Raw genomic sequence first — 144,179 nt, 5'->3', positions numbered from 1 at the left:
TTTACAAAGGGAGTCCATGATAGTCATGACCAAAGGGGATTTAGAATGCACAAGGGCCTCAATAATAGTAATGGGTTTGAGATTACCCATTACAAGGTGGAGCTAATAGAGCCTAAGAATAAGACCTTGATGAAGTGGAATGGGTTTTGTAACAGAATTCTTTGTGGCTTCTAGAGCATCCTTAATGGAATTTTCAAAGGAGTTGAGTAGGAAGAATGAGAAGAAAATCAAGGAATGGTGGCAGAAGTGGTTCAACAAAGGAAGATGATAATAATAGTAAACTTTAAACCTACCTTTAAGGGTAAAAAAATTTATGGTTAGGAGGCATACCTGGTCCTAAGGGGATGAAATCATCTCCTTGTCAAAGCCACCATGTAGTTTAACTAGTTTTTCCCCATCCTTAAAGAACATGGCTAAGATTTTATTGTCTATGACATGGATTCATTTCCTCCAATTCCTCCCTCTAATGGGAAGACTAGTGGCTTTGTAAATCACGTCTTCATTCACTTCAAATGAGATACCCCCGACCTTCACTCTACAGTTTTCCCAAGAAGCAACAAACTGAAAGGAAATATTTTCACCAAATCCATTGATGCTCGAAAGATATTGAGAAACCCTACCCTCATAAAATATGTGCCAAAATAGTCCCATGTTTTCAAATTCAAAATCGAGTTGGGCTCAATTCTAATCCTATCCCCTCTCATTATCTCTATAGACCTATAACCAACTCGTAGTTGAGAAATCCAAATGCATTGTGTGAGAGAAGAAACCATCGTGAACATAATAAGAAAATACCAAATTTTCTTATATTGAGTGGGATAAGTTCCCAAGAAAGGAAAATTATTACAAGTCAGCCTCCACCAAAGACACCATACATGCCAAGCAATTCCCAAAGTACACAAAATGAGGCATAAGAAGGTATCATCAATAGTCATAGCAGCCGTCATCATAGTGGGATTAAAATTGATGTGACAAGAATTTAAATTTTGGATCTGGAGAGAGATTACAAGTACCCTTGTTATCATTATAAAAAAGGCTTGTGAAATGACAAAACTCTAGGCATGCACTATGCAACTTTTATCAGAAGCAAGGTAAGTGCAAAAATCTAGGGGACCAAAAAGGGGTCTTAAGGTACCACTTTCTTTCTGAAATCAACAAAGTCTAAACATCAAAAAGAAAATGAAGATAGTTACATTCAAAATATGAGGATGCAGCAATAACAAGAGTTGTCGTGCTCTAAGTCTACTTTCTAAAACACTTTTTTTATTTTTTGAAAATTATATAAATTAAGGGTTTCAAAAAGGGGAAGCACACAAAGTGGTCCTTTTTTTTCAAAAAAACATAACATAGTACCTGGTGTGCTCCCCCTAAAATGTTAGTTTTTTTCTGGAATTTTTAAATTTGCTCTGGTGAGACATTAGCTAACATGATGTAGTTTATGTTAGATTTTTTAGTTAATATTTTAATGAATATATGATTTTTAATAATTTTCAAAGTGGCCACATCCTGAAAAACAAAAATTTGAGCATGCTCCCCCATAATATTTGTGAAAACTAAAAAAAAAAAAAATCTTTTTAAAAATTGTATAGAATGGAGTCTTGTTTCTAAAAAAGTAATTTGTTTAAAAATTCAATAAACGGGTAGAATCTATGGCTGAAATATGACATGTTGGTTTTTGACAAAAACAAACAAAGTAATAAAAGAAATTATTAATGAAGACCTTAAAATTATCAAAAAATAAAAAGAATTATATGGTTGGACATCTAAGAGAGAGCTTGATGATTATATGGTGTTTTATTTTGTTTGCATTGAAACACGTGCAAACCTGATGGAGAGCATGAACAAAATAGAAAAAAAAAATAAAAAATTTGGAAAACATGTCTTGGGCCTGAGAAGGGCATCCAAGCCTTTGTGTTGGATTCCCAAGGCAAATCCAAGCCTTTGTCTTGGCATTTTCTAAGGCAACAAGTTTGGTGCATGCCAAATATATTCCATAGTAATTTTTCATCTTAGAAAGCAAAAAGTGTTCTCTCTCTCTCTCTCTCTCTCCAAATATACACATAAAATATAACATTTATGTATATTTTATGTATATATTGTTAGGATGTTTGAGAGTTCTAGATCTCTAGGAGTTATAATGCAGATTCTAGTTTTTAGAGTATTCATATAAATTTTATACATAATCAAATTTGAGTAATCAACATGCTCGTATTAGTAATATCTCTCTAGTCTCTTCCTTGAATTCCCCCTTTCTCTCTTTCTCAACCCCTACTCTCTCTCTCTTAAGTCTCTCTATCTCTTTCCCTCCCTCCCTCTTTTACTTGGACTTTCTCTCCCTCTAGTCTCTCCCTCAACCCCCACCTTCCTACCCCCTCTCTTTACCTCTCTCTCTAGTCTTTTACACTCTTTGTATTCCTTCCTCCCTCTCACTTGGGCTCTCTTTATCTCTCACTATTTCCCTCTTTGCATCCTCCATCTCTCTATCTTGTGAACTCTATCTCTCAAGTCTCTCTCTCTTACACTTGGGCTCTCTCTCTAGTCTCTCACTCAACCCCCACCTCTCTCTCTCTTTGTATCTTTGTCTCTCTTATCCCCTTCCTTTCTCCCTCCCTCTCTTTCCCCTAAGGGATCTGCCTCTCTTTTCCTCCCTCTCTTAGGTATCTCTCCCTCTTTCCCTCCTTTGATCCGCAGAAGACTAACCAATCCAAATCTTTAATGGCTAGGCTCCTAAAGTTCTCTGGATATGGACATCTCAACCTGAGGCCCCTATGGGCAGAAGTAGGTTGGTTGGTTCCAGCCCTATCGGTTGGAGTTTTCTCTTCCCTCTTGGAGGCCGGCATGGCATATGACCACGGGGTAGACTAGCTCACCTTAAGAAGTGTGAATGGGATTGGACTCTCTCTTCTTTTGTCTCTCACTCTTTCCCTCCCTCCCTCCCCCTCTCTTTCACTTGGGCTCTCTCTCTCACATCCCTCCCTCCACCTCTCAGGTCTCTCTAGGTATCTCACTCTCTCCCTCCCTCTCTCTCTCTCTCAACATCCCTCCATTTACCTCAGAGGTATCTCTATATTTCCCCCTCTCCCTCACTCTCTTCTATTCTTTCTCTCTCACATTCCACTCCCTCTCTTCACATGCTTCTCCTTAACTCTCTATGTTTCTCCCTCTTTGTATATTTCCCTTTCTCTCTCTAGACCTCTCTCCCTCCCGCTACCTTCCTCTTTCTCTCTCTATATCTATCTCTCTTCCATCTCCCTCTCTCTCCCTCTCCACTTCCCTCCCACTCTTAAGTCTCTCTCTCCCTCTCTTTTCCACCTCCCTCACCTGCTCTCTCTCTTTGGTTCATCCCTCTCTTTCCCTCCCCCATCTACCTCTCTCTCTCTCTCTCTTCTCTCCCCCTCTCTCTCCTTCTCTACTTACCTCCCTCTCTCAGGTATCTCTCTCACTCACCCACTCTCTCTCTCTTTGGTCTATCCCTCTCTCAGGTATCTCTCCCTCTCTTTCCCATATCCCTCACCCACTCTCTCTCTTTGGTCTATCCCTCTCTTTCCCTCTTTTACTTGGGCTCTCTCTTTCTCTCCCTCTCTCAAGTATCTCTCTCTCTATCACTCTCTCCCATTCTCTCCCTCTGCCTCTCTTTCTCTCCCTCTCCCTCTCCCTCTCCCTCTCCCTCTCCCTCTCCCTTCCCCTCCCTTTCTCTTCCTCTCATATGTCTCTCTTTCTTTCCCTCTATCTCTGTTAGGACCTGGAGGCAACTGAGAGGGGCGAAGGTGAATCCATTGTCAATAAATCTAAACCAAACTTAATGCATAATACCAGTAAACCAAACTTAATGCTCATAGACAGTTTAACAGTTAATAACAATACCAGTAAATTTTAATGCTTGAAACAGAAAGACAAATAACATCCACAACACAAAACACAGATATTTGTATGTGGAAACCCTGTAAGGGGAAAACCACAGTGGGAAACCTTACCCACAATCAGATGATACTATTGCAGATAGTATGTGTGTATAAATGGGGTCTGCACTTGTAGAAAGGCCAACTACCTAAAGCTCACTGCTCAATCACAAAATGGGAGTCACACTGACTACAATTGGATGGTTAAATCCAATGATAATGTACTACTCAAAATAGCATCTTCATGTGCTGGATGTTAGGTCCCAGAGACAACTGAGAGGAGGGGGGGGGGGGTGAATCAGTTGTCTAATAAATTCAAATCAAAAACCATTAAACCAACTTAATGCTTAATACCGGTAAACCAGTTAAGTATGCCGGTAGATAGTGTTAACGGTAAATTGCTATACCGATAAAGATTAATGCATGAAACACAAACATAAAGTCATCCACAACACATAACACCAATACTTGTATGTGAAAACCCTCTAAGGGGAAAAACCATGGTGGGAAACCTTACCCACAATGAGATGATACTATTGCAGATACTAAGTGTACATAAATAGGGTCTGGATATGTAGAAAGGCCAACAGCCTAGAGCTCACTGCTCAATCACAAAATGGGAGTCACACTGACTACAATTGGATGGTTAAATCCAATAAGAATGTACTGCACAAAATAGCATCTTCATATGCTGGATTCAATACTGGTGTAATGCTGATATGCTTCTACAAAAACCTAGCTTCACCTTCAAATTATGTCTTTGTGTATACCTCTTCTTAATCTTGTATATACCTTCTCTTAATTCTTTTTCTACATTCCACATTCGATCTTACAAATAAGATCTTACATTTATACCATAACCTAAGACCAATTTTAGTAGGTCGTCTCTACAAGATATTACAATAAAAACATTTTACAAACAATATAATATCCGATGCAATAACCGATTAAACATGTCATCTTAATGCATTTAGAACAATAATAAATCATCACCATAGCGTGCCATGCTGATCTGGAAAAGATAAACCTATCGATGTAACCCTAGGTAACCCTGGACCTATTTGCTGGTAAAAGCAAACATGTAAATATGAATATACCAATGATTAATTCTTCAAAACAAAGTGTCCACACGATGTCTTCGACATTACCAAGTGTTGGTGATCATTATATCCTACCGGTGAACATTATATCCTGCCGGTGAACATTATATCTTGCCGGTGAATATTATATCCTACCGGTGAACATTATATCAGTAACTGTGCAATAGTTACTTGCTTGCTAGTGAATGCTGCTGGATCTCCAAAGTGCTAGTGTTTTAGTAGGTGTTGACATCAATGACAAAACCATACCAAAATATCAAAAATCTCCCCCTTTGGCATTGATGGCCACAGAAGATGGAAAAACCATCAAAGTGCCAAAACAGAAATACCAAATACCAAAAATCAACAATCTCTCCTAAACAAAAATCTCTCCCCCTGGGAGCAACATGTGTTTATCCAAGGATTTTCAATACCAAACTTTCCTTAAAAGATAATGTGTATTTCCATAGATATCTCTCCCCCTTTGACATCAAATGCCAAAGTTATAATAAAACCAAGTTCATATACAAAATACCAATCAATTCAATATACCAACCAATACCAATCAATACCAACTACTCCCCCTGAGAAGTAGCTTCCTTATCAAAGACCAGAGTAAAAGATTTGCCTTTTAATTCTACCAGTTGATGACAATCATCAACTATCTAAGTCTCTACCAGTGGTGATATGACTCCAAGTTGATCTCTGAGATATTCAAAAGTCTCCTTAGGCAAAGGTTTTATGAAAATATCTGCAAGTTGTTCTTTAGTATTCACATAAACCAGTTTTATCTCCTTTTCTTCAACTTTTTCTCTTAGAAAATTCAGTTTGATAGAAATATGTTTTGTTTTAGAATGTAATACCAGATTCTTAGATATATCAATTGCTGCAGTGTTATCACAATATACAGTAATAGGTTCCTTGCATTTTACTTTTATGTCTTTCAACATTTGCTTAAGCCATAGTACTTGTGTACAGTTAGTTGCTACTACAACATATTCTAATTCTGTTGTTGATAAAGATGTACAACTCTATTTCTTACTCAACCAAGAAACTAATCTCTTTCCAATAAAGAATGCTCCTCCAGTGGTGCTTTTCCTATCATCCACATCTCCTACCCAATTTGCATCTGTGTATGCACATAGATCAAAATTTTCATCTGTAGGATACCATAATCCAAGATTTGCAGTGCCTTATAAGTACCGAAAAATCCTTTTTACTACTGATTCATGATTTTCTTTTGGATTACTTTGAAATCTTGAAACAATACATATTGCATTCATAATATCAAGCCTGGTTTGTGTCAAATATAGTAAACCTCCTATCATAGATTTGTATCTAGTTGGATTAACAGGTGTAGATTCATCCCTTTGAGATAATTTGTCATTTGTAGTCATAGGTGTGCTTACTAGTTTAGAGTTCTCCATCCCAAATTTCTTTAGTAACTCTTTCAGGTACTTGCTTTGACTCAAAAATATACCTTTGTCAGTCTGTGAAATCTGCAATCCTAAAAAGAATTTTATTTCTCCAATCATAGACATTTCAAATTCTTGTTGCATTTTAATAGAAAATTCTGTACATAATCCATCTTCTCTGCCAAATATTATATCATCAATGAATACTTCTATAATCAAGATGTCATCATTAGTTATTTTGTAATATAAATTATTGTCTGCATTTCCTTTAGTAAAACCAATATTTAAAAGATACTTATCCAACCTTGCATACCAAGCTCTTGGGGCTTGTTTTAATCCATACAGAGCTTTTCTTAACCTGCAAACCATATCATTGTAATATGTCAAAGAAAATCCATTAGGTTGTTCAATATAGACTTCCTCTTCAAGATCTCCATTCAAGAATGCACATTTAATATCCATTTGATGAACTTTGTAGTTCTTGTGAGCTGCAAAGGCCAAGAATAATCTAACTGCCTCAATTCTAGCTACCGGTGCAAAGGTTTCATTGTAATCAACTCCTTCTTTCTAAGAATATCCCTTACACATTAATCTTGCTTTATTTCTGACAACCTTACCATCTTCATTAAGTTTGTTTCTAAATACCCATTTGGTTCCAATTACATTTTTACCTTTAGGCCAGGGAACTAATGTCCAAGTATTATTTTTCTCAATTTGTCCTAATTCTTCTTCCATAGCTTTAATTCAAAATTTATCTTCACATGCCTCATTAACAGATGATGGTTCAATTTGAGAAATAAGACATACCTCTTCATTTGCCAATCTTCCTCTTATCATAACTCCTTTAAATTTGTTTCCAATTATCTGATCTTCAGAATGATTCAATCTTACATACCGGGGTGTCTTAGTTTGTTGTTGTTCTTCAATTACTGTGGAATCCTCTAGTGGTACCGAGGTAACTGGATCTTCATTCTATACTAGTGGATTTAGTGTAGGTTCATTTGTCACAATTTCTGTTGCCAGTTCAGAGTCTATATACCTTGAAGTTCCTCTAAATTGTTCATCAATCTTTACATTTGTATTCTCAACAATTTTCTACAATCTCTTATTAAAACATCTATATGCCTTGCTCTTAGATGAATAACCAAGAAATATTCCTTCATCAGTTCTAGGATCAAAATTTCCAATATACTCATCTCTTCTAATATAACATTTACTTCCAAAAATTCTAAAATACTTAAGAGTAGGAGTACTACCAAACCATAGTTCATGAGGGGTCTTATCGGTTTCACCTTTGATGTGAACTTTGTTGAATGTATAGATGGCTGTGCTGACTACTTCTCTCCAATACACATGTGGTAAATTTGCTTCAGATAACATCTTCTTGCTGCATCCAAGATAGTTCTATTTCTCCTTTCAACAACTACATTTTGTTGTGGTGTCTAAGGTGTTGATAGCTGTCTTCTAATTCCATTCACTTCACAGAATGTATTAAAGTCCTTAGATGTGAATTCTCCTCCTTGATCTGATCTTAAACATTTGATTTTCTTACCGGTTTCATTTTCAAGCATTTCTTTGAATAGCTTGAACTTTCCAAGTGCTTTTGATTTTTCTCTGAGAAAAGTAACCCAACACATTCTAGAATAATCATCAATAATTAGCATGAAATATTTATCAGCTTGTAAGCTTTTAGTTCTAGCTGAGCCACATAAATTAGTATGAATCAAATCAAGAGAATTATTGGATTTTTTTGGAATACTTTTGAAACTAGCTCTAACTTGTTTTCCAAATTGACATTCCTTACAAATTGTATTCTGGGGTTTCACAATTTTAGGTAGATCTCTAACTACTCTAGAAGTACCGATCTTCACCATGCAATCAAAGTTTACATTGCATAGTCTCTTATGCCATAACCAACTTTCATCTATATGTGCAATCAAGCATGCCATTTCACTGTTATTCAAATGAAAGATATTACCTCTAGTCTGATTACTGGTTGCAATCTCCAAACCAGTTCTATTCATGATTTTGCATTTTCCATTCTTAAATTGTAGTTGAAATCCCTTCTCAACCAATTGACCAACACTTAAAATATTATGCTTTAATCCTTCAACATAGTAGACATTGTCAGTGTTATGCTTACCATCAAGAGATATTGTACCCTTACCTTTGATTGAACAAGCTTTGTCATATCTAAATCTTACTAAACCTCCATTGTATTCTTGAAAGTTCAATAATTTACCTTTGTCTCCTATCATATGAAGTGACCATCCTGAGTCAATGATCCATTCATCCTTTACTTCAACTTTAGCTGCTAGGGCTTGTTCTACCAGTTGAGCAGTAGGTGCCAATTGATCTTCTGTTATAGCAACAAAAACCCATCCATTGTCTGTTGGATACTTATTAGAATCATCAATCACACCTTCATCAACAATGTAACAAGATTTGTCTTTGTTCTTCTTAAATCTATATCTTTGATATTTAGGATTAGGCTTGTATGTTCTTCTAGCTTCTTCTCTTAGTCTAGCTTGTCTATCAGGGCATCTCGAAGCCATATGACCAATCTTATTGTAGTTAAAACATTTAAAGGGTGCTTTACCTTCATACTTACTTCCAACTGGACCTTTTGGCATTTTTCTTGCAAATAGTGCTTCAAGTTCTTCATTCTCCTTCCTAGTTTCTTCAAGTTCTCTTGCATAAAAGGCTTTCCAATCTGATTTGTCAAATGATGGAGTAGATGATGTTGATGCTTTAAAGGCCAAATCTATCTTTATAGTAGCAACAAGACCAAATTCCTCAATTTCAAAAGCTGAAAGTTTTCCAATCAATGTATCCCTAGTTACTGATGTATTAGGCATTGTTCTCAACTCATTTATAGTAGTAACCTTCATTTTATATGCCGGTGGCAATCCTCTTAATATTTTTGAAACAATTTCATCCTCACTCAAGGTTCCTCCACAACATTTAATACCTAAAACAATTTCATTTACTCTTTCCATAAAAGCAGAAATCCTTTCATCTTCTTCCATTTTCAGATGTTCATACCTGACTCGGAAGCTTTCAAGTTTTGCAATCTTGACTATGGAATCTCCTTCATTCAGTGTTTCCAAATGATCCCAAATAGCTTTAGCGGTAGACCTATCTGATAATCCCATGATTTGTTGATCTGATAAAATGCTCAAAAGTGCTTCTCTTGCTTTGTAATCATTCTCCTCATCTTTAGCTAAGGTAGTTGGAGTAGTCTGACCAGCTACAGAAATAGTATAGCCTTTCTTTGTAACTTCCCAGATGTCTATACCAATGCAATTCAGATGTGTCTCCATCCTGATCTTCCATATCCCATAGTTGGTTCCATCAAGTTTAGGACTATCCTTTCTGAAATAATTAGTAGTCATTGGATCTCCTCAAGTTGTTAAACTTTTGCAAAAAGAGAACTAAGCTCTGATACCAATTGTTAGGTCCTAGAGACAACTGAGAGAGGGGGTGAATCAGTTGTCTAATAAATTCAAATCAAAAACCATTAAACCAACTTAATGCTTAATACCAGTAAACTAGTTAAGTATGTCGGTAGACAGTGTTAACAGTAAATTGCTATACCCATAAAGATTAATGCATGAAACACAAACATAAAGTCATCCACAACACATAACACCAATATTTGTACGTGAAAACCCTGTAAGGGGAAAAATCACGGTGGGAAACCTTACCCATAATCAGATGATACTACTGCAGATAGTAAGTGTACATAAATGGGGTCTGCACATGCAGAAAGGCCAACAACGTAGAGCTCACTGCTCAATCACAAAATGGGAGACACACTGACTACAGTTGGATGGTTAAATCCAATAAGAATGTACTGCACAAAATAGCATCTTCATATGTTGGATTTAGTATTGGTGTAATGCTGATATGCTTCTACAAAAACCTAGCTTCACCTTCAAATGATGTCTTCGTGTATACCTCTGCTTAATCTCGCATATACCTTCTCTTAATTCTTTTTCTGCATTCCACATTCGATCTTACAAATAAGATCTTACATTTATACCATAACGTAAGACCAATTTTAGTAGGTCGGCTCTACAAGATATTACAATAAAAATAGTTTACAAATAATATAATATCCGATGCAATAACCAATTAAACATGTCAGATTAATGCATTTACAACAATAATAAATCATCTCCATAGCGTGCCATGCTGATTTGGAAAAGATAAACCTGTCGGTGTAACTCTAGGTAACCCTGGACCTATTTGCCGGTAAAAACAAATATGTAAATATGAATATACCAATGATTAATTCTTCAAAACAAAGTGTCCATATGATGTCTTCGACATTACCAAGTGTCTTCCATATCATTCCAAGTGTTGGTGATCATTATATCCTGCCAATGAACATTATATCCCGTCGGTGAACATTATATCCTGCCGATGAACATTATATCCTGCCGGTGAACCATATATCAGTAACTGTGCAATAGTTACTTGCTTGCCGGTGAATGCTGCTGGATCTCCAAAGTGCTAGTGTTTTAGTAGGTGTTGACATCAATGACAAAACCATACCAAAATATCAATATTGGATTCAGTACCGATTAAGCTCTGATTGTCTTCTTCATACCTTCCTTGAATCTTCAAATGATGTTTGTGTGTATATCTCTTCTTATATTCGCATATACCTTATTACATTCCCTTTCACACCTTCTTCATAATATCGCAAATGAGATCTTACATATATACCAAAACCTAGGACCAAATGTGTAGGCTAGCTCACTAAGAATATTACAATTAAATCAATTACAAATGAATCAATATGTGATGCATCATGTCATCTCAATGCATTTACAATAATAACCAATCAATAAAAAATCTCCATAACATGCCATGCTGATCTGGAATAGATAATGCTTGCCGATCCATAACCTAGACCTATTTGTCAGTAACAACAAATGTGCAAACTCGTTTAGACCAATAACCAAATCACCAAACCAAAGTGTCCAAACAATGTCTTCGACATAACCAAGTAATCTCCAGATGATAATAGATCATCCTCAGTTCCAGTGAACAATATAACCTGTAATACCCTAAAAATGGTCATCTAAACTATGGGCTCCTAATCTCGACAACATCACCAAGGTCCTAACCAAAGGCAATAAATCAATCTTGAGCACATTATTAATTCTTTAATCATCAAATATCACATGGCAATTCAATTACTCAATATTAATTAAATATTTATTTAATTAATTGAATCATTTCCAAGAATATCATTTTGATCAATTATCCTATTTTAATTTATTAAATATCCTTATATATTTAATTAATTAATAAAATTACCATTTAATCATACAAAAGAAATTAATTTATTACAAAAGAGGAATTAATTACAAAGCAAGAGTTGAATTGAAATTAAAATAAAAGAATTGAATTGAGAGAGAAATCAAACTTGAGATATTATTTCTTTTTCTAAATTTAGAACTTGAAATCAGAAAAGCAATTAATTGAATTATTGAATTATTCTCTAAAATTGGAACTTAAAGCTTTTCAGAAAAAGAAGTTTAGTTGCATTGAAAAGACCTTTTCCTTGAATAAATCAAATATATGCATGGAATTATCTATTTTAATCACAAATGCATGGAATTAATTTATTATTATTTCCAATGCAACTTGCACTTTTAATTTGAATGTATTTCAATTAAACTATAATTGGAATCTATCTCAAGGTTAACTAAACATGATTTCTCAATTATTTTCAGTTAATCCTAAATTGAGCTTTTTTTGTACTTCTCTATAAATTCAGTCTTCAACTCTCATTCCAATTCACCCCAAAGATTTTTGAGAACACACTTGGAGATTATTATCACACTAATTTCGCTTTGGAGTCATTGAAGATCATTGTGCTTTTTAGATTATTTGCATCCATCATTGTTTGAATCCATATTTGCTTGAATCCATATTATTTGCATCCATCATTGCTTGAATTTATTATTTGCTTGAATTATTCATCCATTTTGCATCCATATAGTTAATATCATATGGATCAAATCCTTCATCTTGGTGTAGTCTAGTCACTGGTATTGCTTATAAAAATCTAAGAGCAATCTTATACTCACATCTTTTAGAAGGCAATTAGTCGCTTTGTTATGGTTTATTATTGATTGATTATTATTTACTAACCATGCATATAATGACTTAATTGAAGTGTCATACTTGCAGCTACAAACCCCTTTTTAACACACATATCTGGCACCCATTGTGGGGCAGAATACATTTTTCAGCCTCTAAGACTGACTGTTTATTTTTTTGTTATTTTCCAGATTTCAGATTTTTTGATTTTTTGGTCGTACATCTCGTACGACATTTCCCACAGGCTAGAATGACAAACTGCAGGTGTCATACGAACTGGAATTATGTCTTGTACGAGTTGGGATCCTCTATCATACGATTTTTCATACTGTCATACGACTCTGTATTTTTTGGTAAAAAATTTAAAAAGAGGCAAATTTTCATGATTTTTATTGATTATTTTGATGACTGACCCTGACTGTTTATCTGTCTATCTCAGAATTTTTCACAACCTAATCACTTTTTGCAGAACGCTTGTCAAAGAATATGCTTGTCACACAAAGATAATATGACTACTAATTCATTTTCTTTGCAGGTTGCCTAAGGAGAATCAGCTAAACATCGTGTATTCTTTAAATTCATTTTTAGGAACCTAACTTGCTATCTAGTTAAAAACCATATCTGTCTTTCATGTTTTTAGAAGATTCTGAGAGGTAGGAGAGTATGCTCTTGTCTTTTTCTAGACAATCAGAAATCTAGACCCTTGAGGCTTTTTCTTTGTTTGATATTTGTACATCTTTAGTAGGCCTGCCCTCCCGAGGGGTTGAAAAACTCTTAAAGCCATTACAATCAGTGTGAGGGGAACAACCTAAGTGGGAATGGCTATATGCCAAGTACTCCAACCCACTATAAAATAAATGTGATTTGATGAAAAGCAAGTCAACAACACTGCTCAAGAATAGCTCTCCTTCGTACCTTCAAGTATATTAAACCTTGGTTTTTAAGGCTAGGAGACCTCTTAATTGAGTTTATACCTCGACGTGCTGAATGGATCCCTGACTAGTTCCAATTAAAATTAGAAGCTACTTGGTTCATCTCCAAAAGGGGGATAATCTTTGTGCAAGAGAGATAGTAACTCTCCCAAGATACTTGTCATTTCGTGCCCCCATTAGCATTTGGAGTCGGATAATATGGCATTGAGAATCCATTGTGTCAGACTCAATGACTGTATTCTGATTAGCTATTGGATGTGTACCTGAGTCTACAAGCAAAGGTTTTCTTTCCTCACCAAATTCCTTAGGGTTTGCATGATGTGATTGGAGTTACTATACATACTACTTGTTTTCTATGTTTTCATCCCTGAAACAAAAAAACTAAAATACCAAAAATTGGAGAAGACAAGAAACAACTCAGTGATTCAAAACTCTGTCCATGTTAGAAACTAGTCCATCCTGAGTCAAAACTCCGTTAGTGTAAGAACCTAGTCCATCCTAGGTTGAAACTCTGTCCATGTCAGAAATTAGTCCATCTTAAGTTGAAACTTTGTCCGTGTCATAACTTGTCCATCTTAAGTCGATATTCTGTATCTTGGTCAAAAATCAGTCCATCTTGGAATTGGTCATACTCAGTTATCATACTCAGCAATAAAAAAATCTCATAATTTCAAGGCTCTGTCCTATGAATAGTGATATGAGTCTGATAATTTATCATGTTGCACCTGATCCTATGTCATACGAGTATTCTGATTTGTTGTCCTAGACCTAATCCGATGTCATACGAGTTGTTTTCATCTGTCGTCTGGCTCTGTATCTTGTGTCGTACAAAATAGTTGTACTCTGAGTATTTTGTCATCCTGCACATACCCATCTGTTGTACGGTACGAGGTAGAAACTCATACGAAACATAACTTTTGTCATCCTGTAGCTGCTAAATTGTCATTCGGCTCATAAAATCCTATCATATGAGTCTCTTGTTTTGTCAGAACAGAATAGTGAAATTTGCCTAAAAACAGCTTACAACGAACATAATACTGGTTATCAATTTTCCTGAGCATAAACAGATCAAGATAGTGTACCTCTGCCATTTGCATTGCACGATTTAGTTGATCATCTTTTAGCTAGTTCAATCAACTACCTATCAAATTTTAGTCACTTAGATAACGTCTTATATAGGATAGATCATTCTTGAAACCAAACTAAATCTTACACTACTCTTAGAATCAACTTAGATAAACGTCTTATATAGGATAGATCATTCCTGAAATGAGACTGAATCTTAGTTGTTTCTCCCAAACAATACTCTAAATAGAACAACTAGCTCTGAAATTGACCTTGACCTCTGCATCACAAACAACTTTAGGTCACACTAATCCATAAAAATTCTTACACAAACTAGGAGTTCTCGTAAGAAAAATCCAAAGGCAAAGAACAACTCTTCAAATATCAAGATAATCTATTCTACGTGAAGGATCCACTCACTGACATACCATCATCATCAGGAGGACCAATTTTTGATGAGGTTGAATCTCCCACTATGTATGAGATGGGACACAATGACAGAAACAAGGATGATAATAACATTCCCAAAAATGACAATGATTCCTCATCAAGTGAGGCTGACAAAGACACATAAACTCTAGAAAAAGATATTCTTGACTGTCAAAAGGACAAAGACTTTAAAAAATGATGAAAGCTATCCTGACCCAAGAGAAGGAAGACTATTTACTAGAACTAGCAAAACAAGGTGCTAAACTTCCTACTGGATATGATGTTCAAACACTTGTTATTAAAAATAAAGAATCACCTATACTCATGGTACACAAACAATTACAAGCCTTACGAATGGAGGTCACAGAATTGAAGAATAAGGATAAGTCCCCAAAACAATATTCTCTAGAAACAATATGTCCCTTTCCATTTGACAAGAATCTATACATGCCTCCATTTCCTTCATGAGTGGAGATCCCAAAATTTGACAAATATGATGGTACCTTAGATCCTCAAGATCGTGTCAGAGAGTTTTGTGCTTCCTGTATGAAGTTAATGCATGATCAAACGTACCTCATGCACCTTTTCCCAAGGAGTTTAGGGGGTCAAGCAATGAAATGGTTCTCAAGTCTACCCAAAGGAATAAAAATGTTTGAAGAACTAATCCAACTATTTTTACAACACTACTCATACAACATTCAACATCCTGTGACTATGATGGAGCTTTGCAATACTAAACAAAAAATAGGGGAGCCTCTTCTTACTTTCCTCCAACATTGGAGAAAAATATTTTCTAGGTATTCTCAACCTATCCTAGACTCTAAGAAAATGGATATATTTGTCAATAACTTGGTCCCCGAACTGAAATATAGCATACAAATGCAAGTACACCCCTCTTTTAATAAAATGGTAGATAATGCTATTCAAATGGAAGATGTGCTCATAAAGAAGAGAGATACCTCACCTTGGAAAGAAATAGAACCAGGATCTAGCTCTAAAGAGAAGAACAAGTATTGGAAATTTGGAAAAGACAACAACAAGAGTGTTGTTAACAATGGATTAGTAGATACTGTTAAAACCAACTTAAAGCCCACAATATTCAACTTGGCTAGTGGTACACAAGCACTTAAAGCTGTTGAGGCTACAATAGAAAATCCACCAAAGAAAACAAAAGAATGGTTCAAAGAAAAGCCATGGCTTTCCAAACCTAAGCATGATTTTAGTCCTCTCAAATAATTCTATGAATCCACTTTCAAAACTCTGTTGGCAAACAACTTGATAACACTACCATATAACTTAGACCATATGATCCAGAAGTTAAACCAATATGGTGGAGAGAAAATGAATACTATAACTTCCATCAGAATAAAGGTCATAACATAAACAATTGCATGAAGCTAAAACATGAGATTCAAGATCTCATAGACGCTGGTAAAGTTGTTGTTGGGAATCACCTGACCAATGTTGATCATAAAGAATTTAAGGACCCTTTGCCTATTTACGAACAAGGTGATTCTTCAAAGACCAAAGGAGGTGCCAAGGTAAATTATACTTATACCAGTCAGGACAACGTTATCAACATGATTGAGCCTTCCCACTCGGAATATGGCAATGTGATTATAGTCCAAGATAAACCAAATGAATCATGATATGCAAGAGCTCTCACCCGTTCTCAGAAAAAAGTCACTCTCCAAGGAGATAGATCTTCCAACCCAGCTCAAGAAACATCAAACCCACTAGCCTTGTCAAACAAACAAAAAGAATCAACCTTGGACAAATTTAAAAGGTTAACTTCATCATCATCTTCTGGATATAGTGTTGTTGAATAGTTGAAAAGGACAAATGCTCAAATATCAATCATTGAGTTGCTAAAACTCTCATCTTCTCACAAAGAGATCCTAGACAAAGCATTGCTCACCACCAATGTTCCAAAAGATTTAGACATTGATCGGTTTCAATCTATGGTGGGTCATCTGACTTCACCTCACTATTTAACCTTCTCCGAAGAAGATGACAACTCACTAGATCATCCACATAACCAGCCATTGCATATTGAAGCCATGATCCAAAAACACAGAGTCAAACATGTTTTGATAGATGGAGGCGCGGGGTTGAATATCTGTACTTATAGTCTGCTTACACAACTAGGATTCTCTGAAAATGTCATTGATCCTGGCAAGAAAATATCAGTAAAAGCCTATGAGGAGGAAGAAAGGACTTCTAAAGGTCTGGTATCATTACCTATCAGAGTGGGACTAGTAGAAAGAGATGTCCTTTTCCAAGTACTTGATATTCCTTTTTCATATAATATATTACTCGGTAGGCCGTGGATTCATGAAATGAAGGTAGTACCATCAACATACCATCAATGCTTAAAGTTTCCTTATAACGGAGCTGAAGTCAGTATTCCTGCTGATACAAATATCGTCTGTAATGCATTGACAAAAGGTGCAGATACTTTTATGCCTCATAATAGGGCAGCCTCTACAGATGAAGATCTAGAAACACTAATGAAAGACTTAGAAAAGAGATTGAAGATTACAAATCCCAGCATGGATGGCTACACGATAGAACCGATACTTTCATTAGTTTCTCTCCCTCCATCACCAAAACAGCTGGGCAAGCCAACAAAGGCTATGAGAAAACAAACTTCAGCTTTGAATACTATATATGATGGTCTCTTTGTACAGTCTTCTACCTCCTTGGTGGATGAAATAGAAGAGGATGTTGTTCTTAACTGGCTCTTTAAGGAGGATAGTCAAAATGAGGAGGTACGACATTGTGAGATTTCCTCAAATCAATATGGTCCTAGCTACAAGATGATTCAACGCATGGGGTACTCAGGTACTAGTCCTCTAGGCAAACAAAAGGAAGGTATTACTAAACCAATTCAGCTACAAACCAAATTCACAAATGATAAGGCTGGACTGGGATACAATCCAAAAAAGACATAAGACCAAAAACATGTTTCTAAGTCTAAGTAGTAGAAAAGAATATTGCCTTCAACATTACAAGAAGTAGACACTCAACAAACAAAAGCAGAGTGTAGAAAAGAGAAAGAGGAATCAACAGCCAAGAAAGAAGAAATAGTCAGTGCTCAAGCTTTGATGGTATCAACTACAATAATATAGGAAGTTGAGGTCCCTGAGGATATAAGAGATGAAGTAGTAAGAATCAGAGAATTGTTTGCACCACTAAAAGTTCTAGTCACATATACTGGCAGGCAACAAGTAGATGATTCAGAGACTGACTCAAATGAGTATGAATGGGGTCTTGACCACCTCTCAGACACATCTACCACAGAAACTCCAAAAGAGTCTAGCAGTGTCATAGATGATACTCAAGAGCTGATGCACATAAAACTAGATAAAAAAATATAGGACATTAGACAAAAGAGACAAGAAAATTATGAACAAGGACTGAAAGAAGGAAGAATACTAGAAAGCTTCTCATCTATGTGCCCCTATTCTAAAACAGAACAAATTGGGTATAACAATACATAAGAAGAGTTGGAAGCTATAGAACAAGAACCAGTTATCAATCCAGAAGAAGCTGAATGGAGTAGACGACAACAAATCATAGAAACATCAAGACCATGTCAATAGGTGTGTTAGATACAAATGACAAATGAACCACAACATGAAGGAACTTGCAGTATCAAAGGTGTTGGTGCTGATACCATACATACACTTACTAAATCACTTGAAGAAGACTTGGAAACTTCACCTAATGACTCTGATGATAGTCCTATTCAGGACAATATCTACTCATCCTCAAATTCTGAATTAGCTGATACAAACAATGAAAAATTGTCTACTGATCTTATCATTGTTAAACCATGATATGACATCCAGTCTGACATAGTGAATGACGTTACAAGTATGTCTATTGGATTAGATCAACTAAATATTAACATGAACTTTAATAATCATGATCTGACTCTTCCTAGTCTTGAGACACTTACACAAGGTATCCTTCTAGAACTTCACTTTTCATTCCGCCGCTATGATAACAATACTGTGAACGCTCTTGAACCTATCCAAACTTTACAAAACCAGCCCATGAGTATACCTACTTTTGCCAATGACTATACATTAGCCTATTATCTCAATGTAGTTGAACCTATAGACTCTTTCACCAGTGAACAGAGTGAAAATATGACTAAAGTGGATATCAAGTATCTTAGTCGCAAAAATAAGAAAAATAAAAATAAAAGATCTGATGGTGAAAACCACATTGTGGTCGTATCAAAATCTAAAAAAAGAGAAAATAAAGGACGTACCTAAAGGTGAAAACCTCTCTGAGGTGCCTAAAGGTGAGATACTTGATAAACTGCCAAGTCATTTCCAGGAAAGGTCCTCCATATTGATCGAGCCAACTCAGCCAGTGAACATTGGGAGTCAAGAGACACCACACATCATTCATGTAGCTCAATCACTATCAGCAGAAGAATTGAAGGAGTTCACTCATCTATTCTCATAAAAGAAAATAAACTTTGTATGGACATATTTTAATATGCCGGGCTTGGATCCTAATCTCATTATGCACCATTTTTCAATTACACCAGGAGTAAAACCAGTTAAGTAAAAAATCTGTAAGATGCACCCACATGTGGCACTACTGGTCAAGGCTGAGCTAGAAAAACTACTAAAAGTTGGATTCATTAGAGCTATAGATTATGCTGAATGGATTTTAATCATAGTACCTATGTCAAAGGGAGACAAGTCTATTAGAGTTTGCACTGACTTTAGTGATCTTAACAAAGCTTGTCTGAAGGATGACTTTCCATTGCCAAACATTGATATGATAGTTTACATGACTGTTGGGTATGAAATGTACTCACTAATGGATGGATTCTCCAGATATAATCAAATCAAAATAGCTCCTGGAGATCAAGAAAAGATAGTTTTCACCTGTGCATGGAGAACCTTTTGCTAGAACGTCATGCCATTTGGGCTAAAGAATGTAGGAGCAACCTATCAAAGAGAAGTTACTACCATTTTTCTTGATATGATGCATAAGAATATGGAAGATTATGTTGATGACACTTTAGTGAAGACTATGAAGAGATCAATGCATATTCAAGAGTTGGGTCCTATACTCGACAAAATGGAAAAGTTCAAACTCCGGTTAAATCCAAAGAAGTGTGCATTCAGAGTGACATCTAGTAAAATAACTGGCTACATAATTTCAAAGAAGGTAATCGAGGTTGATCCTAAGAATGCCCAAGCCATGATGGAAATGTTGCCTCTGAAGAACATTAGTCAAATGAGAAGTCTACAGGGACGTCTCCAATCCATCAGATGATTCATTTCTCAACTAGCAGACAAAGCTCAACCTTTCACAAAGGTATTAAGAAAATGAGTAATTTACAACTGGGATGAGCTGTGTGAACAACATCTTCACCAAATCAAAGAGTACCTATCAAATCCACCGATATTGATGCCACTAATTTAGGGTAAACCACTAATCTTATATATATCAGCAACTGATTCATCATTGGGGGCACTTCTGGCGCAACAAGATGATAATAAAAGGGAACGAGCTATTTATTACATCAGTAGGATATTGGTGTCTTATGAAATGAACTACACTATAATAGAAAAAGCATGCTTGGCATTAGTCTTTGCATCTCAAAAATTGAGACACTACATGCTAGCACATTCAGTCAAGCTAGTGGCCAAAATTGATCCATCTTCTCAATAAAGCAACACTTACAAGAAGATTGGCAAAATGATTCATGATCCTTACAGAGTTTGACATTGAATAGGTGGAATGAAAATCCATAAAAGGATAGGTAATTGCTGATCAACTTGCTGAAGCTCCACTTAAAGACTCTTAACCACTACACATAGAGTTTCTAGATGAATCTATAATGCATCTTACTCAACAACCTTGGAAAATGTTCTTTGATGGGTCCTTTACTCAAAATGGTTTAGTTGTTGGCATATTATTCATTACTCCTCAAAAGTACTCAATCCAAAAGTCTTACAAGATTCTATTCCCTTACACAAACAACATTGCAGAATATGAAGCTTTGGTGAATGGGATAAAACTAGCTATTGAATGGAGGGTTGCAAAATTGTATATCTATGGAGATTCTCAGCTGGTGGTTAATCAAATCAATGATACATATCAAACTTGAGATGAGAAATTGATGCCTTACAAGAGGATGGTTGATGATCTTAAGAAGTATTTTGCTTTTGTATCATTCCAACAGATTCCTAGATCCACAAACAGAGCAGCAGATGCTATGGCCATCTTGGCATCTATACCTAAGTTACATGTTGGCATTATGTGACCCGGTACAAGGACATAATGACATTGCATGTTGTCATTGATGTTAATATGCTGAAGAGGAGAGAACTAGTATATATGAGAACCGGTATGACATTGTGAACCGACATTTGTGCCAAAGTAAAGCAGTGTGTTTTCTTAAGGTGAACCGGCATGTGGTTATGGGAACCGGCACATGGAAGCTTTGTATGACTAATGGTTGGTAGTCAAAACTTTAGGGTTTCCGATTGAAGTGTCTCAAGCCTGTGTGACTCAATCGGTGACTTTGTGTGATGAGTTAGCATTGTAATGAAGAACAGATCATGGTGCCATGTTAGCCTTGTGCGCATGAAGGATCTTGCATAAAGGAGATTGTTCCTATCTACCTCGAGAATGTGTGAAGTCTGTAAATGGTGATAATGTGTGATGGGTTATCAGCCGCCATGAAATCAATGGAAAATGAATGATGGAGAATGTCTTGAGATTGGATCAAAACTGTTGCATTTAATGTAGTGTGCTCAACGGTCAGGATTGAAACATTTGAATTCCTTAACCTAACAGGTTTAGGGTTTAGGGTTTATGCTACCGACCTATCTATTTTCCTATAAGGTCGATGTTTTGTTTCTTTCTGAGGTTGTTGGAAAAAGTTGTGTGTGAGTATCCAAGTGAAGAGATACGTGATTCTTGCCAGACTAGAAGAGTGAAGTGATACCTGCAGAGTGTAAGTGTAGAAGGTGAAGAGGAGCTAAAGAGGATTTGTATTAGCATTGAGAGTTGTTACCAGATCATTGTAATACCTATTGATCTCTAACCACTTCAACAGTTAGGAAATCCCTTAACAGGGTAGCTTTAACTGGCTTGCTATAAATCCTTCAACACGGTGACTCAAAACCATTGAGTTCTTGAAATCCTCTAACAAGGTAACCTTTAACAAGGTTTAACCCTTAACCAGGTATTCTAGCCATCCCTTAACAGGGTGATCCCTAACAGGATCAGTTCCTAACATAACCCATTGTATTAGTCTTTAACCAGACTAGGCTCCTAACAGAGCGGACTTCTAAAGAGTTCAAAAACAACTTGTGGGTATTCATCCCCACTGTGGTTTTTTCCAGTTGGCTTTCCACGTGAAAAATATGTGTGTCATATGTGATGTCCTTTTCATGTGATGATATGTTGTTTTCTGTCAAGTGGTGAATCATGTTGATCTAGCTATTTATATATATGTCTTTGATGATAGATTACCTATTCATGCACTAGGATAAAATGGAAATGAAGTATTAGATTGTGTGAGAAGATAAGTGTCAACAGGTTTCTGTTTGTCTCAATTATTCTGGGTTTTGTCGGTTGTATTCTGTTTAAGACTGGAGTTACTGTTTGTTTGTAAAAGCACAATGTCTGCTGACAAACCGGTTTAGGAATGTGATTTTTGTCTGTACTGATTCACCCCCCCCCCTCTTAGTACTGGTTTGGTACTATCCATTCATCATTGAGTTATCAATTGGTATCAGAGCATCCTCCAGGTCCTCTGTGTTATAAGCTTAACCGCTTGAGGTAAAGATCCCAATCTAATGATGAAGAGAGAAGGTCCAAGGTTCAACAGAAAAAATTTCAGTATATGAAAAGACAAAATGAAGATATACATTAGAAGCATGGGTGCTCAACACTGTAGTTATGTTGAGAATGCTATGTTGCTCCTATCAGTACTCTCACTAATGATCAAAAGAGAGAGATGTAGGAGAATGGGCAAGTCATGGAAGCCCTAATTAGTAGTTTATCTGACATTGAGTTTATTGATGTCCAAGATAAGGTAAATCCCAAAAAGGTATGGGATACTCTTGAAAATATCTATGGTGGTGATGAGCATGTAAAACAAGCTAAGGAAGAAAGCCTTAGAGGAAAGTTTGAAGACATATGAATGGTTGAAGGTGAGACCATTCAACAATATGGAATAAGAATCAAAACTGTTGTTGGAGATATCAAGAGTGTAAGTGGTAAAATGGAAGATTCCACTGTGGTAAGCAAAGTCCTGAGATCCTTATTACTGGTCTATGCAATAAGGGTTGCTGCTATTCAGGAGTTGAGATTAATAGAAAAGACTAAGGTATCCCTAGACTCCATCATTGCAAAATTGACAACCTATGAGCTAAATAGTTTTGATGGTAGTGTTCAAAAGACTGAATCAACTTTTAAAGCTTCTACTGTACCATCCAAAAAAGGAAAAGAAGCTAGAACTAGTGGTGAACGAAGACAGAGTAGAGAAATGGATGATGAGGAGATTCTGATGGTATTTCAAGCTCTTCTTTCTAGGAAACTTCCTAAAGGAACTGGCAAATACAGAGGTAAGCTCCCTTTGAAATTCTTTTCTTGTAATCGGATAGGACATATTGCTGTAAACTATCCTAATGGTGACAACAAGGACAAACCAGAAAGGTTCAAGAAATTCAAAGGAGGAAACCATAGAAACTATTTTGTGGCAATTGATGAAGGTGTCACAGATGAGGAGTCAAAAGATGAAGAAAATGAAGATAGGTGTCACAGATGAGGAATCAAAAGATGAAGAAAATGAAGATATTGTGTTTGTTGCTATCAAGGAAGATGTATCAGACAAGAAGGCTCTTGTCTCCTAGTTTGATAATTCCAATGAGTGGATCATTGACAGTGGCTATTCTCACCATATGACTAGTGACCGAAGCAACTTTATATCCTTGGAAGAGTATGATGGTGGTGTGGTTCACTTTGGTAATGATGCACCATGCATGGTCAAAGGTAGAGGGTCCATCTCTTTGAATGGAAAGAGTAGTGCTAACAATGTGTATTGGGTTGATGGTCTCAGACACAACCTTCTGAGTGTTGCCCAGCTGAATGACAGTAGTCTCACTCTGGAATTCAAGATTGGAGTCTGCAAAATCAAAGGAAAGAATGTTGAATTGGTGGCCACCAGCATGTAGACCAAAGGTAATCTATTTCAGCTGAATGCTAATATAAGTACATGTCTTATAGATAAATTTGATGATAGCTGGATATGGCATAGGAGACTCTGCCATGTAAACTTTGATAATATTGTGAAGGCCAGTAAGATCAAGGTAGTTAGAGGGTTGTCGGTACTAAGAAAATCGGATAATACCTTGTGCAGAGAATGTCAATTGGGGAAAATGTCTTCCTCAACCTTTAAAGGTAAACCTTTCACTGCTAACAATTTGTTTGATCTTGTGCATACTGATTTGTGTGGTCCTATGAAAACTAGGAGTGTGCAGGGTGATAGGTACTTCATGATTCTCACTAATGACTACTCAAGAATGATGTGGGTCATATTCTTGAAAGATAAGTCTGAAGCTTTTGTAAAGTTCAAAGCTTTCAGAGCATTAGTGGAGAAGGAAAGTGGTAAAAGGATCAAGTGCCTGAGAACTGATCAAGGAGGGGAATTCACTTCTTCTGAATTCATCAAGTACTGTGAAGAACGTGGTATCTAGAGGCAACTCTCTGCCCCCCGGACTCCATAGCAGAATGGCCTAGTAGAGAGGAATAACTGGATTGTGGTTGAAGCAGCTAGAACCATGTTGATTCAAGGAAAGGTAGCTCACACCTTTTGGAGAGAAGCGGTGAGCACTGCAGTCTACACAATGAACCAGGTACTCATCAAGAAAGGTAAGGATACAACTCCTTATGAGTATTGGACCGGTAATACACCTATGGTTAGCTATTTTAGAGTGTTTGGTAGCAAATGTTACATCAAGAGGAGCAAACACTAGAGAAAATTTGATGTGAAATGTGATGAGGGAATATTCCTAGGGTATTCCACCAAGAGAAAATCTCTCAAGTGTTTCAATAATAGGACTCAGAGAATCATGGAAAGCATCAATGTAAGAGTTGATGAAACCTCTGAGAAAACTAAGGAAACCGACAATGAGCAAGTGGTAAATGAACTAGTTGTAACCTTCTGGGAACTGGTTGTCAGTCAACCAAGTAGTAGTAACAGTGTTCCTACACCGGTAGATGTAGATGTTGATACTGATGGAGATGAGGATGAAGAAGAAAAGAAAGAGGAATCTATCAAGACCATTCCTCGACATGTCAAGTTGAATAATGATCCTAAGCAGATCATAGGAGATAAGGATGCTGGAATTCTTATAAGAAGAAAGGTCAGAGAAAACTCATGTATGATCTCTGAATTTGAGCCTAAATCATTCAAAGAGGCACATAAAGATGAAGACTGGATCAAGGCAATGAAAGAGGAACTTGACCAGATAGAGAAAAATGGTACATGGTCTTTGGCACCTAGACCGGAGCATAAAAATGTCATTGGTACCAAATGGGTTTTTAGAAATAAGCTGAATGAGGATGGCATAGTGATTAGAAACAAAGTCAGACTAGTGTGTAAAGGATATGCCCAAGAAGAAGGAGAAGACAATGGAGAAACCTTTTCTCCTGTAGCTAGATTGGAAGGAGTTTGTATGCTTCTTGCATATGCAGCTTTTAAAGGATTCAAAGTATATCAAATGGATGTAAAATCTGTGTTCCTAAATGGTGTACTTGAAGAGGAAGTGTATATAAAGCAACCAAATGGGTTTGCCCTATCTGAAGACAATGACATTGTGTGTAGGCTACATAAAGCCTTATATGGTCTAAAGCAGGAACCTAGAGCATGGTATGAACACCTGCATTCCCATCTTGTGAAGATTGGATTTGAGAGAACAAGTGAAGATAGCAATATCTAATTGAAGATTGAAGGAGATTAGATCCTGATCTGTGAGGTATTTGTTGATGACATTATCTTTGGTGGAGATGACAAGATGAGTCATGAGTTTGCAGATGAGATGAAGAAAGAGTTTGAGATGTCACTCATAGGGGAGATTAAGTTATTCATTGGACTGTAGATCCAGTAGATGAAAGGTGGAATCTTCATCACTCAATCCAAGTATGTCAAAGAGGTGTTGAAGACCTTTGGCATGGAAGATAGCAAACCGGTTGGTACACCGATGGTGAGCAGTTGTAAACTATTTAAAGAGGATGACTCAGCAATGGTTGATGAGAAGGAATATCAATCAATGATTAGTAAGTTGCATTATGTAGTGCATAGCAGACTGGATATTGCACATGTAGTTGGCATTACTGCAAGGTTCCAGAAAAGTCCAAGAGAATCCCACTTGGTTGCAGTCAAGCAGATTCTTAGGTATATGAAGGGAACTATTGACTATGGGTTATGGTATCCATACAATAATGATTTTAACCTGAGAGTGTTCACAGATGCTGATTGGGTTGGTAATGTAGATGATCAGAAGAGCACAACCGGTGGTGCATTCTTTCTCGGTGGTAGACTGGTCTCATGGATGAGTAAAAAGAAGAGTTGTATCTCTCAATCTACAGCGGAAGCTGAGAATGTTGCAGCTTTCATGAACTGCACTCAAACAATTTGGATGAAGCATGTATTAAATGGCTTCAAAGTTCCTGTATCTAAATCGGTAAGTATATTTTGTGACAATACTAGTACAATTAACATCTCCAAGAATTTGGTTTTGCATTCTAGAACCAAGCACTTTGAGCTTAAGTATCATTTCTTGAGGGAAAAAGTTTAGAACAAATATATTGCACTAGAACATGTTTCCAGTAAGGAGCAGTTAGCAGACATATTCACCAAGCCTCTCCCAAAGGCTACATTTATGTACTTAAGAACTGAATTAGGGGTGTTGCCCCTTTAGGAGGGGAACTAAAGGTATATGCTCCACATCAGTCAGGTATTGCATAGTCAAATTTTTCTTCAGGATTGATGTGTTGAAGGATGCTACTCCTCAGGGGGAGCAGCATAATGGAACAGGGAAGCTTGTGCCTCCACTTTGGCATTGTTGTCAAAGGGGGAGAAGAAGAGAAGCAGAGAAGATGTGAAGCAGAGAGATATCTTTGTATATTGCCATCAATGCCAAAGGGGGAGATTGTTGGCATTATGTGAACTGGTATGAGAACATAATGGCATTATATGTTGTCATTGATGTCAATATGTTGAAGAGTAGAGAACCGGTATATATGAGAACTGATATAACACTGTGAACTGGCATTTGTGCCAAAGTAAAGTGGTGTGTTTGCTTAAGGTGAACTGACATGTGGTTATGGGAACCGACACATGGAAGTTTTGTATGACTATTGGTTGGTAGTCACAACTTTAGGGTTTCCAGTTGAAGTGTCTCAAGCTTGTGTGACTCAATCGGTGACTTTGTATGATGAGTTAGGATTGTAACAAAGAACAGATCATGGTGCCACGTTAGCCTTGTGTGCGTGAAGGATTTTGCATGAAGAAGATTGTTCCTATCTACCTCGGGAATGTGCAAAGTCTATAAATGGCGATAACGTGTGATGGGTTATCAGCCGCCATGAAATCGATGGAAAATGAACGATGGAGAATGTCTTGAGATTGGATCAAGACTGTTGCATTTAATGCAGTGTGCTCAACAGTCAGGATTGAACCATTTGAATTCCTTAACCTAATAGGTTTAGGGTTTATGCTACCGACCTATCTGTTTTCCTATAAGGTCGATGTTGTGTTTCTTTCTGAGGTTGTTGGCAAAAGTTGTATGTGAGTATCCAAGTGAAAAGATATGTGATTCTTGCCAGACTAGAAGAGTGAAGTGATACCCATAGAGTGTAAGTGCAGAAGGTGAAGAGGAGCTAAAGCAGATCTGCATTGGTATTGAGTGTTGTTACCAGATCATTGTAACACCTGTTAATCTCTAACCATTTCAACAGTTAGGAAATCCCTTAACAGGGTAGCTTTAACTGGCTTGTTGTAAATCCTTTAACAAGGTGACTTAAAACCATTGAGTTCTTGAAATCCTCTAACAAGATAACCTTTTAAAGGGTCTAACCCTTAACCGGGTATTCTAGCCATCCCTTAACTGGGTGATCCCTAACAGGATCGATTCCTAATAGAACCCATTGCATCAGTCTTTAACCGGACAAGGCTCCTAACAGAGAAAACTTCTAAAGATTTCAAAAACAACTTGTGGGTATTCATCCCCACCGTGGTTTTTCCTAGTTGGGTTTCCACGTGAAAAATATGTGTGTCATATGTGATGTCCTTTTCATGTGATGATATGTTGTTTTCTATCAAGCGATGAATCATGTTGATCTAGCTATTTATATATATGTCTTTGATGATAGATTACCTATTCATGCACTAGGATAAAATAGAAATGTAGTATTAGATTGTGTGAGAAGATAAGTGTCAACTGGTTTATGCTTGTCTCAATTATTTTGGGTTTTGCCGATTGTACTCTGTTTAAGATCGGGGTTACTGTTTATCTGTAAAAGCACAGTGTCTACTAACAAACCAATTTAGGATTGTGATTTTTGTCTATATTGATTCACCCCCCCCTCTTAGTACCAATTTGGTACTATCCATTCATCATTGAGTTATCATTACAAGAGTCCAATTTTCTCTTTGATTTCTTTGTGGAAGAGTTATATTACCCCGCTTCTGATTCTCCTGAGACCCAAATAGTCTCTTCTATTATCGGACATGACTCATCCTGATATAGCCACATCTACTCCTATCTATGCGACCAAATTATCCCTAAAAATCTTACCCGAAATGAGAAAAGAAGCTTAACCTGAAATGCTTCATGGTATGTTATCATAGCTAACGATTTATTTAGACGAGGTTTGGACAGTACATTGCTTAGATGTCTAGAAACTGAAGAATCTAAATGTGCATTATCAAAAGTCCATGAAGGTATTTGTGGATCTCATTCGAATGGCCTCACTTTAGCTCGAAAACTACTATGGGCTTGCTACTACTAGCCAAACATGGAAAAAGACACCATCAAATTTACTAAGACTTGTGAGAAATGTCAGCTTCATGGAAATCTCATACATGCCTCGGGAAGGGACCTCATACCATTTATTACACATTGGCCTTTTCAGCAATAGGCCTTTGATCTCATTGGTCAAATATATCCTGCTTCATCCAACGGACAAAAATTTATCATAACTGCCACTAAGTATTTCACCAAGTGGGTAGAAGCAGTTTCGCTCATCAAAGCAACCGGTAAACAAGTCCCCTGGTTCATCTTAAACCATATCATCTGTAGATATGGGATACCTTCATCCATCATGACTACTAATGGAGGATAGTTCAAGAATAGAGATCTAGATGAGCTTTGTGAGAAATTCAAAATAAAGCAATACTGGTCATCAGTATATTACCCTCAAGGTAATGGACAAGCTGAGGCATCTAACAAAAACCTACTGACTATCTTGCACACAACAATGAACAAATCTGGAAAGGATTGGCATCTGCGGCTCAATCCTGCACTATGGGCTTACAGAACAAGTATTAGAACACCTAATGGGGCTACACCTTTCTCTTTGGTGTATGGGTCCAAAGAAGTACTACCTATTGAAGTAGAAATACCATCTCTAAGAGTTTCTTTGCAAGGTCTTCTTACTGATGAAGATCATAAAATATCTAAATTGCAAGAACTTGAATTGCTGGATGAGCATCGGCAAGTGGCATTTGATCATCTCAGAGTGTATCAGAAGAGAATGTCCAGAGGATATAATAAGAAAGTTAGACAAAGAAAGTTTCAGGTTGGTGACCTAGTTCTGAGAGAAAATCCTAAAAATCAATAGTTTCGAGACAACAAAGGGAAGTTTGAACCCAATTGGCTAGGTCCCTACATCGTTACTGTAGTATTCAGCTCTGGTGCCTATCAACTCTCAAACACGGAAGGAGAACAACTCCATGAACTGATTAACACCATCCACTTGAATAAATTCTTCACTTAGCATTCTCTATGCTATCAACATGTACAGCTGGAAAAAGTCTTGAAGAAATCCTAAAAATTGGAAAAAGTCTTGGAAAAAATTAAAAAAATCAGAAAAATCATAAAATACAAAAAAAAAAAGAAAAGAAAAGAAAATAAAAAAATTTAAAGAGAGAAAATGCCCTGGTGAAAACCTAGTAAACAGGCACCTTGGTAAAAAAAAAATTGAATCTCTGCCAAGCAGGTGAAAACCTAGCAAACAAGAGCCTCTTGTACTCAAGCGCTCCATCTATCAATGCAACGTTGGCATTTCCCGCTTTCATGCATCTTTTGCTTTCACTTGTACATATTTTCTAGTCACGTTCATGACATCCTGGTTTGTTGGAACCCTCATGACTTGAAACTGATCAACATCCTAGTCTTAGTTTACTTGATAGAGCAATTCACATGTCCTAAGCAGTGTCAACCAAGTCATCTTTCCGTCAGTGAAACCTAGTCGTCCACTCTGAGTTAGTTACCTGTCTCCTAACTACCAAAGAGTTTTTTATCACTAAGTAAACAAGCAAAACAACATAATGGAAAACAATAACTAAACAATTTGAGCTATGAATGAACATTTTCTTTGTATGTTGTCTTTTATATTGGTTTTCGATTATTATCCCTCTGAGTAACTCAAGGAAGCCTATTGTGACTAAGAGGAGCAAGGATTGGGGGCATAATATTTTCTTTGTTTTCTACTTGTAGGAATGATTCCGATGATCCGGAAACATCTAAATTAGTTGGGTGTCTATGATAAGAGCCTTCACAACAAGGTGAAATCACCTCACATACCTCGGCTCCACTTATTTGTATGCTACAGGGAGGTCCATATCATTTCTTTGTCTATTTTGAGGGAATTTCTTTATGATATAATTCGGGTCCTTATGAAATTTGTCTAAGGATATGAATGAAAAAAGGGTCATTGCGGACAAGATAATAAATATTGCACATTGAGAAAGAAAGGAACTCTAACTTACCTGTTGTGTTCGTTATGCTCGGTGATGAATCTTAGGCATTTTAAATCCAGGGACTAGGTTTAGGTTGCATTTTGCATATCATTCTACATTTTTGTGAATTTAGATTGATTTCGGTATGGTAATAATCTCTTTATCTTCTGAATGAGAGCTGAAAGCATCATCATTTCTTATGCTAAGTGGTCTATTTATCATCATTTCTCCAATCGAGTACTTGTGTTTTGAGATGTTTTAGCTTCATACATAACATTTAATATAGCTTCATACATTTCATTATTCACTCATCTACATCCATCTTATTGCATAGAAAAATGAAAAAATTGCATTACTTATTACTCATTGCTCATTCATCTATTTGCATATGAAAAGAAACAAAAATAGACATCCATAATCATTTGCATTACATATATTCATATTGAAAAGAAATGCATACATATAGAACAAAGCATATAAAAGACATCTCATAAATGAATCAACACAAGTACGATGAAGTCAAATCTGATCTTGTATATATATATATCATGTCAAGTCTAAAGGTACAAAATGATGTCGAATGACATATACAAACTCTCATCGGAGCAAGAGTCGTATAGGCTACAAAAAAATGGGTGTATCTACAAAAAAATATATCCGAGCTACAAAAAGAATATCTAGCTCCGAGCCTCTCCCTCATCGCTTGGTGGAGGAGGAGGAGCCTAATGACTAGGATCCTATTGAGGTGCCTGATCTCCCTTAGAATGTGCCATATACTGAGAATAAGGAATCACCTATTGCACTACTAGAACTATCACGCTATATGTTGTGACATAGTAGGCTGCCCTATTGTTATGATGCAAAACCTCCTACTGGAGGGTGTCTCGCTTCACTCTTATCACTGCGACCTGATGATTATGCTTTGCTCTTTGCTCTATAAGCTAACGATCTTGCTTTGCCAGCTTAGTTTGAGCCAATATGAACTATGACTGCAGCTCTACAAGATGTGCTCTCATCGACCATCCTAGGTCTATCCCCTTCTCTCTCATTGGCTCTCCACCTCTAGTACCACCCTACTCCTCTCACCACTATCGAACCTATCTCAAAGCTGCTTGCTCCTCCTCAACTCCACCCAATCTCACTCCTACTCTCCCAAGGGATCCACCCTCACCGCTTTGCTGTCCACCCTCAGCTGGAACCGTACTGCTACTAGCACCAGGATCACCACTTGTCTGCCTCAGAGACTTGACTCTCTATCCCTATCCCTATCTCAAGCCCTATCTCAAACCCTATCCCTGTACCTGTGCAGGAGAATCATCCTCAATATCCTCAATGCGTGGTGCCTGCTCACCCAGATTAGTAAACCTAGGAAAAGGATGCTGCTGGAACCACTCTCTATATTGGGGCAATACTCCTGCATCTGCTACATCATCCATATAATCCCATTTGAGGCATTGTAGACTAGTCAGCTCTTACATGGCCAAGGCATAAGACAACCATGGACACCATCCTTGTCTCTCCTCATCTACGTAATGTGCATATGCTATAAACTCCTGCGAGATCCCCTGAGGCCGGCCATACTACCTCATCACTCAAGAAGTGACGAACCGCTCCATAATGGTTTGCGATCTCCCAATAAGTGGACGTGTGACAAAACGGTCTGTGCGGACTAGCTTCCAGTCATCCCATGGCTCCAAACCTCTATACGGTCTCCACACTACGGTTATCAAATCATCTAATTATTGCCACCCAAAATTTGTCTTTCCCAGATGGGGCTGCGTAATATAACCAGCATACTTGTAAATAATCGGCTACCCAGGCTCACTACTATCATCTACAATAGGCCGACAAATGGGAAGATGATCCCAAGACCAAACCTATAAAATATATACTCTTGTGACCATGCTCCGACCATCTCAATATATGATCTCATGCATCTCGCGATACATGTGAGCCAGCAAGCAAGAACCCCAGCCAAGCCTCTGAGGAGTCTCCATCAATCTCATCAACATCCTACCCCAACCACATTGGAAACGTTGTTGCCCTCTATCTGGCATCAAAAATAGCCTATAAAACCTGCTAGAAAACACACAAGAGGAAACTCCTCGTTGTATCTACTCATTAATATGTCCCAACTAATGGAATGGATCAAAATGTCAGGATCCCTGAAGACATGCCTCATTGCCTGTAATCTTGGAAGGTGTTCTGAATCATAATCCACCTTATCCCTGACAAAAGGGATACGGAGGATCCTATATACATCCTTGGGAGTGATAGTCAACTCCCCCACTGATAGATGAAAGGTGTTATGCTCTGAATGGAAATGCTCTACCAATGTCATGAGCATACCTTGATTCACACAGATATCTGGTAAACCAAGAAGATGAGTCAAACCACATACATCAATATGAGCCTGCTCAACCTTAGATAAATGTTGAACTAATGCCATATTAGGAGGATAAACGCATCTAAAGAGCACAGGAGGTAATCAAACCTACAAAAACCCAAAAATGAAGCATCAGAAAACATTCTAAATGAGCCTACAAGAGAAGTAAAACATCAAGCAAATCCAACTAAGTCAAATGCAAAATCAAATTTTCATGTTTAGACCTTCAAAAATGCTCACTATCTCTTGAACAAGAAAACACAGAGGGGGAGCATCTCGTACGAGTAAGAAATAGCTCTCGTACGATAAAACAACCCAAAACGACAATTTATTGTACCCCACATGACAAAATGGTCTTTATATAGACATGCCATACGATACAAGGGTAGGGCCCGAACAACAATTCTAAAGACCTTAAATGACAAAATAAATTTTAAGAGTTACTCGTATGAGACAGAATCCTGCCTCACATGATAAAACATGAAACCCGACCCCAAACATGCGAAAAACTTGAAAAATGAGAAAAAAAATTCAAAATTGAAAACATAAAGAGGCTTAAGATCGATCACTTACTACTGGCTCATAGTTTTGGGGTCGATTATGATGTCTCTGGTGCTCAAATCGATGTGTACAAGTAGGGACCACCATTTTCTTCACAGAAGGATTTTTTAATTTTCAAACTTGGAGGGTTAAAATGATTTGAAAATGACACTTTTGTCCCATATATACCAAAAAACCTAATTTTTTAACTTGCTCCGATGGACATGAAAATTTTACCCTTAGCTAATTTGCCCATTTTGATTCCATTTTTGGGATCGAAATCAAAATTCGAGATCATTTTGTTAGTCAATTTCACAATTTGGACCACTTAGCACTCTTTTCATCAAATGCTCATTTTTTTCTTCCAAATGCGCTCAATTTCAATTCTACACATCAATTTTATGATCAACTCTGCGCTTAACTCATCAATCAATGTCGATTCTTCAAATATTCCCCAAAATCATTTTGTGCTCAAATAACTTATTTTCGCCACACAATTTCCTATAATCGTCAATCTCTCGCTATTTTTTGATTTCGCTCCCGAGGGGGCATACTCATGACCTTATGACTTCACATCTTCACAAGTCAAAAAATATTTTTTTCAAATCTTCATCAAAAGTCGAGCAAAATATTCTAAAGAAAATCAATCAATTCTTATTTGCTAAGGGGCATCTCAGCTTCATCGCTTCACATCAAGTTGAGATCTCTCAATCATCTGAATTGAATCAATCGCTAGGGGCATCTCAGCTTCATTGCTTCAAATCAAGCTGATATTTGTCTTTTATCTAAATCAGTCTCTTAACGTTAATCATTTTCATCGCTTCAAATCAAGCTAATTATTCATTTAAATTCAATCAAAAGTTTAAAGAGTATCTTTGATCATACACTAAATCTAAGCAGGTGTTCAATATTCGTTTCTTGATCAAGTTGGATAGATTATCTTCATCTTATCTTGATCAATCAAGTTCAAGATTGATTTTTATCATCACTCACTGCATCTAAGTTCAATCAAGTTCTAGATCAGTAAGATCTGTTTCTTGATCAATCAAGTTCAATTTTGGTATCTTTTGTTTTCTATCATTCCTAAGTTCAATCAAGTTCGGGAATGGTATCACTTTAATCAGACTTCATTCAGCTTTGTCACTTTGAATCAAGCTAAACACCTTGCTCTTCATCTAGTTCATGATCAATCAAGTTCAGAACTGACATCTCCTAGACATCACACATTCTTTGAACCAACACATTGCTCACACATTAATTCAAAGAGGGGAAAATGTAATACCCTAAAAATGGTCATCTAAACTATGGGCCCCTAATCTCGACAACATCACCAAGGTCCTAACCAAAGGCAATAAATCAATCTTGAGCACATTGTTAATTTTTTAATCATCAAATATCACATGGCAAATCAATTACTCAATATTATTTAAATATTTATTTAATTAATTGAATCATTTCCAAGAATATCATTTTGATCAATTATCCTCTTTTAATTTATTAAATGTCCTTGCATATTTAATTAATTAATAAAATTGCCATTTAATCATGCAAAAGGAATTAATTTATTACAAAAGAGGAATTAATTACAAAACAAGAGTTGAATTGAAATTAAAATAAAAGAATTGAATTGAGAGAGAAATCAAACTTGAGATATTATTTCTTTTTCTAATTTTAGAACTTGAAATCAGAAAAGCAATTAATTGAATTATTAAATTATTCTCTAAAATTGGAACTCAAAGCTTTTCAGAAAAAGAAGTTCAGTTGCATTGAAAAGACCTTTTTCTTGAATAAATCAAATATATGCATGGAATTAACTATTTTTATCAAAAATGCATGGAATTAATTTATTATTATTTCCAATGCAACTTGGACTTGTAATTTGAATGCATTTCAATTAAACTATAATTGGAATCTATCTCAAGGTTAACTAAACCTGATTTCTCAATTATTTTCAATTAATCCTAAATTGAGATTTTTTTGTAATTCTCTATAAATTTAGTCTTCAGCTCTCATTCCAATTCACCCTAGAGATTTTTGAGAACACACTTGGAGATTATTATCTCGTTAATTTTGCTCTGGAGTCATTGAAGATCATTGTGCTTTTTAGATTATTTCCATCCATCATTGCTTGAATCCATATTTGGTTGAATCCATATTATGTGCATCCATCATTGCTTGAATTCATTATTTGCTTGAATTATTCATCCATTTTGCATCCATATAGTTAATATCATATAGATTAAATCCTTCATCTTGGTGTAGTCTAGTCACTGGTATTGCTTATAAAAATCTGAGAGCAATCTTATACTCACATCTTTTAGAAGGCAATTAGTCGCTTTGTTATGGTTTATTATTGATTGATTATTATTTACTAACCATGCATATAATGACTTAATGTAAGTGTTGTGCTTGCAGCTATAGACCCCTTTTCCACACAAACATAACCTACCGGTGAACCAGATATCGGTGACTATGTATAAGTCACTGAACATGCCGGTGAACATAACCAAAGGTCTTTAGCACTAATAAGTGTTGACAAGTGTTGACATCAATGACAAAACCAACGCAACACATCCATAATACCAACAATCTCCCCCTTTGGCATTGATGGTAACACAAGATGGAAAGACCATCTAAGTGCCAAAGCAGAAAATGCCAAAAACCAAAAATCAACAATCTCCCAAAGAGATTATTAACCAAAAATCAAAATATAGATACAAAGAGTAACAATCTCTTCCCCAAAAACCAAAAACCAACAATCTCCCAAAGAGATCATTAACCAGAGATCAAAATACAAATACAAAGAGTGACAATCTCTCCCCAATGAATAATCTCTCCCCAAAAGATAATGTGTTTTTCCATAGACATCTCTCCCCCTTTGACATCAAATGCCAAAGCAATACAAAACCAAAAACAATCAGTTCATAGAACTTATTACAAATACCAATTGTTATAACCAAATTTATTCAATCTACTCCCCCTGAGAACTAGCTCTCCTTCATCAAAGCTAGAAAAAGACTTCTTTGTTAATTTTGTTGCTCTGATGCCATGCTCCAACTATCTAAGTTTCTACCAGTGAGGGTATAACTCCAAGCTTCTCTCAGAGATATTCAAAAGTTTCCTTAGGAAAAGGCTTAGTAAAGATATCTGCAATTTGTTCTTTAGTATTCACATAAACTGAAATTTCACTTCTTTTGCTTCAACATTCTCTTTCAGAAAATTGAATTGGATAGAAACATGTTTTGTTTTAGAGTGAAATAGGGGATTCTTTGATATATCAATTGCTCTCATATTATCACAGTAAATGATTATAGGTTCTTTGCATTTTACCTTTATGTCCTTCAACATTTTCTTAGTCCATAATACCTATGTACAATTAGTTGCTGCTGCAACATATTCTGATTCAGCTATTGATAGTGATGTACAACTTTGTTTCTTGCTCAACCATGAAATTAGTCTACTACCAAGAAAAAATGTTCCATCAGTGGTGCTTTTTTGTCATCTACATCTCTTGCAAAATTTGCATTTGTGTATGCACATAAATCAAAATTTTCATCTTTAGGATACCATAAACCAAGATTTGTTGTGCCTTGTAGATACCAGAAAATCTTTTTTATTGTTGATTCATGATTTTCCTTAGGATTACTCTGAAATATTGAAACAATACATACTGCATTCATAATATCAGGTCATGTTTGTCTCAAATAAAGTAAACGTCCAATCATAGATTTATATCTTGTCGGATTAACAGGTGTTAATTCATCCTTCAATGATAGTTTATCAGTTGTAGTCATAGGAGTACTTACCGGTTTAGAGTTTTCCATACCAAATTTCTTAAGTAATTCTTTCAAGTACTTTGATTGATTTATGAATATACCTTTATCAGTTTGTGAAATCTGCAATCCTAAAAAGAATTTTATCTCCCCAATCATAGACATTTCAAATTCTTCCTGCATCTTATTAGAAAATTCTTTACACCATCCTTCTTCTCCTCCAAAAATGATATCATCAACAAAAAATTCAATAACCAAGATGTCATCATTAGTCACTTTGTAGTATAAGTTGATGTCAGCATTACCTTTAGTGTAACCAAGCTTCAAAAGATATTTGTCCAATCTATCATACCAAGCTCTAGGAGCTTGCTTCAATCCATATAAAGATTTCCTTAACCTGCAAACCATATCTTTGTCATCTGTCAAAGAAAATCCATTAGGTTGTTCAATGTAAACTTCCTCTTCAAGATCACCATTTAGAAATGCACATTTAACATCCATTTGATATACTTTATAGTTCTTGTGTGCTACAAAAGCTAAGAATAATCTGACTACCTCAATTCTAGCTACCGGTGCAAAGGTTTCATTGTAATCAATTCCTTCTTTCTGTGAATATCCTTTACAAACTAATCTTGCTTTGTTTCTGATTACCTTACCATCTTCATTAAGTTTATTTCTAAATACCCATTTAGTTCCAATTACATTTTTGTTTTTAGGCCGGGGAACCAATGTCCATGTGTTATTCTTTTCAATTTGTTCTAATTCATCTTCCATAGCTTTAATCCAATGTTTATCTTCACATGCCTCATTAATAGTTGCTGGTTCAATTTGAGAAATTAGACATACCTCTTCATTTGCCAGTCCTCCTCTAGTCATAACACCTTGATACTTATTCTCAATTATCTAACTTTCAAAGTGATTCAATCTTACATACCTGGGTGTATTCACTTGCTGCTGTTCTTTAGTCACTGTGGAATTCTCAAATGATGCCAATGTGACTGGATCAACATTCTATACTAGTGTACTCATTGTAGGTTCATTTGTGATTATCTCAATTGCCAATTCAGAGTCAATAGTCCTTGAATTACCTCTAAACTATTCATCAATCTTCACATTTGCACTCTCAATGATTTTTCTGCAATTTCTTGTTAAAACATCTATATGCCTTGCTCTTAGATGAATAACCAAGAAATATTCCTTCATCACTTCTAGGATCAAATTTTCCAATATAATCATCTCTCCTAATATAACATTTTCTTCCAAATTTTCTAAAATATTTAAGGGTAGGAGTATTACCAAACCATAGTTCATGAGGGGTCTTACCGATTTCACCTTTGATGTGAACTCTGTTGAATGTGTAAACAACTGTATTGATTGCTTCTCTCCAATACACATGAGGTAGGTTTTCTTTTGATATCATGCTTATAGTTGCATCCAAAATAGTTTTGTTCTTCCTTTCCACAACTGTGAGATTTTGCCAAGATCAAGGGCACAATGAAAAGTATTAAAATAGAGACAAAAGAATGACAAGAACAAACTGTATTCTCATCAATATGAAAATGATCAACGGGATTCCCTAATACAATGAATATAGGCCTGCTTATATAGGCAAGGCCATATGGATGTATGAGCACACAATCATGACATGTGGCTCAATGAGAAACAAGGGTAGGTAAGAAATACTAGGGGTAGGTAGGAGAAATAATATAATATTCCACAAGAGGTGGATGACCCACCGAATGTGGAGTGTAACAACAAAATAAGACCACAAAAGGTGGAATTTCTCCTACAAGCTCTATCCCTATGTGCACACTTCCCTAAGTGTCTCAAATCCAAACTACGAAGAGATGCATTATCCTAAGTTAACTTAAGTAAAGTGTAATAATATCCATAATGAATATTTATTTACACCAACACCCCCCCTTAAGTGCAACTTAGGGGAATGAAGACTCAAGTCAATAATGCAAGATGGGTCTCGGCTACTAGGCCATGATAGGTACCCATGTACAATATGTAAATGCAAGCAAAACTATGCAAAACAATCTCTCACAAATGGAGAAAGGGAGAAAACCCAGTGGGAAAAAACTCCCCAACAAAAGAGAGATGAATGTACAAAAGACTCTCAAAGAAGATGGACAAAACCTCAAAGAGGAAAATGTCCCCCCCATAAGAGAGGAAGGAGAAGTCAACTAACCCCCCCTAATGACACATCCTGCACCCCCAAGAGAGATCACAACTGCTATAACTTAGTCTCGGTGAAAGGTTTGGTGAATATGTCAGCAACCTGCTCTGTTGTAGGACAATACTGCAAATCAATGACTTGCTCCTGAATCAACTCTCAGATATAGTCCATATGGATCTCGATGTGTTTGGTTCGCTGGTGCTGGACCGGGTTCTTCGAGATTGCAATAGCACTCTGATTGTCACAATGTAGAACTGTCGGCCATGGAGTGGTGAATCCAAACTCTATGAGAATCTGCTGGAGCCAAATGGTCTTAGTTGCTGTGTTAACAATGCCTTGATACTCAGCCTTAGTCGAAGAAAGAGCAATATCATGCTGCTTCTTGCTTTGCTAACAAATGGGGCCTGAACCAAGGTGAAAATTGTAACCTGAAGTAGACTTACGATCATCAAGATCACCAGCCCAATTAGAGTCTATGTAACCAACCAAGCGAAGTCCTGTGCCTGCTGCATAGTGAATCTCATAGTAATGTGTACCCTGGATATAATGAAGGATGCATTTGGTGGCTTTCCAATGAAGCTCATGTGGTTCCTGCATGAAGCGGGAAACCATGCCAACTGCAAATGAAATATTAGGGTGTGTATGGGTCAAGTAGATGAGACTACCAACAAGCTGATGATACAAAGTGGCATCAACTGGTGGAGAAGAACACTGAGCCTCAAGCTTGACTCCTGAAAGAAAGGGAGTTGAGGCAAACTTACAATCAGCCATATGAAAGTGTGCAAGTAGATCAAGAGCATACTTGGGTTGCGATAGTGTAATCCTAGAAGGTGACTGTGAAATCTCTATCCTGAGAAAGTAGTGCAAAAGACCCAAGTCAGTCATAGAAAATCTATCATGCAAAGTAGATTTGACCCTGCTAATGATGGATGTGGTACTCCCTGTAATGATCAAATCATCAACATAGAGCACAAGTATCAAGTGAGAGTCATCCTATCACAAAATGTAGACATTTGGATCAGAATGACACCTGGTAAACCCTACGGAGAGAAGAAAGGAATCCATCTTGGCATACCAAGCACTAGGGCCTGCATAAGGCCATATAGAGATTTCCTTAGTCTGCAAAGCAAGGAAGTATCCTAGATGAAACCCTATGCCTGCTCCATATAAATCTCCTCATCAAGATCACCATGAAGAAAAGCACTCTTCACATCCATCTGATATACAGCCCAACCATAAGCTGCAGCAATAGCAAGTGTCAAGCAAATGGAGTTCATCTTGGCTACGGGTGCAAAGGTCTTAATATAGTCAACACCTGCAACCTGAGAGAACCTTTCACAACAAGCCGAGCCTTATACTTATCCACACTACCATCCACAATATACTTGGTCTGATAGATCCACTTACATCGAACCATCTTTCTCCTCTTAGGGAGATGGACTAAATCCCATGTGTTGTTCCTCATCAAGGAACTATACTCTTCCTCCATAGCTTGGTCCCACTCAAGAACCCTTGATGCTTCCTAAAATGTCTGGGGATCGGAAGTGGTGGCAATGAATGAATGTGGTAGATCCTGATGTTGTGATCGAGTTCTCCATGTATCTAAAGGATCCGCAACAAGAGAACCCGTGGACTCAAGTGTTTGTCGAGCCCAATGAGGTCTAGGTGGAGGTGGAGAACGAGGCTCCTCAACTGCAAGTGGACCCTACAGAGGTGTAACCCTGTGAGTCGGAGTTGAAGGAGTCTCATCATCTGAATCACTAGCATCACTATCCACAATGGAGGAAGGTGGAGGAGGTAGAGAGGCTAAGCTAGGAGAGCTTTCCTCAAAGTGAACACTCCTCTCAATGAACACCTCATGTGTCTTAGGATCCATCAATCTATATGCCTTAACACCCTCAGGATATCCAACAAATATGCAAGGCCAACTCTGAGGTTCCAATGCCTTGTGTTTCTGTGGAGGTATGCGACCCATTCTAGACACCCAAAGACTCTAAAATGTCTCACAATCGGTTTCCTACTAGCCCAAGCCTCAAAAGGAGTAATACCTTGCAAAGCTTTGTGAGGAACCCGATTCTGGATGTGTGTGGCACAACTGATAGCCTTGGCCCAAAAGGCAGGATCAAGAGAACGTGCATGTATCATACAGCTAGCCATTTTTTTGAGAGTTTGATTCTTGCATTCTGCAACTCCGTTCTACTGTGGAGTGTATGCAACAGAATGCTGAAGATCAATCCCCTCAAATGTACAAAAATCCTCAAGTCTTTTGTTCACATATTCCCTTCCATTATCTATATGAAGAATCTTGACCACTTTCCTAGATTGCTCCTCCACATGAGTCTTGAAGTCCTAAAATTTGTCAAATACTTCACTCTTATGAATAAGAAAGTAGACCCAAGTGAAGCGGGAGTAGTCATCAATGAAGGTGAGGACATAGCGGGCCTTACTAAATGAAGGTGCTGGAAATGGATCTGCTACATCACTGTGAACAAGTTGAAGAACTTCCAAAGCTCTCCAAGCTTTCCCCTTATCAAACTTCTCCTCAAGATGCTTTCCCATGGAACAACCTGAACATACACCCTCTGAAAAACTGATTCGAGGTAGACCTATGACCATGTCTTTAGTCCTGAGCTACTAAAGATAGCGGTAGTTGAGGTGACCAAACCGCTCATGCCATAGCTTACTTTCTGAATTTAAATGAGTAAGCAAGGCCCTAGAAGGTGAACTTGGTACAAAGTGGGAGGATGAATAAATCCTTGAGTTGTCATTAACTTGTCCCACTACTACCAAGGTATCATCATCAAGTTCCTTTACCACAACTGAATCAGGTGTAAACTCAATCTTTTTCCCATTCCCATAGTGAGTGATTTGGTAGATAGAGAGAAGGTTCGTAGACAAGTTAGGAACATAGAGAACATTCTCAAATGTTCCATCATCCATGTCAACTGTACCTTTCCCTTCAACCTCTACTTGTGTATCATCACCTATGTAAATGTGAGGTACCTTAGATGGCTCCAATGAAGAAAACTGCTCCTTTGTAGAACCCATGTGATATGAGGCACCCGAGTCAAGTATCCACTGCTGTGAAGAACCTGTTGTAGCCACAAATGTTTGCCCTTTTCCCTTAGACTGTGAGGAAGAGGAAGGAGATTAATCCTTCTTTGTGTAGGCGGATGGTAAGTTGATGTTATTTTTCTTAAGAAGATTAGTTAACTCATCAACTTGCTTTGTGTGGCATCGATGCTCATCATGACCATACTTCTTGCAATATGCACAAGTTGGCTTATCCTTCTTAGGTGGTGTCCCCTTCTTAGAAGAGGATGAAAAATTGCCTTGTGATGGAGAGGATGGTTGTCCTTTTTCCTGCTGTGGCTGTGACTTAGATTGCTTCTTCTTCTTGTTGGAATCTTTGCCTTGACTTCCTTGATACCCTTGATTAGCCACCAAAGCTTTGGACTTTGAAGACTTGAGAAACCCCATGTTCAACAACTTAGATTGTTCCAATATCAACATTTTTGTGAAAGCATCAAATGAAGGCATAACATAGGAACTCCCCACTATCAAACGATGAGTTTAGAAGCTAGACACAAATGCTGCATATTCTAGTGCAAGCTTGTCCAACAAGTTGAATATCAACTGAGCATCCTTTTTGTCAATTCCACATTCCTTAAGCTTTGCTCTTAGCTCATTTGCTTTGGTGACATAATCTTGGATTGTATCAAAACTCTTGGGATCCAAGTTGGTGAGCTCATTGTCAATCTTATAACCTCTAATTTTATCAACTTGACCATACAATTTCTGAAACATATCCCAAGCATCTTTGATTGTAGTACACTTTTCAATATGAAAGATGAGGTCATCTGATACATATTTGCGCAAAGCTCCAAGAGCCATGCAATTCTTAGTGAGCCATTCTAACTGAGCATTAGGATCAGCCTTAGGATCAGGTGGTGCTGCTATTGTTCCATCTATGTAATGCGTGAGACCCTTTTCCATTAATTTGCTCCATACTTTAATTTTCCATGATGCATAATTATGTGGATTTAAAGGTGGAAATTTATGAGGACTCATTGCAACAAAAATGAAAGAGCACAAGGAAAGAGAGGCACAATCACACAAGACACCCCCCCAAATTCACTCAATCAAAGAACCCCCCCAAAAGTGATGATTTGGCACTTTATACTTAGTGCATGTACAATGGGCCACTTGCAAAAAATGGCAAAGTGGACTTCTGATTTCAATTTTACAACTTCCTCAATAAGGAAAAAAGAGACTCAAACTAATAATGCAAGAGATCTAAACTAAGATCCAAGCAATTTACAAGTACTAAATAGGCCAAATAAAACCAATATGTGAAAGTACAATTTCTACTTAAAATCTCTAAAATCTGATCATAGATTATGAAAGTAGATGAAAAAACATGCACTTTCAAAAAAAATGGCACCTGAAAAGAAGGTCGTATGAGCTCAAACGAGGCCTTTGAAGTTGCAAAATTGAGGATTGGACAGGTACAACTAAGAGAATCTAAAATTTTTGAGAACCTTGTGCACCAAAATCAAAACATAACCACACCATGTGAAGAGAACAAAAAATTAGCCCAAATAAAAAAAATTGCACCCAAAAAGCAGCAAAATTGAGCAAGTTATGGGCCTCCAAAGTTGACCCAAAAATCCAAACTACTCAATGGAGAGGGGTCTAAAAATTTCCAAAGAAAATGCTGACTGAGCGCTGACTAGGTGCTGACTATGCACTACTGACTAGGTAGAAGGTATGGATCCCAAAAATATTTTCAAACTGGAAAATAATTATTTTTTTGAAAAAAATCTGAAAATTCCGTACCGTACAACCCGAATTGGGCAGAAAATTTCCTCCACACCCAAAAATTGATTTTTGCCAAAATAGGTCGAATTTATACTCAATTTTTATGGAAACAGCCTCCTGAATGCAATGGTGAGGTAAAAAATGCTCCAAGATACCTCCAAAAAGCGCAGTTCCTCAGATTCAAAAATAGAAGCCTTCCATGATGTCTCCAAAAACCAATCAATGAAGCCCCAATAGCTCTGATACCATGTGAGATTTTGCCAAGATCAAGGGCATAATGAAAAGTATTAAAATAGAGACAAAAGAATGACAAGAACAAACTGTATTCTCATCAATATGAAAATGATTAACTGGATTCCCTAATACAATGAATATAGGTCTGCTTATATAGGCAAGGCCATATGGATGTACGAGCACACAATCATGACATGTGGCTCAATGAGAAATAAGGGTAGGTAAGAAATACTAGGGGTAGGTAGGAGAAATAATATAATATTCCACAAGAGGTGGATGACCCACCAAATGTGGAGTGTAACAGCAAAATAAGACCACAACAGGTGGAATTTCTCCTACAAGCTCTATCCCTATGTGCACACTTCCCTAAGTGTATCAAATCCAAACTACGAAGAGATGCATTATCCTAAGTTAACTTAAGTAAAGTGTAATAATATCCATAATGAATATTTATTTACACCAACAACAACTCCATTTTGCTGGGGTGTCTGAGGTGCTGATAATTGTCTTCTGATTCCATTCACTTCATAGAATGTATTAAATTCCTTAGATGTGAATTCACCTCCTTGATCTGATCTCAAACATTTGATTTTCTTACTGGTTTCATTCTCTACCATTACCTTGAATAGTTTTAATTTCCCAAAAGCTTATGATTTCTCCCTGAGAAAAGTAACCCAACACATTCTAAAATAATCATCAATGATTAGCATAAAATATCTATCTCCTTGTAAACTTCTAGTTCTTGCTAGAACACACAAATCAATATGAATTAAGTAAAAAACATTATTATATTTTTTTGGAATACTCTTACAAGTTTCTCTAACTTTCTTTCCAAATTGACATTCCTTACATACCAGATTGTGACATTTAACAATCTTAGGTAAATCCCTTACTGCCTTAGTAGTACTGATTTTCACAATGCAATCAAAATTTACATGACAAAGTCTTTTATGCCATAACCAACTTTCATCAATATGTGCAATCAAGCATGTCTTCTCATTGTTATTCAAATGAAATATATTACCTCTAGTCTAATTACCAGTTACAATTTCCAAACCAGTTCTATTCATGATTTTGCATTTACCATTCTTGAATTATAACTGAAATCTTTTTTCCACTAATTGAACAACACTCAAAAGATTATGCTTCAACCCTTCAACATAATCAACATTGTCAGTATTGTGCTTACCATCAAAAGATAAAGTGCCTTTTCCTCTTATCAAACAAGCTTTATCATCCCTAAATCTTACTAGACCTCCATTGTATTCCTAAAAAGTTAAGAATTTACTTTTATCACTAGTCATATGATGTGAACATCTGGAATCAATCATCCATTCATCCTTTTCTTCAATTTTAACTGCCAGGGCCTACTCTACTGGTTGAATAGTAGGTGTCGGTTGATCTTCTATTATTGCAACAAAAGCCCATCCATTGTCTGTCAGTTCCTCATCAGAATCATCAATAACTCCTTCATCAACATAGTAACATGATTTGTCTCTATTCTTCTTAAATATGTATCTCTGATATTCAGGGTTAGGCTTATATGTTCTTTTAGCTTCTTCTTTCAATCTTTCATGTCTATCAGGACACCTAGATGCCATATGACCAATTTTATTGCAATTAAAACATTTAAATGGTGATTTACCTTCATACTTACTTCCAACTGGACCTTTAGGCATTTTCCTTGCAAATAGTGCTTCAAGCTCTTCAAGTTCTTCATTCTCTCTTCTAATTTCTTCAAGTTCTCTAGCATAGAGTGCTTTCCAATCAGATTTTTTAGATGATGATGATAATGTTGCAGATGATGAAGCTTTGAAAGCCAAATCTGTCTTAATTGTAGCAATAGGACCAAATTCCTCAAGTTCAAAATCTAAAATTTTCCAACCAAAGTATCTCTAGATACCGATGTATTAGGAATTGTTCTCAATTCATTAATAGTAGTTACTTTCATTTTGTATGCTGGTAACAATGCTCTTAAAACTTTAGAAACAATTTCATCTTCACTTAAGGATCCTCCACAACATTGTATACCCAAAACAATTTTATTAACTCTTTCCATAAAAGCAGAAATCCTTTCATCTTCTTCCATTTTCTGATTTTCATACTTGACCTGGAAGCATTCTAGTTTTGCAATTTTGACAGTGGTATCACCTTCATTCAATGTCTCCAATTTATCCCAAATAGATTTAGTAGTAGATTGGTTTGATAATCCCATGATTTGTTGATCTGAGAATGCGCTCAAAAGTGCTTCCCTTACTTTGCAATCATTCTCCTGATCTTTAGCCAAGGTTGGTGGATTAGGTTGACTTTGTGTAGGACCAGCATAGCCATTCTTTGTAACATCCCATATGTCTTTTCCAATTCAATTCAGATGTGTCTCCATTCTGATCTTCCATATACCATAGTTAGTTCCATCAAGCTTCAGATTGTCCTTCCTGAAATAGTTAGTTGCCTTAGAATCTCCTCTAGCAGTTAAACTTGTGCAAAAAGAGGACTTGGCTCTGATAATAATTGTTAGGACCTAGAGGCTATTGAGAGGGGGGGGTGAGTCAGTGGTCAATTAATCTTAACCAAACTTAATGCATTATACTGGTAAACCAAACTTAATGCCGACAGATAGTTTTACAATTAATAACAATACCGGTAAAGTTTAATGCATGAAACAAAAAGACAAATAATATCCACAACATATAACATAGATATTTGTACGTGGAAACCCTATAAGGGAGAAAAACATGGTGGGAAACCTTACCCACAATCAGATGATACTACTACAGATAGTATGTGTGTACAAATGGGGTCTGCACATGTAGAAAGGCCAACTGCCTAGAGCTCACTTCTCAATCACAAAATGGGAGTCACACTGACTACAATTGGATGGTTAAATCCAATGATAATGTACTGCTCAAAATAACATCTTCATATGCTGGATTCAGTATCGGTTAAGCTCTGATTTTCTTCTTCATACCTTGCTTGAATCTTCAAATGATGTCTGTGTGTATAGCTCTACTTATATTCACATATACCTTATTACATTCCCTTTGACACCTTCCTCATAATCTCACAAATGAGATCTTACATATATACAAAAACCTAAGACCAAATGTGTAGGTTGGATCACTAAGAATATTACAATTAAATCAATTACAAATATAACAATATGTGATGCATCATGTTGGCTCAATGCATTTACAATAATAACCAATCAATAAAGCATCTCCATAATGTGTCGTGCTGATCTGGAATAGATAACGCTTGTCAGTCCATAACCTAGACCTATTTGCTGGTAACAATAAATATGCAAACGTGTTTAGATCAATAATCAAATCACCAAACCAAAGTGTCCAAACAATGTCTTTGGCATAACCAAGTAATCTACAAATGATAACAGAGCATCCTCAATGCTGGTGAACAATATAACCTACCAGTGAACCAGATATCGGTGACTGTGCATAAGTCACTGAACATGCCGATGAACATAACCAAAGGTCTTTAGTGCTGATAAGTGTTGACAAGTGTTGACATCAATGAAAAAACCAATGCAACACATCCATAAGACCAACAATCTCTCTTTCTCTCTCTAGCTCCCACTACCTTACTCTTTCTCTAGAGTCTCTCTCCCTCTCTTTCTCTCTCAAGTATCTCTCCCTCTCACCCTTTATCTCTCTATCTGTCTCCTCCTCTCTTAGGTGTCTCTCTCTCCCATTCTTTCTCTCTTTCCCTCTAACTATTTTACTCTCTCTCTCTCTCCCCCCACTCTCTCTCTCTCATTCTCTCTCTTAAGTTTCTCTCCCTCTCAACCTCTATCTCTCTATCTTACTCTCCTCCTCTCTCAAGTGTATATCTCTCCCATTCTATCCCTCTCTACCTTCCTCTCCCTTTCACTTTTTCTCTCAAGTCTCTTTCTTTCCCTCTCTTCCACCCATTCTCTCTCTCTTTAACTATCTTTCCCTCTTTCTCTCTTAAGCATCTCTCCCTCTCAACCTCTATCTCTCTATCTCACTCTCCTCTCTCAGGTGTATTTCTCTCCCACTCTCTCTCTCTCCTCCCCTTCCCTCTCTCGCTTTCTCATTATCTATCTTTCTCACTCCCTCCATCTCTCCCTCTCTTCACCTCTCTCTGTAGTCTCTTACTCTCCTTCCATCTCTCTCTCTCTCTCTCTCTCTCTCTCTCTCTCTCTCTCTCTCTCTCTCACACACACACACACACACACACACACACACACACACAATCCCTCCATCCACCTCTCAGGTCTCTCTATATCTCACCCATTCCCTCTCTCTCTCCCATTCGTTCTCTTAGCTCTCTCTTTCTTTCTCTCACACACACACACACAAAATCTATCTATCCACATCTTAGGCCTCTCTATATCTCCCCCCCTCTCTCTCTCTCTCTCTCTCTTAGGTCTCTCTCACAATCCACTCCCTCTCTGTGCATACTTCCCATTAACTCTCTTTGGACCTCTCTCCCTCCCCCCTCTCTCTCTCACTCTCTCTCACAATCCCTCCATCCACGTCCACCTCTCAGGTCTCTCTCTCTCTCTCTCTCTCTCTCTCTCTCTCTCCCCTTCTCTTAAGTGTCCTTGTCCCATTCTTAGGTGTCCTTGTCCCATTCTTTCCCTCTCTCTCTCTCATTCCTTTCTCTTTCTCTCAAGTCTCCCTCTCATTCTGTCTCTCCCTCTGAATTCCCTTCTCTCTCTCTCTCTCTCTGACCCATTCTATCTATTCTTTGACCTCCCTCTCCCTTTTTATTTCTCTTTCAAGTCTCTCCTATTGGAATTCTACACTCTAGTGAGAAATGATGGTGTTGTCATTGATGGAAACCTACTCGAAACCTTGTGGATACCTTCAGGCAACCACCCAACATTCATCTAGTAAAACCACCGACACCAACAGACACTTCACTGATAGTGACAATAATGTATATCGACACTCCAGCCAATAGGAGCAAACTTTTGATTATTGTATTTAATTGTAAATATCTTTTGTAAAGCCGACATGCAATATTGTAATAGACTCATATATGTATGACATCTTGTAAATTATTTTGTAACATGGATGGACATATGATGGAAGAAGTGATGAGTGAATATTAAGGCAGATTCTGTATAATGTTTATGGTTATAGTATGAGCTTAAACCGATACTGAACCTGGCATAGCAAATGCTGAATTGTAGCAGTACATTATATTGGATTCTTATAATCCATTTGTAAGTCAATGAGACTTCCATTTTTTAGATTGAGCAGTGAGCTCTAGGTAGTTGGCCTTCCTGCATGTGCAAGCCCCTCATTGTAAGAAATATCCATTCATTGGCCAGTGAGTGAATATTGTGTGTCACAAATCCCACCGAGGTTTTTCCCACACTAGGTTTCCTCATTAAACATCTTGTGTTATGGTGTGTTTTCTATGATGTCTTTACTATTCTTATTTACTGCATTAATTCTTGTTTACCGGTACACTATTTTGGAATGCAAAATACTTAATAAGGTTAAATCTTCTCCTAACTAGTTAGATACTGATTCACCCCCCCCTCTCAGTATATTTGGGACTATCATTAATCCTAACATCTCCCTCTTTCCCTTTAAATATCTTTATCTCTCAAGTATCTATCTCTTTTCATCTAACTCTTTTTCTCTCTCACCTTCTATCTCTATCTCTCTCTCTCTCTCATTATCTTAATTATCTCTCTCTCTCTCTTTCTCTCTCTCCCATTCTTTCCATTCTCTCCATTACTTCCCTTTTTCTTTTCATCCATTTCTTTTTCTCTCTCAAGTATCTCTCTTTTTGCCTTTAACTCTCTTTCTCTCTCAAGTCTCTATCTCTTTCCCTCTAACTCTTTTTCCCTCTCTCCCTCATAGTCCTCTCTCTCTCTCTCTCTCTCTCTCTCTCTCTCTCTCTCTCTCAAGTGTCTCTCTCTCCCACTCCCTCCAATTTTTCCATTCTCTCCCCCCCCCTCTCTCTCTCAAGTGTCTCTTTCTCTCCCATTCTTTCCATTCTCTCTATTATTTCCCTCTCTCTCTCACCATCCCTTTCTCTTTCTCTCTCAATTCTCTCTCTCATTCACTTTAACTCTCTTTCCCTCTAACTCTTTTTCCCTCTCTCCCTCTTAGTCCCCTTCTCCCTCTCACCCTCTATATCTATCTCTCTCTCTCCCCCCTCTCTCAAGTGTCTCTCTCTCCCATTATCTCTATTCTCTCCTCTCTCTCTCTCTCTGATGTAGGAGCATCCCCAATTTATAGAAATTTTTCATCAACCAAATACATTTTCTCTTTGTTTTTCTTTTTGTTTGCAGTCTCAACATTTCTTTCTATGTGTCCCGATTTTGGCTCATCGGATCCTATGGAGTTGGATTATACTTGAAGACTTGATCATCTTTCTTATTTCTAGACCGCATTGCATTTGGATCATTTTCTAACAAGATATCACTATTAGTTTCCTTGACAATTTCCTATTACCGATTGACAATTCTTGTTACCAATTGCCTGACCCTATTCTGGTGATCTACCAGAACCCCTTTTGAATCTTGCGGAGCCTTGGGCATTGATTCCAGTGTTCCTTGGCATGTGGCTGACCTTTTCTCATGATCTACATTTTATCCTTTAGATTTTTTGGAGGTATCTCTTGGTGGAGGTTGACCTTGTTTATTTTACATGTTAGATCTTGTTCTTTAGGTTTTGATCCTTTTTGGGTTGACTGGATCCTTTGGATCGATATAAATAATTGTAATTGTACATTAGAATGGAATCAACAAAAGAATGAGGTAGTGAGACTGTGCGTAGAAGATAGATCTTAAGATTCAAGGTCCCTGATGTGACCTATTATGTATCTTCTACCAGGCCTGTGAGCCAGTTATGCTATAACCTGATTGTTAATCAGTTGGTTCTAATCAATTTTCATGAAATAAATCAACCTGTTCTACATTGCCTCCATCATATCTTTGTGTTTCTATTGTGTTTACTATTGTTGACCGGTCCTGATTGATCTTTTTGAGGTCCCTCCTGACCGGTGATTGCTTCAAGTGGTATCAAAGTGAGGTTTCATTCTGGAGGTTGTGTGTCCTAAAATTTAAGTTGTAGAGTGGTGGATTGCGGATCTAATCTATAGCTGCAAAGGACCGGCGTGAACAATGGTGCGATGAGGAGCTAGAAATGGTGGAGTGCATGGGAATGCAAACCCTACTTTGATGGATATGTTGCAAGGTAGAGAAGTCTAGTTGGAATTCATGGAGACAGCCCAGAGAAGAGGCCAACATATCGAAGATGTGAGTGAAGATGAAAGTGAAGAAGCCAAGATAGAACAAGCAAACCCACCGATGGTTGATCCATATGAGGAAAGGTTTTTGAGGGTTTTGAGTAGGGAAAATACTAAACCTCATTTTACGCCATTAGAATATGATGGTAAATTAGATTCAGATAAATTGATGGATTGGATCTCAGAGATGGAGACGTATTTTGATTTTGAAAACACTGCAGAAGAGAGGAAGGTGAAATATGACTATACCCGGTTGAAAGGTCATGCATCTCTTTGGTGGGAGAATTTGCAAGTTGATAGATAGAGAAGAGGTAAAGAGAAGATTAAGACATGGGATCAGATGATTTCTAAGTTGAAATTGAAGTTTATGTCAGTTGATTATCAAGTGAATCTATTCTAGAAGTTACAGAATTTGAGGCAGAAGGATTCTAGTGTAAAGGAGTACACCGAAGCATTTTACAAGTTGAACATCAGATCTGGACATGTTGATGATGAGGTTCAACAAGTTGCAAGAGATTTTAATGTATTGCGTATGTCTATACACGATGAACTTAGTTTGATCAAATTAGAGAGTGTTGAAGAGGCTTACCAGTATGCCCTAAAGGTTGAAGAGAAGTTAAACAAAAGACATGAGAAGAAGCAGAGGTGGAAGGTTTACTGGAGGAATATTTCAAGGAGGAAGAGGATATACGAGAGGAAGAGGAACTGATACAGATGAGAACAAGGACAAGGAATTGAACAAAGAAAGTAATTCATACCAGAAGGATGATAGAAATTCCTAGTGGAGGAGAGAACCATATTGTTACTAGAATGAGAATTTTGGAAGACAAGACAAGAAAACATTTATAGGAACTTGCTAAAAGTGTGGAGGAGAAGGACATCATGCATTTGAGTGTAAGAATAAAGAGAATACTGGAAGAGAAATAGTGGTGGAAGAAAACCCCATCGGATCAGACAATAAACCAGAAGATGGAGAACTATTAGTGATGAGGAGAGCTTTGTGTCATACCAGAGGAGATGAAGAGTATTTGTAGAGGAAGAATTTGTTCAAGACCAGATTGAAGGTATCTGGTAAGTGTTGTAAAGTTGTTATTGACAATGGTAGTTTAGATAATCTTATTTTAGAAGATATGGTGAATAAGTTGAATTTGGAGAGATTGAAACACCATAAGCCTTATCAAATAGCATGGATTTAGGATGAACATAAGTTCTTAGTAAGTGAGAAATGTTTAGTGAAATTAAAAATTGGGAATTATCATGATGAAGTCTTGTGTGATATTATGCTTATGGATATTTGTCATCTTTTGTTGGGTAGACCTTGGCAGTTTGATAAATAGGTAGTACATGATGGGAGGAAGAATACATACACTATTGTGGCCAATGGGATGAAACAAACCTTATTGCCTTTGGAGGAACCTTTGAAGAATGAAGTTTGTACGAATGCTTGAATCTATTTGGTAGATGGAAGGAAATTCCTGGATGGATTGAGACATGAGAATGTGTGTTTTGCCTTAATTCCTAAGAAGACTCAGAAACCAGAATCAAAAGGAGAACAACCGGAAGAGATAAAAGATTTGTTGATAGAATATGAAGACATCATTTCAGATAATGTACCTCATGGATTGCCACCTATGAGAAGTATTGGTCATTGCATGGACTTAGTTCCCAAAGCTAGTTTTCCTAACAAAGCTACACACTGGATGACACCGACAGAGAATGAAAAACTGAATAGACAAGTGCAAGAGCTTTTGAAGAAAGGTTTGATCAGGGAGAGTCCAAGCCCTTGTACAATACCAATAGTATTAGCACCTAAGAAGAATGGAGAGTGGAGAATGCATACTAATTCTAGAGCAATAAACAAGATCATAGTGAAATATTGGTTTCCTTTGGCTAGGATGGATGACATAATGGATTGTTTGAGTGGAGAAAAATAATTTACAAAGATAGATTTGAAGAGTGGATATCATCAGATCAAGATCGGAGAAGGAGATGAGTGGAATACAACATTTAAGACAAATGAAGGACTATATGAATGGTTGGTTATGCCTTTTGGATTAACTAATGCATTGAGTACTTTCATGAGGCTGATGAATGAGGTATTGAAGAAATTCTTGGGTAAGTTTTGTTATTTGTGAGGAACCGGTTATTACTCAAAGGGGGGGTGAACCAGTAATAACAGTAAACTTTAAAACTTTAACATCGACCAAAAAATTCTTTCAAAACAACTCATAAACAGTATTGGTAATAATTGAAATCGTATTGTTGATCAGATTTATCAACTTTTCTTCTAAGTGTTCTTCAACATGCATACAATAGAAAGATATCAACTCAACATATAAGAAATCAATCAACACATAACACAAGGATTTTCTCGTGGAAACCCAAATGGGAAAAACCATGGTGGGAATTGGTACCCACAATATTTTTTGCACTCTTTCAAAATACACCATGTTAGGAGCCTAGCCTAATTAGGAGCTTACAAATATGCCCGATTAAGAGTAGACCCTTGTAGGAGTCCCCTGGTTAAGGGATTTACCTTAGCCCTATTAGGAGCTTTACTCTATTAGGAATAACCTTGTGAAAGGATTCAGAACCCAAGATAATGAGTCATTCGGTGAAGGGATTTATAAAATCAAGCCTGTCAGGACCTACCTGGTTAAGGGATTTTGAGTCTGCTACAACTATTAGGGAACAACATATGTATGATCTAAAAATAGCACTCTCTCTTGCTTGTACAAATCCTTTTTTGTTCCAATCATCTTCTCTCTTCCAGACACACACACTGGTTTGGCTACACACTCTTCCTTTGATCATCGACATAGTAAATCATCACAGACTTACCCTAAATAGACTTTACAACTTGGTTACAAAACCCTAACCTCATACTAATTTTTACATTATAGATCATCACGAATCTTTACAAATCATTACAGATCATCATATGGATTATTACAATCAATTACAAAACAATTATAGTCATTGAATGATCATCGCACATCGATCTAATACACTTTCAAACCCTTATCTCATTCTACGAAGCACTTCTCTCATTCCCAAGAAATTCACTCTTTGATCATGCCAAAACAACATCTTATCACTTCACGTGGATTCAGCCACGCCATCACCATCTTACAAACATAATGTAATACACTGTCAAACTCAAAATCATTACCGGTTATAAGATTTGAATGTTGGTTCTTAAACCCCATAGAAAATACATCAGTCAATCACAAACATGACTTTCGATAGCCAAAACATGATGTGGTTCTGGTCATAACCTCATTACAATGTTACCAACACATATACCAAACCACAACACCAAATTCTTCATCGATCTCTAGATCCAATTACTTAAGCATAACACAGTTTCATATTTACCAGTTAAAGTCCTATTTGTTAGTTAACTATCAAATTGATTCGATAGCTTTCTAGTCAATCATAGATGACTTAGATAACATGATAGAATATCTTAACAAATTGATCATCAAGTCATCAAACAATATCTTAACTATATCATCACTAATAGTCCTTATATCGGTTGATCAATATCATCAACAGTTATGCCAATATGACAACATTCTCCCCCTTTGGCATTGATGGCAACACTGAAAAACCTCATCATGCTAAACTAAACTGATATGTTCTGTACTTTTTCTCATCTCCTTTGTATTTCTTTTGTCGGTTATCTAGTTCTTCTTCTTCTCAACTAGTTTTTCTCCCCCTTTGAAAACAATGCCAAAGGTGCAAATACCTCTATTGTCTTCATCTCTTCTTATCTCATCATAGTTGCTCCCCCTGAGGAGTATCCCACTTCACATCAATCCAAAACTAAAATATATTTGATAAATTCACCAAATTGATGCATCACCAGCATCTTAGTTGATCTTGTGCAGGGGTACAACCCCTAATCTACCTCTGAGATATTCAATGGTTGTCTTAGGAAAAGGTTTAGTGAATGTATCTGCTAACTGCTCTTTGCTAGACACATACTCCATTCTTACTTTCTTCTCCTATAATCTTTCCCTTAGAAAGTGATACTTCATCTCCATGTGCTTTGTTCTTGCATGTAATACCAGATTTTTTGAAATATTAATAGCACTAGTGCTATCACAATGAATAGTCACCAGTTCAAACATGTCTTCCTTAAAACCTTCTAAAATATGTCTCATCCATATAGTCTGAGTATAATTCATTGTTGCTACCACATATTATGCTTCATTTGTAGATTGTGAAATACAAGATTGTTTCTTGATTATCCAGGACACCAATCTTTCTCCTAAAAAGAAAGCTCCACCAGTTGTGCTTTTCTGGTCATTAACATTTCCAGCCCAGTCTGCATCTATGAAAACTTTTAAAGAAAAATTATCATTTTAAGGATACCACAAACCATAATCAATTGTTCCTTTCAAATACTTGAATATCCTTTTTATCGCCACCATGTGTGTCTCCTTAGGATCTTTCTAATATCTTGCAACTAATCCAACAACATGTGCAATGTTTGGTCTACTATGAGCAACATAATACAACTTTCCAATCATAGGCCTATATTCTTTCTCATCCATAGATGGTGAATCATCTTGTTTTGAAAATTTACAACTTGTCACCATCAGAGTACTAACCAGTTTACAATCTTCCATGCCAAAAATTTTCAAGACTTCTCTTACATAGTCTGATAGATAAATATTCCATTCTCCAATTGTTGAATCTGTAAACCAATAAAGAATTTTATCTCACCGATAAGAGACATCTCAATTTATTTCTTTATTTCATCTGCAAAAGACATACACATGTCATCATTTCCACCAAATATTATATCATCAACAAAAACTTTAACAAGTAACATTTTGTCTCGTAATGTCTTCAAATATATGTTACTATCTTCATTGGTTCTCTGAAATCCTATCTTGATAAGATGTGCATGCAATCTTTGAAACCATGCTTTGGGAGATTGCTTCAATCCATGTAGTGCCTTGTGTAGTTTTCAAACCATATTTTCATCTTCATTCAATGTAAAACCATTTGGTTGTTCTATATATACTTATTCTTCTAAGATACCATTAAGAAAAGTTGATTAACATCCATCTAATATACCTTAAATCCTGTAAAAGAAGCAAAGGCAAGTAACATTATAACACCTTCAAGTCTTGCCACCAGTGCAAAGGTTTCACCATAGTCTTCACCTTATTCTGGTGTATACCCTGTGCAGACCAACCTCGCCTTGTTTCTAACAACTTCACCTTCCTCATTAATTTGTTTTTGAATACCCATTTTGTCCCAATAACATTTTTGTCTTCTGGTCTAGGAACAAGAGACCATGTATTGCTCTTCTCAATCTGGTCAAGTTCTTCATTTATTGCATTCAACTAGTCTTCATCTTTCATAGCTTCTCTATCATTCTTTATCTCAATAGTTGAAATCAAACAAGAATTCTCTTTGATTTTTCTTCGTCTGCACACCAAAGTTCTTGTCACCTATAATCTTGTCTTTTGAATGATTTAGCCTTACATTTCTTGGGATTACCATTTTTGGTGCAATGCTTTTTGCTTCATGTTCATCATCTCCTTCATTGCTTACTGGTTGAGCTCCTATTTCTACATTTCTCTGCTCATCTTCCTTCTATAGTTCTGGTTCAATATACACATATTTCTTTATCATCAGTAGGCTTAGATCTACTGGACTCCTCAGGTTTGTCAAAAAATTCATCAATTTTAACATTCACACTCAACTATTTTGTTTGTCATTTTATTATAACATTTGAATGATTTACTCTTGGTAGAATATCCAAGAAATATCCCTTCATCACTCTTCACATCAAACTTTCTAGTAAAATCATCTTTCTTAATAAAACATCTACTACCAAAAACTTTATAGTAGCTGACATTAGGAGTCTTACCATGCCAAAGTTCATAAGGCATTTTATCATTACCTTTCTTCATAAGAACCTAGTTCAAAGTATAAACATAAGTGCTAACTGCTTCTCTCCAAAACATTTTTGAAACAACTCCTTGTATCATCATTGTTCTAGCAGCTTCCACTATTGTTCTGTTTCTCCTCTATGCAATGCCATTCTGTTGTGGAGTCCTAGGTACTGACATTTGTCTCTTTATTCCATGTTCTTCAAAATACCTAGTAAACTCATCAGAAGTAAATTTTCCACCCTAGTCACATCTTGAGCACTTCAGATTCTTGTTGGTTTCCTTTACAACTAGGGCTTTAAAGATCTTGAATTTTCTAAATGCCTCTGATTTTCTCCTTCAAGAAAGTTACCCACATCATCCTTGAAAAATCATCAATGAAAATCATAAAATACACATCACCATAAAAAATTCTAGTCCTCATAAGACCACATAGATTAGTATGCACTAAAACAAGAATATGATCTGAAGAAAAAGATTTACTCTTAAAAGATGTTGAATTCATCTTACCCATCTGACAATCTTTGCATAACACATTATCCTGTTTAACAAGTTGGGGAATACCTCTCACCATACTTGATTTTCTGACCTTTATTAAATTATCAAAGTTGACATGGCAAAACCTTTTGTGCCACAGCCAAATATCTTCAATTTTAGCCACCAAATGACTATTCAAATTAGCATTCAGATGAAAAAGATTACCTCTAGTATATTTACCAGTAGCAATCAAATCTCCATTGCATCCCATGATCCTGCACACTCCTTTTTTAAACTCGAGATGATATCCTTTATCATTTAGTTGTTCAACACTCAGCAAGTTATATTTTAATCCTTCAACCAAATAAATATCATCTGCATTACTCTTACCATTCAGTGAAATAGATCCTTTACCTTTTACCATGCAGGGCAAGTTATTACCAGATCTTACCGCACCACCATCAAACTCTTCAAAGGATATGAATTTATTCTTATCATTGGTCATGTGATGTGAACAACCAATATCTATTATCCACTCATCACTAGAGTCCAACTGAGATACCAAAGCCTTTTCATCAGTTAGATCTTCCATCATAGCAACAAAGACAATATCCTCATTGTCATCATCTTTTGATTCCTCATCTGTCACACCTTCATCAACTGCAACATAGCATTGTTTCTTCCATTTTCCTTTATATTTCCTAAACTTCTCCTTACTATCACTATTAGGGCAATTTGCAGCAATATGTCCAGTTTTATTGCAAGAGAAACACTTAAGAGGTAGTTTACCTTTATATTTACCAGTGCCTCTTGGAAGTCTCTTAGCTAGAAGAGCTTCAAACTCCATCAGATGATCTTCATCATCATTATTTCTTCTACTACCACCATGACTAGATCTACAATCATAACTATGACATACATCTTGCCCTTTTCTTACAGGTGTATAGGTTACATATGTTTAAAAGATGATTCAGATGTCTTAGAAATACTGTTATCAAAATTATTTAATTCAAATGTAGTCAGTTTACCAATAAGAGAATCAACAACAACTTTATCACTACATACTGACCTTAACTCTTGAATAGGAGAAACTCTTATAGCATAGGTGAGTAAAAGAGTTCTTAACATCTTACTTACAATAGTGTCATCTTCAATCTTTCCTCCAACACTTTTAATACCACTGATAACCTATTTAATTCTGTGTCCATACTAAGCTATATTTTCACCTTCTACCATTCTCATATCATCAAATTTACCTCTAAGACTCTCTTCCTTAGCTTTTTGAACATTTTTGTCACCACCATATATTAGTTCAAATTTCCCCCAAACTTCAAATGCAGTTTCTAATCCATATACATCAATGTATTCGGTATCAAACAGTGCACTTACACTAGCTTCCAGTGCTTGATTATTTTCCTGCTTCTCCTTAAGTTGACCTAGAGTTAGAGGACCAGTAGGAGATACATATTTTGTAGTAACATGTTGCCAAAATTGAGAACCCATACGTTTTTAGACAGTTCAAATAACTGGAAGACAACTGAGAGGAGGGGGTGAATCAGTTGTCATAGATTACCAGAACATTTAGCAATTAAAACCTTAATAACGGAACCCAAAACATTAATACCGGAATAGTAGTTACACCAATTAAGAATAAACAATAATCACAGAATAAATACCATCCACATGACACCAAGATTTATATGTGGAAAACCTAGTAAAGGGAAAAACCACGATGGGAAGCCTACCCATAGTTAGAATATACTTCAGCAATAAGTATGTGAATTACAATTGAGGGGCCTGCACTTATAGGAAGGCCAATAGCCTAGAGCACACTGCTCATCATAAAAGGGGTCTCACTGACTACATAGAAATCTAGACTATAATCCGAAAGAATGAATGAACTGAAAAGATGACATCTCCTATGTCTGAGTACAGTTCTGGTTAAGCTCAATACTGAAGGAATAAATCCTCTTACATAAACCCAGCTTGATCTCCAATGATTGACCAAATCCTCTGACTGAATGATATTACATTAATCACACATTACATATTTATATCTCATTCCCTGACCATATACCATGATGATTTGCAATGAGATCTTACATCATATATATATAAATCCTCAACCATAAACAATCAGGTTAGCCACTAGACAATAAACCAATTACATAATTACAAAACATGTCGGCTTTAGACCAAACAAATAATATCCAACACATAATAAATCCTAGAAATACATCGATAGGTCTAATCCACACGTTACATTAAGTTGGTCCATAACCTAGATCAATCGGGATCCAATATAGGTCCACACACTAAAGCAATGATCTCCATCTACCAAAGCTCGATCATGATCACCATCAACATCTTGAATCTCCACCAGAAGCTGCACCAACACCACTTATGCATATCATCAAAGATCTTCATCAAAAGCTCTGCCAGTGAAAACCTCGCGGGAACAACAAACCAAGCTTGCCAGCATATAGGAAAGCATCAAATCACAAAATCAAAACCAAATGACTAAGCTTGAATTAGAGTAGGATGAGTAAGCCAATTCCAAAAGCCAAACATACTGAAGCATACTAGAGCATCATGATTTAATCCAACAAGAAACCAAACAACCTACCAAGATCATAAGGATACCAATAAAGAAACCAAAACAACTAGTGTTGACATTAATGACAAAACATCAATGAAACACATAATCAATTCCACCAAATTGGCAACAATCTCCCCCTTTGTCATTGATGCCAACACTAGATGTAAAAAATATATAAGACCAAGAAATGCCAAACAAGTCTCCCCCAATGGAAGACAACCAACAATCTCCCACTCAAATATATAGCAATGAAGGTCTGAAACAAAGACCAAACTCCCCCTGTGAATAATATCTCTTTAAAGATCTGAATTATCTCTCCCCCTAACATATACAACTCCTTAAGTTTTTTTTTTCACATCTATATCTCTCCCCCTTTAACATCAATGCCAAAAATCTGACATAAATATCAAAGCAAAAAGATAAACCACTAAAACACAAAGCTAACTACTCCCCCTGAGTAGTAGCATCCCTACATCTATCCAAAATGAGTGGTATCTCTGATAATGCATATCAGACTGATGCCAAAAAGAATCAATCAATTCTCTATCGGAGGGGCAGAAACCCCTAACCTTTCTATCAAGTACTCAAATGATTCTTTAGGCAAAGTTTTAGTGAAAATATCTGCAATATTCTCTTTAGTGTTAACATAAACCAACCTAACTTCATTTTCTTCCACCTTTTCCTTCAAAAAGTTGTACTTGATAGATATGTGCTTTGTCTTAGAATGAAATACGGAATTCTTTGATATATCAATAGTAGCAGAGTTATCACAGTGAATAACTATTAGTTCATTACAATCTACCTTTATATCCTTCAATATTTTCTTCATCCATAGAACCTGTGTACAGTTAGTAGCAACAACAACATACTCAGCTTCAGCAGTAGATAAAGAGGTACATGACTGCATCTTGCTGATCCATGAAAGAAGTTTCTTTTCAAGAAAGAAAGCTCCACCAGATGTGCTCTTCTGGTCATCAATATCTCCAACCCAATCAACATCTGTATATACACATAAAGTAAAGTCATCATCCTTGGGTACCACAAACCATATTTTGATGTACCTTGTAAGTATCTAAAAATCCTCTTCATTGCACTCTCATGATTTTCTCTAGGATCACTCTAAAATATAGATGCAATACAATCAACATTCATTATGTCAAGCCTAGTTTGAGTCAAATAAAGAAGACCTCCAGTCATAGATATGTATCTTGTAGGATTTACCAGTGCAGAAACATCTTTTCTTATCAATTTCTCACTTGTAACCATAGGAGTACCAATCGGTTTAGAGTTTTCCAAACCAAATTTCTTCAATAACTCTCTAGCATACTTAGTTTGACAGATGAAAATACCTTTATCAGTTTGAGTATTCTGTAAACCTAAGAAGAATTTCATTTCCCCAATCATAGACATCTCAAATTCATTCTTCATATTGTTAGCAAATTCCTTACACAACTTATCTTTGATGGCATTTTGGCATTAAATTGTCATTGATGTCAACCAGTATGATAAAGAGGTAGAATGTTAAAGTTATCACAAATCACTAGACGTGAAGATATGTTACCGATATAGTGTGCACTGTCGGTTAGCAGAATAAGGACTTACTAGTAAAAGTGTGTATCAGTATGAGTTTTTTGAATGATTCAAGCTTGAACCGACTATGTGTCAGTGAGAAGAGTGATTGACCATAGTGATGCCATGTGGAGCCGAGGTGGAAAATATGCAGAGGTTGATAAAGTCACCATCGACACAGTTGGTGAAATGGTTAGTTGACATAAATAAAATAGCCACAAATCATGGGATTGTAACTAACCGATGTGGCTCAAGGAAGAAAGAATGATAGAGGAAGATTAGGGAGTAGTTGGTGCTTGGATCAATGCAAAGGAAATCCAATTCAAGAAGACCTCGAAAAGGAAACAACTGAAGCATTTTATGAGTCAATAGATTTCAAGGCAGGAAATCTTGTTCGAGATTGCTATATTCAGCAAGTATGCATTGGGGAATGGAAAGAGTGTACAGATACATCCCTAGAGTACAAGTGATCAATCCAAGACAGACTGGATCAGATCTCATAAAGATTGTGTCTGGAAGAGAAAACCCTAACTACTCTAAATTTGAATGGCTTTTTGGTGGGAAACCATGGTATAAGGAAAGGAGCTCGAGATAGAGCATTTTTTATGCTACAGAGAAGAGGAAGAGAAAAGATAGATTAAGGGAAAGAGAAGAATTTCTATCCTTAAAAATTATTCTAAGAGAGCTACATAGTAAGTGAGCAAGCATACCGGTGAGAGGGTTCTACCGGTAGTGATTGAGTACTAGGATAACTGTAGTTTCATAGTTAAGCTAAACCGACAAGGTGTGGCAGAGCCGATAGAATCCAAGTGTGACATAGTGTGTTGAGAGACTCTATGTGTGTGTGTGTGTGTGTGTGTGTGTGTGTGTGTGAGTGAGAGAGAGAGATAAAAGAGGCCGAGAGTCAAATAATGTAATCTCACAACCGGTAGTGTGAGATTCAGTGGAGGAGAAAAGACTGTCAACCGGTAGTGAGTTATTTGATCAAAGAGTTGCAGAATTCATTTGCAACAAGAAGCCTTAATTGTATTCAAATAGTATTTCAATATACATCACCAAGTTGAAGCTTGGTGCAGGGGTTGCTGCTCCTTGGGTTGGTACCCTAAAAGTGAAGGGGTTGGTTCTCCTTGGGTTGGTGCCCTAAATCTTTGTAATTTAGTGTTTTACCTATGAGGCTAGATTGGAGTCGTAGTCTCCAGCAACTTTTCTCATTGAGGTTTTTCCCACATTGGGTTTTCCTCATAAATCTTGTGTTGAGAGCTACATTTGTGTGATTGATCTCTTTGTCTTTCTTTCTTGTTCTACCAGTTTGATTGTTTAGTGTTTAAGTGGATAACTGATATTCTGAAGTTGATTTTAAAGTCAAAAAGTTTAGAAACCACTGATTCACCCCCCTCTCAGTGGTACTTTATGTTCAACAATTGGTATCAGAGCATAGGTTCTTGGTTATCTTTAAACCTTGGGTAGATTATGGACTTTGAACATAATGGCAAGAAATAAGTCAGCTTCCTCAAAATCCCCTATGTTTGATGGATCCAACTATGCCTTCTGGAGCAGAAGAATGGAGACCCATATTTCCTCCCTGGGTTTTGATGTGTCGATGTCTGTCAAGAATGGGTAAGTTGTTCCTAATGCTCCTCCCAGTGATCTGGATGCCAAAAAGGAGTATGAGAATAATGCAAAGGCCAAACATGCTATCTTGAGTGGACTATGTGATAATGAATTTATCAAAGCCATGCATTGTGTTTTAGCAAAGGAGAATTGGGATAAATTGCACAGGTTGTTTGAAGGAGATGCAAAAGTCAAAGAGCCAAGCTGCAAGCACTAAGGGGCCAACTTGAAAGCATCAAAATGAAAGATGATGAAAAGATTGTAGACTATCTTCATAGATTTGATGAAAATGTGAATACTATTAGAGGACATGGAGAGGAGATTGCAGATGAGATTCTTGTCAAGAAGGTACTTAGATCTCTCACACCCAAGTATGATACTAAGGTGTCTTCCATAGAAAAAGCCAAGGATCTGAAGACTTTTACAATGGATGAGTTATTTGGTTCATTAGCAGCCTCTGAGATGAGAACAATTGGTGATACTTCCTCAAGGAAAGAAGCAACATTCAACATCACCAAAAAGGGGAAAGAAGTAGCTACTCATGAAGAATCTAGTGAAGAATCTGATGCAAAAGTAGCAAACTTTGTCAAGAAGCTCAAAAGAGGAACCGACCATTATAAAGGAAAGCTACCACTTTAAATGTTTCAACTATGGGAAGGTAGGACACTTTGTTGCTAATTGTCCTCACATGGAAACCGGTGGAGATGATTCAAGAGAGTTCAAAAAATCTACCGACAAAGATAGAGAAAGAAACAACTACCAGCAAGGAAGGAGAGGCTACTGAAATCAAAACTATCTATATACTATTGAGGATGATATGATAGATGAAGAAAATGTATTAGAAGATGATTACCATGAGAATGATAGAAAAATCAACCTGTTCATGGCACTTGGTGAGCCATTTGATTAAGATGAGGAAGAGGAGGATATTGAGGCTGAAGTGGACTCGGAAGGTAAACTTATCAGTTCTATTGAGGAATTGAGTAAAACAAGAAGAGAAATCAAGAGGGTTAAGCTTGTTGTAGTAGATGAACAAGATCTCTTGAAGCAATCCCTAAATGAGTCCAGTCAATTTATATATGACTTGAAATTGCAGATGGAAGAAACTAAGAGGATATGTGAAGCTACAACCTCTGATCTGACAAAGAAGGAAAAGGAGCATCAAGAGCTAGAAGAAGAAATAGTAAATTTTAGAAAGGAGCTTGAAGAGAGTAAGGAACAAATAAAAATAAGGAGCAAGTATGAAGGCAACACTAAGGCCTTAGACAAGATGTTGAGCAAACAGAAGCAATCTAGAGACACTGGTGGCCTAGGCTTTGAAGAAGGTCAAATTTCAACCCACAAAGATAAATCCAGCAAAGAAATAATGTTCACCTCTTCAATTAAAAGTGAAGAAAAGAAGACATTCACTGTAGGCAAGGATACTGGCAAAAAGACATATGCAGATGTTGTTGGAAATGGCCACTCAAATCGGTATACAAAAATGAACCGAAGGCCACATTTCTTATATCAACATGCAAATCCAAGGAGAACTGCAAGAGTTGACCATGAAGGATTCACCAAACTCAACAACATGAAGGGAATACTCCCAATGAGGTAGTTCCATTCAGGACCAAAACAACCTAACTGGTATGTTTCAAACTTTCATGGTTACTATTACCGATGTAACAATTTTGGGCATAGAATAGCTTACTGTAGATTAATCAATAAGCCCTCTATGAGTTATGAAAAGCACTCTGGGATATGAATGGTGTCTATTATCAGTGCAATGGATATGGTCATAAGATTTTTTATTGTAGGAAGAATGAACTGGTACCCTACAATAATTATAAGGATGTCCCCTTAAATAAAAATGTAAAATTCTATAGTTGTCAAGAGTTTGGACACATAGAAAAGTTATGTAAAAACTAAAAGATCAAGCAGAAGAAGACAAATCCTGATCAAGAGCCAGTAATTGAACCTGAGCACAATATAGCAACTGACAAGAAGAAGGATACCAAACTAATTTGGGTTGAGAAAGAAAAGGAAAAGGCAGAATCAAGTCTCATAATACAAATTGCCTTACATATTGAAAGGAAAAATCTATGGGTTGTAGATAGTGGTTGCTCAAACCATATGACTGGTGACAAAATGAAATTCATCAAACTTGAAGACTGGAATGCTGGTTCAGTAAGGTTTGGAGACAAATCTTCCATCAAAATAAAGGGAAAAGGCACTGTAAGCATTGATGGAAAATTGAAGGCACATGATGTATATTATGTGGAAGGCCTTAAGCACAATCTGCTGAGTGTGAGTTAGATGTGTGACAAAGGTTACAAATTCACCTTTGACTCAACTAGTTGCCAGATAAAGAAAGACAATATCGGTCAAGCTATGGAAGAAAGAAAGAGAACAAATGGAAACATTTATAATCTGAAGGAATGCTATGAGTCCCAATGTATGATAGGATGAGTAGATGAAAGTTGGCTATGGCACCAAAGGTTAGGCCACATAAACTTTGATAACCTAGTGACAATAAGAAAAAAGGGGTGTGTGAGGAATATTCCACCCATCATCAAACCAGTAAGAACATTTTGTGATAAATGTGTAAAAGTTAAGAAAAATAAAGTGAGCTTCAGGACAAAAGAGCACAACACCTCAAGACCACTTGAAATCGTGCATATAGATCTGTGTGGTCCAACTAGAATAAGAGAACTTGCAGGTGAAAGATACTTTATGCTCTTCATTGATGACTACTCAAGAATGACATGGGTCACCTTCCTGCAAGATAAATCACAAGCATTTGAAAGATTCGAGATATTTCAAAAGATGGTGGAGAAAGAAAGTGGGTACAGGTTAAAATGCCTAAGATCAGACAGAGGTGGAGAGTTTACTTCAAATGAGTTTGAAGATTATTGTAAAAAGCATGGAATTAGAAGGCAATACTCAGTTCCTAGGACACCACAAAAAAATGGTGTGGTAGAAAGGAAGAACAGGACAGTCAAGGAGATGGCTAGAACCATGTTAAATGAGGCCAGACTACCAGTCATATATTGGAAAGAAGTTGTTCATACTATTGCATATACTTTGAACTAGGTTCAATTAAGAATAAACAATATAATGACACATTATGAGGTGTGGTATGACAGAAAGCCTTCGGTCAAATACTTCAAAGTATTTGGAAGCAAGTGCTTTATCAAGAAAGACATGGATGGTCTAGGAAGTTTTGACTCTAGGAGTGATGAAGGAATCTTCCTTAGTTACTCTTCTAACACCAAGGCCTACAAATGCTACAACAAAAGACCAAGAGTCATTGAGAGTGTGCATGTAAGAATTGATGAGGATATGCACAAAGGATGTCAACCATAGATCAACTAGTATGATAACTTCGGTGATGAAGATGATGAAGCTCAGTCAGACATAGAACCAGAGGAAGCATCCAAGAAGGCCCCCAACCGGTATGTATAGCTGAACCACCTAGAAGAGCAAATTATGGGAAATAAGAGTGATGGTGTGTAGACTAGAAGAAGACTTGCTCAGAATGATGAACATGTCAACCTCTGCGTCATGACTGAAGTTGAAACCAAAACATTCAATGAGACAAGCAAAATACAAGAATGGATGGATGCCATGGAAGAAGAACTGCAATAGATTGAGAAGAACAAGACTTGGGAATTAGTCCCTATACTGGAAGACAAGAACATCATTGGCACTAAATGGGTCTACCAGAACAAGATGAATGAAGAAGGTAAGATTGTTAGGCATAAAGCTAGACTAGTATGCAAAGGATACTCTCAAGTAGAGGGGATTGACTTTGAAGAAACATTTGCACTGGTAGCTAGATTAGAAGCAATTAGAATGTTTCTAGCCTACTCTACCTACAAGGGTTATAAAGTATACCAAATGGATGTAAAATTTGCCTTCCTAAATGGAAATTTGGAAGAAGTGTACACAAAGCAACCAGAAGGTTTTTTGCTACATGATGAGACATTTGTGTGCTAGTTGAAGAAGGCCTTGTATGGTCTAAAGCAAGCTCCTAGAGCATGGTATTCAAGATTAGATCAGTACTTGAAGGAGCAGGGATTGAAAAAGGGAAGTGCAAATAGCAATTTCTACATAAAGAAAGATGGGAACCACATGATCATTGTGGTTGTGTATGTAGATGACATTATCTTTGGAGGCAACAAGGACACCCTCTACAAAGAATTTGCTAATCAGATGTAGTCAAAATTTGAGATGTCAATGCTTGGTGAATTGACATGCATTCTTGGTTTGTAGATATTATAGCAAGATAAAGGAATATTTATCTCACAAATCAAGTATGCAAAGGAGATGTAGAAGAAATTTCAACTGGAAGATTGTAAACCGGTAAGTACCCCCATGGTGATGGATAGTAAATTGAGAAATAATGATGAATCATCGATGGTGGATCAGACTCTGTACAAATCCATTATAGGAAGTCTATTGTACCTAACTACTTCAAGACCCGATATTGTTCACACAGTATGCATGGTGGCAAGATTACAAGCTGCACCAAAACAGTCACATATGAATGTTGTTAGCATAATTTTTAGGTACCTACAAGGAATGCTTAGCTATGGTTTGTGGTATCCTAAGCAAGGATGTTTTATCTTGGAAGCATACACTGATGCTGATTGGGCAGGTTGCATTAATGATCAAAAGAGCACAAGTGGTGGTGCATACTTTCTATGTGACTAGTTGGTCTCATGACATAGCAAGAAGTAGGACTCAGTCTCTCTATCTACTGCTGAAGCTAAATACATTGTTGCTAATACATGCTACTCTCAGGTGCTTTGGATGAAGCAGACTCTCAAAGACATAAAGGTGGACATCACTGATCCTATTCTCATCTGATTTGACAATTCGAGTGCAATCAACATAGCAAAGAATCTAGTCATGCATTCTAGAACAAAGCACATTGCTATCAAGTATCACTTTCTCAGAGAGAAGGTTGAATGACAAGAGGTAAGGATGGATTATGTTCCTACTAGAGAATAAGTAGCAGACATTTTCACCAACCATTACCGGTAAGAACTTTTGAGTACCTCTGACACAAGTTGGGAGTTGTGTCATCTGTCTAGGAAGGCTTCATGTGGTTCAAGAGGAGCTTGGTATGGATCAAAGGGGGAGTGCACAATACCCTTTTTCATTGCATCAAAAGGGTAGAAATGTACCGGTATGAAGAGTCTTGAGAGAAGTTGGCACCAATGCCAAAGGGGGAGATTGTTGGCATTTTGGCATTAAATTATCATTGATGTCATCTGGTATGATGAAGAGGCAGAATGTTAAAGTTATCACAAACCATTGGAGGTGAAGATGTGTTACTGGTATAGTGTGCACTATTAGTTAGCAAAAGAAGAAGGCCTTACTAGTAAAAGTGTGTACTTGTATGAGTTTGCTGAATGATTCAAGCTTGAACCGATTGTGTTTTAGTGAGCAGAGTGATTGACCATGGTGATGCCATGTGGAGCCTATTGGTATCATGGATGTGTTGCATTAGTTTTGTCATTGATGTCAACACATATCCTTCTGGAGATTTATGGTTATGTTGAACCGACACATTGTATTCACCGACATGTTTAGTGACTTATGCACAGTCACCAGTATATTTTTCACTGGCACTAAGGATGACATTTTATCATCTGCAGATCACTTGATTATGTCGAAGACATGGTTAGGATACTTGGTTTTGGTATTTTGGTTAATGTTCTAATCCAGTTGACATATTTTCTATTACCGGCAAATTGGTCTAAGTTATGGACCGGCATGCATTATCTATTCCAAATCAGCATGATACGTTATGGAGATGACTTATTGATTGGATATTGTTGTAAATGTATTGAGCTGACATGATGCATCGCATCTAGACTTGTTTGTAATTGATTTTATTGTAACATTCTTAGTGAGCTGACCTACACATTTGGTCTTAGATTTTGTATATATGTAAGATCTCAATTGATGAGATAAAGGATATGGTATATGGTATGTAAGGTTATGGTATTGTAACATGGTATGTGCAAATATTGAAGATCATATGAGTAGACCATAGAGAAGGTTCAAGGAAGGTTTGAAGGTGATTATCAGAGCTTAACCGGTACTAAATCCAGCATTGGAGATGCTATTTTGAGCAATACATTATTCTAGGATTTAACCATCCTACTGTAGTCATTGTGACTCCCATTTGAGCAGTGCGCTCTGGGCGGTTGGCCTTTCTGCATGTGCAGACCTAACTTGTATACACATACTATCTGCAGTAGTATCATCTGATTATGGGTAAGGTTTCCCACCATGTTTTTCCCCTTACAGGGTTTCCACATTAAAATCTTTGTGTTATGTGTTGTGGATGTTGTTTTTCTTTCTGTTTTATGCATTAAGTTTCACCAGTATTGATATTAACTGTTAATCTGCTAACCGACATTAAGTTTCATTTACTGGTATTAAATATCAAGTTTGATTAAGTTGTATTTGGGTTGAAATTCATAGACAACCAATTCACCCTCCCTCTTAGTTGCCTTCCGGGTCCTAAGAATTGGTATCAGAGCTGAGTCCTCTTTTTGTAGAAGCCTAACAGCTTGAGGAGATCCTATGGCGACTAACATTTTCAGGAAGGACAGTCTAAAACTTGATGGAACTAACTATGGTATATGGAAGATCAGAATGGAGACACATCTGTATTGCATTGGAAGAGACATATGGGAAGTTACAAAGAATGGCTATGTTGGTCCTACACTGAATAAACCTAATCCACCAACATTGGGTAAAGATCAATAAAATGATTGCAAAGCAAGAGAAGCACTTTTGAGCACATTATAAAATCAATAAATCATGACATTATCAGACTGATCTACTACTAAAGATATTTGGGATAAATTGGAGACACTGAATGAAGGAGATACCACTGTCAAAATTGCAAAACTCAAATGTTTCCAAGCCAAGTATGAAAATTTCAATATGGAAGAAGATGAAAGAATTTATGCTTTTATGGAAAGAGTTAATGAAATTGTTTTAGGAATACAATGTTGTGGAGGATCCTTAAGTGAAGATGAAATTGTTTCTAAAGTTTTAAGAGCATTCCCACCGGCATACAAAATGAAAGTAACTGCTATTAATGAGTTGAGAACAATGCCTAATACATCAGTATCTAGAGATACCTTGGTTGGAAAACTTTTAGCATTTGAGCTTGAGGAATTTGGTCCTGTTGCTACAATTAAAATAGATTTATCCTTCAAAGCATCGTCATCTAACAAATCTGATTGGAAAGAACTTTATGCAAGAGAACTTGAAGATATCAGAAGGGAAAATGAAGAACTAGAAGAACTCGATGCACTATTTGCAAGGCAAGTGCCTAAAGGTCCAGTTGGAAGTAAGTATGAAGGTAAAGCACCATTTAACTATTTTAATTGAAATAAAGTTGGTCATATGGCATCTAGATGTCCTGACATACATGCAAGATTGAGAGAGGAAGCTCAAAGAATATATAAGCCTAACCCTAAATATCAAAGATACAAATTAAGAAGAATAGAGAGAAATATTCTTACTATGCTGATAAAGGAGTTACTGATGATTCTGATGAAGAACCGACAGACAATGGATGGAATTTTGTTGCAATAAAAGAAGATCAACCAACACCTATTGTTCCACTGGTAGAGTAGGCCTTGGCAGCTAAAATTGAAGAAAATGATGAATGGATCATAGATTCTAGATGTTCACATCATATGACCTGTGATAAAAGTAAATTCTTATCTTTTCAGGAATATAGTGGAGGTCTAGTAAGATTTGGGGATGATAAAGCTTGTTTGATCAAAGGAAAAGGCACTATAGCTTTGGATGGTAAGCACAATACTAACAATGTTTATTATGTTGAAGGTTTGAAGCATAATCTTTTGAGTGTTGGTCAATTAGTTGAAAAGGGATTTCAGTTACAATTCAAGAATTCTAAATGCAAAATCATAAAGAGAACTGGATTGGAGATTGCAACTGGTAATCAAACTAAAGGTAATATCTTTCATTTTTTGGTCCTTGATTTCACCATGGCCAAAATCATGAGGCAACCCTACAAAACTGGTCCATTTCGTACCTTACAACCTTTGGGAGAGCTTGATTGAATTCGTCGGTTAGCTCATTTAGCTTTTCGCTTTTCATTTTACTGTTTTCTAAGTTTTAAAGATTTGCAGTTTTACCCGCAGGTCGGACTTTAAAGTCCGTCCTGTAGGGTTCTTTATTTTCATAAGGTAATTGCACATCAGACTTTAAAACCTGATGTGCAAACTTTGGGTTTTGATCAAACTTTAAAGTCTGACCTGCAGGTAATCCTTCCCCTACAGTTCGGACTTTAAAAGTCCAATCTGCAGGTTTTCCGATAAAAAGTTGCATATCGGACTTTAAAGTCCGACTTGCAAGGGTTTATTCTTGCATGTTGGACATTAAAATCCGACATACACTACATGATTGGTAATTAATATCGCATTAATTGCTAATTTGGGGTTTATTTATTAAGTTTTGGGGGTTTATTTCTTCATTTTGATTTGCATTTTCCCCTCTGCGCATGCCTCCTTTTCCCTCCTTCATTCTCGCTTGCCGGCCTTATGGATTTATCAGGTCTCCATTGGATTTTTCTCTTGTCGTGGCAAATTGAGGTACATTTTTTGGTTTTATTTCAGGTTTTTGCTTGTCCTCCATGTTTTCCCTTTCCTTTCTGCCTTTGTTTTTGGTTTTGCTTGGTCGTTGTCTTCGAGGGTAATCAGACTTTAAAATCCAATTGCCCTTTTAATCCTTTCTTTCTCCTAGCCTGCACACTAGGTTTTAAAGCCCAGTATACAGACTAATCAATGGAGATCCCTCACATATCAGATTTTAAAGTTGGATATGTAGGAGGGTTAACCTCACATATCGAACTTTAAAATCCGATATGCAAGGGGAGAGATTTTTCAGTTGACATGTCATGTTTTAAATTTTAACATGTCAACTGGTTGCTTTTCTACCAACTAGCACATCGGACTTTAAAGTCTGATGTGCTGGTCTTTTGTAAATGTTCTACACTTGCACATCTGACTTTAAGGCCCGATGTGCTAATGATTTTTTCCCAACTTGCACATCGGACTTTAAAGTTCGATGTGCCAATGACTTTCCCCTATTTGCACATCGGACTTTAAAGTTTGATATGCAAGTAAAGATGTTCTATCCTTGCACATTGGACTTTAAAGTGCGATGTGCAAATTTTGACTCTTAATGTGTAGATCAGACTTTTTTCTCTGACCTGCTATTTTTGACAGTTTTACTTGCAAGACTTTTCTGAGTCCAATTTTTTGATCTGATTGATAAAAGTTGATTTTATTGATGATGATAACTATCAAAGAAGCTAATCCTTAGTGTTGAATGCAGTCATTTGTGAATTTCAAAGCCCTCTCATGATAAATCGGAGCCTTCCTTAAGCCAGTTGGAATCTTCTCCGAGTAAAACATCAACGAAAAAGATGAAGTACAAGTATGATAAATACTTGAATTTGTACCTGGAAAGTTAAGTAGACTCAAACATCAAGGAGATCAAAGATACAAAAATTGGACATGTCAGTATGTAGGAGTTTATTGACTGAGTTGGGAAAGCTACTGCCCGCCTACCAAACCTGATCAAATTAGAGTTGCATAAATATGCATCCTTCCCAGTTGTAGCTCATGATCCAGAATTTGTACTTAAAGTAGTGGATCACTTCGATCCGAATATAAGATAGGTTAGGGATGTTGATCAAAATATCATCATGACTTTGGATATTGTTTTCTTCAATAGTGTTTTCAAAGGTTCTCCAGTTGAAGAAGTAGCTAACATTTCTCAAGAAAGTTCTCAAGAGTACTATGAGAAAAATGAGACCAAATGCAAGAAAGTGATCAATACTGTGTACCTCTATGCTGCCAAAAATTCCACCACCTCACGATGGCCCAAGTTTTTTCACAGAAGTAACTTCAATGAGGAGTGCAATGACATGGTCACCATGTTATCAAGAGTGAAGGGTTTAAAGGAATCTCACTAGTTTCAAAGCTAGATGTGTTACTACATGAATATAATTAAAAAAGGGGCTGCTAGGATTGATTGGGGTGAGTAGATCAATGATGCACTTTGTACACAGTTGAAAGAAGTCAAAGTGACATTGAAATTTAATATGACTTCCTACCTAGTTTATGCAACCACTTCAATGAGACAATATCCAGGTTTGTCCACTAAAGGTGACAGGAGATTAGTTCCTATCTGGGAATACTATGATCAACTTACGATCAAGAATCAAGGTAGCCACTTTAGAAGAGTTAATGATCCCTTCTTTTCTATGTGGAAGTGAATGTTTGATAAGATCTTGCATAAGAAAAGATTATCAGAGGCTGACTATAATAGGGTGTCTCATTTTGGATGCATTTTCCTTTAGTTCCCAACATTTAGTTACATCTAGATCATATGTTTCTTAGGTAAACCCTTCATTATACCAAGGTATCCTTCTGACAAGATCGTTCTCATGGAGTTGTGTTAGCAACTAATTCATGTGCATGAAAATAAATCACAAGCACATAAGACCGGGTTGAATTTCCCCAAATCAATTGGCAAGTGCTCAGTCCTAACCTGCCCCAAAGCCAAAAATATGGAGGAAGAAATGCAATGGAATACCATGAGAAGATTCAAGGCACAAAATAATGTTGATTTTCATAGTATTAAGAACAAACTCAAGAGGAGTTACACCCATGTCTATAGATTTGAAGATGTATGGGCAGACTATCAAAATGAAGAGGATATAAGAAGGATGGATTTCAATCGTCTTACCCAGGAACAGATTGAAAATTTGGATTTAGCAAAGATCCCAATGACCATGGAAGATACTGATGATATAATAGACCCTATCTATTATGAAAAGAAGATTACTCACTCCCCGCTTCCACCGGTGCAATAGTCAAAAAAGGAAAGTAAATCTATCACTCAAACAATCTCTCCTATTTTGGCAAACACCAATGCATGGTTTCTTGAAATAATCTTAGGATGAAACTGCTTCCTGCTAGTTCTGGAGATGATGATAATAGTGATGGCCTGGCTGGTAAGACAGTTACGGCTGAAATAAGAACCAAGGCCAAAGAAGATTCATAAGCATTATCCTCAGCTCTTGTAATGCAATCCAAGGGGAAAGGACCCAAAATCAAGTTCACAATTAAAGGGTCTAAGAAAGTTGAATCATCCTCAACAGCACAAGAGATAGTTATGAAGGAGCAAGAACAACAGACTGCTGGAGATACTGGAAAAGAGAAAGAGGTGGAAGAAGGTGAAATTCCTCAACAAGAGGAAACAAAGGTTGAAGAAATGTCACATCTTGGTGAATTTAATGTTCCAGCCACTTCATAGGCACCAACTCATTCACAAATGATTATTCATTCCATCGATTCTGATTCTGATCAAGAGGAAGAGGAATTCAATGATGAGGACCTTGGTATGGGCATGACTCAATCACAGACTGCTCAACAGTTCTTCACACTACCCAACTTTTCCAGCCTTGATGATATTCCTTCAACCACTATTGAATCTTCAATATTGGAGTTTCCTGAAGCTATGGAGAAAGCATTCACGGAACAACAAATGATGACCTTACCTTCTATAGTGGTCATAATAGAGATTCCATCTCAGGTAAGCACTGAAGTTATCTCTACTATGATAGTTATAACAAAAATTCCACCTCTGGTTACTACTCAAGTTCTTTCAACTCCACCTTCCACTTTCTCCTATTTGGCCATAACTGAAGAAGGTTTAGCATCAGGAGTTGTTGCAGCATCAGCAGGTATATCACTAGATACTTCAGCCTTGATATCAGTCACCACTACCATTTCAAGCCAGCATGTTCCTAAACTACCAAGTGACACTCAACAAGAAGCTACTACCCCACCAGCTAATCCTGAATTACCACTTTGGATGGAGGTAGTAGCACCTAAGAGGAAGAAACAAGTGATTTTGCCTAATGAGTTTGAATTTGAGCAGTTGGTTCCTCCAAAGCCCAAGGAAACAAATAAGTCGAAGACTGTTTCTCGAGTGTTAGTAGACCCAACCTCTAAAAAGGAAGTATGCTGAAGTCATGGTGCCATCATCAGATAAGAATAAGGATGATATATGACCTGAGGATTACATCATGAAAACTGTAGAGCTTGGGCATGAGATGCATGAAATTGTTAAGCTGGATTCTTAGATAGCTTTAAACTCTTTGATATGAAGACTTGACCAAGAGAGGGGTGAGAAGAATGAATTAAAATATAAATGTGAACAAATGAATAATATTCTTCTAAAAGTTACCCAATCCTCTCAGGAAGTTGAGCCCATAGGATCCTCAATAGATGTTGAAGCTCTCAATGAAATTGAATAGGTAGGAGCCAAGGGTCGGGTGGTGGATGAGTGGATAGAAGGGTTCAAGTCAGAAGGGTCTCATCTCCTAAGTTCAACAGTTGGGTTGTTAACATATTTTGAAGTGATCCAAAGTTAGATGCAAAGTGTTAAAACTTCACTATCTCAGGAGATTGAAAATATTGAAAAAAGTACAACACTTTGGAGCAAAATGGAGGACTTCAAAATAGACATCCTCGTTAAAAATAAAGTGGTTTTTTCAATAGGAAAATATATCCAAATTTTGTCACTACTATCTTCTAGGAAAGAGACAATAAAGTTCATGACAACATAGCTGGATTGATAATGGAAGGAAGGTGATGATGAGATTAATCTCATTTCTGCCAAGATTGCTGACCTTCCTTGTTATCTATATGATGACAATCCGAATCTCATTACTAGCAATGCCATCACACAGGAATTTATGTCCTTAATGGATCACTGCATTGGACAAGACTTTTCACTTGATTCATTTGATAAGTTACTGGAAATTCGAATCAATTTTGAGGTCCCTGCATCCATGCTAAAGGACGATAAAAAGAAATTTGTAGAGGTTGAGGATACCATCTCCCATGTTCGTGTGATCACAGATTCTACCCAGATGCCAAACCAAGTAGAGATGGAGGCTATCTTGACTAGGTTTGAGGAATTCCACAAATCAAATGAGGAGGAGAAAATGAATAAAGTGCCCCCTTTTGGCATTTTCTTTCCATGTAGTTACAATTTTAGATACTGGAAGTTTTCTTATAGCTGCATATTTTCTTTCTATTGTAGTTGTAGTCAAGTGGGACTGTGCAGTTGAATTAGTCAACTGTGCCCACATTTTTTTCCAATTTCCCTATATATAAGGGGGACCCTTATTTGTATATTTTTATCTTGGATTATGCTAAGCAAAACTCTACTAAATTGTTGCCTCAACTAAGACTTTGAGCTTTTTTGTGAGAATTTGATCAAGCAAATAAAGAAAGCAATTTATTTGATCCCAAACTTTGTGTTGTGTTTAAAAAGAATTGCTTATATGAGTTAATGCTCTTAAGTTCATGACTTATATATGTTCTTGAATTTCTTGATATAGGAAGTATTGTTAAGCAGATTAAAGAGCTCTTAAATTATGAAGGTAGATTTTGTGCTCCTTGATTATTTTAGAAATTTTCTATTGTTAAGTAATTAGAAGTAGGCTTTGTATTGCTACTATTGCTTGTAGTTTTTAGGATTAAGAAATTATACTTGAAGACTTTGAGCTACAAGTTGAATTCCTTTTCATTGTGATAATTATTTTAGTTTGTGTTATATTCGAGAAAGACTTTGTGCTTCTTGTTTATAAAATATTGATATAGTTTGTTGGATAAATTAGTTAATTTCCTTAAGTATCAAAGTGATAGGGAAATTGTAACAAAGTGAAGGGAGAATACATTAACTCTGAAAAAAGAGAGTTATATGCCCAACACTAACCCATAGATTTAAATTTCTTATTAATTAGAGAAGAGATTTCAAAGGGAACCTCCCCTTGATGAGAGGAGAGATTAATTTATCAATATAGTGAATCATATATTTTATCATTGGTACACTAGTGACAAAATATTCACCCAACAGTTTTTTGGTGACTCTGTTAGGGAGCGACGTGCAACCGGTATTTTCCCTTTGGGTTGTAGTGCTCTTTTCACTGTAATATCTATTTTGCTGATTTTATCAAAAATCATAATTTGGCTGATCGAAGTTACACTCGTGGGTAACGATTAGTGGGAGTTGTTGATCCTACTTTTGAGTTTTTGTAACAACATAATTTTACTTTTGTGACACCTCCATGGAATCGTTCTCCTTTGTAGCGAACACAAAGTTTTCCTCCTTCTGCACAACGATCTCACATAGCAAGTGAGGCATCATGTTTGCAAGTTTTATTTGTTCCACTTGCAAGTCATTTTGCAATACCACCCTATAATCTATTAAGGATGGCTTCTGCTAGACCTTGGGGTACTGCTTTTGGTCCCTTGAACTTGACCACACCTTTGCATGAACTTCCCAAAGGTACACAAAAAAATTTACCCCAATTTTTGAGGGATGGTTCTCAACACCCGAACGAACACATAGCTGCCTTCTACATCACATGTGGAGTCCTAGGTGTTGAGCATGAAGATGTTTCAGTGAGATTGTTCATTGAGACTTTGCATGGAGCTACTGCTAATTAGTTCTATCATCTTCTGAATGCTTGTATCACAAATTGGGCAACTCTCATAACACTTTTTGAAGCAAGGTTCAAGTCTGTCGAAGACGATCATGCATTGCTGGCTTAGTTAACTCAAATGAAGAAAGAACCTCAGGAAGCTATTCATGAATTTGTAAAAAAGTTCAATAGATTGCACAATTGCATCCCAGTTGCTTCATGACCAACCATTGGAAACTTGAAATACTTCTTCATTAATGCTCAATTGCCAAAGGTGAGCTTTCTTTTGTGAAGAAATAATTCTACAAATTTGGACACTGCACAACAATTGGCTATATCAGTCAAAGATGATTTTATCCTTGTTAGTAAGATAAGGAAAGATCCTAACAAGGTTAGGAATAATCAAATTGATGATTTACCTATTCCTTCAATGAATTCTGTTGATCCCATGATACAAAAGTTATCAAATGAGTTGTTGGCACTTAAGAAGCAAATTTCCTCACAAGGAAATACTTCTTATCATGATGTTCCAAGAAGGACTTATCCAAATAATGCTTCCAATTACACCATGCATAATCAGAATAAATTGTGTCTTTCTCTAGAGAGGCTTGCGTTGGAAGCACCACCCCAAAATTCTGCTACAGGATATTATGAAGCTGAATAAACTAATCTTCCCCCTTTTGGTGAAAAAGATGCCAATTTGCATCAAGAATATGATGCAGAGTTGGCTGGTGACTCTAATATCAGGTTTATGCAATATCAAGACGATGATCCTGAGTTGGATAGTGAGTCTAATATCAAGTTTATGCAATATCAATAAGATGATACACCAGACATATGTGATGGGGATGTCTTTGTAGTATTCACTTGTTCGCAAGCACAGGCAGCCCAGCCACCTGTCATTGTGAAGAGTGACGATCCTATTCAAATCAAGGACTCTCAACATTTTCTAATTCATATTGCAAGCATGGGACTCCCATACCAAATCTTGTAATAGACAATGCTATCTCAATGGTGTTAGGATTCCCAAAGATACTAAGAGGGGGGGGGTGAATCAGTATCTGACCAGTAATAATATTTTCTTAACTTATAACATGAAAAGCATATTAAAACTGTGTACAGGTAAACCAAAAATAAAGTAGCAAATAAGAATAACAACCACAACATGAAAAGAACACCATAACACAATATTTTAATGAGGAAACCCGGTGTGGGAAAAACCTCAGTGGGATTTGTGACCCATAATATTCACTTACTGGCCAATAAGAGAATATTACTGCTACAATAGAGGTCTGCACATGTAGGAAGGCCAAGTGCCTAAAGCTCACTGCTTAGTTACAAAGGAAGTCACACTGACTTACAAAAATGGATTATACTAATTCAATGTCTTGTACTGCTTCAGATTACCATCTACTATGCCAGATTCAATACTGGTTTAAGCTCTGCTACATACATAAACCCTTAACCACTAATTCACATATTAGGTCTGCTACCTTCTATTCATATTTTGCATCATATCATATCCTAAATGATCTACAATGATAGCATACATATATGAGTCATATTACAACCCACCATGTCGGCTTACAAAATATTTTACAATTAATTACAAAATAAATTTATACAAAATTGTTGTCGGCCAAGGTGTTGGTATTCTTCCTTTTCGGTGTCAATGTTCTATATGTCGGTGTAGAGTTTGTCAGTGCCAATGCCTGTGTCTGCCTGCCAGTATCACATGATTGTAAGGTTTCCATCAATGATAATACCTTCAAGCACCTAAAATTTCTCATTGGAGTGTGCATTTGCCAACAATCTCCCCCTTTGGCATTGATGGCAACACTCATGAGAAAAATTAAAAAGTGTCCAAAAAGATGTCCAAAAAGAATCTGCCAAAATTTGTCATACCAAAGCGTGTGCCCAAAAATGTATGCTCCCCTTGAGTTGATGATGTCCTATTCTGATCATTTTTCTCATCTCACTACTCCCCCTTTGACATCAATGGCAAAGGTTGTCATTCACTATCAGTGGAGTCCTACCTATATTCTTGTAACCAGTGGGTTACAATCTAGAATATATCTATCAAAATCAATTTTAAGTTGTCGCTGAATCTTGTGCTTCCCTATTATGCCTCTTGGGTTCTCTGAACTGTACCGATGAGTATGTGCATTTTCTCTTTTGGTGTCTTAAGTCCGGGAACCAGAGCCTCATAAATTTCTTTTCTCAAAGAAATGAGGTAGTCTAGTTTTGGACCAAGTTTACATTTCAAGCTCTTTGCCTTATCCTTAAATTTCTCTTTGTCCTTCTCTAACTTCTCAATTTTCTCTTCTAGATCTCCAATTTTCTTTTCTATCTCCAAAAATGAATCGGATGTACCTATCAAATTGTTAGCAACATTGTTTATTTTAGTTTGAGTTTTGTTGATCTCTGAATCTATATCCTGTGTCAAGATGTCTGTTTTGCAAGTATCCCTATACATTTTCTTAAAATCCAAAATTGTTTTTCCTAGATCCAGTAACAAGGTGTCCATTTTCTCCTTGTTCTTCTTTACAATTTCCTCAAAGAATTTCTCTTTTTCCTTAATCAATCTCTCTTTAAATGTGTCCTCATTTATTTGATCAACTGTCAAAATGTTGTCGGTGATGAACTTAGACAATGTGTCTAGTTGACCTAAAGAATCTTTATTATCCACTATGCATTTAGGTGCTACCAGTTTAAGAATAGGAATGGTGTCATCAATAGCCTTATAGGCTTGTGCGTTACATTCTGTGATCTTCTTTATTGAGTCCAATAAGACCTCTATCACATTTGTAGGTTAGAATTCTGCTATGGAAGTACCAGATGTTTGTCCAACTATTCTTACAATATCTATACTACCAATTGTAGTAATCACCTTGCTTGATTTGACCTCTGGTAGGTCAGTCTGTGTTTGCATTTCTACAAACACAGGTTTGGGCTTTTCAATTTTAGCCGGTGGCACTATTTCTGTCTGAACTTGTGTCTCAACCTACTTTTGTTCTAATTTTTCAATCTGTGTCTCAGAGGGTTTCTCTAATCTCTCAACAACCGATTTCTCAACCTGTGTCTCTATATGCACTTCCAATTTCTCTATTTGTACCTCTGCACTGTCCATTGCCGGTTCTCCTGACTATTTTTCAGTTTTATCTACCAATTTCTCTAGTGGTTTACCAGTGGTGTCCTTTGCCAGTTGCTCTGTCTGAGTAGTTTTTTCTGTGCTTATTTTTACTGTTTCATTAACCTTAACCTCAACATCTGGAGCCGGTGACTCAATTGTCACTTCTTCCTTCTTATCCTCAGTGGTTTCTCTATCAACCACAACATTTACTTCTTGAGTATCTATATTTACAGTGTACAAAATTTCAGATTCGGGATTAGTATCCTCAAGTGGAGTCTCCATACTCTCAGTGGCCGGTTGACTGTCTGTAGTATCTACCAGTGGAGTATCCGAAGGAGGTGGGAGCACATTATCAGTTATTTTCAGCCTTGGAGGTCCACCTAACCTTTCCCTTTATCCCTGTCCTTTTGGTATACTCTGATAGTTTTGGGTCTTAGTAACTCTTCTTGTTTCTCTTTTTCTACAAAGAATATATCCCATGCATATGTTGTTTCCTTAGAGACTTCATTCACTCTACCTGCCATCAGTGCTACATGTCGGTGAGCAGTTGAAAATACTATCCGGTTAGCTTCACTGATTAGTTTGTCTATCTCATCAGGTGAGTTTACTAGATGCACTGCAAGTAGTTTTTCAATTTTTATTTTCTTATCTAGCTCAACAATAGCTACCCTTCTAGCTTCTAGTCTTCTATACAGATCATTTGGTATTTCATCAACAATTTCCATCAGAAATTTCTTGTATATAGCCAAGTGTAAGATTACATTGTTCTCTATGCTTTCCTTATCGTCAGTATATAGTGTGTTATATATTTTGCTGATATTTTTCAACTAACCATCCTCTATTATTTCACTTAAGAGTTTATCCAGTGGAGCAATATCTTGTTTTACCTGGTTTTTCTTCTTAGGAGTCAACTTTTTCACTGGAGGCCTCATTGCCTGTTGCTTTTGCCTTGTTTTCCTCGGTGTAGGTGAGGGTACTGGTGAGGGTTTTCTTTTCCTTTCTACCCTTTTAAATACCACTGGCATATCACTCTCAAAGGAGGTTCTAACCGGTGAAAGATGAGCTTCCGGTTGAAGTCCTTCCAACTCACTTTCTTTTATACTAGTTTGTTTCAAAACATCTTCCTTAATTGCCTTTGCCTGTCGGGTTCCTTTCCTTACTGTTTCTTGAACTTTCTTAACCCTTTTCCTAGACTGAATTACACTTTCTATTATTTCAGCATTTCCAAAGACTTTCTTAGTGGGTTCCTTTGGTGCTTCAAGGAGGGATTTTGCATAAGTTTCAATAATGTTATCACCTATCTCATAGCCCATTTCAGTTACCCAGATAGTTCTAGGGACAACTGCCTCCATCTAGATTTCATCTTTCTTGATCACAAAATAAAATTTCTTTTTGATATTTATCCACAATAGCCTATGACAGTCTTATCCTTGTCTTCATTTGAGCTTTTAGTGCTTGAAAATGTTCATTTAAGTTTTTCTCTCTATCTTCTCCCATGTTGTTCAATAGATCCAATAGTTTCTTTCCTACCGGTATATCAAAGCCAAAATCTCTTCTACCAATACCAGGCACTTGTTTAGTGACATACAACATTAGACAAACAAGCAAATTTCCAAATCTAAAAGTCTCTTTCTTATCTCGCTTAATCTTATTTAGATTGTCTATCAATTCATCTTTGAGCCATTTGCACACATCTATTCTAGTATTATCATTAACCATGTCATATGCACTTTTAATACATAGGCTAGAAATTGAGTTCAACCTATTTGCATGTGTAGCCTTGTAGCCTAAAATCATACTAACAAATTTGACATTGATGTCCTTTACATCATTTACCCTTAGAGACCTTTTGTCAAAAGTTGCACCGGTTAAATCCATCACTGTGTCATTTGAAACTCTTTTGGATCTGTCAGGTCTGCTATCGGTGGAAGGTAACCCTGTTACTGCTTTAATGGCTTCCTTGGTGATTTTATTGATTGAATCCAACTAGAAGAAATCACCATGAACTCTACTTAGCACAATTCTTATAATATCCTCAGGAAAATCAAGAATGCTAAGAATATCCATGAAGCCTAGGGTTTCTACTATCTTGTGTTCTGGCTTGACGTTACCATCTTCATCACAAATCATAGTGCTATACATGTTTTTTATCTCATCATCACCTAATTTCTCTATATGACAATGTATGTATATCCTAGGGTCTTCAGCATATACTACTCCCTTAGGAATTTGAGAGAATGCACCTATGCTATCATCTTTCTTCGCAATTTCGGGAACCAGATTGAATACAGGTCTAGGGTGCTTAATAGCCTCTATCATAGTAGGGTTTGCAATAAATTCAGGAGTGGATGAAGAAGCCATAGTTATAAATACCTCAATCTGCCTTAAGGATGAATGCTTAAATGAATTGCTTCACTTCTTCACTAAGGATGCCTTCGCTCAGGAATTTTTGCGCTCTGAAAGATTTTAATGCTCGGTGAGTGAAAAAGGAGCCAAAACACTTGCTTTATAATGTTATTTTCTCCAACTACCACATTTAATGCTTGTCGGTTAAGTCACAACTTAACTCATCTACCGGTATAGAAGTAATTCAACTTCTTACCATCAACCGAGGGTATAATAGCATGTTTTTCAATTTGTTGCTAAACCCCCAAAGGATTTTCCTTTAGTTAGATGAAGAGTCTCCTGCGGGTGGAGTGTTACTCTGTTCTACCAATGTAGGGGTATTCCCATTAACATTTTGATTTGACTTTTTGATCCATTGTTTTGAGAATTCTTGCTTTACCTCTCCAACCTTTTCTTTACCTTTCAAGCTAGGACCTTTGTTATTTTCTAGGGGGGACTTGCTTCTGCAAAATTTTGCAATATGTCCAATTTTGTTACAAGCATAACAAGTCACATTGTTTTTCTGAATAGCTTTCCCATATCCTATGCCAATATGTGTTCTGCATTGATTAGATAGATGTCCAAATCTTCCACAAACATAACATCTTACATTCATTCTACAATTTTATAAGTTATGACCAACTTTGTTGCATTTAGAACATTGACTGGTGGGTGTATTAGTGTTCTGATAATTTCTAGATCTATACAAATTTTCTCTATGACCATACTTGTTACAGTTAAAGCATTTCCATTTGAATTTGTAAGCATTAGGTTGTCTCACCGGTTTACTATGATCATGATTGTCTACAGTACCCGAGCTTTCACCAGTTTCAAAGCCAAGGCCATTTGTATCACCATTAGGTTTTTGATTCTTTAGCATGTCAACAAGTACTTCTGAACTTTTCTTGAATTTCTCTTTGTGTTGATTTGCAGTAGTCAGTTCATTCTCCAAGATTCCTTTTTGTCTCATGAGTTCATTTCTATCATTTTGTGTGTGCATCAAATCTATCTTCAACATATCATTTTCATGAATGAGTCTTATGTTTTCATTTCCGACATCATTTAGTCTTCTAGTCAAGTCATCTTCATTCTTCTTTCTATCTTCAATTTCTTTACAAAATCTCATAGTCATATCTTGCATCTCATTCTTCATTGTACAATTATCTTGTCTCAGTTGGTTCACCAGATCATTAAGAGTTTCCTTTTCATCTTCCTCTTTTTGCATCTTCTCACAAAGTTCTCTTCTTTTATTCCTTGCCATAGTGTAATTTTATTGAAGTCCTCAAATATAATCCTGAGTAACCTTCAGATCATCCTCAAGTTTGATATTCTTTACTTTTTCTGCAGCATAGTCTGAAAGAGTTGTTTCCAATTATTTTCTCAAGTTTTCCATCTCTATTGATGATAAGATCTTCCTCAAGCTGTTAGGCTTTTGAAAATAGAGGACTAGGCTCTGATACCAATTGTTAGGATTCCCAAAGATACTGAGAGGGGGCCATGAATCAGTATCTGACCAGTAATAATATTTTCTTAACTTATAAAATGAAAAGCATATTAAAACTGTGTATCGATAAACCAAAAATAATGCAACAAATAATAATAACAGCCACAACATGAAAACCACACCATAACACAATATTTTAATGAAGAAACCCGATGTGGGAAAAACCTTGATGGGATTTGTGACCCACAATATTCACTTACTGGCCAATAAGAGAATATTACTACTACAATAGGGGCTTACACATGCAGGAAGGCCAAGTGCCTAGAGCTCACTGCTTAGTTACAAAGGAAGTCACACTGACTTACAAGAATGGATTATACTAATCCAATGTCTTGTACTACTTTAGATTAGCATCTGCTATGCCAAATTTAGTACCGGTTTGAGCTCTGCTACATACATAAACCCTTAACCACTAATTCGTATATTAGGTCTGCTACCTTCTATTCATATTTCACATCATATCATATCCTAAATGATATACAATGATCTCATACATATATGAGTCATATTACAACCCACCATGTTGGTTTACAAAAGATTTTACAATTAATTACAAAATACATTTATACAAAATTGTTGTCGGCCAGGGTGTCGGCATTCTTCCTTTTCGGTGTCAGTGTTTTGTATGCCGATGTAGAGTCTGTTGGTGCTGGTGCCTGTCTCTGCCTGCTAGTATCACATGATTGTAAGGTTGCCATCAATGACAATACCTTCAATCACCTACAATTTCTCATTAGAGTGTGCATTTGCCAGCAAATGGATGTTGTGAAGGATAAAAGTGTAAGTGATTCTTTGACTGCTGTCAATTTTTTTGCACCTGTCAATTCTTCTGGACCTACATCGAAGACTAGTGTACCTAATATTTTAAGTTCTCAAAATGAGAACCCAAATCAATCTTTGATGACTTCCTTTCAGTCATTTAATATTTTAGACCATGCTAAGAAAACCAAAATACAAATGTCTGAGGTTGAATTTTTAAGATCTAATCGAGATCAATTTGACCATTTGGTCAATTTTGTTAAAGAAAAAGATACTACCCCTAGTAATCTTCCTAAGTCTAAATTACTTCAAAATAATTAAGTAACTTCCCCTTCTCCTGTAGAGAAGACATAACCATTCTATATCTTTGTTGATAAATGGTTATAATATTAGTAACTGTGTAATCAATTTAGGGGCATTTGATAATGTTATGCCATCAAAAGTTGCCAATGCCCTTGGCTTAACTTTGATGAAAACATTTGGAAGATGTTTCTCTATGGATAATAAGCAAGTCCCCTTGATAGGTCAGATCAAGGACGCGCAGTTTGCTTTTGCTTCATTCCTAGAAAATAAGATTAAGATGATAGTACTGGTAGCCGATGTGTCGGCTTCCTATGGTCTATTGTTGGGAAGAAATTTCTGCAGAGATGTTCAGGGTGAGTTAAACATGGATATCACTGAGGCTCGTATTCCCGTTAAAGGAGTTATCCAAAAGTTGCTTCTAGAAAAAGAATCAAAATACACCATTGTCAAGTTTGATGATCAGCAGGCACAAATTCTTGTCGAATCGTTAGGTATGGGTAATTATTTCATGCATGCTGATGATTGTTTAGAGGTGGCTCCTAAGAGTAAAGATGCCATTCTACTCAATGATGTTCCATTTGGTTGTGAAAGTAGTGTTATGGGATCAGAAAGATCTCCCACTTCACAACAAGAAATTCTTGATTTTGATATCATCAGCATTGGTAGTCCAGATGATGTTTGGATGCTAGAATTTGATGGCAGTTGTTCTTCTACTGGATTAGGAGCCGGTGTTGTGTTAGTTTCTCCTAATGGAAATTTTTTCCCTTTCTCCTTCAAATTGCAGTTTGGTAACACAAATAACACTATCGAGTATGAATCTCTTCTTTTGGGGATGAATGTTTCCCAAAAGAAGGGGATTATAAATTTACATGCTTAAGGAGATGCCAAGTTGATAAAGGCTACGACACTATCACAACCTTGTATGGGATCTAATAGAGGAATTTGATGCTTTTGATATATCTTTGGTTTCCCATGAATTTAATGATAGGGCAAACTCATTAGCAGTATCAACAACCTCTTTGGTTCCTCACAAAGATTTTTTGGGATCAACATACATTGTTGAATTGGTCTTTCGACCAAGTGTTCCTGACAACTCTGATAATTGGAAAGTGTTTGATGAAGATCATCATGTAATTAATTTTTTGTAGACGGCTGACAATTTTGATGATCTATACTTTGAAGGTAGTCACTACTCTTCAAAGGATGCAATTGAAAGTATTGATGCAGAAAAATTAAAAGGGAACACGATCCCCAAGGATCTAGTTTCTCTAGAAAAGATTTTTGACAAACATGATCGTTATGTTAGAAAGCAACAAAGATCAGCTGCAGGATCAATGGAATATGAACAATTAAATATCGAGACTGAAGGCAATCCAAAAATGATCAACATTGGAAAGTGTTGTACACAAGAAGAAAGGCAGAAATTTGTTGCATTATTGTAGCAATATGTTGACAACTTGGCCTAATCCTATGAAGATCTAAAGTCTTTTCGTTCCAAAGAGCTCCGCCATGACATTCCATTGAAACCAAGTATTACGCCTTTCCATCAGAAGCAAAGGCAATACAACCCAAAGATCTCTGATACTATCTTTGCTGAACTTCAAAAGATGTTGAAAGAAAGGATCATCTTTCCCATCCATTATTCTTCTTGGATAGCCAATATTGTACCTGTACGTAAGAAGAATGGTGAGATCCAGATATGTTGATTTCCAGAATTTGAATCAGGCATCCTTAAAAGATAATTACCCTTTACTTGTCATGGATCATGTCCTACAAGTTGTTACTAGATCAGAGATGATGTTCATGTTGGTTGGGGTTTTGGGCTACAATCAAGTGGAGGTTCTTGAAAAAGATCAACATAAAACTGCATTTACCACACCTTTGGGCACTTTTGCATATCACAAAATGCCTTTTGGGTTGATAAACGTAGGAGCAACTTTCCAACATGCAATGGACTTGGCCTTCCAAAGTTTCCTTGGGAAATTCATTGTAGTCTATTTGGATGATTTGAATATTTATTCTAAGAAACATCAAGATCATTTCTATCACTTGCAACAAGTTTTGAGTAAGTGTGATCAGCATGGAATTTCCCTCAATCCCAAGAAATCTAATTTTGGGGTTACCGAGGGTAAGTTACTTGGGCATATTGTTTCAAAAGAAGGTATTAAAATGGATGCAGAAAGAGTGAAAGCTATTCGTGATCTTTCCATGCCAACAAGTAAAACTGTTGTTCATTCTTTCTTCGACAAAGTAAATTTCTTGTGAAGATTTATTCTAGACTTTGCTGAACAAACTCATCATATAGTTAACATGATGAAAGGGAATTCTCTTTTCAAGTGGACTCTAGAAGGAAAGAAAGTTTTCCATCAAATCAAGGAGGCCATGGTGAATGCCCCAGTCTTGGTATGCCTTGATTATAAAAAAGAGTTTATCATGTATAGCTATGCATCAGATCATACCTGCTTGGCCACTCTAATGCAGAAAAATCATGAAGGCATAGAATCACCTATTGCATTCATGAGTTATTTGCTAAAGGCTCATGAGTTGAAATACTCAGAAATGGAGAAGCATGATTTTCCATGGTGAAAGTAGTGAAACATTTCAGGTTTTATATTTTGAATTCACATGTCATCTCTCTTGTTCCTAATGTTGTTGTCAAGTTAGTTTTGATACAACAAGAGTTTGGAACTAAAAGGGGAAATTGGGTTGCCAAGATTCAGAAATATGATATGGAAATCAAGCCCACTAAGTTGGTTCGTGGAAAAGGTCTATGTCAGTTGATAGCTAACAAAAAATTAATTGATGAAGTGGTGCTAGAAAATGAAGGTATGAATCAAGATCTTCCCAAGGTTCTATTTGTCGACACCAGTGATGAATGGTATTCTGACTTGGCATATCTTTTAACATATGGAGACTATCCTACACACCTGTCACATAATTAAAGGTGAACCCTAAAGTTTAAAGTGGTAAATTTTGTCCTATGGGACAATGGTTTGTATAAGAAAGGTCTAGACAGAAATTTCTTGCACTACGTGGACAAACAACAACAAGTAAGATTACTTCAAGCCTTTTATGATCTTGCTTGTGGTGGACATTTTTTTGCCCCTATTACTGCACACAAAATCTTGCATGCTAGATACTATTGGCCGACATTGTTTAAGGACACATATAGTCGGCTTCGCAAATGCGAGCAATGTCAGCAATTTATGGGTAAGCCTAAACTAGCTGCACTTCCTCTTAAACCAGTTGTAATTAAAGAGCCCTTTCAATAGTGGGGATTAGATTTCATTGGACCTGTCAATCCAACATCTAGTGTAGGCCACATATACATTCTCATAGTGATAGATTACTTCACCAAGTGGGTGGAGGAAATCCCAACCAAGAAATCTACCTTGATGGTGGTTTGTCAATTTTTGAAGGAAAACATCATTTCAAGGCTTGGTGTTCCTCATAAGATAGTAGCCAATAATGTTTCATGTTTTTCATCTTATGATAATTGACTTTTTATTTGATCATGGTATTACTCTTTCACACTCATCTAACTATTATCCATAAGGAAATGGTCATGCTGAGTCAAGCAACAAGAATTTGGTTACTATTATGAGGAAGCTTGTTGATGAGAGACAACAGACTTGGCATAAAGCTCTTTATCATGTGCTATGGGCGGATCATATAAATCCAAAAAGAGAAATCAGTATGTCACCTTTTCAATTTTTGTATGGGTTGAATGCCAAGATTCCAATCACTGTGGAACTTCCGGTATTGAATCTCTCCAAGGCCATTGAAGATGAAACCTATCAAGATTCATTGGATAAGCAGATTATGTTTTTGTCTCAGCTAGAAGAAACAAGAGCAGAAGTGGTAGATAGGATTGTCGCACACCAAAGCCAAGTGAAGGCATTATTTGATAAGAAAACAACTTCCTGTGAGTTCTCAGTTGGTGATCAAGTCTTGTTATGGGACAAGAGGAGGTAACCAAAGGGTTTGCATGGAAAGTTCGACTCTTTATGGAGAGGTCCCTTCACTTATCATGAAATATGTGGTGAGCATAGCTATTTACTTGCATATATAGATGGTACCCTATTCTCACTACCTTATAGTGGAGAAAATTTGAAGCTCTTTACTCAATAAAGAGCAATGTAAAGTGAGTTGTACTTATTGTAAAAATTTTATAGTCTTTTCATTTTTTTAGTCTTTTCGTTGCTTGACTCTATAGCCCAATGGATACAGGAACTCAAAGTTCAGGATTCTACAAGCTTCAAGTGGTGTAGCTTGTTCCCTAGTCAGAGCCAACTATTATCCTTGATTTCAACATGGCCAAAATTGTGAGGCAACCCTACAAAACTAGTCCGTTTCATACCTTACGACCTTCGAGAGAGCTTGATCAACTTTGTCAGTTAGCTCATTTAGCTTTTCGCTTTTCGTTTTATTGTTTTCTAAGTTTTAAAGATTTGTAGTTTTACCTGCAGGTAAGACTTTCTTTTCGTAAGGTAATTACACATCGGACTTTAAAACTCAATGCGCAAAGGTTGGGTTTTTTTTCCCACATATCAGACTTTAAAGTCTGACCTGCAGGTAATCCTTCCCTTGCAGTTCAGACTTTAAAAGTCTGGTCTGCAGGTTTTCCAGTTAAAAGTTGCATATTGGACTTTAAAGTCTGACTTGAAAGGGTTTATTCCTGCATGTCAGACTTTAAAGTCCAACATGCACTACGTGATTGGTAATTAATATCACATTAATTGCTAATTTGGGGTTTATTTATTAAGTTTTGGGGTTTATTTCTTCATTTTGATTTGCATTTTCCCCTCTGCATGTGCCTCCTTTTCCCTCCTTGATTCCCACTTGTCGGCCTTGTAGATTTATCAAGTCTCCATCATATTTTTCTCTTGCCATTGTGGATTGAGGTAGGTTTTTTGGTTTTATTTTGGGTTTTTGCTTGTCCTCCATGTTTTCCCTTTCCTTTCCGCCTTTGCTTTTGGTTTTTCTTGGTCATTGTCTTCAGAGGGTAATCGGACTTTAAAATCCGATTTCCCTTTTAATCATTTCTTTCTCCTAGCCCGCACACTAGGTTTTAAAGCTCGGTATGCAGGCTGATCAATGGATATCCCTCGCATATCGGATTTTAAAGTTTGATATGCAGGAGGGTGAACCTCGCATATCAGACTTTAAAATCTGATATGTGAGGGGAGAGATTTTTCGGTTGACATGTCGGGTTTTAAAACCCAACATGTCAATCAGTTTCTTTTTCGCCAACTAGCACATTAGACTTTAAAGTCCGATGTGCTGGTCTTTCATAAATGTTCTATACTTGCACATCGAACTTTTGATGTGCTAAACTTGCACATAGGACTTTAAAGTCTGATGTGCCGATGACTTTCCCCTATTTGTTAATCAAACTTTAAAGTCCAATATGCAAGTAAAGATGTTTTATCCTTGCACATAGGACTTTAAATTCTAATGTGCAAATTTTGACTCTTAATGTGCAAATCAAACTTTTTTCCCTGACCTTCTATTTTTGACAGTTTTACTTCCAAGCCTTTTCTGAGTCTGATTTTTTGATCCGATTGATAAAAATTAATTTTATTGATGATGATAACTATCAAAGAAGCTAGTCCTTAGTGTTGAATGCAGTATTTGTAAATTTAAAAGCCCTCTCATGATAAATCAGAGCCTTCCTCAAGCTAGTTGGAATCTTCTCTGGGTAAAACATCAACAAAAAAGATGAAGTACAAGTATGATAAATACTTGAATTTGTACCCAGAAAGTTTGGTAGACTCAAACATCAAGGAGATAAAAGATACAAAAATTGGACATATCAATATGCAGGAGTTTATTGACTGAGTTGAGAAAACTCCTGCTCACCTAACAAAACTGATCAAATCAGAGTTGCATAAATATGCATTGTGCCCAATTGCAGCTCATGATCTGGAATTTGTACTTGCAATAGTGGATCACTTCGATCCAAATACAAAACATGTTAGGGATGTTGATCAAAATGTCATCATGGCACTCGATAGTGTTTTCTTCAATAGTGTTTTCAAAGGTTCTCTAGTTGAAGAAGTAGCTGACATTTCTCAAGAAAGTGCTCAAGAGTACTATGAGAAAAATGAGACCAAATGCAAGAAAGTGATCAATATTGTGTACCTCTATGCTGCCAAAAATTCCACCACCTCGCGATGGCCCAAGTTTTTTCACAGAAGTAACTTCAATGAGGAGTACAATGACATGGTCACCATGTTATCAAGAGTGAAGGGTTTAAAGGACTCTCACTAGTTTCAAAGCTAGATGTGTTACTACATGAATATAATTAAAAAAGGGGCTGCTAGGATTGATTGGGGTGAGTAGATCAGTGATGCACTTTGTACATAGTTGAAAGAAGTCAAAGTAACATTGAAATTTAATATGACTTCCTACCTGGTTTATGCAACCACTTCAATGAGACAATATCCAGGTTTGTCCACTAAAGGTGATAGGATATTAGTTCCTATCAGGGAATACTATGATCAACTTACGATCAAGAATAAAGGTAGCCACTTTAAAAGAGTTAATGATGCCTTCTTTGTTGTGTGGAAGTGCATGTTTGATAAGATCCTATAGAAGAAAATATTATCAAAGGCTGCATATAACACGGTGTCTCATTTTGGATGTATTTTTCTTCAGTTCCCAACATTCACTTACATTTGGATCAGATGTTTCTGTAGTGAACTCTTTATTCTACCAAGGTATCCTTCTGACAAGATCATTCTTATGGAGTTATGTCAAAAAATAATTAATGTGCATGAAAATAAATCACAAGCACATAAGACTGGGTTGAAGTTCCCCAAATCAATTGGTAGGTACTCAGTCCTAACCAATCCCAAAGCAAAAAATATGGAGGAAGTAATGCAATGGAACACCATGAGAAGATTCAAGGCATGAAACAATTTTTATTTTCGTGGTATGAAGAACAAACTCAAGAGGAGTTACACCCATGTCTATAGATTTGAAGATGTATGGGCAAACTGTCAAAATGAAGAAGATCCAAGAAGGTTGGATTTCAGTCATCTTACCCTGGAATAGATTGAAAATTTGGATTTAGCAAAGATCCCAATGACCATGGAACAAACTAATGACATAATAGACCTTATCTATTATGAAAAGAGGATTGCCGACTCCCCACTCCCACCAGTGTAATGGTCAAAAAAGGAAAGTAAATCTATCACTTAAAGAATCTCTCCTATTTTGGCAAACACCAATGCATGGTTTCTTAAAAAGAATCTTAGGATGAAACAACTTCCTATTAGTTTTGGAGATGACGATAATAGTGATGGCCTGGCTGGTAAGATGGTTATGCCTGAAATAAGAACTAAGGCCAAAGCAGATTCACAAGCATTAACCTCGGCTCCTGTAATGCAATCCAAGGGGAAAGGACCCAAAATCAAGTTCACAATTAAAGGGTCCAAGAAAGCTGAATCATCCTCAATAGCACAAGAGACAGTTATGAAGGAGCCAAAACAACAGATTACTGGAGATACTAGATAAGAGAAAGAGGTGGAAGAAGGTGAAATTCCTCAACAAGAGGAAACACAAGTTGAAGAAACATCACATCTTGGTGAAGTTAATGTTCCAGCGAGTTCACATGCACCAACTCATTCACAAATGATTATTCAATCCATCAATTCTGATTCTGATCAAGAGGAAGAGGAATTTGATGATGAGGACCTTGGTATGGGCATGACTCAATCAGAGACTGCTGAACAATTCTTTGCACTATCCAAATTTTCTAGCCTTGATGATATTCCTTCAACCACTATTGAATCTTCAATATTGGAGTTACTTGAAGCTATGGAGAAAGCATTCGTGAAACAACAAATGATGACCTTACCTTGTACAGTGGTCATAACAGAGATTCCATCTCAAGTAAGCACTGAAGTTATTTCTACTATGATAGTTATAACAAAAATTCCACCTCTGGTTACTACTCAATGCTTTTCAACTACACCTTCCACTTTCTCCTCTATGGCCGTAACTGAAGAAGGGTCAGCATCAGCAGTTGTTGCTACATCAGTAGGTATATCACTAGATACTTCAGCATTGATATCAGTCACTGCTACCATTTAAAGCCAACATGCTCCTAAAATACCAAGTGACACTCAAGAAGAAGCTACTACCCCATCGGCTAATCCTGAATTACCACCTTGGATGGAGGTAGTAGCACTTAAGAGGAAGAAATAGGTGATTTTGCCCGATGAATTTGAATTTGAGCAATTGGTTCCTCCAAAGCCTAAGGGATCAAAGAAGTCAAAGACTATTTCCCGGGTGTTAGTAGACCCAACCTCTAAAATGAAGTATGCTGAAGTCATGGTGCCATCATAAGATAAGAATAAGGATGATATACGACCTAAGGATTACATCATGCAAACTGTAGAGCTTGGGTAGGTGACACATGAAAGTGTTAAGCTGGATTCTCAAACAACTTTCAACTCTTTGATATGAAGAATTGACCAAGAGAGGGGTGAGAAGAATGAATTAAAATATAAATGTGAACAATTGACTAATGTAATTTTGAAAGTTACCCAATCCTCTTAGGAAGTTGAGCCCATGTGATCCTCAATAGACGTTGAAGCTCTGAATAAAATTGAATAGGTAGGAGCCAAGGGCTGAGTGGTGGATGAGTGGATAGCATGACTGAAGTCAGAAGGGTCTCATCACCTAAGTTCAACTGTTTTGTTGTTGACAGATTTTGAAGTGATCCAAAGTCAGATGCAAAGTGTTAAAACTTCACTATTGCTTGTAGTTTTTAGGATTAAGAAATTATACTTGAAGACTTTGAGCTACAAGTTGAATTCCTTTTCATTGTGATAATTATTTTAGTTGGTGTTGTATTCGAGAAAGACTTTGTGCTTCTTGTTTATAAAATATTGATATAGTTTGTTGGATAAATTAGTTAATTTCCTTAAGTATCAAAGTGATAGGGAAATTGTAACAAAGTGAAGGGAGAATACATTAACTCTAAAAAAAGAGAGTTATATGCCCAACAATAACCCATAGATTTAAATTTCTTATTAATTAGAGAAGAGATCTCAAAGGGAACCTCCTCTTGATGAGAGGAGAGATTAATTTCTCAATATAGCTGTGAGTGAATCATATATTTTGTCATTGGTATGCTAGTGACAAAATATGCACCCAACACATTTGAACAACAATGATAAGAAATGCTTGATTGCACATATTGATGAAAGTTGGTTATGGCATAGGAGACTTTGTCATGTAAATTTTGATTGCATTGTAAAGATTAGTTCAACTAAGGCAGTAAGGGATTTACCTAAGATTGTGAAACCTCATAATCCGGTATGTAAGGAATGTCATATGGGAAAGCAAGTTAGAACAACTTTTAAGAGTATTTCTTAGAAATCCAATAATGTTCTTGATTTAATCCATACTGAATTGTGTGGTCTAGCAAGAACAAGAAGTCTACAGGGAGATAGATACTTTATGCTAATCATTGATGATTATTCTAGAATGTGTTGGGTTACTTTTCTTAGGGAGAAATCAAAAGATTTTGGAAAATTCAAACTATTCAAGGCAATGGTAGAGAATGAAACCGTTAAGAATATCAAATGTTTGAGATCTAATCAAGGAGGTGAATTTACATCTAAGGAGTTTAGTACATTTTGTGAAGTGAATGGAATCAGAAGACAACTATCAGCACCCCGGACACCTCAACAAAATGAATTGTGGAAAGGAAGAACAAAACTATTTTGGATGCAACTAGAAGGATGATATTAGAAAAAAATCTACCTCATGTGTATTGGAGAGAAGCAGTGAATACAACAATTTACACTTTTAACAAAGTTCACATCAAAAGGGAAACCGGTAAGACCCCTTATGAACTATGGTTTGGTAATACTCCTACTCTTAAATACTTCAAAATTTTTGGAAGCAAATGTTATATTAGGAGAGATGATTATATTGGTAAATTTGATCCTAGAAGTGATGAAAAAAAATTTCTTGGTTATTCATCTAAAAGAAAGGCATGTAGTTGTTTTAATAAAAGATTGCTGAAAATCATTGAGAGTGCTAATGTGAAGATAGATGAACAATTCAGAAGAAATTCAAGGTTTGTAAATTCTGAACTAGTAGTTGAGATGATCATAAATGAACCTATACATAGTGTACCGGTACAGAGTGTGGATCTAGTCACACCAGCATCATTAGAGAATTCCACAGTGACTGAAGAACAACAACATATGAATAAACCCAGGTATGTAAGACTGAATCACTCAAAAAATTAGATAATTGTTAATAAGTATCAAGGTGCTATGACAAGAGGAAGACTAAAAAATGAAGAGGTGTGTTTAATTTCTCAAATTGAACCAACATCTATTATTGAGGCATGTGAAGATGAACATTGGATTAAAGAAATGGAAGATGAACTAGAACAAATTGAAAAGAACAATACATGGATATTAGTTCCCAGACCTAAAAATAAAAATGTAATTGGAACTAAATCGGTATTCAGAAATAAACTTAATGAAGATGGTAAGGTAATTAGGAACAAAGAAAGATTAGTGTGTAAAGGATATTCACAGAAAGAGGGAATTGATTATAATGAAACCTTTGCACCGGTAGCTAGAATTGAGGTAGTCAGATTAATTCTTGCATTTGCAGCTCATAAGAACTATAAAGTATATTAGATGGATGTAAAATGTGCATTTTTGAATGGTGATCTTGAAGAGGAAGTTTACATTGAAAAACCTGATGGATTTTCACTAACAAATGATAAGGATATGGTTTGTAGATTGAGGAAAGCTTTGTATGGATTGAAGCAAGCTCCTAGAGCTTGGTATGCTAGATTGGACAAATATCTTTTGAAGCTTGTTTACACTAAAGGTAATGCTGATAGAAACTTATATTTCAAAGTGACTAATGATGACATCTTGGTTATTGAAGTTTTTGTTGATGATATCATTTTTGGAGGAGAAGATGGATTGTGTAAAGACTTTGCTAACAAGATGCAGGAAGAATTTGAAATGTCTATGATTGGGGAGATAAAATTATTTTTAGGATTGCAGGTTTCACAAACTGATAAAGGTATATTCATATGCCAAACAAAATACTTGAAGGAACTATTGAATAAATTTGGTATGGAAAACTCCAAACCAGTAAGTAATCCTATGACTACAACTGATAAATTGACATTAAAGGATGATTTAGCTCCTGTTAATCTGACAAGATACAAATCTATGATTGGAGGTTTACTGTATTTGACACAAACAAGACCTCATATAATGAATGCAGTATGTATTATTTCAAGATTTTAGAGTAATCCTAAAGAAAATCATGAGTCAGCAGTAAAAAGGATTTTCCAGTATCTACAAGGCACAACAAATCTTGGTTTATGGTATCCTAAAGATGAAAAATTTGATTTATGTGCATACATTGATGCAAATTGGGTAGGAGATGTAGATGATAGAAAAAGCACCATTGGCAGAGCATTCTTTCTTGGTAGCAGATTGATTTCTTGGTTGAGCAAGAAGCAGAGTTGTTGGTTATATTAGTTGGTCATACTAGTTGGTTATGTGTCCTGATATTTGTATTTCTTTGACATTTGATGTCAAAGGGGCAAAGATATCTATGGAAAAACTTAACTTTATATTTAGGAAAAATTATCCTAGGGGGAGAGTTTATTCATTGAGGGAGAGAAATATACTCTCTGCATTTGGATTTGGATTTCTGGTATTGATCTATTCTGGAGATTGTTGGCTTTTGGTTTTTGGCATTCGGTTTTGGCACTTAGATGTTTTTCCATCTTGTGTTGCCATCAATGCCAAAGGGGGATATTGTTGGTATTATGGATGTGTTGCATTATTTTTGTCATTGATGTCAACACTTATCCTTCTAGAGATCTATGGTTATGTTGAACTGACACATTGTGTTCACTGGCATGTTCAGTGACTTATGCACAGTCACCGGTATATTGTTCACTGGCACTGGCGATGACTTGTTATCATCTGGAGATCACTTGATTATGTCGAGGACATGGTTTGGATACTTGGTTTTGGTATTTTGGTTAATGGTATAATCCGATTGACATATTTGTTGTTACCGATAGATTGGTCTAGGTTATGGACAGGTATGCATTATCTATTCCAGATCAGCACGACATGTTATGGAGATAATTTATTGATTATATATTGTTGTAAATGTATTGAGCCAACATGATGCATTGCATCTAGACTTGTTTGTAATTTATTTTATTGTAACATTCTTAGTGAGCCGACCTACACATTTGGTCTTAGATTTTGTATATATGTAAGATCTCAATTGATGAGATAAAGGATATGGTATATGGCATGTAAGGTTATGGTATTGTAACATGGTATGTACAAATATTGAAGATCATATAAGAAGACCATAGAGAAGGTTCAAGGAAGGTTTGAAGGTGATTATCAGAGCTTAACCGGTACTAAATCTAGTATTGGAGATGCTATTTTGAGTAGTACATTATTCTAGGATTTAACCATCCTACTATAGTCATTGTGACTCCCATTTGAGCAGTGTGCTCTAGGCAGTTGGTCTCTTTGCATATGTAGAGCCCATTCGTATACACATACTATATAGAGTAGTATCATCTGATTGTGGGTAAGGTTTCCCATTGTGGTTTTTCCCCTTATAGGGTTTCCACATTAAAATCTCTGTGTTATGTGTTGTGGATGTTGTTTTTCTTTCTGTTTTATGAATTAAGTTTCACCAGTATTGTTATTAATTGTTAATCTGTTAACTGACATTAATTTTGGTTTACTAGTATTAAATATCAAGTTTGATTAAGTTGTATTTGGGTTGAAATTAATAGACAAATGATTCACCCCCACGCCCTCTCAGTTGCCTTTCGGGTCCTAATAGAGACGAGGTGGCAAATATGCAGAGGTTGATAAAGTCACCATCGACACGGTTGGTGAAATGGTTAGTCGACCTAAATGAAACAACCACTAATCATGGGATTGTAACTGACCGATGTGGCTCGAGGAAGAAAGAATGACAAAGGAAGATCAAGGAGTAGTTGGAGTCTAGATCAATGCAAAGGAAATCCAATTCAGGAAGACCTCAAAAAGGAAACGGCTGAAGCATTTTATGAGTTGACAAATTTCAAGGCAGGAAATCTTGTTTGAGATTTCTATATTCAACAACTATGCATCGGGGAATGGAAAGAGTGTACAGATACATCCCTGGAGTACAAGTGATCGATCCAAGATAGACTGGATCAGATCTCATGAATATTGTGTCTGGAAGAGAAAACCCTAACTGCTCTAAATTTGAATGGATTTTTAGTGGGAAACCATGGTATAAGGAGAGGAGCTCGAGATAGAGCATTTTTTATGCTGCTGAGAAGAGGAAGAGAAAAGAGAGATTAAGGGAAAGAGAATAATTCCTATCTTTAGAATTTATTCTAAGAGAGATGCATAATAAGTGAGCAAGCATACTGGTGAGAGGGTTCTACCAACAGTGATTGAGTACCGGGATAACTGTAGTTTCACAGTTAAGCTAAACTGATAAGGTGTGGTAGAGCAGGCAACATCCAAGTGTGACACAGTGTGTTGAGAGACTCTGTGTGTGTGTGTGTGTGTGTGTGTGTGTGTGTGTGAGAGAGAGAGAGAGAGAGAGAGAGAGAGAGAGAGAGAGAGAGAGAGAGATAACAGAGGCCAAGAGTTAGATAAAGTAATCTCATAACCGGTAGTGTGAGATTCAGTGGAGGGGAAAAGACTATCTACCAGCAGTGAGTTATTTGATCAAATAGTTGTGGAATTAATTTGTAACAAGAAGCCTTAATTTTATTCAAATAGTATTTCAATATACATTGCCAATTTGAAGCTTGGTGCGGGTTGGTGCCCTAAAAGTGAAGGGGTTGGTGCCCTAAATCTTTGTAATTTAGTGTTTTACGTATGAGGTTGGATTAGAGTAGTAGTGTCCAGCATCTTTTCTCACCGAGGTTTTTCCCACATTGGGTTTTCCTTGTAAATATGGTGTTGAGAGTTACATTTGTGTGATTGATCTCTTTGGCTTTCTTTCTTGTTCTATCAGTTTGATTGTTTAGTGTTTAAGTGGATAACTGATATTCTAAAGTTGATTTAAAAGTCAAAAAGTTTAGGAACCACTGATCCACCCCCCTCTCAGTGGTACTCTGTGTTCAACAATCTTCAGCTCCAAAAATGATGTCATCAACAAATACTTCAATAATCAATAAATCATTATTAGTGATATTATAATATAAATTACTGTCAGCATTACCCTTGGTAAAACCAAGCTTCAAAAGATATTTACCTACCTTGCATACCAATCTCTAGGTGCTTGTTTCAATCTATATAAAGATTTCCTTAACCTACAAACCATGTTTGTATCATCTGATAGTGAAAAACCATCAGATTACTCAATATAAACTTCCTCATCAAGACCCCCATTCAAAAATGCACACTTAACATCCATCTGATAAACCTTGTAGTTTTTGTGGGCAGTATAGGCAAGAAATAATCTTACAACTTCAATCCTAGCTACAGGTGCAAAAGTCTCTCCATAATCAATTCCTTCCTTCTTAGAATATCTATTACAAACCAATCTAGCCTTATTCCTTACAACTTGACCATCCTCATTCAATTTATTACTAAAAAACCATTTAGTTCCAATAAAACTCTTATTTTTAGGCCGAGGAACCAAAGTCCATGTGTTATTTTTCTCAATCTGATCTAATTCTTCTTCCATAGCTTTCAACCAATATTCATCTTTACATGCCTCAATTACTGATACTGGTTCAACTTGAGAAATTAAACATACCTCATTAGTTGCCAGCCTTCTTCTTGTCATTACTTCATTGTTCTTATCCCCAATGATTTGATCTTCTGAATGATTCAATCTCACATACCTAGGAGTCTTCTTACTCTCTATTCGTCTTCCCAGTTCTTCAGTTACTATAGAATTTTCTGATACAGCCAGAGTAATTGGTTCAACACTCTGTTCTAGTAAAGGTGTTACCGGTTCATATATAATCGTTTCCACCATCAATTCCTTCTTATAAACTCTGATTTGACCTCTATTTATCTCATCCACTTTGACATGAGCACTTTCCATAATTCTCTATAATCTCTTTTTATAACATCTATATGCCTTGCTGTCATTATAATAACCAAGAAATATGCCTTCATCACATCTAGGATCAAATTTTCCAATGATATCATCTCTCGTGATATAACATTTACTACCAAAGATTCTAAAATACTTAACTGTAGGTATATTGCCAAACCATAATTCATAAGGTGTCTTACCAATTTCTCCTTAGATATGTACTCTGTTGAATATATAAACCATTGTACTCACTACTTCTCTCCAGTAGATATGAGGTAGACTATCTTCCATCATCATTATTCTAGCAGCATCCAAGATAGTTTTGTTTGTCCTTTCCACAACTCCATTCTGCTGAGGTGTCCGGGGAGCAGAAATTTGTCTTCTTATACCATGCTTCTCACAAAAGTTATTAAACTCACCAGATGTGAATTCTCCACCATGATCTTACCTCAATCTTCAATCCTATCTTAGTTTCCACTTTAGCCTTAAAGATTTTAAACTTTTCAAATGCTTCAGATTTTTCCCTTAGAAAAGTAACCTACGTCATTCTAGAATAATCATCAATGATTAGCATGAAATATCTATCACCTTGAAATTTTTTAACTCTAGTAGGGACACACAAATCAGTATGAATAAGATCAAGAACATCATTTGATTTATCTTGTATACTCCTAAAAGAGGTTCTGACCTATTTACCCATTTGACATTCTTTACATACTAGATTATAGGGCTTCACAATCTTAGGTATATCTCTAACTGCCTTAGTTGAACTAATCTTCACAATGCAATCAAAATTCACATGACATGAGATTTTATGCCATAGCCAACTCTCATCAATTTGTACAATCAAACATGTCTTCTCATTGGAATTCAATTGAAATATATTACCTTTTGTCTGTGTACCAGTTTCAATCTCCAAACTAGATCTGTTAATGATTTTGCATTTTCCATCCTTGAACTATAATTGAAATCCCTTATCCACAAACTGTCCTACACTCAAAATATTATGCCTTAAACCTTCAACATAATAAACATTGTCAGTATTTTTCTTACCATCCAATGATATGGTTCATTTTCCTCTAATCATACATGCTTTGTCATCTCCAAATCTAACCATACCACCATCAAATTCTTGCAAAGATAGAAACTTCCCTTTATCTCTAGTCATATGATGTGAACAACCACTGTCAATTACCCATTCATCCTTGTCTTCAATTTTAGCAGCAAGTTCCTTCACTTCAGGTACATTCTCTTCTAGTGTCGGAACATCTTCCTTGATAGCTAGGAACACCCATTCCTTCCCATTGTCAGAACTACTAGCAGAGTCTTTTGTTGGTTCATCATCAAAATCAATAATGCTTTCATCATTTGCTATTTAGCATAATTTGTCTATATTTTTCCTATACTTATACTTGTTCTGATATCTAGGGTTAGGTTAAAAAGATCTTCTAACTCTTTGTTCAAATATTGAATTCCTTTCAGAACATATAGATGCAAAATGACCAATCTTATTACATGCAAAACATTTAAAAGGTATTTTTCCTTCATACTTACCTCCTACCAGTCCTTTAGGTACTCTTTTAGCAAATAGTGCTTCAAGTTGCTCAAACTCATCATCTTCTTTCTTCATATCATCCAATTCCTTGGCATATAAATCTTTCCAATCTTGCTTGCTGGTTGCTGATGCAGATGCATGAAAACCAGGTTTAGTATTCACATCTCCAGAAAGTCCAAATTCTTCAAGCTCAAAAGCAGATAATTTCCCAACCAAAGTATCTCTGTTGATAGATGTATTAGCCATTATTCTCAGCTCATTAATAGTAGTAGCCTTCATCTTGTAAGCCAGTGGTAGGGCTCTCAAAACTTTAGAAATAATTCACTTAGAGTTCCACCACAACATTGAATTCCCATAACAATCTCATTTACCCTTTCAAGGAATGTAGTAATCCTTTCATCTTTTTCTATCTTTAGGTTTTCATATCTCACCCAGTAACCATCAAGTTTTGTAATCTTCACTATAGGGTCACCTTCATTAAGAGTCTCCAACTTATCCCATATAGCCTTTCTAGATGAATTGTGAGTCAATCCTATTATTTGTTGATCAGAAAGTGCACACAAGAGGGCTTCTCTTTCTCTACAATCATTCTCAAGATCCTTATCCATGTTTGCCGAAGGAGGATTGCTAGATATTAGATTATGAGGTGTAACACCATTCTGTGTGATCTCCTAAATCTCCTTGCAAAGACATCTCAGATGAGTCTCCATCCAAATCTTCCATACTGTGTAATTTGTTCCATCAACCCTGGGGACATCTCTCTAAAAGATAGCTCCAGATGACCTAGATGAACTTGAACTATTAGTCACCATAGGATCTTCCTCAAGCGGTTAATCTTTCCACAAAGAGGACCAAAGCTCTGATACCAATTGTTAGATAGTTCAAATAACCAAAAGACAACTAAGAGGGGGGTGAATCAGTTGTCATAGATTACCAAAAAATTTAGCAATTAAAACTTTAATACTGGAACCTAGAACATTAATACTAGAATTCTTAAACCAAATATAGGAATAGTAGTTAAACCAATTAAGCATAAATAATAATCATAGAATAAATACCATCCACATCACACCAATATTTATACATGGAAAACTCGATAAAGGGAAAAACCACGGTGGAAAGCCTACCAATCGTTAGATAATACTTCTGTAGTAAGTATTTGAATTACAATTGAGGGGCCTACACTTGCAGGAAGGCCAACAACCTAGAGCACACTTCTCATCACAAAAGGATTCTCATTGACTACATAGAAATCCAGACTACAATCTGGAAGAATGAATGAACTGTAAAGATATCATCTCTTATACATGAGTACAGTTCTAGTTAAGCTCAATACTGGAGGACTAAATCCTCTTACATAAACCCAACTTGATCTCCAATGATCAACCAAATCCTCTACCTAAATGATATTACATTATTCGCACATTACATATTCATATCCCATTCCCTGACAATATACCATGATGATCTACAATGATATCTTACATCATTTATACAAACCCTCGACCATAAACAATCAAGTAGACCACCAGACAATAAACCAATTACATAATTACAAAACATGTCAGCCTTAGACTAAAAAAATAATATCCAACACATAAGACATCTCAGAAACACATCGAGAGGTCTAGTCCACACATTACGTTAAGTTGGTCCATAACCTAGATCAACCGGGACCCAATATAGGTCCACATGCTAAAGAATTGATCTCCATCCACCAAATCTTGAACATGATCACCATCAACATCTTAAATATCCACCAAAAGTTATACCAACACCACTTATGCATATCATCAAAGATCTTCATCAAAAGCTCTGTCGATGAAGCCCTCGTCGAAACAACAAACCAAGCTTTCCAGCATATAGGAAAGCATCTGACCACAAAATCAAAACCAAATGAATTAGCTTTAATAAGAGTAGCATGAGTAAGGTAATTCCATAATCCAAACATATCAGAGCATACCAGATCATCATGACCTAATCTAACCAGAAAGCAAACAACCTATCAGGATTAGAAGGATACTGGTAAAGAAACCAAAACAACTCATGTTGACATCAATGACAAAACATCAATCCAACACATAATCAATTCCACCAAATTGCCAAAGTACCTTTGATATAAATCTTAATTTTGTCTTTCCATATTGTGTAGTTTTCAGACTCTCCTTCATCATTTTCCTCTGGATCTTTTCCTCAAGTGGTTAAGATTCTACACATAGAGGACCAATGCTCTGATACCAATTTGTGAGGAACCAGTTATTACTGAGAAGGGGGGGGGGGGTTGAATCAATAATAACAATAAACTTTAAAACTTTAACAACCACAAAAAAACTTCTTTTAAAATAACTCATAAATAGTACCGGTAATAACTGAAATCATACTGTTGAGCAGATCTATCAAACTATTCTTCTAAGAATTCATCAACATGCATGCAATAGAAATATATCAACTCAACACATAAACACCAATATTTTCACATGGAAACCCAAATGGGAAAAACAATGGTGGGAATTGGTACCCACAAGATTTTTGCACTCTTTCAGAATATGCCCTATTAGGAGCCTAGCCCGATTAGGAGAAGACCCTGTTAGGAGTCCCTCGGTTAAGGGATTTACCTTAGCCCTGTTAGGAGATTTACTCTATTAGGAGTAACCTTGTGAAATGATTTATAACCCGAGATAATGAGTCACTTGGTGAAGGAATTTATACAATTAGGCATGTCAAGACCTACCCGGTTAAGGGATTTTGAGTCTGCTGCAACTATTAGGGAACAATAGATGTATGATCTGAAAATAGAACTCTTTGCTTGCTCATATAGATCCTTTTCTATTCCAATATTATTCTCTCTTATAGACACACACAGAGGTTCATCTACACACTCTTCCTTTGATCACCGACACAGAAAATCATCACAAACTTACCCTAAATAGACTTTACAACTTATTCAGTTACAAAACCCTAACCTCATACTAATTTTTACATCATAGATCATCACAAATATTTACAAATTATTAAAAATCATCATATGGATCATTACAATCAATTACAAAATAATTATAGCCATTGAATGATCACCACACATCGATTTGATACAGTTTCAAACCCTTAGCTCATTCTACTAGGCACTTTGCTCATTCCCAAGAAATTTTCTCTTTGATTGTGACAAAAAAACATATTATCACTTCATGTAGATTCATCCACATCATCACCATCTTACAAACATAATGTAATACACCGCCAAAGTCAAAATCATTACCGGTTATAGGATTTGAATACCGGTTCTTAAACCCTACTAAAACCCTATAGAAAATACATCAGTCAATCACAAACATGTCTTCCAGTAGCCAAACATGATGCGGTTCTTGTGATAACCTCATTGCAATGTTACCAAAACATATTCCAAACTGTCACACCAAATTATTCACCAATCTCTAGATGCAATTACTTAAGCATAACACAGTTTCACATATACCGGTTAAAGTCATATTTGCCAGTTAACTGTCAAATTCATTCCATAGCTTTCTAGTCAATCATAGACAACTTAGATAACATGGTAGAACAATGTAACCATAGTTCCCATCAATGAAAACACAAACTAATCGTCATCATCAAACAATATCTCAACTATATCATCACCAACAGTCCTTATACCAGTTCATCAATATCATCAACAATTATGCCAATATGCCAACAAGTTTGTTATTGTGTATTTGGATGACATTTTGTTTTTTAGTAACACAAAAGAGGAGCATTTGTTGCAGTTGAGATGAGTTTTATAGAGATTGAGAGAAGACAAGTTGCTGATCAATATTAAAAAGTGTACTTTCATGAAGGATGAGTTAGTCTATTTGGGATTTGTGATATCTGAGGACAGTTGGAAGATGGACCCTGAGAAAGTGAAAGCAATTGTTGAGTGGCCTACACTAGAAAGTATTGGAGAGGTAAGATCATTTCATGGATTGGATGGTTTTTATTGGAAGTTTATCAAAAATTTCAGTTCAGTTTGTAACCCTATGACTAAGACCCTAAGAGGAGATTGAAAGGAATTCAAGTGGACCATCGGAGAAAACAAAAGTTTTGAATTTTTGAAGCAGAAAGTGACTGAGCAGCTTGTGTTAGCTTTACCAAATTTCAATAAAGTATTTCAAGTGGATTGTGATGCAAGTGGAACAACAATAGGAGTAGTCTTGAGTCAGGAAGGGAGAGCAATAGCTTATTTTAGTGAGAAATTGAATGATGCCCAGAGGAGATATTTAGTGTATGATCAAGAGTTTTGTACCATAGTTCAAGCCTTGAAGAAGTCGAGACATTACTTGTTGCCCAAGGATTTTGTGTTGTATACAGATCATCAAGCTTTGTAGTATTTGAACAATCAAAGTAAGTTGAATTAGAAACATATGAGATGGGTATAATTCTTGCAGAGTTACACCTTTATGTTGAAGCATAGAAGTGGAAAAGATAACAAATTTGTTGATGCATTGAGTAGGAGAAGGAATCTACTGACAGAGATGAGAGTGAGAGTATTACGATTTGAAGAGTTGAACACCTTGTATGATGATGACCCAGATTTTGCAGAACCTTGGAAAGCATGTAAAGAACCGGTTATGGTAGATAGAAGAAAGTGGCTGGATTACTTCATTCAGGATGGGATGTTATTCTGAGGACTTCAGTTGTGCATACCTAAGATTTATATGAGAGAGAATCTAATAAAGGAGAAATATAGTGGAGGTTTAGCTAGACATTTTGGTATTGACAAAATAATAGAATTGGTGAGTGAGCAGTACATTTGGCCCCAGATTCATAAGGATGTTAAGAGATATGTGCAAAGTTGTAGAGTTTGTCAAGTTGCAAATGGTAGTAGTCAGAATGTGGGATTGTATAAACCTTTGACAATACTAGTAAGACCTTAGGAGGATATAAGAATGGATTTTGTACTTGGATTGTGTAAAAAACTGAGAGAGAATGATTCTATATTTGTGGTAGTGGATAGATTCTTGAAGATAGCTCATTTAATACCTTGTAAGAAGACATCAGATGCATTGCATGTAGCAGACCTATATTTCAAGGAAGTGGTGAGATTGCATGGATTACCTAAGAGCATAGTTTCAGACAGAGACACTAAGTTTGTTGGCCATTTTTGGAGAACACTTTGGAAGAAGATGAAGACAGATTTGAAGTTCAGTTCTACTTTTCATCCACAGACTGATGGATAGACAAAAGTTGTTAACTGAAGTTTAAGAAATTTGTTGAGAAGTTTAGTTGAAGATAGAACCAGAAGTTGGGATTTGATCCTTACACAAGAAGAGTTTGCCTACAACAATTCAATGAATAGGAGTACCAAAAGAACACCTTTTGAGATTTTTATTAGAGTGCATCCTAGAGGTATATGAGAATTAAGAGACATTAGCAATGAAGATCAGAGGAGTTCAGAAGCAGAAGAATTTGTAGATCACATGGCCGGCTTGCATATTCAGGTTAAGCATCATTTGAAAGACATGAACAACAAATATAAGGAGAAGGCAGATGAGAAGAGGAGACATAAGGAATTTGAATTTGGTGATGAAATGATGGTATATTTGAGAAAAGAGAGTTTCCTAGTTGGAACTTATAACAAATTGCAGATGAAGAAGTTTGGACCTTGCAAGATTTTGAGGAAGTTCAAATCTGGAAATGCATATGAAGTAGAGTTACCAGATACTCTGAGTATTTCACTTGTGTTTAAGATTGCAGATCTTTAGGAGTATCATGAACCAGAATCTAGTGAGGACAATATTGCAGACTTGGAGAAATAGTTGCCCTAGAAGAAACCGGATCAGATTGAAGAGATTTTGGACAGTAGGATTGGGCGTAGTACCCAGAGCAATCAGTATAAGAAGTATCTTGTGAAGTGGAAGGACAGACCAGTTGAAGATTCATCTTGGATTTATCAGGAAGATGTAGACTGAATTGGTTTTCCTCTAACCCTATCAAAGTGAGAGGCTCACTTTTTCAATAACCCCAGATGTCTAATGTGGGAGCATCCCCGGTTCATAGCAATCTTGCATCAAGCAAAAACATTTTCTTTTTCTTTTTCTTTCTATTTGCAATTTCAGCATTTATTTCAGTGTGTCCCAGTTTTGGCTCACCAAATCCTATGGAGTTGGTTTCTACTTGAAGACTTGATCATATTTCTTATTTCCAGACCGCATTGCATTTGGATCATTTTTTGGCAAGATATCACTATGGGTTTCCTTGATAGTTTCCTACCACTGGTTGACAGTTCTTGTTACCGGTTGCCTGGACCTTGGTGCAGGGGCACCTCTTCAAAAATCCATTCATGGATTAGAGGATGAGGACTAGGATCTGAGGATCATTTTGAGTGTCTTTTGTCTGGGCATTTCCATGTTTTCAATAAGGACCCCACCATGTAAACCAATGTCCAAAATTAGGCATCTTGATAAGCCAATTTGGACAATTTGGTAAATAGGGGTAGAATGATTTTTGTTTTGATGTTTTATAGGATTTTAGGGCATGTAGGTGGTTTTTGGTTGAGCCAAATTGTGCAGATCCTAAACTTGGTTTGATTGACAACTTTTGTCAAAAATGCAGCTTTTGCAAGCAAAAGTGCAACTTTTCAAATTTCAATTGATGTAAGCCTCTCGACAGCTCCAACCTCTTCAAATTCAGTTGGAAACCATTTGGAGAAGGCCTATATACCTTGTGGACATGATTCCCAAGGTTGGTGTGATTGGTGATTGAATTTTGAAAGCATAATAAGACAAAAAATTGAGTTTTTCCCTAAAATTCTGAACTTGTTGTTATACACCATTGTACGGATTGGATCTAACATATCTATTCATGGAGTAGGTAGAGGATTGAGTTACCTCTATTTTGGCAGTGGTTTGAGGTCTTGATCTTCTTTGAGTAGTGAGAACCCTTTATTTTACTAACTATTGTTGGCATATGTGCAGAGTTTGATGACATGATGATAGTGTATGTTGTCATTGATGTCAATATGCTAAAGTGTGAACTGGTATGATGAAGTATGAATCGGTATAAGTGAACCGGTATGATGAAGTGTGAACAGGTATGTTGAAGCAAGTGAACCAGTATATGGAAAGTTTGTATTGGGGTTTCACTTGATATGACTACTGGTTGGTAGTCTTAGCTTCAGGGTTTTTGGTTGATGCATTCCAAGTCTGTGCAATTTGACCGATGATATCCTATGATGAGTTAGCATTTAAATGAAGATTAGATCACATTTCCACATCAGCCTTGTGCGCATGAATGATTTCCTTGAGGATCTTGCATGAAGAAATTGATTCTACCTACCTCATGAATGTGCAAAATCTTAGTAAACCATGGAAAGTGTGTGATGGGTTATCAGCTTCCAAAAGTGGTGAAGAACGGACAATGCAGAAAATCTTGAGATTTGTTCAAGATTATTTTATCTTATGTAATGTGATTAAACAATCAGGATTGGACTAATTGTATTGATAACCTAGATGCTTAGGGTTTTAGGTTTTGGCCACCAACCTAATTGTTATCTATAAGGTCAATGATGTTTTTCATTTGAAGTTGTTGGCAAATGAATGTATGTGAAGTGATTCTTGTCAAAATAGAGAAGTGAGTAGAGATCTGTAGAGTGTGATTGTAGATGTAAAGGAACTGAAGTGGATCTGCCTTGGCATTGAGTGTCATTATTAGATTAGTGTATTACCTATTGACTTCTAACCATTTTAGTAGTTGGAAAATCCCTTTACTGGGTAGCTTTAATAGGATTTCTATAAAACCTTTAACAGAGTGACTCAAAATCATTGATTTCTTCAAATCCTCTTGCAAGGTAACCTTTAACAGGGTTTCAACCTTTAACCAGGTATTTAGCCATCCCTTAACCGGGTGATCCCTAGCAAGATCAGTTCCTAGAAGAACTTGTTGTAAAGTCTTTAACCAGACTAGGCTCCTAATAGAGAGGACTTTAGAAGAGTTCAAGAACAACTTGTGGGTATTCATCCCCACCGTGGTTTTTCCCAGTTGGGTTTCCACATGAAAAATTAGTGTGTTATGTGTGATGATTTAGTGTTTTATGTTAAGTGGTAAATCATGCTAATCTAATGGTCATTGTATTTCTAATGTATTACCTGCTTAAGCATATGGGTGAAGTTGAAATGAGATATCAGGTTTTGAGAAGTTCTAAGTGTTATCGGTTTATGTCTTTTATAGTCTTACTATGTTTCACCAGTATTGTCTTGATTTAGGTTGATGATGTTGTTTGCCACTAGTGCAGTCTTTGCAGTTTTAAGTTCTTGGAGAAATTTTTGTCTGTACTAATTCACCCCCCCTCTTAGTACCTATTAGGTATTTACTATTCATCATTATTAATCAACTGTAACCCGGAAAGCAAGGGTTTGGCTAGGGTTTCGCCTAAAATAGCCACATCTTGCATCCCACTCATCTAGAAGTTCTTTCCTTTGGTGTAATACAATATTGGTCAGTCTATTCTAATATTTTCATGGGTTTTTGTGAGGGAGGCTTCGTTGTGAAGAGTATGATGCAAATCTAGGTAGGCATCTCCATGTGACTACCTTGCACAAAGCTAGGATAGTCATCCTAAAATCTTATAGTGGTGGATTCTAGGCATGAAAACATGGAATTAGAGGCTATTAATGATCCCCCACATGCTCATGAAGTTGTTTTTTTAGTTGAGAGTCTTCAAATTGGTGTTTCTTTGTAAATTAGGCCTAATCGCCCTAATTAGGTCTCTAGGCTTCTAAGGGGTTCAGACCCTTAGGTTGCAGATCTTGTCAATCCCTTTTGGGGATGAGTGTAACTCCATAAAGGGTATCTATAATGGTAAATAGTTTGTTAGGTTGTGTTCAATATTTTTGAGTTAAGGGCAAAATACCCATCAAATAGGGCTACTAGCCCAAGGGGTAGGTTTCCAAGGGAGGTATAGGGCAGTGATGCCTAAGTCCAAAATCAATGTTTGGAATAGGTTCCAGGTGTCATGAATTGACCAAAACCAAGGCCCCCAAGAGAAAGAGTCATGGTGAGGAATGTTAGAGATGTTGAAGCCATTTACTAATCTTGAGTAGGTGCTAGTCTAGAGGAGTGTGAGTATTCAAACCTTAAGGTGTGGAGTCCTTTTTATAGGATCCTTGTTATCACTTGAAGGAGTCAAACTAAAACTTTTGGACCTATCCTTAGGTGTGTGAAGGGCTCTGCATCAAGTGGTATCAGAGCTTAGGAGTATCCTTTAAACCAAAGAAGAAGACAAGATGTTAGAGGAAAAGGGATCCCAAGATCTCCCATCAAGGATGACCAATGCTAAGGTGGCCATCTTGGTGAAGAAGAAGATGGAAGAGAGCAGAGCACTCAGGGCTAAGATTTAGGCCTTGATAAATGAAATGGATGAGTTGAAGGGCAAAGTGGAGAGGGGAGAGAGAGACTCTCAAGGAATTGAAGAAAGGGATGAAGAGGAGATCCCTAGGCAGGAAGAACTAGAGGTTCCCACAGACCAGAGACCCTTGATGAGTGTCCTCAAGTCCATGGAAAGGAGAATGATGGATGTAAAATTGGATCTGCCAGTGTTTGTAGGTAAGATAGAACTTGATATAGTAATGGAGTGGATAGACTCCTTAGATAATTTCTTTGAGAGTGAAGACATACCAGAGCACCAAAGGGTGAAAATGGCCCAATCTAAAATGAAAGGGGCTGCACTAACTTGGTGGAATTTCATCGAAGATGAGAGGGTGAAAGAGGGGAAGAGAAGAGTTGCTACTTGGAAGAAGATGATGGCTTTGGTGAAGGAAGCCTATGTTCCAATGGACTATAATGTCCAATTGCACAAGAGGAGACAAAACTTGAAGCAAAAGGAGATGGATGTAAGTTCCTACACAAAGGAATTCATGAAGTTGGGTGTGAAGACCAAGGTAAAGGAGAGTAAGGATTAAAAAGTGGTGAGATATCTCAATGGATTGATATTTTTCATCCAAGAAGATTTGAATCTCCACACCTCGGAGACAGTCCAAAAATGTTTCCAGTTGGTACTTAAGGTGGAGGAGAAGCTAAAGAGGAGGCAGGAACAAAATAGTAGAGGAAAAGGGAGACAACAAAGAGGGGGAAGAAGTCCTTTTAGAGGCAAAGGAAATGGTGCTGGATACCAAGGTGAGTCTAATCAAGAAGGCACCAGAGGAGAGAGCAGTTACAACGAAGGAGGAGGCTACAATCAAACAGGGAACTTTAGAGGCAGAAGACCATTATGAGGAAGATCCCAAGGCAGAGGACCTCCTAGATGTTACAACTGAAACCAAGAGGGGCACATGGCCAATAGGTGTCCGGAGAAGGCTATAAGCTCCATGGGAGAAAGGAGGATTAACTTGGTGCAGGAATCTGATTGCCAAAGTGTGGCAAGTGAAAACACCTATAAAAGCATCAATACTCCTGATAGCTATGGCTACCCTGAAAGAGGAGAGGCTCTAATGATGAGGAGAGAAGTGACCACCATGAAGGTACCTGATAAGGAGCCCCCACAAAGAAATTCTCTTTTCAAAACTACCTGTAGGGCAGGAGGAAAGGTATGCAAGGTCTTGATAGACTCTGGGTCTAGTGAAAATTTTGTGTCACTTGAAATGGTAGAGAATCTTAAGCTGAGAAGGTCACCACATCCTCACTCCTACAAGGTCTCATGGCTCACACAATGTCAGCAAGAAGTGGTAGAAGAGCAGGATTGGGTAGAGTTTCAGATTGGATCATACAAGGATAGATTTCTATTTGATATAGACAAGATGGATGCATGTCATCTCCTATTTGGGAGACCCTGGCAGTTTGATTTGAAGGCTTATCATGATGGGGTTAGAAACACCTATTCAATCACCAAAGATGGTAAGGTGATAGAAATTTTACCTTTGATGGAGAATAAGATGGAATCAAAGGGGAAGGATGCCAAAGTGTTACTGGTAGAAGGAAAACAACTTATGAAGGAGATTGTAGAGAAGGATGCGGTTTGCTATGCCCTTATTCCCAAGTCCAAGGTGACAAAGAAGGAGCAGTTTGCAGAGAAGAAAGAAGGACAAAGGCACTTAGACCCTACAGTAAAATAGTTACTTGACAAGTACAAAGGCATCATCTTAGATGGAATGCCAAGATCCCTGCCACTAGTGAGAGAAACAAGTCATTGCATAGATTTGATCCTTGGATATACCCTACCAAATAAAGCAGCATACAAGCTTACTCCAGACCAGAATGCAGAGTTGGAAAGACAAATTGAGGAGTTGCTAGAATCAGGACTAAGGGAAAAATTCTAAGCCCATGTGTAGTACTTTTTGTCCTTGTACCCAAGAAAGAAGGCACTTAGAAGCTATGCACAAACTGAAGGGCCGTCAACAAGATAACTATAAGGTATAGGTTCCCAATCCCTTAGATAGATGATTTACTTGATTGCTTGCAGAGTGCGAAATATTTCACCAAATTGGATCTAAAAAGTGGATACCATCAAATTAGAATAAGGCCAAGGGATGAATGGAAAACAACTTTTAAAACCAATGAGGGGTTATATGAGTGGAAAGTTTTGCCATTTGGGTTGTCCAATGCCCCTAGTACCTTTATGAGGTTGATGATTGAGGCCTTGGTGGAGTTCATAGGCAATTTTGTAATAGTATACCTAGATGATATCTTGATCTTTAGTCACACAAGGGAAGAGCACCTCAAACATGTAGATATGGTCCTCAAAAGGCTACATTAAGAGAGCAGCTAATGATAAATTTGGATGTGTTTATTCATGTAGGAGGAGATCATTTACTTGGGCTTTGCAATCTCACAAGGTGAGTTGAAAATGGATCAAGAGAAGGTAAGTGTTATCCTATCTTGGCCAACCTAAAACCATGAATGATGTCCAAAGTTTCCATGGCTTAGAAATTTTTTATAGGAAGTTTATAAGGGGATTTAGTCATGTTTGTGCACCAATGCTTGAAACCATAAAAGGAGGACAAAACTGCAGGTTTAGTTGGACCAAGGAGGCAGATGACTCATTTGAGACCTTGAAAAACAAAGATGCAGAACAACCCGTCCTTGCCCAACCTAACTTCAACAAGATATTTTAGGTGGAATGTGATGCAAGACAAATGGATATTGGGGCAGTACTTAGTTAGGAGGGAAGGCCAATTTCCCTTTTTAGTGAGAAACTAGAAGATGCCAAGAGGAGATACTCGTCCTATGATTTGGAGATGTATGCTTTAGTCTAGTCATTCAAGAAGTGGAGGCACTATTTATTGCCAAAAGAGTTCATAGTTTTCACTGATAACTAGGCTCTAAGTTTCATAAACAACCAAGAGAAGTTAACCACGGGCACATGAAATGGGTAGAGACCCTACAAGCCTTCATCTTCAACCTCAAATATAAAAAGGGGGTCAAGAACAAAGTTGTAGATGCCTTGAGGAGGAGGGTCTTAACCATCAACCAAATTAAGATAGAAAACATTGGTATTGACTCCTTGAAGAACATGTATGATGCTGATGAAGATTTTGGAGAGATCTGCAAGGTATGTGAGTCTTTTGGTGAGAGGTATCATGCTGAATTCTTTGAGTTTCTGATACAAGATGGATTTCTATTCAAGTGTGGATAGTTATGTATACCCAAGTGTTCAATGAGACTAAATATTATTAGGGAGAAGCATTGTGGAGCAATGGTAGGTCATTTTGGCCTTGACAAGACACTTAACCTTGTGAAATGACACTACTACTGGCCTAAGTTGTAGGCAGATGTTAGGAGGTTTGTAGAGACGTGTGATTTGTCAAAAAGCCAAAGGGAAATCCACCAATGTAGGTTTGTACCAACCCTTACCCATTCCTTCTAGGCCATGGGAGAGCATAAGCATGGATTTTGTGTTGGGTCTGCCTAGGACAAGGAGGGGGTTTGACAGTGTTTTTGTAGTGGTGGACAAATTTAGAAAAATAGCTCATTTCTTGCCATGTAAAACCTCTTGTGATGCCTCATATGTTGCAGACTTATTTTTCAAAGAGATAGTCAGGATACATGGGTTGCCTCTAAACATAGTTTCAGACAAGTATGTGAAGTTGATAGGGCATTTTTGGAGGACCCTTTGGAAGAAGTTGGGAACCAACCTAGCTTTCTCATCAACCTACCATCCCCAAATAGATGGACAAACATAAGTTGTCAATAGGTCCTTGGGGAACCTATTAAGATGCTTGACAAGACAACATGGAGAAAAATGGGACAACATACTATCATAGGAAGAGTTCTCATACAATGGCACCATAAATAGAAGCACTGGGAAATCTCCTTTCCAAATTGTGTATGGAATCCACCCAAGAGGTGTGTTAGAGTTGAGGGAGTTACCTAAAGAAGAATCCATTAGTGCAGATGGTGAATCTTTTGCATCAACCATCAAGGAGGTACATGATCAAGTGAAGTCTCATCTTCAACAATCTGCAAAGAAGTACAAGGCTTATGCTGACAAGAAAAAGAGGGATGTGTAGTTTGATGTTGGGGTCTTAGTATGGGTACATTTGAAGAAAGGGAGACTCCCAAAAGGTAAACACACAAAGATCATGTAGAAGAAGATTGGACCCTATCAAATTTTGAAGAAGTGTGGGAAGAATGCTTCTAAAATCCAACTTCCTCTTGATCTTGGATTGTCACCCATTTTCAATGTATGTGATCTAACACCTTACAAAGGAAATGGTAATGAATAGGAGGAACCAATGCAGGTTGCAGTAGATGATGATATTCCAAAGAATGATCCACCAAGATTGAGCAAGGTTCTAGATAATAGAGTCACAAAGAGAACAAGGAACAAGGAGTACAAAGAGTATTTGGTGGCTTGGTAGGGCAAACCTGACTCTAAAGAAGTTTGGATGATAGAAAACCAAATCTCCAACCATGGTGTAGACCTCCAAAATTTTATCTCAAGTGGCTTGAGATCTCTTCTCTCAAGGAATATGGTGGAGGGGAACCTCTTCAAAAAGCCATTCATGGATCAGAGGATGAGGAATAGGATCTTAGGATCATTTTGAGTGTCTTTTATTTGGGTATTTTCATGTTTTCAATAAGGAACCCACTATGTAAACCAATGTCCCAAATTAGGCATCTTGATAACCCAATTTGGACAATTTGGTAAATAGGGGTAGAATGATGTTTCTTTTGATGTTTTATAGGATTTGAGGGTGTGTAGGTGGTGTTTGGTTGATCCAAATTGTGTGGATCCCAAACTTGGTTTGGTTGACAACTTTTGTCAAAAATGCAACTTTTGCAAGCAAAAGTGCAACTTTTCAAATTTCAGTTGATGTAAGCCTCTCAATGGCTCCAACCTATTCAAATTTGGTTGGAAAACATTTGGAGAAGGCCTATATACCTTGTGGAATTTATTCCCAAGGTTGGTGTGATTGGCGATTGAAGTTTGAAAGCATAATAAGACAGAAAACTGAGTTTTTCCCTAAAATTCTAAACTTGTTGTTATATGCCATTGTACGGATTGGATTTGACAAATATATTCATGGAGTAGGTAGAGGATTTAGTTACCTTTGTTTTTGTTGTGGCTTAAGGACTTGATCTTCTTTGAGCAATGAGAACCCCTTGTTTTACTGACCGTAACCCGGAAAGCAAGGGTTTGGCTAGGGTTTTGCTTAAAAATGGCCATATCTTGCATCCCACTCATCTAGAAGTTCTTTCCTTTGGTGGAATGAAATATTGGTCTGTGTATTCTATTATTTTCATGGTTTTTTTCAGGGGAGGCTTCATTATGAAGAGTATGATGCAAATATAGGTAGGTATCTCCATGTGACTAACTTGCACAAAGTTAGGACAGTCATCCTAAAATCTTATAGCGGTGGATTCTAGGCATACAACCCTGGAATTAGAGGTTATTTATGATCCCCCACATGCTAATGACATTTTTTTTGTATTTGAGAGTCTTTAAATTTGTGTTGCTTTGTAAATTAAGCCTAATTGCCCTAATTAGGTCTCTAGGATTCTAAGGGGTTCAGATCCATAGGTTGCAGATCTTGCAAAACCCTTTTGGGGATGAGTGTAACTCCATAAAGAGTATCTGGAATGGTAAATATTTTTCTAGGTTGTGTTCAATATTTTGGAGTTAAGGGCAAAATACCCGTCAAATAGGGCTACTAGCCTAGGGGGTAGGTTTCCAAGGGAGGTATAGGGCATTGATGCCTAGGCCCAAAATCAATGTTTGGAATAGGTCCCAGGTGTCATGAATTGACCAAATCCAAGGCCTCCAAGAGAAGGAGTCATGGTGAGGCATGTTGAAGCCATTTACTCATCTTGAGTAGGTGCTACTCTAGAGGAGTGTGAGTATTCAAACCTTAAGGTGTGGAGTCCTTTTTGTAGGATCCATGTCATCACTTGAAGGGGTCAAACTAAACCTTTTGGACCTATCCTTAGGTGTATAAAGGGCTCTGCATCAGACCTATTTTGGTGATCTACTGAAACCCCTTCTAAATCTTGCAGAGCCTTGGGCATTGATTTTGATGTTCCTTGGTATGTGGCCAACCTTTTCCCTTGATCTAAGTTTCATCCTTTGGATTTTCCCGAGGAATCTCTTGGCGAAGGCCAACCTTGTTTATTTTATACGTTAGGTCTTGTTCTTCGGGTTTTGATCCTTTTTGGGCTGACTGGATCCTTTGGATCGATATAAATAATTGTAATTATGCATTAGAATGGAATCAATAAAAGAATGAGGTAGCGAGAATGTGCATAGAAGATAGATCTTAAGATTCAAGGTCCTGTATGTGACCTATTATGTATGTTCTACTAGGCTTGTGAGCCGATTATGCTATAACCTGGTTGTTACTAGTTGGTTGAAATCAATTTTCATGAAATAAAAGAACTTGTTATGCATTGCCTCTATCATATCTTTGTGTTTGTATTGTGTTTACTATTGCTCACTAGTCTGGATTGATCTCTTTGAGGTCCCTCCTCACCAGTGATTGCTTCACTCTCCCTTTCTCTTTCTCTCTTAATTACAATTCCCTCTCACCCTCTCTTTCTCTCTAAAGTTTCTCTCCCTCTCTCCCTCCCCCATCGTATCTATTCCCTATCCCTCTCTCCCTCTTATTATTTCCCTCCCCCCCCTCTCTCTCTCTCCCCATTTGTTGAATTTTAAAAATGATGATTGAGAACATTTGGCATGTACCAAATTTAGTGATAGCCAAATATGGCTAGTGCCAAATTTGGTACACACCATATGCCCTGCCATTGAAAAATTGTAAAAAGGGACATTAGATCCGTGAATCTGCCCCACATTCTCTGGTTTGGTCTGCTATTTTATTTGATAATGGCAAATATACGCCTTTTCATTATGTTGACATATCATAGCATATTCCATCACCATTTGACCACCTTTTTACTTGTTGGACACCCTAGAAGACAAAAATTTGAAGATTTTGGTGTGATTTTTATTGTATGAGGGAATTTTCTCATGTTTTTATTATTTATATGTTCAATATGATTTTATTTGTTTAAATTTTATAATAAGAAATAACTAGAGATCGATGTAAGTGTAATATAATGAGTGCAAGCATATTAAGATACCAAAGAAAGTTACATGATAATATTTTCATTATGTGTTTTTCTATTTAAATTTCATAATATACAATTTAACTACAAATCAATGAGAGAATAATATAATGAGTGCATTAATATTAAGATTTTCATAATTTAGAGTATATGATTTCCATAACAAAATTTAGGATTTTTTATAATTTAGAATTTTAGAGTAGATGATTTTCATAACAAAAGCTATGAGCTAATCTCTACATCTTGTGAATACATGTAGAGTTCATCACCATGCTAAGGAAATGAGAAATGATTCTAACACTAGATAAGTGTGAAGCCAACAATGCAAATAAAAGAGAAAGAATGTGGCTACTTCATGAAGGAAGAAAATTGAACACTATAGAAAAAGACATTCCTATTCAAGAGGAACATGAAATATCCATGTAATACAAAAGAGATGTTTAATTAGCATCACAAAGACAATAGATCCAAAACCTCCATGCAATGAGATAATTGAACTACAAGGTTGGAGGCACATCATCTACCAAGAGCCAAGTTGAAGGCACACCATCTACAACATCTCATGTTGAATCCACATCTTCTACAACATCTCACAATGAAAGTACATCACCATTGTTCTCAAATGTTGGAGTTACACCATCTTTTGCATCTCGTTTTGCAAGTACATCACACAACTTCAAATGTTGGAGTTACAAATCTTCTATATCTTAATTTCAAGGTACATCTTTATTTTATCTCTAATTGAAGGTATGTCATCTATCCCAATTTTTGTTAACATTCCTAATATTGAGGAAACTCAAACTTTGAGATCACCTCCTAGAATTTTGTATAGAAAGCCTAAGTATTTGATTGATATTGATACTTGTTGGAATCAAGGAACATTGAGAGAGGGGTGAATCGGTGTTCTACAATTTTAAACCTTATTAAGATGATCCTTCAAGAACTTAATGCAAATCAACAAAAGAGAGGTGCAAACACATAAAGTAAATATACACAACACCATAACACCAAAATTTTATACATGGAAAACCCGATCAATGGAAAAACCATGGTGGCAACCTACCCATAATATGATGATACCCTGTTAAAAGTATATAAAATATTATTATGGGAAATGTACATGCATTCAGGCACACTTCCTAGAGCTCATTGCTAAAAAAAAAAGGGCTACAACCCTAAGAAGTCTCACTACCTTACAAATGAGTTACAAATGATTATAAGAGAACTTAAACTACTGAATAGAATCTACAAATTCTTGGGTATAGTTCCAATTATGCACAATGTCCACTAATTTTACACTTTGTCTGATACTACTCTATTTCACTATTCTTCAATATTTTGGAGCACAAAACTCAGAGTTGCACAGGTGCAACTATGCATAATCAATCATAAACTGGTGGCATTTTATTATCACTAATGTCAACCGGTATGCAAGATATTGTTACCGACATTGGAGATTATTAGCATGTTGATGTCAACCAGTAAGTCTATCAACTGATAAGCAATCAAACCCAGTAAGTGCAGTCTGATATAACATAACTTAATCGAAAGACTACTGCAGTGCACGATATGAAGGTTAACCGGTTAGTGCTCGATCAATGAGTGATCTTGAACTGACACAATCAAGTGAGTTGGACACTAATAGAGATGTCACGTGGACTCCATATGGAAAACATGCAGTGGTAGGTGAATGGTGCATCGGTGAGGTAGTTGCTAACTAAGTCTGTATTAAAAGTCGACTACAAAAAACATGGATTAGTTGCAGAGGATTGTGGATCAAAGAAGATCGAAGGGTAGAGATTTTATTCTTTGGCATTATCATCGAAGCAAGACATGTAATCGACTTACTGATCTAGAGAAGGAAACTACTAGATCATTTATTGTGATTGACAAATCAAGACTGATGAAGAGAGTCCACTTTATGAAATATAGTAACCATTTATAGAAAGAATTAAAAGAGGACAAATATTTTTGTTGTACTATTTTAGGTTGTCAATTTAGGAAAGATGAGATCTGATTTGATATGGATCGAGGTCGGTGAAGAAAACCCTAAGCATGTGAAGTTTGAGTTTTTTTATTTTGGCGAGAAAGCATATATATAAATATGTAGATCAAAAACTTAAGAAGGCTGAGAGGTGATGCTTTATGAGAGATTTATGATACAGTGAATCTCTGGGAGGCAAGAGTTGATCTGTCTGAGTGAGAGAAAATATTGAAGTGACTGAGTGTTGGAGAAGAAATGGTAAGGAAGCTTTAACCGGAAAGGGTTTAAGGTAACTGATAAACTGTTACAAAGTATAATAGTCTGTTAAACCAGCAATGTCTGAACTGGTAAGATAGCAGCAGAGGGTAAAGGAGAGAAGAGTTCATTTCAGACAAGATCTGGCAAGGCTGAAACTGAGTTGTAGAGGGTTTAGAAAGTAAGAATAGAAGACCAGTGGAAAAGAAGAAACAGTGTGATAGATAAGAGTTTAACTGGCAGAGTGAATAGTTTCCTGGTGTTACAAAACTCATATGTAACCAAGTGTTTATCATTGTATTGATTTTATATCTCATTGTATTTTGCTAAGTGGGTGCTAGGTGTAGGGGTTGGTGTTCTTTTGGGTAGGTTCCCATAAATTGCTAAAATTGCTAGGGGTTGGTTCTCCTTGTTGGCATTTGGCATTATAATAGACAATGAAGGATTGTTGACATTTCAATAACGGATATTGAGAAGGTTTTTGATGATTATGGATATAACTGATTAAGAATGTTTACTGTCTTAATATTATTATTTTGTCATTGATGTCAAGAAATTGTTTTTCTAATTCAATATGATGTTACCATATCTTGAGAAGTATGATTTGAAGAATATAAAGATGTCAGTAAAAGACACAGGAAAGATTATGATGAATAAGAGGATGAATAAGGTATTCAATGGGCAACTATTACCGAGTCAGACAATGATGAGATCATGATGTTTAGATTGTTTTAACATCATACATATGTTGTAAATTGTAAGGTTAATACTATACTATGTTATCAAGCAGAGAACCTAGTCGGTAAACCCTAAGGTTATCGCTATCGGTTAATGAAGGTGGAATGTCCACCGAGTAAAGTTTAGTATTTACCGAGTTGTAACTAAGCTGTAACAGAATGCATTAAATGTTTACATGCGTTATTTAATGAAGGAAGTTGATGAGCTGGAACTGATTAAATGATTGGTATGTTGTAAATATAGTTTGTTAATGAATCTATGGCAAAGGAAAGTCAGCATGAAGATCTATAGTTCAGATTGGACCACAATACCCTAGCACAAGTTCCAAGGTAGGGTAAAACATTTTCAGATTGAAAGATGCATTGAACCTGGACAAGATTGAAGATCTGATGGCTATGATTGATCATGGTAAATGTGATCAAGGAGATTAAGCAGTTAGCTAATTGTTTATAAATAGGGAACTATTGATAAACAATGTATGTGGGCAAGTGTATGCACAAGTATGCTACATAGTGATTAGTGAGCATTGAAGCTTGAAGACCTGTTTGAATAACAAAGTATAGAAGCCCAACATATGGACAAGATTAGTTCTATGTCTATATTGTATTGAACAAATAAGAATATACTTTAGCATTTTAGATGTGAAGTTTGATGAATACTAAGAGGGGGGGGTGAATTAGTATTCCAAAAATCACTGCACTAAAACACTTAAATAGTCTAAAGACAAACCAATAAAACAATTTAACAGACAAACCGGTTACCACACATGCAAACCAAAATGCAAGTAAAGTATTCACCCACAAAAGCAATACAACCATAACACAAGATATTTGATGTGGAAACCCAAATGGGAAAAACCATGGTGAGATTGAACTCACAAGTCACTATCTACAGAATAGAGACCAGACCGATTAAGGTCTTACAATGTTCTTCACCAGAACAGATCCTGTCAGGAATCTCAATCTCTGTTAGGAGATAAGTCTAATTAAAGACTACCTTGCTAGAGGATTTTAGATTCACAGTGGTGAACCACCTTGTTAGAGGATTTTACAAAGGCTTTTAGGCCTACCCAGTTAAGGGCTATAGAATTGTCAAAGATGTGAGTAATCAACAAGTGTTTGATCTATCTAATAGCACAAACTACTTGATTAGATCTAGTATAGTTCACTGCTAATGTATTCCAGCATTACTTCAGTCTTCTCTATCTCTCTCAGTTACAACTTGATCTTCTCAAATAAGATCGCTCTTCAACAACTCAACAATCACCTTAAACCCTAGCACCACATAAACCCTTTTTGCAACAACAAAAACCCTAGACATGATGTCCTTTTAAAGGAATCTAATTTCATGTCGGTCCAATAGGATTATATTACAATTTCCTAGGTTCAAGGAATCTAGACATACTCAGTAACACGACACAAAAAGCACCGTCAGTGTGTCGGCACCGTCAATCAATCGGTGGATTGGTAACTCATCACAGAGTATTACCGGTTCATACAAAATATCGGTTGCCAGTTTGACAAAAATGAAGACTAGTAAGAATGTGTTATGCCACTTTGCTTCCTCATACCGCTTGAGATCTTCGAACTGCTTGGGGTCGACATGCCGCTTCAGATTGGGAAACACATTCTACAAAACCACCAATAGTCTAAAGACTAGAATGCAACAAACTAGTTGGAACAAATACCAGTTGAGCTCTAGCTCATACATATAAGGGGATCTCAATACAAGTGTGTGTCCATCAATGATAATCACAACATAAACATCAAAAATGCCAAAAAAGTTGCAGATAGATTTTTATTACTGTTATTTTGTTAAAGTGACAGAAAATCTCTTAACCAAGTGGACTTAACAATCTTATTTGTAAAGCCCTCTAGCAAGGTGACATTCTGATTGAGTGTTTGAAATCCTTTAACAAGGTCACTTCTAACAAGGTGAAGATCCTAATAGATCTGAGGGAAATCCCTCAATCGGGTCACATCTGACAATGTGTTTGTAATCTTTAACAGGATTTGCTTTTAATCGAGCATACTCTAGAAGAGTATATTTCTTAGTGGGTTCGAAATCCCACAATGGTTTTTCCCTATTTGGGTTTCCACGTTAAATCTGGTGTTATGAGGTTTATGATGTTTATATGCTTTTGAGTTTGCATGTTTAACAATTTTGGTTATATTACTAAAGTATATGTTACTGAGGTTGAATCTGATGTTTTTATGGAAGATTAAGTTTGTATGATTCACCCCCTCCCTCTCATCTTGTTGGCTATTGGATCTGTACTTACATTTAGTATCAAAACTATCAATTGGTATTAGAGTTTTGGACTCCGGAAGAAAAGTTTAAAGGCACCTAAGTTAAAGATCCAAAGATGTATAAGAGGGATGCACCAAAGCTGAACAAGTCAAGTTTCTCTACATGGCAGAAAAGGATGAAGTTGCATCTATCAGGAGTTGGAGAATATGTTGTATATTATCTAGAGAATGATTTCATCACACTGAGCACCTATCCATTGACAATGGAAGAGATAAAGGCAAAGCAAGAACATATCCAAGGAATGATTGAAATAACATCTGCATTGAGCGACTTAGAGTTTAATGATCTAGAAGGTTGCAATGATGCAAAGGCAATGTGGGATAAGCTCATATCTATGTATAGAGGAGATGAACATGTTCAAAGAGTAAAAGTAGATAGTCTAAGAGGACAACTTGAATCCATGAGGATGAATGAAGGTGAGAACATAACTCAGTATAGTACAAGACTAAAGGAGATTGTCAATCAAATCAAAGGAGCAAGTGGAACTATTGAAGAAAAGGATATAACAAGTAAGTTGTTACGAACCCTTCTACCAGCTTATGCAATCCGAGTCTTTGCAATCAATGAATTGAGGTCTATACCTAATATGCCAGTTTCTTTAGATGCTACTATTGGTAAGCTACATGCACTTGAGTTAAGTAACTTTGATAACAATGGATCTTCGGTAAATAAAGTTGAATCTACATTTAGTTCTTTTCATCTTGATGAATCTAATGATTACAATGAAAGAAAGTATAAGTACTCTGAAGAAGATCATAGTGGAGCAAGTGAAAGATTTCGTAAGAACATGGAAGAAGTACACAAATTGTATGAGGAAATCAGAAAGCAAGAAGAGTTTGAAGCACTATTAGCCAAAAGGTTACCGAGAGGCAAAGGTAAGTATAAAGGAAAACTACCTTTGAAATGTTTCAATTGTGATAAGATAGGACATATGGCTTCAAACTATCCTAAAAAAGACTCTACTGAAAAGAAAGATTACTAAGATGAAAGACAAAAGGATAATTATTATAGAGGACAGTGAGACTTCAGAAGAAGAGATAGAAAGACATGCTTAATAGCCGATGAGGAATCCAATGATGATAAATTAGATGAAACTGATATAGAGGAAGTAGTTTATGTGGCTATCAAAGATGGATCAGATGAAGAAAAGTATGAAGAAAAATCCCTAATATCTCACATAAACACTAATGATTCTTGGATCATAGATAGTGGATGCTCACATCATATGATAGGAGATAAACACAAGTTTGTTATGTTAGAAGATTATGATAGAGGCTATGTTAGATTTGGTAATGATGCACCATGTCCGGTAAGAGGTAAAGGATCCATAACACTTCTTGACAATGCTAAATGTAATGATGTTTATTGGGTTGAAGGTTTGAAATATAATTTGTTCAGTGTAGCACAGCTAAACAACACAGGTTACCAAATAGAATTTTAGAAAGGAATTGTCAAAGTTCATGACAAGAATGGAAAGTTAGCTACTACCGAGACACAAACAAAAGGTAATACATTTCACCTTGACTCAACTCTTAACAAGTGTTTGTATACAAAGAAAGATGATACCTGTTTATGGCATAAAAGGTTTTGTCATGTAAATTTTGATAATCTGATCAAAATAAGTAAGAAGCACCGAGTAAGAGGTCTACCAAGTCTTGAAAAACCTGAGAATACTATGTGCTGAGGATGCCAGATGGGTAAGATGACAACATCAAGCTTTACAAGTAAGTCTTACACTTCTAAGGGATTTTTAGATCTTGTGCACACTGATCTTTGTGGTCCTATGAAAGTTCAAAGTTATTATGGTGATAAATATTTCATATTATTTATGGATGACTATTCAAGGATGATGTTAGTAATGTTTTTAAAAGATAAATCAGAAGCTTTTCAAATGTTTAAATGGTACAAGGCAAGAGTTGAAAATGAAACAAGAAGACAACTGAAATGTCTTATATCAGAGAGGAGGAGAGTTCACATCTGATGAATTCAACTTATTCTGCAATGATCATGGTATTAAAAGACAAGTCTCTGCACTGAGAACTCCACAATAGAATAGAATAGCTGAGAGAAGAAATAGATCTGTTGTAGATTGTGCTAGAACACAGATTATTGAAAAGAAGGTGCCACAAACATTTTGGAGAGAAGCAATAAGCACAACAGTTTACACCCTGAACCGAGTACAATTGAGGAAAGGTACTTTGAAGACACCATATGAAATCTAGTATGATAAGAAACCTAATGTAAGTTATTTTAAAATCTTTGGAAGTAGATGCTATGTTCACAAAGATGATAGAAATGGAAAGTTTGATCAGAAGAGTGAAGAAGGAACATTTCTAGGTTATTCTTCTAGAAGAAAAACATTTAAATGTCTGATCAAATCATCTAACAAAATAGTAGAAAGTGCAAATGTGAAAATTGATGAATTTGCAGAAAGAAATGATGAAGGAAATTCCAAGAAACCAGAAGACTATGATGAATTTGTCTATGTTCAACTGACAAGTCTTAACGAGAAGACTATTGAAGAAAATGAAGAGAATATCCAGTTGCCGAGTGATGAAGAAGATCATATAGAGCCTACCAAGCCTGTATTAGCCAAGTATGTCAGAAGACATCATGCACCAAGTCAGATTATAGGAGATAACGATGATCCAGTGATGACAAGGAACAAACTGAGATAGAACACATGTTTGATATCTGAATTTGAACTGAGAATAGTGAAAGAGGCATTTAACAGTGAAGATTGGATAAATGCTATGATAGAAGAGATTGATCAAATCAAGAAGAATGACACATGGACACTAATCCCAAGATTGAAGGACAAAAATGTAATCGGTACAAAGTGGATTTTTAGAAACTAGCTAAATGAAAAAGGAGAGGTCATTCGAAACAAAGCAAGACTAGTTTGCAAAGGTTATGCTCAAGAAGAAGGAATTGATTATGGTGAAACTTTTGCACCTATTTCTAGACTTGAAGGAGTAAGAACATTGTTGGCATATGCTGCTTTCAAAAAATTCAAAGTATATCAAATGGATGTCAAATCTGCATTTCTGAATGGAATATTAGAAGAAGAAGTTTTTATTGAACAACCTGAAGGATTTGTTGAAGACAAGAATAAAGATCAGGTATGTAAATTGAACAAAGCTTTATATGGTTTGAAACAAGCACCTAGAGCATGGTATGAAAGATTGAACTCTTGTTTGATTAAGATTGGTTTTATAAGGACAAGTGAGAACAACAATATGTACATGAAGAATGATGAAAATGGAATACTGATCTTAGCCATATTTGTTGATGATATTATATTTTTGTGGAAATGACTCTTTATGCAAGAACTTTGGAAATGAAATGAGCAAAGAATTTGAGATGTCTTTAATTGGTGAGATAAAGTATTTTATAGGTTTACAGATACTGCAAATGAAAAATGAGATTTTCATTACTCAATCCAAGTACACAAAGGAAATCTTGAAGAAATTTGGAATGGAGGATTCAAAACCAGTAAGTACTCCTATGACTACCAACTGTAAATTATCAAAGAATGATGAATCTGCATCTGTTGATGAGACACTTTACCGATCCATGATTGGAAAACTACAATATGTTGTTCACAGTAGACCAAACATAGCATATGCAGTAGGTATAGTTGCAAGATTCTCTGTAGATCGTAAGGAAACACACATGACAACAATCAAAAGAATTTTTAGATACTTGAAAGGCATTGAGGATTATGGCTTAGTATATTAGAAAGGAAATGATTTTGATTTAAAAGTTTATACTGATGCTGATTGGGCAGGTAACAATGATGACAGAAAAAGCACAAGTGGAGGAGCTTTCTTTTTAGGAGAAAGACTAGTGAGCTGGCTTAGCAAGAAACAAGGATGTGTTTCACAGTCAACAACATAAGCTGAATACATTGCTGCAACATTGAATTGTACCAACATTGCATGGATCAAACAACTATTGGAAGGTATAAATGAGAAAGTTACTGAGCCAGTAAATATATTCTATGACAATACTAGTGCCATTAACATTTCAAAAAATTCTGTTATGCACTCTAAGACAAAGCACATCTCTATCAAATATCATTATCTTAGAGAAGAAAGTGGTGTTGGAGTATGTTAGCACAAAGGAACAAATAGTAGATGTCTTCACCAAGCCACTATCAAGGGACACTTTTGAATATCTCAAAAGTAAGTTAGGGGTCCTACCCCTATCTTCTATTCACTGACCGAGTTTGGTGAAAGCATCAATCCGATGGCTCTATCGAATATCTTTTAGGTGTTGATTCTAATTTACACACTTTAGGATATTTTCTAAAGGTGTACAGGAAATATTACAGGAAACAATATAGGGAACAAGAATTGAATACAAAATGCTCTGATCAAGACTAAATTGACACATTACAACAAGAATTCACTTCATACAGAAAAAATTATGTTTTAGTTCTTTACTTTTTGGCATTGTTGTCAAAGGGGGAGAAAACTGAGAAAGAGGAGAAGTCTAAAGTATGGGGGAGAAGTCTGTTGACAGCAGGAGAGCATTTTAGCATTTCAGAATCATAGCAATCTGAATCTTGTAAGGTCAAATCAATTGGTTTTTCCATCAATGCCAAAGGGGGAGATTGTTGGCATTTGGCATTATAACAAACAATGAAGGATTGTTGACATTTAAATAAAGGATATTGAGAAGGTTGTTGATGATTATGGATATAAATGATTAAGAATGTTTACTATCTTAATATTATTATTTTGTCATTGATGTCAAGAAATTGATTTTCTAATTCAGTATGATGTTGCCATATCTTGAGAAGTATGATTTGAAGAATATAAAGATGTCAGTAAAAGACATAGGAAAGATTATGATGAATAAGAGGATGAATAAGGTATTCAATGGACAACTATTACCAAGTCAGACAATGATGAGATCATGATGTTTAGATTGTATTAACATCATACATATGTTTAAAATTGTAAGGTTAATACTATACTATGTTATCAAGCAAAGAACCTAGTCAGTAAACCCTAAAGAACCTAGTCGGTAAACCCTAAGGTTATTGCTATTAGTTAATGAAGGCGAAATGTCTACCGAGTAAAGTTTAGTATTTACCGAGTTGTAACCGAGCTGTAATAGAATGCATTAAATGTTTACATGCGTTATTTAATGAAGGAAGCTGATGAGATGGAATTGATTAAATGATTGGTATGCCGTAAATATAGTTTGTTAATAAATCTATGACAAAGGAAAGTCGGCATGAAGATCTACAGTTCAGATTGAACCGCAAGACCCTAGCACAAGTTCCAAGAAAGGTATGCAAGTTCCAAGGCAGGCTAAAACATTTTCAGATTGAAAGATGCATAGAACCTGGACAAGATTGAAGATCTGATGGCTATGATTGATCATGGGAAAAGTGATCAAGGAGATTAAGCAGTTAGCTAATTGTTTATAAATAGGGAACTATTGATAAACAATGTATGATGGCAAGTGTATGCACAGGGATGCTACATAGTGATTACCGAGCACTGAAGCTTGAAGACCTGTTTGAATAATAGAGTATAGAAGCCCAGCAGATGGACAAGATTAGTTCTATGTCTACATTGTATTGAACAAATAACAATATGCTTTAGCATTTTAGATTTGAAGTTGCAGATAGATTTTTATTACTGTTATTTTGTGAAAGTGACAGAAAATCTCTTAACTGAGTGGACTTAATAGTCCTATTTGTAAAACCCTCTAGCAAGGTGACATTCTAATTGAGTGTTTGAAATCCTTTAACAAGGTCACTTCTAACAAGGTGAAGATCCTAACAGATCTGAGGGAAATCCCTTAACCGGGTCACATCTAGCAATGTGTTTGTAATCTTTAATAGGATTTGCTTTTAACTGAGCATACTCTAGAAGAGTATATTTCTTAGTGGGTCCAAAATCCCACAATGGTTTTTCCCTATTTGGGTTTCCACGTTAAATCTGGTGTTATGAGGTTTATGATGTTTATATGCTTTTGAGTTTGCATGTTTAACAGTTTTGGTTATATTACTAAAGTATATGTTACCAAGGTTGAATCTGATGTTTTTATGGAAGATTAAGTTTGTATGATTCACCCCCCCCTCTCATCTTGTTGGCTATTGGATGTGTACTTACATTTAGTATCTAAACTATCACTCCTTGGGTTGGTGCCCTAAATATTGTAAAACTATTATTTCACTGTGAGGTTGGATTGGAGCAGTAGATCTCCAAAAAAATTTCTCATCGATATTTTTCCCACATTGGGTTTTCCTTGTATATTTGGTGCTATGGGATGTGCTCTTATGTGTGATTTCTTGTTAGTGCTTCCATTATCCTACCAGTTGCACACATTGTTTGAAATTTTTTATAATCACTAATTTAGCCCCCCCTCTCAGTGATATCTTGTGCTCTACAATTGGTATTAGAGCATTAGGGTCCCTATTTTTTAAAGCTTTCTCTAGATTGGGTAGATTCTAGTTTAAGAACACAATGGAAAGGAATGAGTCCTCCTCCTCCAAAGCTCCCATGTTTGATGGTACCAACTATGCCTTCTAGAGCAGAAGAATGGAAACCTATCTATCCTCCCTAGGTTTTGATATATGGATGTCTGTGAACAATGGGTATACTATCCCTAATAATCCTCATTTAGATCCAGATTCTAAGAAGGAGTATGAAAACAATTCCAAGGCCAAGCATGCTATTCTCAGTGGTCTATCTAATAATGAGTTTGTTAAGGTCATGCACTGCTCATCCACCAAGGAAACTTGGGATAAGTTTAAAATATTGTTTGAAGGAGATTTCAAGGTCAAGGAGGCTAAACTACAAACACTAAGAGGTCATCTTGAAGGCTTGGAGATGAAAGATGAAGAGAATATTGTTGATTATCCTCACAGAATTGATGAAACAATGAACACCATTAGAGGACTTGGAGAAGATATAGCTGATGAAGTGATTGTCAAAAAGATACTTAGATCACTCACATCTAAGTATGACACAAAGGTCTCTGCAATAGAAGAAGCCAAGGATCTAAAAACATTTTCAATGGATGAGTTATTTGGGTCCCTAATAGCTTATGAGATGAGAACAACTGGTGAAGGAACTTCAAAGAAAGAGGTTGCTTTCAACTTCATCAAAAAGGGTAAGGAAAAAATTACTCATGCAGAATCTAGTGAAGAATCGGACACAGTGGTAGAAAACTTTGTAAGGAACCTTAAAAGAGGATCCAGTAATTACAAACAAAAATTACCTCACAAATATTTTAACTATTGGTATTTTGGATATGCTGATATGGTTTTGTCATTGATGTCAATACTTGTCAACACTTATCAGCACTTGGAGATTTTGGTTATGTTCACCGACAAGTCAAAGACTTATGCAAAGTCACTGGTATTTGGTTCACCGGTAGATTATGTTGTTCACCAGCACTTGTAATGACTTTGAGACTATTTGGTTATGTCGAAAACATTATTCGATCACTTGGTTTTGGTGATTTGGTTAATTGTTTATTCGGGTTTGCATATTTGTTGTTACCGGCAAATAGGTTTAGGATAAGCACTAACATACATATCTATTCTAGATCAACACAACATGTTATGGAGATGATTTATTAGTATTGTAAATGTATTGAGTCGACATCATGCATTAGATATTGATTTTTTTATAATTGATTTTATTGTAATATCTTTTAGTGAGCCGACCTATTCAATTGGTCTTAGGTTATGGTATATATGTAAGATCTTATTTGTAAGATCGGATGGAGATGGGATTGTGATTGTGAAAAAGATTGCAATAAGGTATATGTCAAAATAAGGAGAGATATACACGCATACATCATTTGAAGGTTGAAGGAAGGATTTTGTGAAGGCAATCAGAACTACACCAATACTAAATCTAGCATATGGAGATGCTATTTTATGTAGTACATTACCATTAGATTTAATCATCCAATTGTAGTTAGTGTGACTCATTTTGTGTTTGAGCAGTGAGCTCTAGGCAGCTGGCCTTTCTGCATTTGTAGAATCCATATTGTAAACACATACTATCTGTAGTAGTATCATTTGATTGTGGGTAAGGCTTCCCACCGTGGTTTTTCCCCTTATCAGGTTTCCACATACAAATAATTGTGTTATGTGTTGTGGATGTTATTGTCTTTATGTTTCATGCATTAATCTTTACCGGTACTGCAATTAACTATTAAGACTATCTACCGACATAAAGTTTGGTTTACCAGTATCAAGCATCAAGTTTTGGTTAAGTTAATTTTAGTTTAATTTATTGGAAAAATTATTCGCCCCCCCTCTTAGTTGTCTCTGGGACCTAACAATTGGTATCATAGCCTAGTCCTCTTTTTGCAGAAGTTTAACAGCTTGAGGAGATCAAATGTCTTGAAACTATTTTAGGAAGGACAGTCTAAAATTTGATGGAACTAACTATGGCATAGGGAAGATCAGGATGGAAACACACTTGAATTGCATTGGAAAGGACATATGGGATGTTACAAAGAAGGGCTATATTGCTCCTACTCAAGGTCAACCTATTCCACCTAACTTGGCTAAAGATGAGGAAAATGATTGCAAAGCAAGAGAAGTAGTTTTGAGCGCATTATCAGATCAGCAAGTCATGGGATTGTCAGATAGATCTACTTCTAAAGCTATTTGGGACAAATTGGAAACATTGAATGAAGGAGATTCCACAGTCAAAATTGCAAAACTTTAATGCTTCTGGGTCAGGTATGAAAGTCTAAAAATGGAAGAAGATGAAAGAATTTCTACTTTTATGGAAAGAGTAAATGAAATTGTTTTGGGTATACAATGTTGTGGAGGAACCTTAAGTGAAGATGAGATTATTTCTAAACTTTTAAGAGCTTTCCCACCAGCATATAAAATGAAAGTTACTGCTATAAATGAATTAAGAACAATGCCTAATGCATCAGTATCTAGAGACACTTTGGTTGGAAAACTTTCATCTTTTGAGCTTGAGGAATTTGGTCCTATTACTACTATCAAGACAGATCTAGCTTTCAAAGCATCATCATCAACTACAACATCATCATCATCACATGATAAATCTGATTGGAAAGCCTTCTATGCAAGATAACTTGAAGAAAGCAGGAGAGAAAATGAAGAACTTGAAGAACTTGAAGCACTATTTGCAAGGAAAATGACTAAAGGTCCAATTGGAAGTAAGTATGAAGGTAAAGAACCCTTTAAATGTTTTAACTATAATACGATTGGTCATATGGCTTCTAGATGTCCTGATAGACATGCAAGATTAAGAGGAGAAGCTAAAAAAACATATAAGCCTAACCCTGACTATCAGAAATACAAGTTTAAGATGAATAGAGACAAATCTTGTTATTATGCTGATGAAGGAGTTACTGATGATTCTGATGAAGATCCGACAAACAATGGATGGGCTTTTGTTGCTATAACCGACGATCAACTGGCACCTACTGTTCAACTAGTAGAGCATGCCCTGGTAGCTAAAGTTGAAGATAAGGATGAATGGATTATTGATTCGGGATGTTCACATCATATGACTAGAGATAAGAGTAAATTCTTAACCTTTTAAGATTACAATGGAGGTCTAGTAAGATTTGGAGATGATAAAGCTAGCTTGATCAAAGGAAAAGGCACTATATCTTTTGATGGTAAGCACAATACTGATAATGTTTACTATGTTGAAGCTTTGAAGCATAATATTTTGAGTAGTGGTCAATTAGTTGAGAAAGGATTTCAGTTATAATTCAAGAATGGTAAATGCAAAATCTTAAACATAACTGGTTTGGAAATTGCAATCGGTAATTAGACTAGAAGTAATATCTTTCATTTGAACAATAATGAGAAAGCATGTTTGATTGCACATATTGATGAAAGTTGGTTATGGCATAAGAGACTTTGTCATGTAAATTTTGATTGCATTGTGAAAATCGGTACTACTAAGGCAGTTAGAGATCTACCTAAGATTGTTAAACCTCACAATCCGGTATGTAAGAAATGTCAATTTGGAAAGCAAATCAGAGCAACTTTAAAAAGTATCCTGGAGAAGTCTAACAATGTTCTTGATTTAATTCATAATTATTTATATGGTCCAGAAAGAACTAGAAGTATACAAGGAGATAGATATTTTATGCTAATCATTGATGACTATTCTAGAATGTGTTGGGTTACTTTTCTTAGAGAAAAAACTGAAGCATTTGGGAAATTCAAACTATTCAAGGTGATGGTAGAAAATGAAACTGGCAAGAAAATCAAATGTTTGAGATCAGATCAAGGAGGTGAATTCACATCTAAGGAATTTAATACATTCTATGAAGTGAATGGGATTATAAGATAGTTATCAGCACCTCAGACACCCCAATAGAATGGAGTTGTGGAAAGGAAAAATAGAACTATCTTGGATACAGCCAAAAGTATGATATTAGAAGCAAATCTACCTCATATATATTGGAGAGAAGCTATCAATACAACTATTTATACATTCAACACAGTTCACATCAGAGGAGAAACTGGTAAGACCCCACATGAACTATGGTTTGGTAATACTCCTACTCTTAAATATTTTAGAATATTTGGAAGTAAATGTTATATTAGAAGAGATGAGTATATTGGCAAATTTGATCGTAGAAGTGATGAAGGAATATTTCTTGGTTATTCATCTAAAAGCAAGGCATATAGATGTTTTAACAAGAGATTGCAGAAAATTGTTGAGAGTGCAAATGTAAAGATTGATGAACAATTTAGAGGAAATTCAAGGTACACAGACTCTGAACCGGCAATAGAGATAATCACAAATGAGCCTATTATGAGTACACCAGTACAGAATGGTGATCTAGTTACACCGGCATCATCTAGAGATTCAATAGTCACTGAAGAAGAGCAGCAAGTAAAAACACCCCAGTATGTAAGATTGAATCATTCTAAAGATCAACTAATTGGAAACAAATTTCAAGGAGTTATGACTAGAGGAAAATTGGCAAATGAGGAGGTATGTCTTATTTCTCAAATTGAACCTACATCAATTAATGAGGCATGTGAAGATAAATATTGGATTAAAGCTATGGAAGATGAATTAGAACAAATTGAAAGGAATAACACTTGGTCATTAGTTCCTTGGCCTAAAGACAAAAATATAATTGGAACTAAATGGGTTTTCAGAAATAAACTTAATGAAGATGGCATGGTAATTAGAAACAAAGCAAGATTAGTGTATAAGGGATATTCACATAAAGAAGGAATTGATTACAATGAAACCTTTGCATCGGTAGCTATAATTGAGGCAGTAAGACTTTTATTAGCCTTTGCATCACACAAGAACTTTAAAGTATATCAAATGGATGATAAATGTGCATTTTTGAATGGAGATCTTGAAGAAGAAGTTTACATTGAGCAACCTGATGGATTTTCTTTAATAGATAGCAAAGACATGGTTTGTAGGTTAAGGAAAGCTTTATATGGATTGAAAAAAGCTCCTAGAGCTTGGTATGCTAGATTGGACAAATATATTTTGAAGATTGGTTATAGTAAAGGCAATGCTAACAACAATCTATACTACAAAATGACTATTGATGAAATTTGGTTATTGACGTTTTTGTTGATGAAATAATCTTTGGAGGAGAAGATGGTTTGTGTAAAGACTTTTCTAACAAAATACAGCAAGAATTTGAAATGTCTATGATTGGAGAGATAAAATTCTTTTTAGGATTGCCGATTTCACAGACTGATAAAGGTATATTCCTATGTCAATCTAAGTACTTGAAGGAATTACTAAAGAAATTTGGCATGGAAAATTGTAAACCGGTAAGCACACCTATGACTACAAATGATAAATTATCTTTGAAGGATGAATCAACACCTGTTAATCCGACTAGATACAAATCTATGATAGGAGGTTTATTGTATTTGACACAAACAAGACCTGATATTATGAATGCAGTATGTATTGTTTCAAGATTTTAGAGTAATCCTAAAGAAAATCACGAATCAGTAGTGAAAAGGATATTTCGGTACCTACAAGACACTACAAATCTTGGTTTATGGTATCTTAGAGATGAAAATTTTAACTTATGTGCATACATAGATGTTAACTGGGTAGGAGATGTGGATGACAGGAAAAGCACCACTAGCAGAGCATTTTTTCTTGGCAGTAGACTAATTTCATGGTTGAGCAAGAAATAGAGTTGTACAAGTCTATCAACAACAGAATTAGAATATGTTGTAGTAGCAACCAATTGTACAGATGTATTATGGATCAAGAAAATGTTGAAGGACATAAAGGTAAATTGCAAAGAACCTATAACTATTTACTGTGACAATACAACAAGAATTGATATATCAAAGAACCCAATACTTCACTCTAAAACTAAACATGTTTCTATCAAATTGAACTTTCTAAAGGAGAATGTTTAAGAAAAAGAAGTGAAATTGGTTTATGTGAATACTAAAGAGAAGATTGCAGATATTTTTACAAAGCCCTTGCCTAAGGAAACATTTGAGTATCTCAAAGAGCAACTTGGAGTCCTACCCCCACCAGTAGAGACTTAGACAGTTGATGTTTGTCATCAACTACAAAATTAACAAAGAAATCTTTTATTTCAGCTTTGATGAGGAGAGCTACTTCTCAGGGGGAGTAGTTGGTATTTTGTATTTGTTTTGTATTTCTTTCGCATTTGATGTCAAAGGGGGAGAGATTGATATGGAAAAACACATTATCTTTTTCTTTTGGGAGAGATTAGTCCTAGGGGGAGAGATATTATGTATTTTTTATTTCTGGTTAATGATCTCTTTGGGAGATTGTTGGTTTTTGGTTTTTGACATTTCTATTTTGGCACTTTGATGGTTTTTCCATCTTGTGTTGTCATCAATGCCAAAGGGGGAGACTGTTGATATTTCGGATATGTTGATATGGTTTTGTCATTGATGTCAACACTTGTCAACACTTATTAGCACTTGGAGATTTTGGTTATGTTCATTGACAAGTCAAAGACTTATGCAAAGTCATTGGTATTTGGTTCACTAGCAGATTATGTTGTTCACCGGCACATGGAATGACTTGGAGACTACTTGGTTATGTCAAAGACATTATTTGATCACTTGGTTTTGGCAATTTGGTTAATTGTTTATTCGGGTTTGTATATTTGTTGTTACTGACAAATAGGTCCAGGATAAGCACCGACAGACATATCTATTCCAGATCAACACAACATGTTATGGAGATGATTTATTAATATTGTAAATGCATTGAGCCGACATCATCCATCAGATATTTATTTGTATATAATTGATTTTATTGTAATATCTTTTAGTTAGCCGACCTATTCAATTGGTCTTAGGTTATGGTATATATGTAAGATCTTATTTGTAAGATCAGAAGGAGATGGGATTGTAAATGCGAAAAGGATTGCAATAAGGTATATGTGATAATAAGTAGAGCTATACATGCGGACATCATTTGAAGGTTGAAGGAAGGATTTTGTGAAGGCAATCAGAACTACACCGGTACTGAATCCAACATATGGAAATGCTATTTTATGCAGTACATTACCATTGGATTTAATCGTTCAATTGTAGTCAGTGTGACTCTCATTTTGTGTTTGAGCAGTGAGCTCTAGGTAGCTGGCCTTTTTGCATGTGCAAAATCTATATTGTAAACATATACTATCTGCAATAGTATCATTTGATTGTGGGTAAGGCTTCCCACTGTGGTTTTTCCCCTTACAGGGTTTCCACATACAAATAATTGTGTTATGTGTTGTCAATGTTATTGTCTTTCTCTTTCATGCATTAATCTTTACTGGTACTGCAATTAACTGTTAAGACTATCTACTAGCATAAAGTTTGGTTTACCAGTATCAAGCATCAAGTTTTGGTTAAGTTAATTTTGGTTGAATTTATTGGACAATTGATTCACCCTCCCCTCTCAGTTGTCTCCGAAACCTAACATTAACTCTGGTAAAATAGGACACTTTTCTTCAAAATGTCCCTATAGTGAGAATGTTGGAGAGGAGCAAAAAAGCACCATTAGATCTTCGAGTAAGGATAAAAAGAGAATGCCTACCAATAAGATAGAAGAAGATACTAGATGTAGAACGCCCTGAATACTTTTGAAGATTATGCCACATATGAAGAAAGTGCCTCAGAAAATGACTATTGTGAGGATGAAAGGAAACCTAATCTATTTATGGCACTAGATGAACTAGTCGATGAAGATAACAAAGATGAAGACATTGAAGCTGGTGTGGACCTGGAAAGTGAGCTCATAAGTGTTCTTGAGGAGTTGAGTAAAACAAGATGAGATCTCAATAAGGTTAAGTGTGTTATTTCTAAAGAACAAGACCATTTGAGGCAATCCTTGGATGAGTCCAAGAAAACAATTTTTGATTTGAAACTCCAGTTGGATGAGGCCAAGAGGATATGTGAAGTTACAGCCTCTGATTTCATAAAGAAAGAGGAATATCAAAATCTAGAAGAAGAAATTGTAAGCCTCAGAAAGGAGCTTGAAAAGAGAAAAGATGAATTGAAGATGAGAAGCAAATATGAGGGCAACACTAAAGCCTTGGACAAAATGTTGAGTAAGTAGAAGAACTCAAAAGATACTGGAGGTTTAGGATTTGAAGAGGGAAAATGTTCAAATAGAAAAGACACATCCACCAAGGAGATACAATTTATTTCTTCAAGTGAGAGTAAAGAAAAACAAACCTTTACTATCAATAAAGCTACCGAGAAGAAGACCTATGTTGAAGCTACAAGAAATATGCATGTGAACCAAAAGGCTAACTCTCTGTACGAGAATGAAAACCATAAAGGCAAGTTCAAGATTGATGAAGAGGGGTTCACTAAAGTCAATAGCATGAGAGGAAAATATCTGATAAGACAAAGGTTTTCCAGTCCAATGCATCAAGATTGGTATGTACCCAAATTCCATGGTTACTGTTACTAGTGTAATAAGTTTGGTCATAGAATTGCTGATTGTAGTTTGTTGCATAAGCCCCCTACTAGTTTTGAAAGCTTAAAATTGTTTGCTACACTCCGGGAGATGAATGTCACTTGTTATCAATGTAATGGTTTTGGTCATAAGAGTTATGAATGTAGGAGAAGTCAGTCAGTGTCCTACAATAGTATTTCAAATTCATCTTTCAATATCAATGTGAAATGTTATCATTATCAAAATGTTGGCCACATTGCAAAGCATTGCAAACTCAGGACTTCTAAGCAAAAGAAGTTAGTATCAAATCAGAAACTAGAAGAAAAACCAGAGCAGAAAATTGCAACTAACAAGAAGAAGGAATCCAACCCAGTTTGGGTTGAGAAGGATAAGAATAAAGAAGAATCAAGTCTAATTGTGCAGAATGCCCTGCATGTAGAAAGAAGAAATTTATGGGTTTTAGACAATGGATGTTCCAATCACATGACTAGAGACAAAAAGAAGTTCATCAAGTTTGATGATTGGAATGGAGGTCCAATGAGGTTCAGAGACAACTCTTCCACCAAGATAAAAGGCAAAGATACTCTAAACATAGATGGAAAATTAAAAGCACATGATGTATACTATGTGGAAGGACTAAATCATAATTTTCTAAGTGTGAGTCAAATGTGTGTTAAAGGATACAAATTCACATTTAACTCTACCGGTTGTTAGATAAGGAAGGATAGTACCAGATAGATTGCTGCATAAGGCAACAGAACATATAGAAATGTGTATAATCTGAAGGAATACTTTGAGTCCCAATGCATGATGGGACAAGTAGATGAGAGATGGTTGTGGCACAAAAGATTAGGCCATATAAATTTTTATAATTTGGTCAAAGTAAGAAAGAAAGGATATGTGAGGCATATACCACCAATTATCAAACTGGCAAGTACTTTTTGTGATGAATGTCTAAGAGGAAAGCAAGCAAAGGTAACCTTCAAGATCAAAGAACATAATACCTCAAGGCCCTTCCAACTTGTGCATATAGATCTGTGTGGTCCAACCAAAATAAGAGCTTTAGCTGATGAGAGATACATCATGTTGTTCATTGATGATTTCTCAAGAATGGCATGGGTCACTTTTCTACATGACAAATCAAAAGCTTATGAGAGGTTCAAAATCTTTCAGAAGATTGTTGAGAGGGAAAGTGGATGCAAGATGAAGTGTTTGAGATCAAACAGGGGTGGTGAGTTCACATCAAATGAGTTTGTAGAATACTGTGAGAGGCATGGAATCAGAAGACAATATTCAACCCCAAGAACACCTCAACAAAATGGTGTTGTAGAAAGGAAAAACTGAACTGTCAAGGAGATGCCAAGAACTATGTTGAATGAGGAAAACATACCGGATATGTAGTGGAAGGAAGCAGTACATACTGCTGAGACCTATAAAATCTTGAGGGTTTAGGGTTTTTCCTTTTTCATGAAAACGTTTAAAAAAAAAATTAAACCTTTGTAGCGCATTATTGTAATTCATATTGAACTTGAACCCTTGAATGTAATTGGTTCAAGGTTCAAGGTTCAACCATTTCTCTTGCATGAGTCGTGGCTTTGTAATGTTTTTTTAATAAGCAAGTGAGAATGCGTTATGTCAGTTTTGAACCATTTGCAAATTGGTTCAAGGTTCAAGGTTCAAAATGTCCCTTTCTTTTGATTAAAGGTCTTTGCTCGTTGCCTTTTTCCACTTAAGTGGAAGGGTCTATGCGTCATCAAGAGGGGCCCCCTTTTAAGTCTAGGCCTAGGTGAGTTCTGATAAAATTTTAATTTTTCCTAGGTCCTATGTCTTTTCTTATGTATCTATAGGGTATCCTAAAGATCGAGCAAGTTTCGTTAGATCTTGCGACTATCATTATATCAAAACATAAAAGTACTCGATGGTTATTACCTGTGACTTGGTGACAAACCACTAGTGGTGAACTATGGCTGATAGTTAGTGCAACTAGTTAAGGCAGATAGTTATGAAGAGGTTCATTCGAGCAGTTAGTGGAGGTCATGGTAAGGTGTCAGGATAAGGACCCCAGAGCCAATCAAGGAGTGCCACGTGGTAGATAGGTGGCATGTCATCAGACATGAATACTGAGAAGACCTTGGCCATGATGACCCTCTAAATAGTTTCACCGAAAGCTCATTTCCATCGACAAAGGCACATCAAAGAAATATCAGATGGTCCCGCTGATAAAATAAGGGCATCAATGAAACTGTGGTTTCGATGAGACATATGAACAGCTTGCCGAAGAGGAAGTTTGGCCGAAAGAATGATGCTGAACAAAACAAAGTGAAATAGTGGGTCTAATGGTGCTGATGTGGCGGATGAGGCCACAGGTGGATCAGGTGGCAAACCAGAGGTTGACGCATGGCAGGTGGTGCCCAGGTAGATCTCATAAACGAATCAGGGAATGCCACATGGTGACACGCGATAGAAGGAAGCAGATCAGCCATGGTTAACAGTCGGGTAGATTAGGCAACATCGGATGGTGATGCAAAAGATCTGACGGTGGTCACTATATCATGATGAAAAGATGCCTGCCAAGTTATCATCGCGACTTGGCGACTAAGAACATGCCGAAAAGAGGTGAGTGATTCAAGTTAAGGATCAAGCGGGTTTGATCCAATCGAATGGTCATCACTATACCACAATGTGAGAGTGCTCGACTATTAATAGCCGTGACTTGGTGACTGATGAGGTGGAAGACAAGTGGTGGACATGTGGTAACGTTGTGGCACAAGAGAGAGCTACTCAGGAGAGGCTAATGATTGAGCAGATCGCTAAAACCCAATGGTAGATCTAAGGCAGATCAATGGTGGGGTGAAATTCTAGGGCTAACCATGATTGTCGCTATACCATGGTTGTGAAGTGCCCAGAATGAATACCCTCAAGATAGGTGGCACCGAGGTGGACTCTGAGCAAATCATGAGGTGCCACGTGGTGACACACAGCTGCTGAGGTGGAAGGTCCAGTGATAACATGAGGAAGATAGGTGGCGTGTCATCAAAATGAACATCGATGAGACCTTGGCTTCGATGGATCATTATAGGGACTCACTGAAGGGATCAGTTTCATCGACATAAAAGGTATTGATGAAACTAAGGTTTCAATAAAAAATGAAAGCAACTTGCCGAAGGGGAGGTTTGGCTAAAAGACTGAGGCCTAACAAACCAGAACAGGTGATGGGTCTAGCGGTGCTGAGGTGGTGAATGAGGCCATGCTCAAGTAGATCCGGTGGCCAGTCATAAACTAACACGTAGTATGGATGGATGAAGAGGTAAAGACCGAGAAGGTTTGTGCCAATCTAACGGTTGTCGCTATACCGCTATGCAAAGGTGCATGATGGTTATCCCCTGTGACATGGCAATTGATGACATGGCAGTTATGGTGGCAGTCTAGGTGGGCTCGAAGCAAACCAAGAAGTGACACATGGCAGGCCCACTAGAGGAGAGAGTAGCCCAGGTGAATTAATCGGTGGGCATGTCAATAGGGATCTGACAGTTGGATGAATGATCTGATGGTGGTTGCCATGTCACGATGGAAAGATGCTCGATGGCTAAGAAGCATGACTTGGCAACTAAGCAGTGGGACTCATAGGAAGAACAATTTGGAGGAAGTAAAGAATAAGCAAGTTCAAGGAAGATCTACGGTTTTTGCCATATCACAAGATGGAGGTTCTCGAATGTTAATGGTTGTGACTTGGCGACTGGTGAGGTGGTAAGACAGGTGGAGTCCAAAGGGACTTACGAGCGAACCAGGAGGTGATATGTGGCCAAAACCTGCATGGGAAAGTCAGGTTAAAATATAGTT

This window comes from Cryptomeria japonica, chromosome 4 (assembly GCF_030272615.1).
Source record: "Cryptomeria japonica chromosome 4, Sugi_1.0, whole genome shotgun sequence".
NCBI classification, from domain to species: Eukaryota; Viridiplantae; Streptophyta; class Pinopsida; order Cupressales; family Cupressaceae; genus Cryptomeria; species Cryptomeria japonica.
The sequence above is the reverse complement of the archived record's forward strand: the minus strand, read 5'-3'. Positions refer to the sequence as shown.